Consider the following 121,896-nt stretch of genomic DNA (forward strand, 5'->3'; position numbering starts at 1 on the left):
CTCCGACCCCGAGTCGGACCTCCTCGGCTCCGCAGCCCGACCCCGGGTCGGCTGCCCTATGATCCAGCATTCCGACCCCGAATCGGAGATCTTTTGATAACGACAGGCTATTCTCCAGAGGCACGCCGCGGCCTCCTGCTCCACTACTCCCTGCAACGGCTGTACCCGATGCTGCCCACGATCTCCTGTATCGACCGTACAAAGCGGAGCTCCACTACGCCCTGCCATGACCGTACCCGGCGCTGCTCCACGACGCCCCGTAACGGCCATGTCAGTGGCCATTCTATCGTGCCCCACGACGACAAACCCCCCTGAGAGACCTCCCAGCCAGGCATATATGCGGCTGGGGGGAGAAGGGGGGGGGTAAGCAATACCTCCCAGAGCACTCTCTCCCACTTGGGATTATCATCTCTCCTCCTCCAATCTCCTCTGACTTGACCGTCGGAGGGCCATCACCACCCTGGTGGTGGTGCAAGGCTTGTTTGCAGGTTCCTTGGCGGAAGGTGGAGCGCAACCAGCACCAACCAAGACAACTCAGGCGGAACTCCGTTCACACCGTCGTGTCAATCGTTCTCGATTTGGACCACCAGCAACAATAATCATTCTGGATTGGATGGTTTTCTTGGTAGACAAAAATTTGATCCAACGATCAATTATGACTTGATCCAAGCAAGACAAATTTTTGCTGGTTCCAATTTGATTTGAAGCTAAACCGGCTGTGAAACTCAAGGCATGATGACCGGGTCCAAGATTTTAGGGTCTGAAAACCTATTTAGAATCACTGCAAGGGCAATTTCGGCAACTTGGAAGGGTATTATAGTAAATTGGGACTAAATGCCCGAAGCTTGGAGATGGGGCCCGCAAATGAGAACACGATGTCCTCATTATTTCGGCTCGTGGCAGGAAGAACTGGGCTGCCTCCGTGCGGTGGCGCGAGATTTGGGAGGAGAGGCGAAGTTTCATGACGAAAGTGTCGACATCTTGGGTGGACGCCTGGGCTTCGTACCACCTCCAGTTGGGCGACACCAGGGCTGCATGCAGCGTCTTGATGGACGGCCGCGGTCCATTTTTGATGGGTCGAGGTGTGATATGACCGTTGGATCAGGAATCGGCAGTGGATGATGGGCATCAGGGGGGCAAGGAGTTTCTCACGGTGGTGATGGCGTTTTAATTACCTGCGCACCGTAGGATCGTACCGTCTGGATCCGATTGGGCGGTCCCCACGAGTTGCTGTATTTCCTGTATGCCAAGAGTTATTTATTTATTTATTTTATTTTAACATTAGGCGACTCATACACAAGTACAACCCATAAAATTAAAAAAAAAAGAAGGAATATGTAGGAAACAAAATTGAGATATTATTGTCCTAAATAAATCTCCAGAGGAATGAGCCACAAAAAATGCCACCGTGTCCGCCATGCTATTTGTCTCTCGAAAGACATGGGCCATCCGATGGGGACGCACTCCTCCAAGAGACTGTAGATGTCATGTATCAGCCACATCCGGACCTTCTTTGAGAGCATTATCAAGCATCGATCGATGTCGGCTGCTACCGGCCCCATGATGCACATGAATCAAAGTGTAACGGTGATTAATTGGATGGATAATCATATCCATACCATCTGTACACATCAGATTAAGATCGATTGACGTCCAACATCCTTGTCCCAAACTTGCATGATAAAAGAGATTGATGTTTCCACCACAAAAAAAAAAAAGAAAGTGTTATTAAGTTTGTTAATAATTTAATAAATTATATCAAATTATAAGATCGATCTCAATTTAATTTGTAAAATTCAGAGTTCCTAGTTTGACATTAGATGTGGTCCTGAATAAAAGCGCCTGACCAGTAAGGATAAATAAAACTAATTTCCAATAGTTTGGACAAGCTTAGATGGTTGTTGATGTGGTCATGTTTGTATGATGCATTTGCATGCACATGCATCTCACATATATGAAATTTATTCTTACATGTAAAACAACTGATATGATCTCCGTACTCTTTGCATGCCGAGTTCTAGAACTAGGTCAAGGTTTATGTACAATTTAGCAGTTCTAGCTTATATCCAATTTTTAAGTTGGCCAGGGTGTCACATTTAATTCTCATAACGCAAGGTTTGCGCTGGGTTCGAAGTTCAGACTATAATATTTAAGTTCCTATCTTGCACCCAATATATATATATATATATATATATATATATATATATATATATATATATATATATATATATATATATAAGTTCTTATATATAAACCCCTAAACAGAGTCAATATTACTTCCCCCCTGTACCGACTTGGAACTTTTTCTCAGATTTGAAAATCTCTCCTTTCATATTTCAAGCAGAAAAAAAATATTTTGAAGCAATTTGCAATTTGCAATGAGTTTATTTTTCTATGCATTAACTTGGTGCACCATCACCTGCCACAAAATTTAAAATATTTTGCAGCAATTTTCAATTTGCTACGAATTTATTTTCCTATGCATTAACTTGGCGCACCGTTACCTGCCACAAAATTTCATAGATGTAAAAAATGTTTGTACATGCTCTTTTTTTCAACTAGTTTGACTCATCTTTAGGCATTGGTGTTGGGAAAAAAAAAAAAAAAAAGGAGACTTGTAGATGCAATCGTTTAACTAACCATATTTGTGATTGACTAGGTGCAGAATAATCCATTCGAAAAGAAAAAAAAAAATTTCTCAACCTATTCAGTCCGAATCTGCCAAAAAAAATCGAGAAAAAAATATAAAAGTATGATTTACATTTCCTTTTCTTTTGTTGATTGATAATAAACTAAGTTACATAGCCATATTATAAAGATAAGGTCCTTTCTGACACAATTCAAAGCAGATTCCTCTTCTAGTTCTAATCATACTCACTTTCTTAAAATAGACATAATTGTATTTTACTTGAAAGCTACACCCTATTATTTTCTAAAGGCTAACTTTGAGCTGCAAAAATAGACCAACAAAAAGATTGGGTTTGGGAGTGAGTGAGGAGAGAGAGAGAGCCGCATCAAAAGTGTGCGGTCAGTGGGGTATTCTCTCGAACGGGAGCTGGGAGTGTGTATGGACGACAAGAAGACGCAGGAGAGGGAGACAAGGAAGGCCGGTAGGGCCGAGGGGCTAAGGCATCTCCCTCCCGGGGCCGAGATGAAGGAGGCGACATGGGCGGCGGTGGCGAAGGGCACGGCAAAGCAGGGAAGCTGGTCTCGCCACCGGATAACTGACCGGGAGTTGGGGAATTTGCAGCAACGTTTCTCTGAGGTTCTGGAGGTCCCCGAGGAGCGGCTGGAGATGACTAGAAGGGAATGGCAGTCCACAACCGTCTTTATGCAGAGCGTAGGACGGAAGGTCCCGGTCGAATGGGTAGTGAGGGAGTTGAGACGGGTGGGGAATATGGACTATAATGCCGAGGTTTTTACCATGGCAGAGGATGTGCTGGCGGTCCGTTTCGCTTCCGAAGGAGATCGGGAGGCGATGATGATGAGGGGTCCGTTCCTGGTGGCTGGCCAGCTATTTACCATGGAACGTTGGCGGCCGAACTTCGTCCCGGGCTCCGGTGGTGCCGGTCGTGTTGTAGCATGGCTGCGTCTCCCACGGCTGCCTCTGGATTTTTGGGCTAGGGAGACTATCCTACAAATTGCTGCGACGGCCGGAAGACCGCTTGCCTTGGATGCAGCTACTGATCAGGGGACGAAACGGGGCTTTGCGAGGGTTAAGGTGGAGCTTGATATCAAAACTCCTTTGCGTCCCGGAATCTTCATGAAAGGGGTTGAGGAAGGAATTGAAAGAAAGTTTTGGCAAAGCTTTGTTTATGAGAACCTACCGGACTACTGTTACAGATGTGGTCGCATCGGACATGGGGAGGCAGCATGTAAATTCTCCCCTCCGGTGACGGCAGGAAAGGAGCTGGGTGCTGACAGCTCTGCAGGGCGGACGGAGACAGGGAAGGAGCCTCGGGATGTAGAAGAACAATTGATGTATGGCCCATGGCTGTCTACGAATTGGATAAATGGCCCCAAGGATCCTAAAAGGGGAAGCTGGAAGCAGAAGTCCGGTGGGGCGAGCTCGAGCTCTGCTCCGGCTCCGGCTCCGATGCCCAAGGTCTCATCACGGGGTCACGACGAAGGGGGACCGAGGATGCCTATTTCCCCGCCGGACCTGGAGGGCTGGCAAAAGCCAACCAAAGTTGCCCGGCGGAAATCACCGGAGCTGATGGAATCGGGAGACCCAGCTGATCGGGTGATCCAAGGGCTGAGTCAACCCGAAGGCCAGACCGAGTCAAACAGCGAACCGGTGAGGGGACTCGGCGGGGGGCATCAGCACTCTGGATCGGTTTTGAGCAGTGGGCCGGTTCCAAGCCCACTGAAGAGGGCCCGTAGTCCACCGAAGCCCCAGCGAACTTCGGCAGTCTTCGGCTCCGGGTCGCCGGGAAGCTGCCCGGCCACACCCATCCGGGCTCCCTCTCCTAGTGGAAGTGGGGTCGGAAAGGTCGGAAAAGGGCGCTGGAGGAGCAGAAGCTCGCCACCCCCCCTCTCGCCGGCGGTCTCATGCATGGCCGGGCAGATGGAGGAGAGGAGTGGTCGGCGATTCGGGAGGGGCAAATCGCCCCGGCGGGGGCTGGCACGGGCAGCCTCGGTGGCGGCGGACCTACTGGTGAGAGTGACCGGTGAGGAGGTATCCGCAAGTGCTGGGAGGAAGGTGACGACTGAAGACCATGTGGCTGTGGAGCTGGCTGGCTGCGGGCAACCAATCCGTGATGGAGGGAAGGAGATGGCTAGTGAGAGCTCTACAGGAGGTGGACTCGGGACTAACCAGGTAGAGGCCTCCTCTTTCCCCTCTGTTTTGTGTGGACAGCAGGAGACAGTATGTATGGAAGGTGAGGATCTCCATTGTGATGCCAGTGAGGGGGGGCTGAAGCATGCGTGCCAAATGGCACAGGTGAACAGTGACCCTCATTCTCAAACTTTGAACCGATTGAAAGCTTTGGTGAGGAGTGTGAGCCCCAGCGTTTCGAGCATTGCCAATGACGCAACAATTGGCGATGGTGGGAAATTGATGACTACATGTGGCAACGACCCTGGGGGTGTGGGCGGTGCCGGTGACCAGTGTGCATCATGAGAGCACTTCTTTGGAATTGCCGTGGCGCGGGGAAGCCCTCTTTTGCCCCGGCTTTCCGTAGGCTAGTGCATCTGCACAAACCGGAGATATGTGTTCTGTTCGAGACCCGGTTATCCGGGGTGAGTTTGCATAAGGTAAGGAAGATGCTTCCGAGATCATGGGGGTTCTATGCTGTGGAATCTCAGGGATTGTCAGGAGGTATTATTGTAACTTGGTTACAGGGTGGTTGTAAAATTAATGTCTTTAATGGTTGCAACCAAGAGGTGATCATAGTGATCTCAGAGGAAGATCGCAGTCCGTGGGTTCTTGCAGCTGTGTATGCTAGTACAAGGTTCATAGAACGGAGGACTTTATGGGAGGAGGCATCTCAGCTCATCAGTCAGGGCTATCCTATGTTGGTGGCAGGGGATTTTAATTGTATTGTTCATCCCCATGAAAAGATGGGGGGGCGGGCTTTTACTTACAAAAGGGAGATCAGGAAATTTCAGGACTTCATTATGGAGAATGGCTTGATTGACTTGGGCTTTTCGGGGCCAAAGTTTACATGGTGTAATAACCAGCAGGGGCAGGCTCGGGTCTGGGAGAGATTGAACAGAGTCTATGCCACAGCCGGGTGGATCCAGTGCTTCCCTGAGCATCATGTTCGTCACTTGCCACGGATCGCATCTGATCACAGTCCTTTACTGGTTAGTACCGATACACTTGTCTCTAGTCATTCTCCTTTTAGATTTGAGAAGTTCTGGTTATGCTATCCACAGTCTTGGGAGATAGTGAGGGAGGCATGGAGTATGCCGGTCAGAGGGGATGCTATGTACCGGGTGTCACGCAGGTTGGAGTTAACAAAGAGAAGGCTAAGGAGATGGAACCGTGAGGAAGTGGGGAATATATTTAGGCGGATTGAGGAATCTGAAGTGGCCATTCTCAGTCTACAGTCCCAGGAGGTAGAGGGGGGGGGCTTGGAGGATGAGGAGATGGGGGAGCTTAGGTCACTTCTATCACTACATGATTCTCTTCTGAGGCAGCAGGAGATTTTTTGGAGACAGAAATCACGGATACAGTGGATTCGGGAGGGTGATCGGAACACCAGTTTTTTTCATCAGGCGGTGGTGATCAGGAGACACCGGAATAGGATCAGGGCTATCAGGGATGAGGCTGGGCAGATAGTGGAGGACCCCGACTTGATCCAGAGAGTGCTGGAGGGATTTTTCAGGGCCAAGTGGTCCGAGCAGTTAGGCAGTGGGAGTCCAGAGGGTTTTGTTCCGCCCTCGGCACGTGTGGCAGAGGAGGACACTGCGGCACTGATCAGGCCGGTATCGGAGAGGGAGATTCGGGAGGCTGTGTGGTCCCTCGAGGGGGACAAGGCGCCGGGGCCGGATGGTTTTCCACCGTTGTTCTTTCGGAGGTACTGGATGATAGTAGGACAGGATGTGACGACAGCCATACAGCAGTACTTTAGCACCACAGTTATGTCTACAGATTGGCAGAGGACCTTGATCACACTTATACCGAAGCGACAGGATGCTTCTGAGCCTAGTCACTTTCGCCCGATCAGCTTATGTACTACCATGTATAAGGCGACGGCGAAGTTACTAGCAGTCAGACTGAGGGACATTCTACCGAGGATTATCAGCCCGGAGCAGGGGGCTTTTGTGGGAGGTCGAAGCATTTCTGATAATGTTCTTATTGCTCAGGAGTTCATGTTTGATCTTCGTAGGGCATCGAGCAGGAGGAGTTTGATGGGGATTAAACTTGATATGGAGAGGGCCTATGACAGGATGAGATGGGACTTTGTACAGCAGTCGCTACAGGATTTCGGCTTTCATGAGATATGGATTAGATGGGTGATGGGGTGTGTCAGAGCTCCCTCTTTTGCCATTTTGGTGAATGGGACGCCCTCCCGGTTTTTCGAGTCTTCCGGGGGATTACGTCAGGGTTGTCCTCTATCTCCCTTACTCTTTATTATATGTGCAGATGCTCTCTCTAGGGCCCTTAGGCAGGCAGTGAGCAACCAGGAGCTGGTTGTTTACAGGCCCGTGCCGGACGCATCACCGATCTCCCATTTGCTTTTTGCCGATGATTGTCTACTTCTAGCCCGGGCTACGAGGCAGGATGCACGGGTCATTCAGAGGATTCTCCGGGATTATTGCTCGGTATCTGGTCAACGGGTCAACCTATCCAAATCAGCAATATGCTTTAGCCCGAAGATCAGAGTGGCGGTGAAGACTTCTATATTGGAGATTTTGGGAGTGGGAGAGCAGGAGGGCATGTTGAGGTACTTGGGTGTGCCACTTTCTGGTCAGCGCTTACGCAGCAGGGAGTGCTCCTCTCTTGAGCTCAGCATTAGACACAGATTGGAGGGGTGGCAGCTACACTCACTATCCATGATGGGCAGGGTTACCTTGGTACGGTCAGTTCTCTCCTCGATCCCTATTTACTTACTGTCCAACTCCCTTATCCCAGTAGCGACTGTGCGGAATCTTGAGTGGATCTTCAGGAATTTTATCTGGGGAAGGAATGGAGGTAGAGGGGGGATCCATTTGATGGCGTGGGAGGTGGTATGTCAGCCGACCAGGTGTGGAGGGTTAGGGATCCAGTCCCTAGTGATGAGACGGGAGGTTTTGCTGGCTCGACAGGCTGCTAGAGTAGTACTAGAGCCGGATGGTATGTGGGCTGCATTGATGAGGGCCAAGTACGGTGCTCTAGCGCCTGGGATCCGCGGCGGCCGCCGCCACTCATCGATATGGAGGGAGATTTGCACTAGAGCAGGGATGGTGCTACCGGCGATCAGGTGGGCCATTGGGGATGGGAGGTCCATAGATGTGCTGGAGGACAGCTGGTTGACAGAGCAGCCTATCAGTAGGTTGCCGGTGATGGTGGACACGGCGAGGATAGCTGGGCTCAGGGTCAGAGACCTGATCGAGCTGGAGGGCGGCCGATGGAGGGAGGAGCTGATTCAGGAGGTGTTTGGAGCGCAGCTGGCAGAGATGGTCCTGGCCCTACCAGTTCCTGCCAGGGAGAGGCCAGACAGACTAGTTTGGGCGCCGACAGGGAGGTCTCAGGTGCGTGCCAGGGATATTCATCAGCTGATGATTAGTGAGCCAGGCCGGCAGATAGAGGGGGGATGGATTTGGAGGATGCGGATTCATCCGCGGGTGGCGCTTTTTATCTGGAAGGTGGCATGGGGTTGCTTACCGACCAGAAGTTTACTAGCATGGCGTGGGATGAGGATCACTCAGGGGTGCGAGGTGTGCATAGATACGGAGGAGACTATCGATCATGTTTTACTGCAGTGTCCCAGAGCCAGGGAGGTTTGGAGGAGGTCACCGACCCTATTGCCCCACTCAGTTGAGTCGGTACAGGATTTGATTCATTGGTTGAGGGTTTCTATGCGGAGGCCCAGTACTGTTGATGCGGGGATTCGCTGGGCATACCTGGCTTATCATATATGGCTGGACAGAAATTCTGGTGTGTTTGAAGGTAGAAGATTACCGCCGAAGATGGTGGTGGACAGAGCGATTCGTCATGCGAGGGAGATCACCACAGCTACCGCGAGGTTCTCTTCTAGGATGGCCGGGGACATCTGGGGTACTTCTTCCGCTGTCACAGCGCCCAGGTTCGTCCTTGTTTCTTGGGTACCTCCACCCCCTGGTTATCTCAAAGTGAATTTCGATGGTAGTATGTCGGCGGACGGAGTGGCCGGAGGCGTTGGTTTTGTGATCAGGGATCATTTTGGGAGGATGATAGCAGCTGGTGGTCGTCGTACGCCCGGACTTACTGCTGTTGGGACGGAGTTGCGGGCAGCTTGGGAAGGGATATCCTTTGCCAGGCAGATACTGGGTGCTGAGCGGCTATGCCTCGAGGGGGACTCCTCTGTGGTGATTGACTGGGCGCGTGGATTGGATAGATATAGTGATGGCCATCCTCTTATCCGTGATATCCGTAGGTTGGCTCAGGAGTTGAGCGATTTTCAGGCTCTACACGTTTTCCGGGAGGCAAACCATGCAGCTGATTGGGTGGCCTCCTATGTAGCACGACATTTCGGGGAGATCCTCAGGATATCGGTAGGAGGGATACCCCCCACTTTGTACTCTTTTTTTGCTTCCGATATGGCTGGATGTACTCAAGTTAGAGCTATATGAAATGCCGTTTTCACCAAAAAAAAAAAAAAAAAAAAAGGCTAACTTTGATAGCGATGTCTAAGAGAGAGGTGCTTTGCACAAAGTGGAAGACAGAATTTATAATTAGAGGTGTTATCAGTTCTTTAGTGGTTGAATTGTGCTATTCAAGCATTGAGGGCGACCAATATTCGTTTCGAGAGAGATATTCTGACAACTATAAGATCACTTTCAGATCCACCTCCTAAAACCAGTCTCCATCTTATCCTTTAGGATTGTTGACACTTGTTACGCGCATTACTTTCTTTTGAAGTGATGGGGACATCAGCTAGGTCCCCATTTTATTTGCATATTTGCTTATTGTTATGTCTGGGTTTATTTGTGTTTAGGGATTTATTTGTGGTTTATTTGTTTATTTTATTCTGGGTTTATTTGCATTTTAGGGCTTAATTGTGGGGAATTATTTTATGTAAGGGGTTTATTTTAATTGTTCTTATGGGGCCCTATTTAAAGGGAACTTTTAAGTTGATTAGGGTTTTTAATGAAGAATTAGAAATTTTCTCCCCACCTAATCTCCTGCTCTCTTCTTCTCTTCTCCCTCTTCTCCCCCTCCTCCTCTTTCTCTTCTCCCTCTTCTTCTGTTCTGGTTTAAAATCCTGCTGAAGTTCTTCCTCCAGATTTGGTCCGGCATCATGAAGTTTCTCGTATATTCAGGAAAGCCAATAATACAACTAATTGGTTGGCGTTATGGCCAATCACATAGGCTCAATTTTATGGGATACTACGATAAATCTTCTTGGTCCGTTGTTAAGTATTTTTGTTTGCTAATTCTCATGGATGTATATTCTTCTTGGATTAGAAAATACACCTAGTCAATGTCTTTTTCAAAAAAAAAAAATAGTTTAATCGGCTCATCTTAGAGCCCAAACTATAGAATTTGGACTTGATCACTGAGGCACTGTCGAGCACCACATCATAGATCTTGATAAGTTATCCAATTTCAGAAAAATAAATCATCTCAATCGAGTGTTGTATGACCAACTTATGGTTTCTAAAAGTTTGGCATACGATTTAGCTTTTTGATATGGAGAATCTAGCTCTTGGACCCTATCTAGCCCTATCTATAGTCACCGGAGCGATCTATATCGAGTCTAGTAGTCCTTTTAAATCACTAAAAAAATATCACGACAACATAATAAACTGAATGTGTTTGGGTTGTTTATTATGGAAGTAAAGACTTGACTACTTGTATGCTGTCATTGCATTAGTTTCGCTAATAAAAAGCTACTGTGGTTTGAAAACAGAGTTTCCTCTAATTTGTGGCTTGTTAATCATTTTTTTTATTTCATTCCATTTACCAGAGCCGAGGATGGCTCTTGTCTGTTGGTGGAAAGGGTGTGAGGCCCAATAGTCCCACATTGGAAAGATTTGAACATATGAGGCGGGTGTCTCCTAATCCTGCAGGCGCATTTTGAGTGGAAAACAAAACCGAAGAGGAGTGAAGGACGCTTGCGTGAAACCCTGGAACCGGACAATATTTGGCAAGGGAGCCCCGTGTTCCTCCCTCATGTGGTCCCCACGCGGGCACTAGGTGTCTCACGTGCCCCACGCAGGCAGGGGCGTGACACCATTAGCCGTATTATTAAGTTATTTGAAAATGCTGTCCAATATTGCACCACTGATAGTACGGAAACGTATAAATCCATTAACATCAGAGCTCACAAGCTCAGGAAATTATCCGGCTGCGGAGATTATGGAATCCCAAACAACATTATCTGTGTGATTTGCAAGTTTGTTTCTTTAACTTTATACATATTAAACATCAGGGGAGTTCAAGCCAATAAAATGTTGATCGATTCATCATTCCATTTCATCTGAAACTAATTTGTAGTGCTTCTGGAATTGGCTTCAATCACTAAGAGGGAATAATGGATCTAATTCCCAGGCCCTGTTTTTTTTATAAAAAAAATGGAATATCAAATTGTGAGATCAACATTGCATTAATTCGCGATAGGATAAATCAATAACTAAATTCTCTTATTTTTGCAGACAAGCCTTTCGTACAAGCTCTGGAACATCATCTATTCACGGCCTCAAGTTTAGATTTACTGTTTATCCATGAAATGATCCTCTTCTGGTCATGGCCATGGTTGTAGCTTTTTCTAAGAGGTACTTGACGGAGAGAATGCGAGAAGTCTGGTGCAGTTATACAATAGACATTTCCCTGACTGCTGCCTATGTAATAACTGGTATCAGGTGAATAGTAATGTATTAATCCTTCTGATGAAACCAGAATTTATCATTCAGCTATGACATACTTTCAGGCACCTTATCTTGCAATTTTTACCTTCTTATTCTATGCAGAGCGAGATAGAAATTGACAGGAAGTTCATTGTTGTAAGTCAAACTGCGTCCAAGGCCAAAAACTAGATATGTTTCACTGGGGCCTTCACTAACTAGCGCTATTAAATCTGATCTTAAACATTTACAGATGTGTGGATTTATCACTTTATGACTGCATTCCTTCATAGATTAGTGATGGTCGAAAGCATCTCTATATAAAAGACTCGGTTCTTAGGGCATGGTTGCTATAACTATTAACGCATAAACTACAAGCTTTTTTTTTTTTTTGAGGTAACTACAAGCCATTGTTGAGAATATATTTTTGTAAAGCATACACCGAAGCAAACTACTAACCAAAAGGCATCCACCGCTATCTTTGAAGCAATTGAATTGATTGCACTACAGGACTTGATGGATCCCAGATCCCACTAAGTGCTCCACGCTAGCTAGACGATGTCATTTGAAAGAATCCTGGATCTCTTTCTTTCTACATCTCTCCAGAACTGCTCTGTAATTTTAGCAGGTTTCAGGTCTGAGTTCAGAAGTTAACAATACAAGCAATAGTGTCGTTGCTGTTCCAGGAGGTGGTGTTTTTGGCTTCTGCCCATGAACCTGCTTGATGTACCATGCATGTCCTTTGATTACAGCATTTAAGCACTATATCTAAGAGCTATCTAGTTCTTTGTGCTGAAGCCAGGTTGTGTACAGCCTTTCTTTTTTAAGAACAACTGCCATAAGACCAATAAACTACCACATAACCAGCCTATTTAGTGCAGATATTTAGCAATTGGTGAGATGGTCTTAGCTTTCCATCCTGGACTACCATGCAATAAAAGCAATTAATTGGTATCGTTACCTTAATGAATCCAATTGGGACCTCTCCAATATTGTTTCTTAAAAAGAAGTGGAAAGAAAAGAAAGCAGAATACAGTGCTGCTGTACCTAAGTTATGTTTGGTTATTCCTTGGAGGCTTGAGAACAATTCAATCCAAACAATTCTTGCAGAAAGTTACAGGGGGAATATACCGGAGCCTGCACTCTGGTGTCCAATTCTTTAAATACATAGATCTGGCTTTGGTCATATACAGTGTCACTTTTCTACTGCATTTTGACGTCAAGTGCATTATAAGGGTGTTATCAACTTGAGGCTAGCGGCAAAAGGTGGATGCATGACATTATGTCTGTGTCAGCACAAAAATACATGGTGTGTAGATTTGGACGTATTATCGATATTCTGGGATTTATATTTTTGATGAAAAGTTAGCATTCCAGGCATATTTGTATAAACAAGAACCTATGGAGACAAAACAACCTAGTCTGAAGCCAAGCCAGTGTATTGCTACTTTTTTTCTTTTTAAGAACTTGGAGAAAATCACCCATAAAAACAGCAGTAAGTTGTTTTCAGAGTTCAAATCATGCCAATTTGTCCATCTAGCTTTAATGGTCACTCCATCTTCTCCATCCTTTAGTGGCTTAAGGATAGGTATGCGAAAGATGCACAAGCTTGAAGTTCTTAAATTCTTGATCTTTGACTCACTGTAATTAGACATTTGTTATGGTCCTCCTAAGGATGTATGATGCATACTGTCAGGTCAAAGGCTACAGAGAAGATTTCATGAATCTCTTATGTCCAATTTCTCTGATAGCGAAGTTATTTCTTCCATGCAGACTTATTTTGTAGAGAACCTTTTTGACATCAAGGAGCTCCTGAACTTGAGAAATTACTTTCACCATTATTTTCTTGCTTCAGGCCAGGATGCAGAGATGGGCATCGGGCCGGGCCCGGTATAGGCCAGGATGCAGAGATAGGCATCGGTACCGGGCCCGGCCCGGCCCAGGCCCCCCGGGCCACAGACCAAATGGGTCGTGCCTGGCCCGGCCTGTTACTAAACGGGTCGTGCCAGGCACGACCCGCGTAACCTAAAGGCTAAGCCCAGCACGGCCCTAGGCCCGTGGGGTGGCGGGCCATGCTGGGCCCGGCACGGGCCATGCCAGGCACGAGACGGGCCGTGCCTGGCATGGCCCGTCTATCCAAAAAAAAAATAGCCGTTATGGGTGGCCCATAACGGCTATTTTTTTGGCCCATAACGGCTATTTGTAGCTTTTTACCCATTTTGCCCCTTCCAACAACCATAAAACGGCTAATTTGAGGGGTATTTTGGGGCCGTTCCGGGCTGGCCCGCAGGGCGTGCCGTGCTTGGCCCATGAATCGTGCCAGCCCAGGCCCTTATGGACCGTGTCGGGCTCGGCCCGCGGGCCAGAAATCCTTAACCCAGCCCGGCCCCCTTTTATGAGCCGTGTCTAGCACGGTCCGTTACTGTAGCACCCGCTTCGTGCTGGGCCATGGGCGACCCGGCCCAATGCCCACCTCTACCATAATGCATCTATTGTCATGTCATATATAAATTCTTGGATAAAGGAATTTTATTTTACATCCTAAAAACTTTGTGAGTTAAATATGTTTCGTCCCATTTTTCTCATTGTTAACTGTTAGATTTGAAATACAAAAGATGGAGATAGCCATTTCCTCAAAAATAAAAAAATGAAGATTTCTATAGAACTGTTACTGGTAACTGATGAACTGCTTGAAGATTTAAAACTTAAGGGATTTGAATCAAAGAGCTAGATGCATCTTTCATTACCGACTACATTTTGATTTGCAAATTTGTTATAGAGACGGTAGGTGTAGGTATCGACCGACAATGCTGATATTTAAAAAATAATAGAAAGTTTATAATCTTAGCACTTGAATGGGACCATCATTGGAGAGACCAAAGACTAAAACATCAAGCCAAAAATATAGTTACAAGCCTTTCTTCTAAATTCCATTCGTGCATGGACAATCTGATAAGCATCCAAACAGCTTCTCAAGCATATTTTAAAGTAGGGATTTTTGAGCAATATGTTCGTTTTGGCTGAAATTAACTCAAAGCTGGTATATATGTCCACTGGCATTGCTGAGGCTCCTCAAGAAGCTAGCTGAACTGGGACAGTGCAATTAATACATGGATCGCAATATGATGGCTGTCCACTGGATGCCCACATTATTGAGAGATTGGTTTAGAAAGAGAGTAGCAAGTAAAAGATGCAATGTCATTTCATGCTTAGGGACCACAATCTGAAGGGCGTAATACATGGTATCTGTAATTTTACTTACTATTACTGTACTGGTAGTAGCTCCAACGTTACAAAGAAAATGGTACTAAACATAAGAGCACTAGAAAACTTCACTTTGAAAAATGTTGAACATAAGATGGTAATCTTTATGGTGGATGTGGTTAATCCTATAGAGGTTAAGAATTGAAGAAGTGTAAGATCTGAAGAGGAGAGAGAGAGGGAGAGAGAGAGAGAATCCCCTAATACTTTAAAGGAGTCCATTTTCAGAAAAGGGGCAAGGTACGAGAATAAATATTTCTAGTGCTAACACATATCTTAGTACAAAAACTTAAATCTTTAATTACTTTTCCTATACTTTGATGCACTTATTTCTGCAAACCTTACTGGCATCTTGTAGATAGACATATGATGTGATTGATCGAAATTGGTAGTGACATGTTGAACTTTATAATGAACCATGACAAGAAGATATAGCAATTGAAGAAGGAAAACTATCGAGATTGGATTCTGTCCTTGTTCTTCTTTCCTCCTGATCTCTTATATGGTTACGTTCGATCTTCACCTGGCATCCAACTTTTTATTGCAAGAATAAAAACTCCCTGGGAAAACACTTCGTCAGCTTTGTTCATTTTAATGCCAGAGACAATAAACGAATTAAAAGCACTTCATGCTCTCATGTGCATTCAGATGATAGATTGGAAAAATAAGGATAGGATTTTCTTTAATAAAAAAGGATTGACTTGAGCAGTTGTGCTCCATTTTGAGCCAAGTTTTTAGGGTTGAAGTCTGAAAATAACTCACCTGCATAGCCTGCGATCGAAAAGGAAGAACTCATGAGCCAGTCTGCTATTAACGCATGCATCGGAGAATACAACTTTGCCCATATTGCTGCATAAATTAGATGAGTTGGGCTTGGTGGAGAAGAGGGGCACATGAAGAACTAGCCGTCTCCTCTCTTCCATGAGAGTATGTGATAGATAGTAATGCACGTGCCCTGCTTCTCCACCTCGCACAGCCCATCTCCCCAACGTCTGAAGCATGGAAGAAGCTCCACCTGCCCCTAGCGATAACCATCCGTTCCTTCATATGTATAGGTGGATGAGACATTAATTCCATTCCATCTCTCTCCTTCCCTCTCTTATCAACTTTTTAGATTGTGGCTTTGATAAAGAAATTGCCATAGAGGGTGGGGAGAGGTGGCATGGAGGACACCAACCTCTTCAGAAATGTAGGGTCCATGACAGCAATGTAGTGCCAGGGACATTGGTGCCAACTGAGGGGCTATTTGACCATTAAATCAAAGACAACCGCTATCAATGACTACGTACAGCCATTAGGGGGGCTGGGGTTGGGGGACCCGGGAGGAGTCCGTTTGAAGACCGCAACCACAATAGTGTGGTAGGTCCAAGCCAGCAAAGATGAGATAACTTAGATAGGACAACTATGACCTTCTTATCTTATTGAAACATGAGAAGCTGCTAGACTCTTATCTTAAATTTGAAAATAATCTCACAGCATTGGCGCCGCATGTTGAGAGACGTTGATCTATCTTTTAGAAAAAAGCTGACTCACATCAGAATGCAGAGCTTATATAGTTACACATTAAAGATATAAAGATCCTTCAAAATACTTATGAGATTGTTAAACTTGTTGAATAATTTAATAAATTTACTTATAAACCATTATATTTTATAAAAGTTTTTTATTGCTCTTTTTCTTTTTTGGCAAATTCTTTCTTAATAGTTTCTGTAAACTTTAATTTTCTAATAAAGGCTAGGTGGCTTTGCCTCCATCTTCATCAAAAAAAAAAAAAAAAAAGAAAGAAACTAAAAAAGCAAGAGACAACTTTTTACCACTTCCCGAGTCGAACCATAAACCTATTCTCTGATAAGAGGAGTGCCAACTATCTGGGCTGAGCCGGGTTGGCTCCACTGTTGTAACACTTGAAGAACAGTTTGATAAAAGTCCTTGCAGCTAATTAATTTGCTGGGGCTGTCCCTTTTCCTGAAAATTTCTAATTTGAATATGCTTCCACATTGTCCTTCCCATTCTTTACAACTTACAGCTTTGTTTTTAAGATGTGAAGAGAAGCCAATATAGGGCTCCCTCGTGGCCATGTTTGGCATTGATCCATAGCCAGACAAAAGCTGCATCTTATTTGAAAGGGAGGTATATATGGAAAGGAGGAAAGCTCAGGCACTAACTGGCAATCGGAACCACGGGCATGCTGTCCTGTTCCCAGCTATGAGAGCAAGCTGACTTAGTGCTTGATTGTTTTCTCGCACAGCGACTAAAGCAAGCAATGCGTCCCACATTGGATGAATAGAGCACAAAGAAAATTTTGGACCACTGTTAATAATGACCTGCACTAACAGTGGTCCCAAGTATGAATTCGCCGGGATTTCGGATCTGCAAAGCGGAGACCTACCACGAGAGATGCGGCATGACTCGAGAAAATAGAAAGATGATTGTTGGCCGAACAGGATCCTTTGCAGTGCACTGTCTTGCGCCGCCGGAGTGCTGTGCAGCACTCGATAGCTACCATCAGGAGGTGATGGACGGACGTCAAATAAGTCGGGCGCATACTATGTATGACATGTGAAGCATGTCTTGTTTGATGGCTGTCCATCTCCTGGTGGCGGCTTTCGAGTCCTGCACAGCACTCCACCTAATGCCATAAGCCCGGACCACTCCTAAATTAGGTGGTCCTAAATTCCCTTCAATGGCTTTTAAGTTTCCATTTAGGTGTTCGCTTTTCAGTTAAGCATTGGATTCAGAATACTGAAATTGATGTCCTGCATTGCAGTTTCCTTATGCTTGTTGTTATTTGACAAAGGCACACCTGCGTGAAGAATGTGATTGAACTCTTATCCCTTTTTTGGACCCTGCAGCTGGAAAAAGGTTAGTTCTGCACCTTCGAAGCCGCCACCAGTCCTCCTTTGTGGCACCATGATATATTCTTTCTTCATCATCACTGTAAGGATTAAGTGGTTAGGTGCCATTGCATTGATGTAGAAACTTGGTAAGAAGCATAGCAATCTGTCTCTCTTTTTGAAAGAATTAGTGCTCCAAGAATTTACAACTAAGATAAGGCGTTTGGAGCCCCCTTTTCATCTCTCCTTCCGGCATCCAATAGCTAGTCCCAGTTCCCTGTTTACATCTTCCTATCAAACTTTACCCACAACGGAGCAGCAATTCCTTAAGTTTATTTGGTCTTCACCACCAAACAACTTGTTTAGTGTTCAGCGTACTGGTCAGATGGGTGAACTCCAATTGTTCAGAAGGTGACTTCCGGAAGCTGCTCTCCAACCAAAGAGGTGAGAAATCTTTTATTTGGGCCTGAGTAGATTTCCAAGTAGTAGATCCTCATCATCGCAAGAAGATTCTCATAATGAGGCATCTTTAGAAATCATTGGTGGACAAGTAGACTCCAAGCTTAAATAAATGCGAGACATGGCACAAAGCAGGGCATATGTGTGTGAATTTAACCATCTCACGAATGCTGGCTCGTAGGTGGTGGGGGCGGCCGTGATTGAGACAATGCAGGTGGTCTATTCGATTCAGCCTCAATTGTGACTTGCATCATGCTGTGGAGGCCTCGCATTGGATTCCAAACCCTGAGAAATAGATTGACTCCATTCTGGAACAGTGCTATGGACTTTATAGAATGATGGTTAAATAATTATTTTGTGGCGAGCAAAGTAGTTATTTCGGGGACATCCACTAGAGGGAAGTGATCATTAAACAAGAGAAAGGGAGGGAGGCAGGCAGGCAGCAAAAGATGGTGCTAACATCTTGTAGCTAATGGGTTGGTCACATATTCCAATATCAGTGAACCAGGGGCTAGAAGATTGGATTTCAAGTGAAAATAAGACGCCCTTGGTGAAGAATGTTGCATCCATCAACATCTTTCCCATCCGCACGTCTCCACCTTGTCTGTTTTCTCCCATCATTTGTCTCTTTTTTATCTAGCAAATCAAGTGCACTAGATTTTCTCGTACAAGTGTAGTTTATTGGAGAATCCAAGTGCACGCTTGTCGTAGGCTGCAACTTGATGATTTAAAGTATGTTTAGGATACTGTTTAATTTCCTGTAAGCAGAGAGAGAGGAGGTAAGAACAAAAAAATCCTATAATTACAGACTCGTAACTTTCTTTTCGAAAGATATCGTAGCTTAGCTTCTAATTCTGGAAGTCCTAAGCAATGATTCGTGTTCTTGTGAAACATACTAGTTCATCCAGAGTTCCAAAATGTACTTGCTATATCTAAGTAAGCCAGGTATCTTTTGCATATCAATAAGGCTTTAATGGTTGTTGCTCTCCTCGCTGCCTGCAACCGAAATCAACTGAGATAAATCCAACTAAGCTGTCCATTTGTTTGATCAAGAAATGTTTGAGATGTCATAGTAGAGATGTCATGCCCCGAACCGCCACTTGGGTTCGGGCATGTAACACTGCTACAGTCTCCCTAGAGTAGAGCTTTAAAAAATATGCTAGGCCCGAAAGGAGTCCCTCCACTGTTTCATCTCAGAAACAGAAAAGAGAGAAAGAGAAATTGCTGGTCTTCGGCCCCACGGTAGCTACGGCCAAGGACTGCGGACATCTATGGCCGAAGCCCGGCAGTGCCTATGGCCAAAGGCCGATGACCATAAATACGTCTCTCTCTGTTTTCTCTATTTCTTCTTTTCTTTTATTTTGCTCTATTATCCCGAGTAGATCGGGAGAAGGGAAGGTAGGGGAAAAGTTTCAGGAGTGTTACCTAGCTCTAGGGAGGAGCTGCGATCTCTCTCTTCGGTGATACCAGTAAAGGCTCAAAAAACCCTAACCGAGGAGGAAGAAGGGGGGAGAAACCTTAGAAGGGAGGAGATGGGATCTGGGATTTTTATAGGCCCCAGAGGTGAGCTTGGCCTGAACAAATGACCGCAACGGCCGGCTGGCAGTTATAACCGCCTAACAGCCGCACGACCATTCGACCAACTGGAGCATGGGGATCGCAAATTCGCAATCCAACTGGAGCATGGGGATCGCAATCCCTTGCTCCTGGAGGCCGAGCCGGCTGGGCCTGCCAACTTTGGTCCAGGTTAGGCCCACCTGGCCCATTTCTTACAACAACAGTGTTCTTCCGATTCTAACCCCAAGCCTTGGATGATATTTCCAATTAGACTTGGGCACTGGGCCAGGCCGCCCATGGCCCGGCACGGTCCGGCACGAAGCGGGTCGTGCCTGGCACGGCCCATTCAAGGGGGTCGTGCTGGGTCACGGTTTTCTGGCCCGCGGGCCGAGCCCGGCACGGCCCATTAGGGCCTGGGCTGGCACGGCCCGCTTCTTGGCCCGCGGGCCAAGCACGGCACGGCCCGCGGGCCAGCCCGGCACAGCCCATAAGGGCCTGGGCCGGGCACGGCCCGCGAGCCAGGCCCGGTTCAGGCAAGGGCCTGAACCGGGCCCGGGCCGTGCAAGGCACGGCCCGTCTCCATTAACATACACAAAATACCCCTCAATTTAGCCCAAAATACCCCTCAATTTAGCTGTTTTTGGACTGTTGGGAGGGGCATTTTTGGAAAAATCCCAAAATAGCCGTTGGAAACGGCTATTTTCTCCCCCCTCTCCAGACGGGCGTGCCGGGCCCGGCCCGCCAATCGACGGGCCTGGGGCCGGGCCGGGCTTCGGTTTTCTGCTGAGCGGGCCGTGCCAGGCTTCGGTTTTCTGCTGAGCGGGCCGTGTCTGGCACGGCCCGCTAACGAAGCGGGCCGGGCCAGGCACGGCCCGTTTAGACCCCCGGCCCGGTGGGCCTGGGCTGGGCCGGCCCGGCACGGCCGATGCCCAAGTCTATTTCCAATGACTTCGATGGGCTTCCCCTACCCGATTCTTACTGAGGCTGTATCCTCCCTCTGTATTCCTCCCACCACAGCTTGGCATACACCTCCCCAAACCTTTCTCGGCTGAATCGAACCCGATGATTCTCTCGGGTCCCATCAGCCAACTCTCGGATGGTGATGTAAACTCCAGGCTCATCCTGCTCCACCCACTGTGTCAACTCTAGATCGCTGGCATTGCTGATGGAGACGGAGGCGGGAGGCCTCGTCCCTAGAGGATGTAGTCTTCCTCGATGCCTCGACCGAAGAGGCCTCTCCCTTGACACCCGAAGACCCCACAGCATCATCATCACCATCTCCCTCATCGTCATCCTCCACATCAGTGGAAGCTACTCCGACCGGCGCCACCCGGAACCCGTTTGATAGGTGGTGATGAGATCCCCGCCCAGATAGACGCCGCAGCAGCCAACGCCTTCGCCTCCTGCACGCTGTCGGAGAGCCTGGGGAAACGAAGGAGGGTGGACTACCGGTCGTGGGCGCCGGATCCGCAGGAGTGGGCAGCGATGCAGCGGGGATCGAGCCCTCTCCTCCTCCCGGACGCCTCCGGTCCCTCCTCCGCCGGCGCCGCCGCCTCACGGAGCCTCTGCACCCAAACGCCCCCGCTCGGGATGCAAGCTCTCACCACAACTCAGCACGATCGCGGAGGTTGGAGATTATTCTCCCACTCTCCCACTCTCCCACGATCGGTCGATCGTGGCTCGGTTACAGCCAAATGCTAATGGGCCTGTCCTCTTCAGGCCGGCCCATTAGACCAAAATAACAGGCTATTACTAGAGACGTCAGGACAGCTCGAGTCCGATTTTGCTAGACTGGCCCGTAGAAAATGACCTTGATGGGAAAAATGTGGAAGTATTTAAAGGGTTTGATGGAAAAAAAGAAATATATGTAACCTGTGAGCAGCAAGAGAAAAACCATTGAAAACTAGTTGGTAGTGGTTTCCCTATCTTCCTACTATATTTAAATCACAATAATTTTGTCACACCCCAAACCCACCACATAGGTTCGGAACACGATACGACTGCACACTTTCTAGGATATAGCCTTAGAAAATATGCTAAGCTAAAAAAAATTATCACAACCTTAATATTTGTGAACAATAATTATCTCAATTCATAACAAACAATAAAACTAATTCAATTTCAGCATCCAACCAGTATTAGTGATACTATATCTATTTACCTCTTCCACTTATGGTATCAACCATAGCCAAGAATTATGCAACCTACAACTCTAAAAAGGAGAAACAGGAAGGGGGTTATAAACTTTACAGTATAGTAAAAATTCCGAACTGCTACACCATAAGTAATAAGAATATAATCAATTAGCATAGTAAGAATTCCAACCTTTCCTCACTATTTCCTTCTTAGGGCTCGTTTGGTTCGCAGGAAAAAGAGGGGGGAAAGTGTGGTCAACGGAAAAGTAATGAAATGCCTCTTGTTTGGTTGGAGTTTTCAAAGGAGAGAGATGGGAAAGTTGTATTCCCATGGGAATATGATTCCCACATTTCATGGGAAAGTCTTTCCCATGAGAAACATGGGAAAGTTACTTTCCCATGAGGTGGGAATCACTCCTTTTTTATTTTTTCCCAAAAAGACCCTTCAGCATTAAAGAAGCATTAAAGAGGCATTAAAGACCTAATTTTTATTAAGGGCATAATAGGAATTATACATAACTTTCCTAGGAAAGTGGATGGTCAACCAAACATAAGCACTTTGGAAATTTGTCACTTTCCCATGATTAACCAAACATGCCAAAAGTGCTTTCCTAGGTATCCTCTTCCTAGGAATCTGATTCCCAGGAATCATATTCTTAATCTTCTTGCTTCTGATATTGTATCTGGTTTGGGCACTTAATTTCAAGGGATCTATTCTACGTACATGCCCTTTTTATATTTTTGGTATCATGAAAGTGAATGACATTTTGTATCACATTTTGGATCTTTGATTTGTCTTTAAATTATCGTGATTTTAGGATCTTAGCAATCTATCTTTAAACTTATACTAGCAGGTATGTATTGTCAGACTGCAACATTGGATCATTTCCTTCTTGGTAGGATCCCACTGGACAGGAACAATTTCATACTCTAGGTCCTCCATATACTATCAGGATGCAGATGGTCGGTATCCAACCTCACTTAGCCATCTTCTCTCTCATTGATGTATTTATTGCATGCGTAAGCAACCTCAAACTTATGTGTTGATTTTTGATGATCATGAGTGACTGAGACAATGTCCTTTAATTGGTGACTGCAGCAGCTCTTTTAGTATATGACATCGCAGACCGTGATACTTCTGTTCAAGTTAGGAAATGGGTTAAAGAACTTCAACAGATGGCTCCCAAAAATATAGTCATGGCAATAGCTGCAAATAAAAGTGAGTTGGTTAGATCAAAGAAGTTTGATTTCGAGAAGCTGAAAGGTTAATAAAACAAATGCAAATCCATATTGCTCTTTGGTAGTAAAACAAGACACAAGGCCATATAACTCTTTTACACATTTGGTAAAATGTATATCAAATGCATACATTTGGTATACAAGATGGACATCATTAAATTTAATATGTTAACATATTATGACGGCTTTTTGGTGCACATATCAAGTATATGCAAAATTCTTGGGCTTCAATGTTTCAAGCAGGCATTCATGCAGGTCAAGTTGTTTTCTGATATGGGGTGATGAAGTCATCATACAACGTTGTTGCTTCTCTTGTAAAATTCTAAGTGTATAATTTTAATTATGATCTCTCTCTCATGTGCTTCCTCCAGTCTTCCCTGCCTCTCCCCGTCTCTCTAAAACATGATTCTTCCGCTGGCTGTAATTGAAATCAGGTATGCAAAATCAGCCATGAGCAGATTTGATGAAGCTTCATGTTTACATTTGATCTTATTAGATTCATCTTAAAACGTATTCAGATGTCATATGGCAGTTCTCCTGAGGTTCCAATGGTGCTGATACTTCTCCACCAACAAAAAAAAGAAGTCATTTCATGTTATAATATATTTTGTCCATGATTTGCCATGTCCAATGCTGGACCGGAATCACCAGGAATAACTGCTATAGCAGCCATTACCAGCTTTTATAACAAGATAATGGACAATAACTGTCAAATAATGGCATCATTATGTGATTATGTCACTGTTCATAGAATGAAATATTATTTTCTGATTTGACGTGGAGAATTGAATCGGAATATATTATATGATTGAGCATGAAATGTGAAAATGTCAAATACTGATTGTTATTCTCATTATACGGCTTTTATAACGGGATAACAGCTGAACAACTGCAGATATTGAAATTCCTACTATGCATATATATAACATTAATGGGGTCTATGAAACTGTTGTGACTGCTATTATAACACACATTAGCTTGAACCATGTTATTTAATGTGTTGGATAAGTTGCTATAGATGCATATTGTTTCCTTTCTTGCATAAAGTTCCCGACATTTGTTTGCATGTGTATAAGGAGAGTCAGAATGACCATTTCAACTCTGGTTCTGGAAAATATGGTGTTTAACTGTGAACTTTAACATTACGACAGTGCCACCAAAATTTATGGAAATCTTAGAATATGGTGCTCTGCTCATACAGGAGTATGAAGTCTGTAGCATGCAATGCACTAACGTGTTGGTGAATATTGGACTACAAAACTTATTAGAAACATCGAATTATCTTCAATTAGGAAGACTGATCATCAACTCATTTGATCACCTCTAGATAGCTACATATGATTCCTTTATTTCTCAAATTTTCCAGTAAACTGGTTTCAGGTGGTAAAAATTAAAACCTTGCTGCAAATTAATCTTCAAGTTGATCTGTAGAAGAGACACTGCAGCCAATTTGAGAGGCTTTGCCTGGATGCTCATCAAATATTGAAGCACTAGATTCTTGCCAATGTCGGCTCTTTAAAGTGAAGGGTTCATAGTTAAACCCACAGACCATCATGATCAGGTTTAATATGCCGGTGCGAGATGTCTTCAGCATGGATTGATGCCCTTGGCCGAGTTACAAGCAGTGGGAGGGACTTAAAAGAGTTGCATGCAGTGGATTCTCAGCTCAACACATCTAAATTGGAAGTGACTAAATGACTGCAATACATTGCATGAATGTATTCATTTGCTTGGCCCATCTTATAGCCTTCTTCTTTTTGATATTTGGCACATTATTGGTTCCCACAGAGTTTCCATGTGATTTATATTTAAAATGCATAAATCAGCCAGTGGATTGGCTGGCTGGAAGGGGCGCTTTGATGGATGTTGGCATGTAGCTTTCAGTGGTGGTGCAGTCCTAGAGATTGATTTGGCTACTCTTACTGCTACTGACTTTTGTAGGTGTGATTCTTTTGTAGATTTTGAGGCTTTGCCTCCAGTGGTATTAAAAAAAATAATAAAGAAAAAAAGAAAGAGGAGGTTTTTGATTTTTGTTGAGCTCCTTCCAACTTATGCATTTGTATTCGTACTATAGTGCATCTGATTCTCCTGTTGTTTAGAGCCTAAATATTCAAATCCATTTGCTGTTCCTCATCGATTGATATTTTAGATTCTAATAGTCCATATTTATCTGTTTAATTCTTCATTAATTTGGTTGTCCCTGATCTGCATCAAGGTTTTGTATTGTCAAATTTTGTCATGAATTTTTGTTAGTTTGATATTTTTGTTTTCCTCTGAGGTAAACAATGTCAATATAGTTCATCTAAATACCATTAATAAAGTTGCTTTTGCATAATTCCGCGTGCTGTGGCCATATGCTTTTTAAGTTTAGAGTATGAAGACTTCATTCTTTCTTTGAAATGCCTTATTTGACTAGTTTATATATGCCCTTTTTGCAGCTATGCAGCAACAATTGGAGCAAGACTTTTCCTCGCATCTGCAAAATCTGGGACTGGAATAGATGAAGTCTTCCTTGATATTGCAATTTGTGAGCTTCAGTTGTGGCAAGAAATGGATGTTTCTAATATAAGCAAAATTTTGGTAAAATGTTGCTTACAAATTTTCCTGGCTGATGAGAAAATTTAGAAAAAAGATGTCACTTATATTGATGTTCTTAAGTTTATTTCACCATGTCACATTGAAGATCCCTTCTTGACATATCAAGCTACTTTGACCATTATTTAATTTTTAGGTAATCTGTCTTTCCTATTGCTTAAATTTTGCTATCTATGTACAGATCCACTTGAGAATAGAAAAAAGTTTTTTAAGTTACAGATTTAAGGTTATCTGCCAATCTTTCTCATTTTCATGGCATTTGTCTTTAGGACAATGTTCAAGTGAATGTTAGTTTTAATGTTAGTTTTACTGTACATTAGGCAGCCTGGGATCTGAAGTGCTTCATTCAAAAATTGGTGGCTGAATCTCACTTCTTTCCAGCCATTTTTTTGCCTCCTTGTGCTTTTCGGCTGATTTCATATTCATCCAATTTTGGAAAATAGAGAGCGCTCGCCGCTAGGTCATCTAGTACTGATATTTAATGATTTATAGTTTATTATTTTTTTAGTCAGAAAAAAATAGTATATTATCCAAAAAGGCTAATCAAAAGGTATCATTCGGTTTCAAATCTAGTCACAAGCACCACGATCTGCCCGTGGTCAGTTCCAATAAATTCGTGTTGCAGTGTTCTCTAGTCCACATAAGTTATGGGTTAGGTCTGCTCTGATACCATTTGTAACAATTTAGAACCTTATTCAAAAGAGCTAGTCGGAAAGTATTATTCGGGTTCTTTAATTCTGTATAAGTATCCAAGATTTATCTAGCGAATAATCAATATGAAATTAAACACACACCCGCACGGGTGCTCACAGAGTTAAACGTAAAGAAACCTTGGCTGCAAACAAACCTCATCTCATATGAAACTATCAATAGTGGGGCAAGCATCTACTCTGCCGGATGATTTTACTATGAACACAGATCCGCCAGTTCTTGTAGTTTCCAGTAAAAATAAATTTTTAAAACAGGCATAGGATTTCTAGTAAGAGAGCAATCAAAGAAATTCAACTTGCGAGATTTTGGGCGTGATCTTTTATTCATGGAGAGGTGTTTGGGAAATATATGATCAGGCTGCTGTGTTCAAAGTCCAATGTTCAAAAAGAAGTCCCATTATTTCTCCTGAGATTTCATCTGTGGCATTTTCTTGGAAAAAATCACTGAATGGATTCTGTATGCTGTGTACTCATCTGTCAGTCTTGCAGGAGTATTGCAACAGAAGATAAATAGTGCTGAGGCTTGTCACCTGCTGGACCTAGAGGAGGGATTCTTACTGTAGATGATGAGCCTGAGAAAGAACCCCCACCGAAGTGCTGTTCATAGCATTAGTATGTAATAATTCATAAGATCAATTACAGGTATGTCCCCGGATGCTAAGTTCTTCTGTTTTTTGTTCATCGGAGCAGCAAAACTATTACTTCACTGCAGAACATGCTTGCAGTTCTGTTAATGCTCCTATTTCTTGCAGGTTGATGGTGGTGTCTCGTATAGTATTGAAGTATTTAAAAAGCAACCAACCCCACATCCCACAAAGAAGGATCAATTTGAAGAACAAAAGTTGGACCAAGTGTAGAGTGTAGCAGTTCTCAAATCCTTGCTAGAGTTGGCCAGGGTCTTTTTTAGGTTTACGATCTTTACGTTTATCATAATCACAGGGGTTTAAATTGAAATTTATCCATTTGTATAATGTGCAGAGACATATAGTGAAAAAATGAATTCAATGATTGATACAATCCATCACTGGGAGATGCTGTAATTTTTAGCTCAGCATTTACCTTGTCCTTGCAATATCTAAAAAACCATAGTCAATTTAAGATGTGGGCTGCCCCATGTAGGTGATGGGAATGAACACCTAGCTTTTCTTAAGCCAGGAACCACCTAAGGGGATAAAATATTAGGATCGGATCTAGGTTAATGAAGGTGAAGGATCCGAAGGTGCGCAAAAATTTGTGCATATTTCCAATCCAGGAACCATTTATTGATCTAATGTTTATTTGAAGCCCGCATTTAGTTGATACATCTTGCTCTCACATGCGAGATACGTAAATTGTGCATCAAGTCTGTTATATGCACGAAATTTATAATCAATTTTCTTGTAAAAAATTTCACTCTTTAATTCATTTACCATATCCCAATTTTCATCAAAATTAATGATACCATATCCCAATTCTCAATCAATTGTTTTAGTAGGAAGCAACACATAGCGTAGTTTCACAAATTGACAGCATGTTAACGTAGGAGGATGCATCTAAAGTACACGTATCCGAGATCTACCCGTGGAGGCGTTTCACCTGACACAAAGGTTAATTTTGGCAGGGTGAAACAAAAAGTTAACGTCACAACCGGTCATCTGTCGGTGCTTGGGAGCATCAACTTTCTTAAGCACAACTTTTTCTTAGAAAACTTTTCTAATCACAACATGTTGGAATTAATTTTCCCACTAGGAATATTTTTATAAAAAGATAAACTCAGTAGGGGGGGGGGGGGGGGGGGATTTGTCTTCATATTATCCAATTAAGAATATTTTGTCTTCTTCAAGCGTGGATACACTTGGAATATATAAAGAGCATAGATTCCTCCGGCAACGAGAATCTCCGGTAGATGCCTATCCCATTTCAAGGGTCACGTCATTGTCCCCCACACCTGCTTCCTAAAGTCTCATGGCCATGGCGGAAAGCGGGATTGGCGTCATTCAAACAACTTTTTTAAGAAAAAAATGGTCTTAGGTAGCTAATTCGATATGTAAGCGTCATCGAGAAAACTTTTCCAATTTTGCGATCTTTCATGATCATCACCATTTATTCCTCCAAATGCAAACCAAGCATAAAAGATCAATCTATTAAGGTCCCCTGCGATGTCTTGTCTTTTCTTATAGAATATAATAATTGGCATAAAAATGCACAATAAATAACAAACCAACCACATAACTAGTTATTTTGAGAGGATGATGGGTGAATCTTGTGCACCCTTGACATATAATTAACCCCTACATAAATCTCCAAGAAAAGAAGCAGTCACAAAATCTTTTGCTTTGTGCAACTTCGTCTTGATTGCTTCTACAATTCTACTTATGAAGCCAATTGCAACCCCACCAGCCAGGACTCTGCGCATAATGTTGATATATTCCCTCTGCTATGCGCTCCTACTTGTTGCATATCTATTGACATTAGATGCATTATATGTCAGCTTACAGCATTCTTAAAACAAGAGTAATAATAATAAAAATTGTCCAAAAATATTGATTAGCTTATATTGCTAATCTTTTATGCCGATTGTCTATAAGTTGGAGAACTTTCTCTCTAGAGTAGTTCTGTAAGGGTCCGTGCGGGCGTATGGTTAGTCTCACATCGGTTATTCGCTGGGTAGAATTTGGATACTTTTATAAAATCAAGAAATCCAAATAGTATCTTCCAGCTAGCTTTTTGGTATGAGGATCTAAATTGTGACAAGTTTAGACGCATACACCTCTCGAACAGGATTAAGCATCACCTCAAATGGACTTGAAATGGGTCGATTCATGCATGTCTTAAACTTAACATCTTTTAATAGATTAATTTTCTTTTAAAGAGATAGTCAAAAAGGCCTAAATATACTAGAATTATTCAGGTCCAATAGTTGGGGATAAACGATCGGACATGCACCTTCTCAAATTGAAACCTAGGATATCTAGTTGCTTCTAGGCAGAGAGGTATGACCACTAGAAGCAGCTAGAAGCCTATAACTTAAATGAAAAATAGCATATAAAAGCAGCTTGAACTAACACAAATCCTGGAAGTCTAGGAGCCAGAATGATGAGTAAATGAACCATCTAGACCTGACTGAAATAAGACCGAATACTGGGAGACCACAATACAAGGTTTGGATGAATCCCTGGACCCCCTACTTCACATATCCATATTGTTATTGGAGCTTGTTCCCATCACATTACCAGAGATAAAAGGATCTGTTATCCTCCAAATAGTGAATAGTGGATAGTGGAGAGCTACGTGTTGTCTCGTCTAGCATCAGGCACAATACCTTTCCAAAGGAAAATCCAATCGTTGGATAATAAAAGTAAGATGATATGCCCTCCAAAATTTAATCAAGGAAGAAACAATAGATATTGGCCTCGTAACATCGTAATTGGTTGTGAAGGAAAGAAGTCGTTCTCACAAGCCAATGCAGGACGACAACCGAAGGGCCCCCAGAGCCGTTGCTTTCGCTCCTTTCTTAGTTGGCACGATGGGGAGATGACCATGAAAAACAAGATATCAAAATCGGACCTCCATGACTCGTTTTAGCTCTTGCACAGCTTTTAAACGTGGAGGGTGGTAATGACGTAATGTAGAAAGAAAGGAAACAAGAAAAAGGTAGCGGTGACAAAGTGATGTGGGCCGGCCTTTGATACTTCACAAGCTTTCTCTCGCTGTAAGGTTCTCAAAAAAGATAAAAATACACCAAAAAATATTCATGTGGATGTATTTCTATATTCAAATTTATTCGAATACGGATAAAAATTTGAGCATTTGACTAATATCCATATTTATATTTATATTCGTTAAAAAATAGTTATAAATGTGAGTAGAAAACTACCAGATTCATATCAGAATATTCAATTAGATTTGTAATCCTATTTAATTCTATAAAATACTCATAAATTTTTAAATAGATAACTACTCCGATGGCATTTGTAATTCTATTTAATTCTATAAAATACTTGTAAGCTTTTATGAAAAATAAATAATCATGTAAATATATTATTAACTTGATTAAATATCTATTCAGTAATATTTTTGATTTCATGGTCATAAAGTTTAATTGTCCAATTTATATCTGTATTTATACTCATATTTATGATATCCAATTTATATTCATATCCATTTAAAAAAATAAATATGTATTTTTACATTCGACTTGAATCCATATCCGCACATGTATGTATTCATCAAACAAAATAACTATAGATATCGAAATACTGATATCTAATTCGTATTCAATCTAATCTTAATCCTAATTTTCAAAAATAGATAGGACCTGTTTCATGAAACAGAGGTCCCCTGATTGCCTAACTGGAGTAGAGTGATGAGGTGTGACATCAGATTCAAGCCTAAGGATGTGCTTGTGGGATAAATTGGATTAAAAAAAAGGCTATAAGAACTAAATGGAAAGATATGGAAAAGACGTGCTATCTCTTAAACATTGTCCAACGTCATGCTACTTGGATTTTCTTCACCGTATATGTCACATATTTCCATTCGCATGGTGAGACCAATGTAACTCTGCACAACATCAACGGGCCCACATGAATGGCAATATCGGCTAGCCGAACATCATGATCGGGTGTTGTTATCCATGACCATATAAAATATGGCACCCTCCTATCTTAAATTTGATCTTATCTTAAATTTGACCTTGCATTCCATATTTCACTCCATAAAACTTGTAAATCTGGCAACCCTCCCATCTCCAACCAAAGCAAACTTCTGCAACTTTTCTAAATTACTTCTTTTAATCATTTTATTCCGTATTTTGCTCCATAGTTATGTCAACATCCTCAGCCTCGTATAATACGGCTCTTCTCATTGCACCATATTATGATAAGAAATATTTAACTATCTTGTGGTTGTGCTGCATTGTCATTTTGTTTTCCCTATAATGCATCATGCAATAAAAATTTGTGGAAATCAACCATCCTTCATTGCTAAAATTGGATGAAAAACATTTCAAAAAAAAAAATGAATGGCAACAGTTGTCTCCCACATCAGGAACATGTAAGAAAATCATAGGAAAATGCCAGCAATTTTTGTGCAATGAGTGACTAAATATCTTATATAAATCTCTTATCCTATATAAGAACCGCACACTAATTTGCCTTCCCCGATGCCATGACCTCGGAGACGCGCAAAGGCTGATCTATGAGGACAAAATCGGTTGCTTGCCATTTCACGCGTATTAAGTCACCCGTACACTTTTAGTGTGAATACATCCAAAAGAAAGTCAAAAAATAATAAGTCATAGAACGCTCTAGGCAACTTTCCCTCACCAATCATAGGGCCTCTTAGAGTCGTCAGCCATATATAAGACCACCCAATCCGCAGCTCCATTGACCTTTTTATAAATATGTTTGGCTTGAAAAGCAACAACACCACCAGTCATAGTCCGAATATCTCGAAGCAAGATGTGCCATTCAACCACAGTGCCGGTGCTCTTTAGATCTAGTCAATCGCTATTGCCGCGTCTCCTACGAACATGACTATGTTGATCCGTAAAAACCATTAGGGCTTGACTGGGTGCGATCATATTAGAACTAATGCACCGGCGCCTATCAGGTTCTTTTTAACACCACACGAGTTCGTCAAAATAAGTGGCTTGACTTTTGACTGTTTCTTACAGGCCGGTAGGAACCGACCACATACACGTCACAACCTTGCACTGTCCCCTGTGTTCCACGCCCCACACCCCATCCGAGTCTCCACCCCAACCCGCTTTCCTCCATAAAAGCCCAACCCCACCACCCTCCTCCTCCCCTGCCCGATCCTTGATCCCTAATCAAGCTGCTCCTCTCTCAAAGCCCAAACTCTCAACCTTTTTAGTATTTCCTAACTTCTTCTTCTTCTTCTCTCTCCCCTCCCCCCTTCTTCTTCTTCTTCTTCTTTTTCTTCTTTGTTGTTGTTGTTGTTGTTAGGGAAGCTAGAGCCGAGGGGCTCGTTCGGAGCTGGCTAACCAAGACGAGATAGAAGCTGTGGAGACACAGGAAGAGAGGCACAAGTGGGTGGTGCGAGCGCTGTATGAGGCGTTAAACGCGCGGGACGTGGAGAAGGTGCACGAGCTGCTGGCCCCGGACATCGAGTGGTGGTTCCATGGCCCCCCTTCCCACCAGCACATGATGCGCCTGCTCACCGGCGCCTCTCCAGAGGAGTCCTTCGAGTTCGCCCCCCTCTCCATCGAGGCATTCGGCTCCACCGTGCTCGTCGAGGGCACCGACCGCCCCCGCTCCGTCTACTGGGTCCACGCCTGGACCGTCACCCCGGATGGGATAATCACCCAGGTCAGGGAGTACTTCAACACCTCCCTCACCGTCACCCGCGTCGGCGCCCGCGACTCCTCGTCTTCCAACGTGCCCATGCCTCACTGCCTGCCCGTCTGGCAGAGCAAGCTCCCCGACCGGGACCGGAAGTCCCTCCCCGGCCTCGTCCTCGCCATCTAATTATTATCTCCAAATACAATAGTATTATTAGTAAGTAAATAAGATCTGGCTGAAGCCTTCATCCGGCGGTCGCTGGATGGGCTGAAGCCTTGGTGGCCCCCACTGTGTGGCTCTGGATCAGGGGTTAGCCCCCACTGGGTGTGCTTGGGAGATAAAAGTACTGGGACCGAGTGTTTCGTGTGTGTGGTCGGTTAATTTGTCTGTGTGTGTCTAGAGATGAGGAAGAGAGGTTGTTTCTTTTCTTCTTCTTCTTCTGATGTCACTTGTTTTGATTTACTCTTCAATAAAAGATGCCTGTGTCGTCATTTCAATAAACGAACTAAAGTTGGCTTTGTATCATTAGATGATGACATGTTTAATTGTCTAAATATTAATAACTTCGAGCGGCATGGCCGGCGGTGAAGTTCCCAGGTGATCGGAATACCACCTTCCCCCGCAAGCGGTTTCTTTCGATACAGGCAGCGGAGGTGGATGCGATGCGTGAAGGAGTCGGAAATCTCGAGAGAAAGGAAAGAAGCGGGGACGGATTCAGTGTAAGAGATGCTGGATAAAAAGAATTATGCGTGTTTATTTTTCTATCCCCATGATTCCCATGACGCTGTCTTGGAGAAATGTTGAGATAAGGACGGAGAAAAGCACAGCCGCGCTTGCCACCCGCGTTGGCTGGCTGCGGACAGATCTGTGACACGCGTACGGTGCGATGGATATTGTGGAGCTACGCCAGCTGTCGAGTTCTTTTGCGAAGAAAAGAGCCCCTAAAATCACCCACCAAGCCACCCACTAGCTAACACGTGGGGCCCGAGAAGAAAAGGAAAGCAAATAAGGCTTGAATGTTTCTTTGGAAGCTACGTGGCCGGGACCCACGGGAAAAAGAAGACATGGATATTTCGTTAAGCTATCCGAACTAACTAATTAATGTTTGTTATTATCTTGGATAACATGGTCGATGGTTATATATACTAAGATATATACGCTTAATCTTATGAGTTCATGCACTTAAAACGTGGCCGTTGGATGCTCAGGCATGAAATTGTTAAGTTAACCTAGAAATTTCAAAACGATTTACTCTGCCCACCTACTTCCTATCTTCTCAACTAAATCAAAGACTAGCTGAGCAGGGCAGAATCCAAGCTTTTTTTTTTTTTGGAAAAAAAATGTTCTTTTGGCAAAACATCCCAGCGGTTGCTAATCCTCCTTTGTCTATGGAAGGTCATAGACCGGTGGCACGTCGTCATAGGTTCATACAATTGCAGAGTTATTTGGATTGAACCTTGCTCTTGGAAATTATTGAACCAATTTTAGGCTATATCCAGTATTTATAGAAATAGCCTCTTTGCACATGAAAATATGGTTGCATAAATCTGACTCTTTCCGGATTCTATAATAGTTAATTAAAACTTAATTATTACATAAAAGAAGAAAAATACTTGTGAGGACCAGTGCGAGAGTGTGTTTAGTCTCATATCGGTTATTCGTCGAGAAGATCTTGGATACTTATATAGGATTAAGGAACCCAAATAATACCTTCCGGCTAGTTATTTGGGGTGAGCTTCTGGGTTGTTTTATATAATATCTGAGCGAACTCAGCCCATAGCCTATGTGGACTAGGGAACACTGCAGTTGGATTCATGAAGGCCGACCACAGGCCTATTATGGTGTTTGTGATTAGATTTGAATGAATATGAACTCTTAGCCTGACGAGGACGTCAGAGCTTGAACAGAGAGAGTATGTAAGGACTCGTGCAGATATGTGTTTAGTCTCATATCGGTACCATTTTGGATGAGGTCCTGGTTTGTTACGATAATATTTTGAAAACTTCAAGCATTACTACTTACCAAAATATGATAAAATCGAAATACAAACAACCTGGCTTAAAATTTAAAAACCCTGATACCCTAGATGGATCATGACGAAAGCTTTGCATTGACCGAGATGCACAACTTTTTTATTAATAGTTTTGAGATGGTGAAAACACCATCTCTCAAAAGCGGTCTTTTACTTTCAGGCAATGGATGGAGATCGAGTTTTCATTGCAGCAGAACGTCCAGTGTTTCCCGACCTTAAAATTTAAAAAGAACAAGTAGGGAGAGAATAATTAACTAAGCATGTAGTACAACAAATCGCTTTCCATCCTGTTCATCGAAACTTGGAAAGGAGACCTGCGATCAATTCAGAATTCTAAGGAAATAAACAAGAACAAATAAATCCCTGTCTCTTGCATCAACATAAAACTTCCACCTATTTATGGACAATTGGCAACATCCTAGCACCATGTTGTCATCCTGATATTGATATGTAAACCTAACTTTGATTAACTTCTTGTTTTCTCCATCAAGAGGTTAGGCAAAAAAAAAAAAAAAGTTGCCACGGGTCGAGCATCCAAAGATCTAGAGTACAATGTGACGCAACCAACGATGGATACATCTGATGATTTATTTCATGTTGGCTAATAATATTGAGAGATGGATCATAATTTAGCAGAATCATGCACTCACAGCTACGGATAGTAGCATTATCTGCCCTCTGTGTTGGCCAACAATGGTTTAGTGATAACATTTAGCTTTGTGCTATATGCTTGTAGTTAGTTTCATCATTAATATCGGAAAAAATCTAATACTATGGAGTAAAACCAACTCATATATAGTACCCGATTCAATGAATCAATGCTCTCACATACTGATAACTTTGTTCGGGTTAGGTGCTCTCAGGTAGCGTAAGAAAGCGACAACTTTTTAGGTACACGAACCCAATATTCTCGGGAGGCAAACTAATTTCATTTCTTTATAGATTTATTCTTCCTTAAACTATATAAAAAAAATTAAAAAAAAGTGTAAAAAAAAAGAAACTCTTAAGAATTTGAAAGAATAAAAGACAAATGAGAAGGAAGTGAAAAAATAATTGACCAAGGATGCTTTTTTTTTTTTTTTTATGAATAGGTAAGCAAAGCCATCCGATATTTATTAGAAAAGAAAAGTTTACATAAACTAGTTATAAAAAATTTACAAGAAAGAAAAATATAAAAAATCAATAAAGTAAGTAGACTTGTTAAACTATTCTCATGGACAAAATAATTAACCAAAGATGTCATGTAGAGCTTAACCTATAATATTAGATATAGGTTCTTTCTATATACGAAAATACATATCAGGTTCCACAGCTCTATATTTTTACTAATTTATAAGTCTATATTTTCACCTTGACTATCTAGTGAGTGATGAACCGGATTCGCGCCTGGATTTACTCGGGTAGTTCTATATACACCCCCCCTATTGCTCAGGACACCCCCCAAAAACCAAAAAAAAAATACCCAAACTAACCTTTAGTGTATTTACCATATTGCCCTTGAAATTTTCTCAGTACACCCCCCCTTCCTCCTTCCTCCTCCTCCCCATCCCCCACCTCCCCCCCTCCTCCCCTCCACCTCCCCCTCCACCTCCCCGTCCTCCTCCTCCGCCTCCCTCCTCCTCCTCCGCCACCTCCTCTCACTCCTCTTCCCCCACCTCCCCGTCCTCCTTCCTCCTCCTCCCCATCCCCCACCTCCCCGTCCTCCTTCCTCCTCCTCCCCATCCCCCACCTCCCCCTCCGCCTCCCCCCGCCTCCCCGTCCTCCTCCTCCGCCTCCCCCCTCCTCCTCCGCCGGCGAGGTGCTCGTTGCTCGGGAGATGGCCGGGGAGGTGCTTGAGGCGAGGTTTTTTGGGCGGAAGGGAGAAGCCGGCGGGTGTTTTGGATGGGAAGAGCGGGGTTGGGGGGGGTTTGGGGGGTGTAGAGAGCAATTTAGGTGAGGGGGTGGGAAGGGTGGGGGGTAATTTAGGAATTTTTAATTTTTTAGGGGTGTCCTTAGCAAATAGGGGGGTGTAGAGAGTATTTAATTTTTTTTTAATTTTTGGGGGGTGTCCTGAGCAATAGGGGGGGTGTATATAGAACCACCCGATTTACTCCCTTGCGAGGAAGGAAACGAAGCAGTTTATCTTTTTCTTTAAAAAAAAAATAACTTTGCAAACCACTTGGAAACTCTCCTTGAAAAAAAAAAAAAAGAGCACTTGCGTTCTTTCAATCGTCCATCAAGTTATCTTGCATTAAAAGATTGAAAAAAAAAATCCACCACTAAATTATCAGTCATGTCTGCCATTTTATACGAGGTAGGGACCGAATTTTTATAAATTCAGAGGTTATCATCACTATATTATAATGAACCTATCATGTCACTGATGGAGACACAATTTCTTATGTTGCGTATGATTTCGATTCTTCAACCATTTATCACATATAAAAGCTAGCAGCATTGAAGCACCACCCAACGCCAATCGATCGCTTGTCTCGCATCTCTGATAAGAAGATGCCCAGAACCATGATAACAATGCTCGGATAAGAACATTCCTCGTCTTGGTGGAGGAATCATAGATATGACCAGGAAAGGGGACACCAAAAATGGAGTCCATAGTCTTCGAGACGAATCTTATTGTTCCTAACTAGATGTAGAAAGGCGACTTTTGTCCCCCTGTGGTATAGATTATGAGGGGTTTGCACTCCGTATATTCTCAAAATTTCCAGTTGAAAAATCCAATTGGCAGCATGACAACTTTTTTTGATATTCGCTATGGAATTTGTCATGATGTGTTGGAAAAAAGATGCCAACCGACAGGTGATGATAGAAATAACATGCACCGAAAAACAATCCTTGGACTTGGAGAGAACAAATCGACGAAATGTGGGAAAAGGGCCATGAAATGGGTCCGTATTTCCTCCATTCATTGTCAACCATGATCTCGACGGGATGCGAGATAAAGTAGTGTTAGGTCTAGTAGAGGTCTATTAGGTTGATCTTTCTAAAGACTTTTTCGTTTGATGCAACTTCTGGGATTGTGGAGTCGGACTGTAGATTCAACTGCTTTGTTGAACATAGGAATGAACTCAAGATTTTGGTCTTTCTGTGGATTAAATAATGCTCTAAACCGGGGTGAAAATTCAACGGGCTCACCCTAATTGCCTCGACTTTATGACATCAAGTTCAGAACTTTTATCTATCTTGTGGGATTCTGACACTTTCCTTCCTTCTCTTTCGAGATACTAACCAAACTTAGAAGCAACTACGATCTCGCAAATGGAAATATCGTGTTTAATGTCCCAGCCCAGGACCGCCTCCCCCCACCCCCCCTTCCTCATTTTTTGGTAAAGCATATTATTAAATTAATATAAAATAAATACATCCGTGAGAATCATATAATAAAATATCTCACGCAACCATCCACAAAGTAATCCAGAAGATCTCTTCCGTGCTAAATTGTTCCGCGAGCTGTTTATGAACAATTCAATTAAGTTCAAAGTGAATTTAGTCGAGTTCAATGTTGGCTAAATTATAATAGGATGTAATGTAAGGCTTAATTATAGTAATATGAAGCAATCTTAAGCATGCCTTGGTTCATTTGAGTTCGGTTCGTTTAGAGCTGTATGGGCCCTTTTCTTAGCTCGATGGAAAACCGGTTGATATGGCTAGAGGTTTGATCATCTCCTTATGCTTGGAATCAAACGACTAGGATTTTGGGTTCTATGCCCAAAATATCAAGAAGAAAGCATGCAGTGGTTCTATGCCCGGACTTACCAATGCTATTCCCACTCATCACAACTGTGGTATTCGTTAAACGTCCTACATATCCTTTTGATGACAGTCGTTTTCCTTAAAAATGTTCGAATAGAAGTTATAACGGTCTATGGATGTATTTAATGAACAATCTAATGTTTTCGCGGGCATCAATCTAAGCTTGGGCAGCAATATCTCAATTTCAAAACCATTGCATGAACTTGACAACCTAACACCCATTTCAATAGATTTTTCCTTGTTTTCCCAAAAAACAGGATGGTTGGGAGCCTGCTAAATGTTGGCATGAGGACAGGATCAACCAAGATATCTTATATCAATATAAAAGACGACTTCTTTTTTTTTTTTGGTAGAAAAAGCAAGAAACTTCACCAACCCGGTTTATTGGCATCCTCTACTTTAAGAAATAATTTTAGCTAAGGCTGCAAATGGGTCAGAGTTAATCCATGACCTGACCCGGCCCGACCTGCTTAGGTCGGGTTCTAAAATTGGATCCGACTCGACCCAACCCGAACCCGATCCATTATTAGTCTCGGAAAGATCCAAACTTACTAGGCCTAATTTTGATGTTGTAGCCTGCACTGCCTGGGCTATAGTGTTTGAGTATTATGGGCCTATTCTGTTGCAACCACGTAGGCCCGTCAAGTTACTATACGGATTGCTGTTGGGGCAACGGTGGCCTAACAAAGAGGTTACACCCATACAGTGATCAAATGTGACTGCAAAACTAAAGTCTTGGAAGGACGATCCTAGATACATCTCTACTCGGCCTTCTCAAATGCAACCTCCTACCCCTTTTTTCACCTCATAGCCTTTTTTTTTCTTTTTCTTTTTGTGAAAACGGCATTTCATATAGCTCTAACTTGAGTACATCCAGCCATATCAAAAAAAAGTAAAAAGCACAGGGTAGGAGGAATATCTCCTACAGATGTCCATGTGACCTCTTCGGAGTGCCGAGCAACAAAAGAGGCAACCCAGTCTGCTGCACTATTCGCCTCCCGAAAAACATGTGAGCCCAGAAATCGCTCGGCTCCTGCGCCAGTCTCCGAATCTCACAGATGAGAGGATGACCATCACCATATCTTCTGATCCCCGAATCCACTCGATCACCATAGAGGAGTCTCCCTTAAGGCATATATGCTCAGCACGGAGTACCCGCCTCGCATAGGATATCTCTTCCCAGGCTGCCCGCAGCTCCGCACCGACTACAGTAAGTTCCGGCGCGCGGCGGCCACCAGCTGCTATCAAACTGCCCAAATGGTCTCTATGACAAAGCCAACTCCTCCTGACACCCCGTCCACCGACATACTACCATCGAAGTTCACTTTGAGATGATCAAGGGATGGGGGTACCCAAGAAACTAGGGCGAACTTGGGCGCTGTGACAGCGGAAAGAGTACACCAGGTGTCCCTGGCCATCTCAAAAAAAAACCTAATGGTAGTAGCGGTAACCTCCCTAGCAAGACGCATAGCTCTGTCCACCACCATCCGCGAGGGTAACCGCCTGCCCTTAAAGATGCCAGCATTCATGTCCAACCAAATAGAATGAGCCAAATATGCCCACCGGATCCCGGCCTCAACAGTGCTAGGCTTCCGTATGGAAACTCTCAGCCAATGAATCAAATCATGTGTCGACTCGACTGAATGGGGCAACAAAGAGGATGATCAGCTTCAGATCCCCCTAGCCCTGGGACACTGCAGAAGAACATGATCAATCGTCTCCTCAGTCTCCGTGCACTCCTCATAACACTAAGTGATCCTCACCCCTCGCCGTGCTAACACGCTCCTAGTCGATAGGCAGCCCCATGCCACCTTCCAGATGAAGAGCGCCACACGTAGGTGAATCCGCATCCTCCAAATCCATCATCCTTCTATCTATCGGACCGGCTCTCGACTCAACAACATGTAAATATCCCTGGCTCGCACTTGCGATCGCCCTGTCAGTATCCATACTAGTCTATCCGGCCCCTCCCGAGCAGATATAGGTAGAGCCAGGATCATCTCTACCAACTGCTCCCCCAAAAGCCTCCCTAATCAACTCCACCCTCCAACGGTCCCCCCCGGGCTCCATCAAATCTCTGACCCTGAGACCGACTAACCTCGACGTATCCACTATAACCGGAAGTCTACTCATCGGCTGCTCCATCACCCAGCGATCCTCCAACACATCAATGGACCGACCAACACCAATAGCCCATCTAATCGCGGGAAGCACCAACCCTGCTCTAGCACAAATCTCCCTCTAGATCGGTGACTGGCGATGCCCAGTACGGGCCCCAGGCACTAGAACGCCATACTATCCCACTCAACAGGCATAGCCCTTCCTTCTATGTTTCTTTCCCACTCAACTGTCCGCCACCACCTAAAACCAAGCCCAGTTAACCTTAGAACAAGATAAAAAATTATATACAAGGTATGATAAGTACAGAAATCCGACTCGGACCCGATTCAGATCCGAATTTTTTGAATTGGAGCTAAATTATATATAGACCCAACCCGAATGACCCATTGGGTTAGAAATTTTTGTTGTGGACCTGATCAGACCTGACCCGATCTTCTATTGGATTGGATCTAGATCTAACATTAGGATCCGAATAAGGAACCGGGTTGGATCAATGTCACTTATGACCCGATCCGAGCCGATCCATTTGCCCCCCAAATTTTAGCTTTGTTTTTGGACAAGTTTGTTAAAATGTCTTAGAAATAACAACAATTGAATGAGAACCATCTTGACCATCGAAGACCAAGATATGATGCATACATCATCTTAGACTAACAATGTCCCAACAAGACCACTATAATACTAGCAACCAAACATACCATCATGAGACACTTAAGCGAACGCATTTCCTATCTGGGAAAAAAAATCATAGGTATATTTAGCACGCCTGGAATGAGTCACGAAGGAACCAAGCACAAGCTGTAACCTCATTGTGGATGTTATGGGACGCAGTATTGAATATTAGATAATAAAAGGGCACGTATTCTTCGAGGCATATCGACCATATTGGTTGCCTTCCAGAACCTAACACAACGCATTACGGTGTGCCAATGTCACATGACTCACATCCGCAAAGCATGCATCAAAGACCGGTCAGAACCGCACGCATAAGATTCTTAGGTAAGAATAATGACTTGCTTCATATTTCTACATCAAATTAGGAAAATGATATGCAATCGGTTGGCCTGTCCTTCCACAGGCTAAGTAGGACATGGAGGTTTATGAGTCATGAGAGCCTCGCACATCACACGCCAGGGTGTCTTGAATCATACAAAGCATACACGTGTCAACATATCTGCTGATGTCCACAAATCACATTGTTCATTAAGTTCTCTCTAATTATTGGCATTTAGTAGGTGTTCTTGTGAATATTGCCTGTTGAAAGCCAATTATTCTAACCTGCCTCCATCTTACTTCCTACCGCTGATTTGATGAATTATCATCTACTAGAAAAAGAGAAATTATACTCTACACCAAATGCACCATATCAGTAGTGCATCATATATGCCAACTGGATTTATCATTTCCATGGACCCCATTCATCATATGGCTAGCTTGGATTGCTGTTCCTCTCATTTTGTGCTCATTTTGTCTTGCCGCTGGCCTGCAACCTTACAAATCGTTGCAGCAACAAGCTGCGACATAGCTAAAATTTATATTTTGCTTCCTCTTCTGATTTAATGACTTAAGTGACAGGTTCACATAATCCACATAAAAAGACAATAAGAATAAATCATGAGATCGCATCCATCAACATATGCTTATATATTTAAAATTAGATAAATTGCATGTCATTGATTGATAGCAATTCCTGAAATCATGCACACGCATTGCGCGTGCTGAATCAGCATTTATCTAATAAATCAGCATAGCCGCCTCTAATAATGCGATTGCTTGACTGCAGGACCGGTGCTTGGCAACCACTAGACCGCATCTTACGAGCGAAAGAATGATTGGTGTTCCTTCACGCATGGACCTCAAACAATTTGAATTTTTCTTCAGCCTGCATAGATCTTGAACCATCTAGTAGGCAATCCAACAGTTAACATCATGAAAGAAGATGAATCATTCTTTCATGCAAGAGAGCGTAGTTTGCACTGCAGAGTCCAATGCAGCGCTCGATAAATGTTACTGAAAAATAGATGGCCATCAAACAAGATATCCTTACTTGTTTGGTAACTGCCCATCTTCCAAAAATGGCCATCAAGCGTTGCAAATTAGAAAATCTTAGATCTCGTGCAAAAGATACACCCCGAGCTCTATCATTAGGTGCTTTGGTTTTGCACCAAGGTCAACATAAACACATAATATACTCAACTCTTCTTTATATAAATTATAGATCAACGTACTAATTTTTTTTTATTATCGATTTAACTTATAAGATTCGTTGTCCCACACCTGCAACCGGTTCATCTTGCCATTATTGGGTTCTAGTTATTCCATATAAACCATCCACCTGCACATTATTCACAATGGTTTTTGGGGAATTAAAAGATTGTGCGTCGCTCATCAAAGTTTATAAATATCTAGCCAGCCCAATCAGGACAAGAAATTCACGTACGCTGCCGAACATACTGACTGTTGAGAACCACACACACCTTCATATATTGAACCTAAACTTCCGACAACCTCTGAATTCATCCGGAGCACACCAAGTCGAACTCAATCGCATGCAGGCACATGAATCAAATGGCGAGTACAAGCCCTGGCAGGGAGCGTCGCAGGTGCACCCGGGCCTCACTCTGCCACACGGCCGGGGAGTCTCGGCTTCCCCTGGCAGCACTGCTGGCCCCGAGGGAAATCTGGCTGAGCTCCCTCACAGTGACCCAGGTGTTGAAGTACTCCCTAAACCGGGTGATGACCCCGTCCTCCACGGCCCAGGCATGGACCCAGTAGGCCTGGTCCCCCTCCCACCCCTCCGCCACCACCCACCCCCCCTCCCCCACCTCCGTCACCCTCCGTGGGTCGAACCGGAAGTGATCTCCGTGCCCTGCCTCCCCGGTCAGCACCCGCCGCATGTGTTCGCACCGCCGCGGCCCGTGGAACCACCACTCCACGTCCTCCGCCATCATCCCTGCCACCGCCTCTGCATCGCCCCTCGCCAGCGCTTCGTACAGCGACTCCACCAACCGCTTGTTGCCGTCCTTGGAAGACGCCATACGGTAATGTGGAGTTCTGGACTAGGGTGGTACTAAGAGAAAGCAAGTGAAGGGTTCTTGTGGGCAAGTCTCTGTGATTCCAATGTATGGAGATGGAAGAGGGGATGTGTTTTTTTTTATAAGCTCGTTCTAACTTTCAGTGTTGGAGTTTAGCTATGGAGTTTAAGCCACGTTTGGTGGGAGTTGGTCCAAACCATAGTAACGTAGATGTGATCTGCGACCATTTCCATCCGTTTGTTTAGAGCCAAAAGGAAACGCTTTCCGGGGAGTGCAGAAAGGAGTGAGGTGCGGTCCGGGAGTGGAAGATTTTGAAATGACAATGTTGCCCCATGTGATGGAAAGCTATTTTTAATGTTCGGTTGCTCGGCTTAGATATTATCGAATAGAACTTTTTAAAATAGTACACTTCAGTTTTGTTGGAAAAGGAAGCTATCTATATGGAGTTGTAGAGGTTAGGAGGATGGATGGAATTTAGGTTGAATTGTGAACCACACCTTTGGTTTTTCTTTCCTGGCCTAGCAATCACCTTCCACTTGATCCATGTGTTGGGTACATTCATTGTCTTTGAATTAATGAGGAGAAACATGACATTTACTCAAAAAATTTGGTCCAGGAGTACAATCCCTTTTCCATGATTTAAATAGCACTAAAATGATAGCAAAGAATTAAGTGTCATATATCTTTTCAAAAAATAAGTTGTAGAATTAAGATTGTCAAAATTTGATTCAGAGAAAAAAAGTGTGAAAAGGTTTGATAAAAAAAAATCAATTAGACATTGTTAGCTAGATAGAAAATAACATGATGCATGTTTAGTATTGAGTTGCAATAAATTATATGATACATCGATATCTAAGTTGTCAGCTTTTTTTTTTCATAAGGTATTATGATTGTAAGAAGCTAGTAGATAACATCAATCTCTTTGTGGAGCTCTATCCTTTGAGCTGAGTTAACCTAAATCTAACAATTAATAACTATTAGATGTGTAAGTGATTTAGGATCAGGAGGAGATCTAGAAGCTCTTTAGCTGCGCTGTTCAAAAGGGAGGGCAATTTAGTCATTTACCACGTTCTTGGGCCGGAAAGAGGCCAGACGTGCTTATCTGTTTGACGGCTTTCTTCATTCGTCGTTTTCTGGGGACGGGCTTCTCTGCGTCGCTTTCTTTGTTCATTCGAGCCGACAGGAGTATCATTGTACAGCGGGGGGCCCTTCAATGAAAAATACCGTATTTATCCTCTCCAAGAGCATGAATTACAGCCCAATGATAAAATTACCACATTATTACCTAGTTGTAACACGCCATACCTGTCACCTTTCTTGGTTAGATGCATACATAACTACGTTAAGAAATAAAAACCTAAGAATTAATGCATCATACTCTGGAAAATATTAAAGAATATCTTTCGAAGTATTCTACCGCATCTCTCTCTCATATCCGATCAATAATTCTAGGCATCATTGATATAATATTTTATTACCCATGCTCGAGCAATTTTTTGAAAAGAATAAAAAATTATAATGCGGATTGCTATGATGTAACTGGAAACTTATTTTATACGTCACATTGTTACATACTCCAAAATGAGGAAGTGTTGCTTACTCAGATGTGTTAGGTCATAAATAGGCCCATTGTAAGGCTAATTTTGGATATTTATGAATATGAATCTAAGTCGGTCTGTAATTTTATAATTTTGCTGGTTGTATTAAACTAACCCATAAATTTTATAGAATTTTCAGCCTAACCATCTAAATAAATATATTTAAAAATAATGCAAGTATAATTAGAAAACTTTTTAGCGAGCAGAGCGGTGGGAATCTATCCTCACTTCGGCAATGTATAAATGGGTGCAAAAAGGACTTAAGCATCATCCTACTAGTCATACCCATCTGGGTTCGGGTTCCAGTCCTGAGTAATATTATCCCTGAAGATTTGGACCTAAATACGGGTGGGAATTTCTTCAAGTGAAAATCCCAGATTTGAGTCCGAGGCCATCTTGGTACTTGTTAACCTGTGTGGGGCTCCATCATAGTGTGAAGAAAAAAGAAAAGAAAGAAATAGGTACAGAGAAAGTAAAAAAGAAAAAATAAAAAGGAGAGGACCCATGTAGATGAGTGAAGCATTTAGAGCCACGAGTTAGGCTGCAAGTCAAGCATTCAGAGATTATGAGTTGGCTCTCGTCAATAGCTTCACAAGTTGGACAATCTTCAACGTAGCCCACCACATTATTGTTGAGCATGGGCCTCTGGTTCCAACTTATATCTGATCAAGGCTATCTTTGCTCCATGCTACAATCATTATGCACTCGACAAGGTGATATGGAGGACCGCTTGAGAGAGAGATATACCCGAACAGGCTCTGCTCGATCGTCTCCTTCAATACGTGGTAACACATCTCTCCTTTGGTGCTGACTTCCACTCTGACGCATTATATGGCCTGCAAGATATCTCAGAGCTGGACAAAGCTGCAAGATGAGGATCCATAAGAGCATGTATTTAATTTTACACCGGTTATACAATAGATAGATTTTAGTTACTTATACAGAGCTAAGGATGAGATACTGCATTATTACAAATGGTATCAGAACGTACTTAGCTCATAATTTATATAGACTAAAAACACAACAACATAAATTTAAATTGGATTTATAATACTTGTAATTGAATTTGATCAGATTTGGATATTTAGCTTGATTAGAATGCGAAGTAGGTGAGGATTCATATAGGTACGTGTTTAGCCCTACGTTAACTATATGATATATAGAGTTTGAATACTTATATAAGATTAAAAAACTCAAATAGTATTTTTGGGCTAATCCTTTGGATGAGGTCATCATTTCTACACCGGCAACAAAGCTGAATCTGAACATTCTTCAATTCCCATGCCCCGGTGTCCAAGCAGCTATTTCACCAACAAAAACCGTATCTTTCTCAGAACCGCAGCCATAAAACCCTAAGATATATACGAATAACTCCTGATCGAATAACATAAAATTCATGAATGCGATATTCCAGAAGGTGGATATTAGTGAGAATAACCCATCCACCCCATCCCTTCCAGGGCTTGGTGCGAGAACTACAGAGGAGGAGGGTAGAAATTTTCTGTGAGGGAACGACGAGAGATGCTCTGCGGCGGAATACGATTTAGTTAGCGTGGATCAGGAATGAGGAATTTGTGATCGAGTGATTGCGAGCGGAGAGACGAGAACTCCAAACGAAAAAGAACAACGGCTGCGGGCAACCCAGCATGGACGGACTCGAAGATTGCGTGTAATCCTGGGGATAGATATCCTCTTCGGGCTATTCGAATCGGTGGTCGGCAACCAGACACACGGCTAACACGTGTAGTTGGGGACGTATTACACATCCCTTATCCCTATCCTTAGCGGGCAAATAATAGCATACAAAAATGTACATCGTTGAAGCATGGAGTGTATGACGTTGTTCGTAGTCCAAGCCACAAACTAATGGTGCAAAGAGTGCATTGTAATAGGCTAGGGAGCGCAAGTAGGCTTTTACAATGTGGAGGATGCCTCAGATTAAGCCCATCTTAGCCCGTGGAGAACTGGGCCAATGCTCGGCCATTACACTTTCTCATAGAACTTTCTTGCATGTTGTTTTGGCATAAATGTAACATCTTCATACTCAACACATACTACTTCTTAACAACTATACCCTACACTATGTGCATTATGTGGCTGCGCACACCACCAATCACAACCGCTCATTTCTATAAGCCCCATGCATCAAGCGTGCATCTTGGTACATAGCTACAGGAACAAGCGGTTGTGACTGGCGGCATGCACGGCCATATGGTCCATGCAGTGTAAAGTAAGGTGTAATTTCTTTGCTGCTCTTTCTAAGCCTATAATTATGCAAACTCCAACAAAGAGAATAAGGTGATGTTATCAAGCTATGCTTATGCTAGAACTGCCCACTCACATAGAAATTTTGTGGAATTAATGGGAAATATGAGGGTTTGGTGGCATCATGAGTTGCCAAACTACCTCCGCGTGGGCACAAAGGAACGTCTATTGTGGTATTATGGTCCGTTAAGATCGAGTGGGCTGGACCTCTTAAATGGAAGCCCAAGTGGGAACAAGGACTATCTTGGGTCTTAGTGGGTGATCCAAGCCTAACAAATTGCCATGCCCCAAGCTCCAAGTGTCTCACTGATGCCTTCCCTTTCTTGTTACTGCTCTGTTTTTTCGATGGGGGAAGTTCCGCAAACAGTGTGGATATCATTTGAAAATGAGCAGTTCAGATAGAATCGAACTTTCGATTGATCCGGGGACTTGGGATCCTATGGATGAAGATATGGTCTCCATGGACCCCATTGAATTTCATTCAGAGGGGGAACCCTATAGAGATCGTATCGTGATCAATTCCATGAGTGGCTGTAAACTGAGAGAAAGCTGATGAGACATATTCTCCCCCTGAATCCTTTGCTAGTCAATGAGAGCCTATTTTTGTCTTGTTGACCCACGAAAATGGGTCTGTCCGACTTTTACCGCCGATGGGGTTACCACTATTTCTGGTCCAAAGCGGGGATTTTCGTATCTTTGCTCACATCACATTAGTCATTCCATTCCTTCCGGATAACCTAAAAAGGTGCGTGCAGGCCCACCTAAGAGTTGAATAGATAGGGGTACATTCATATTTTCATATAGGGCGATGTATACGATGGGATATAGTTGAAGAAGAAGAAGAAAACAGGTTCTTCTCTTGAGCCTATTTTGTTTGATTGATCTTGCCACTGAAAACAGGTAGGTAGGTCGGTCTTTCTTTCATTCACATTTCGATGAAGAATGCTTCATGTGAGAATTGACATTTCATACATAGATATGGGACATAAAGTTTCCATAAGTAACTAACTTTAAAATGAATATTGAGTAGTACGAGCATAATACTTATACACTTGGGTCCTCTGAGCTGCCATAGGATTTTGCAAGTGTAAATTAGAACCAGAAACATACCATAAATAATGACGAAAACAATTTCTAGAAAGAATAACATAAAGAATGATTTAAATAAAAGCAAAGCTAACTATAATATATATATATATATATATATATATGCACGTTAGAGAGATTATAACTCACACTAGGTGCACCATGTTGGCGGCACACCATGCCAAAAAGATTTAAGATTTTTATGTGCCTCAATCATCATGCAGCTGGTCTTACATTGTCTCCCCCTTCATCTTTTTTTCGAATTGTTGGTGTGGTGTACTGCTGATATGGTGCACCTGATGTAGGGTATAATTTTTCTAGCTAGTGTGCTGTGTTATGATTCCTCCCTTTGAATTGGCATCATCAATTGTGCCATGTGATTCGGGAGTTAGTTGAGCGACTTTTTTTTTTGTCATATCATAATAACTATTAGATTAATGTGCTGAGTAGGTAAACTACTCCTATTTCTCAAAAAACTAAAATATTTTTGAGAAATTTTTCTGAATTACCGTAGTACTTCACTGCTCTTTCAGAAACTAATGTACCCTTCCTTCTCATCCTTCACCTCCTAGTCCAATGCCCCGTTCCCCTCTTTCATCTTCTCTTCTTTTCGATAAAAACCTTCTCAAAAGATTCCAGTAACGATTTGGAAGTGGAAAGGAGGCATAGAGCCGTTGATGGATGATTTAAGAACATCAGTTTTTTTTTCTTCTTTTTTAAATTTTACAGTAATGCAATGCTCTATGCTTCCCACCAAAAAAAAGAACATCAGTTCCTTTTTTTTTTGTTGTTGTTAGTATATGATGCATGTATATTGAAGGAACTGCCTTTATGGAGGCAAGATTTTCGGCCATGACCAGAGTGGTAGGAAGAAAAGAAGACAGAGAAGGGAAAATTGATCATATAAAATAATTTCACACTCTAATTAAAAGACCTGCACTCATCCACTTTTATATATGTGCGTCACAGAATAGGCCCACGGGCCAGAAAGAAAGCTAGTGTCTTAGATGACAAGCAGAGGAAGCATCAGCTAATGTGGGTGTGTGTTACAGAAGAGGCCCAAGGCCCAAAAATGAAAGCTAGTGTCTTAGATAACAAGCAGAGGAAGCATCAGCTAACAAAAGCTTTGGGTTCACCTGCACTTTGGAATAGGATGAATTGATCCAGTGGATAACAATGGGTGAATCTCCTTCAACCAAGGCCTCAAAAGCTTTATAAGTGTACATGATTGTGTGAATACCATACCAGGCAGCGAGAAGCTCTGCGTAAGATACTGAAATTTTTGGAACTAATTTTCCTGCTGCTATATCAAACGACCATAGTGATCACGAATAGCATATCCTGCTGCAGCCTTATCATATCAGCTGGGAAAATAAGAGCTTACTCCTCCTCCTTCCAAGTGCGATCATTATTGATGAAATCTGCTGCGGAGGAACATCCATATTAATCAATGTAGGCCATGAGTTAAGGGGAACTGAAGAGCACCATGGATCCTGTAAAAAAATCACTAAGGTGCCTTCTGCGAGATTCCAAATAAAGTTGTACTGCAGCTCAGTCCCTTGAGCTACAATTTGACTCCAAATGGATGAGCATTTAGATGGCCGATGATAGTTCCTCCGCGTGCCAGTTTGCGGCTGAATCTGAGTCCACAAAGAGTGCGCATTTCGCACAAGTTGAGCTGCGATCTTGCTCGAAAGAATCTGTTGTTTTGAAACAAAAGAGCGAATAACTAGACCACCAAAGCGCTTTAAACAACAGATGAGATCCCAAGATAAAAGATAGCATCCTCTCCTATTAGAAGTGTGAGGACCCATGCGTTGTAGTTAGTTCCACATCGGTTATTCGTCGAGAAGATCTTGCATACGTATACAGGACTAAGGAATTCAAAACAATACCTTTTAGTTAACCTTTTAGGATGAAGTTCTGGATTGTGACAAGATAAGTGATCCCAAAAAATGCACAAAACTCTTTTTCTAAGTGACAACACATTGAAATTGAAATGCCTACATAAGGCATAGAGTAAATAGGTATCGAGAAAAGAATCGGCTGAACTAAGGTTGCTCTCCCCACAAACGAGAGAGCCTTCCATTGCCAACTGCTAATCCTCTTATCCACTTTATTGAATAAATATGCATAGTTAGGCGATTGGAGTACAGCACCAGAAATTGGAACGCCCAAGTTGGCAAATTTGTCGTCTAGTTGAGAAAAGAGTGAGAGGGCTGAACATTAGGTAAGATTTGTGCAAATTAATAGCCCGACCCGATAAAGCACAATAAAGGCCGATCATGGCTTTGAGACAAAGTATCCTATGTAGTAGCTTTGGCCACAAACAGATAATCATCAGCAAAGAAAATATGCGAGAGTAGTATCTCATCTGCTTTGTTGATAGGCTCAAAAAATCTTTGTATTCAACAGATAGCTGCAACAACTTTGAGAGCATGTCAGAGCACATATTGAATAAGAAGGGTGATGACATACATCATTGGCATAGTCCCAATATATATATATATATATATATATATATATTATTTTTTACGTGATTGCATGCCTCTTAGCAAAGGTAATTTGACTCTGTCAAATCTTTCTTTCTCTCTGTATCATGATCATTTGACTTCACAAATAGCAGATTCTGTGAGTTGGTATTCCCCATCTGCCAGGAAGCAAGTGCTTTTTTTTAATTATTTTCATATGATAATTAATTTGCTGTTGGACTTTCGAAGTAGTATAATGACAAGCATGCTACGCGATTCTCAAATAATCTATCGACCATCAAGCATTAAAAATTATTGCACTGTTCTTTATCTAAAATTATTTGGAAGATACTAATGGGGATCTTATCCATCAAACGTTAGATGGGAGCTTCCGAGCTATTACTCCATGTGGCGTAACCCTTAATCAACACACATCTCCCTTACTCTTGCTCTTTGTTTTTCATTCTTTTTTTTTTCTCTGCTTTCTTGTTATGGTTTTCTAATTTGTAATCTTGTTTTGTTTCTTCTCCGTATGATGTTCTCTCATTATCTTTTTTTTGGGATACAATTTTATTATCTTAATGGCATGGATTTTTATTATATTTTAATAAGATATATTTCATTATTTTAATGAAGAGTTCGGGTTGTATCTTCCACACAAGGATAATTGATCGTCTTTCACAATGTCAACCATTGGATGGCATCTTGCACAGACTTCAAAGCACTCCAAATTTCTTCATCCAGCTGCATAGATCTCAAAGCGGCTATTGTGCGATCCAACGGTGAATCTGTAGGAAAGAAGGTGAATCATTTTTTAGTATGAAAGATACAACTCAAACCCTATCCTAAAAGAGAAATCGGGTAACAAACATTGATTTAATTAAACCTTGGCTAAGGATTTGTTTTTAGAATGATTTGATTGCTATTTGCATGATCAATATAAATAGGAAAAATGCTTGAGGGTATCCCATATACAAATGAAAAGTTTAACAGTCCGATAACTATTGATTTGGCAACTTGTTTATTAACTAACCTATGTGTTCGGGGATGAATCCCATGAGTTGCACTAATCCAAAGAGAATTGTTTATATGCATTTAAGAGCCCCATAGCATCTCATATAATAGAAAGCAACTCCTTAACATCTACAAGGAAGAAGAGTAGGATATCCTATTTGTTTCTTTATCTAGATGCGAGTCTCGCATGCACCATTTTCTAATGCGGGCCTTTCTATCAACAAAACCTCTATATTCTCATTTGACAAAAAAGGGATAATTTATGGAGTTTGACAAATTTAAAACATCAACTTGTGCCATTCTTGAGCTTAGATTTGTTAGTGCCATCCATAGAAAGATAACCTCTTTGTTTAGTGATTGAATGATAGAGACCTTGTTGTGAGTATTACAGGTAATGCAATGGGGACCAACTCTCAGTGGCGAAGAGTTCTGTTGCGCTGTTTGCATGCCATGTAGTTTACGAGAGAAGGTGATATAAAGCAAAAATCCACTTGCGCCATGCAAAAATGGCCAAAGGTATGGTAGTATGCCAAAAAAAAAGAAAAAAAAAGAAAAAAAATCTTTTCGTAATCGAGCTAGATCCTGCAGTAGATTTCTCTTAGATTAAATTATTTTTTTTAATTTTTTCATAGAACATGTTGATAATTCGTTGTAAATTTCTCACACCAATAGACAAATTAACTTTAGAAAACATTTTCTAGCTAGATAATGTTTAATCAAAATTGTTCCAAATTTTGGAACTATTTCTCTTGACTCTTCTATTAGAATTGTGGCTTACCTCAAAGGCTACACCATTTTATTTAGTAGAACAGGGTCGCAAAAGAAGGCAAACAAATCTACTGTTGCTCATCCACTAGTCGCTTTGAGATCTATACAGATAGATGAATATAGAAGTTTGAGCATTTTGAGATCTATAAGATGGGTCAAATTGGCTTGGAATTTTGGACGATGTATCTCCAAACAGATTGCCAGTCCAAGAAATGAGTGGCTTCTGACCGAACAATATGGACCCAATTTCTGTTAAGGATCATTCCCATGTCATAAAAGAATGGAAGCCGGCAAGTGGCACAAGAACAGCAAGTGAGCCCCATTTGGGCCAGATTTGCCTAGTGGGACATCCTACTTCTCCAGTGGTTTTGGACCAGGAGGTCACCAGAACAAGTAAGAGCATTTCCATCAAAACATCTAAAAATGTTTCCTTTTTTTCTCTCCTTTTTTTTCCGTTCCTTTTCAAAATGTTTGAAAATTTATCATCCAAAAGTTGGCAATTGGCAGCTCCTTTTTCAAAATGCTTGAAAATTTATCATTCAAAAGTCGGCAATTGGCAGCTCCTTTTCAAAAGCCATGACTTGGGATCCTTGTGGCATGTTTAGAATGGCTCAAAACCAAGCTACTTCTCTCATTATCTATTTGACCGGTCACCTCGAGCAAATAGCCTTGGTCAAAGTTTGGTGGAAATTAGAGGAGTCAACTAGTAGCCTTGCTCAAATTTGAGATTAAAAGGTGGCAGGTTGCCTTTCTGGTGATGTTTCTTTGATGAGTGTACTGCGAGGTTAGGTTTTGAACTTTTGATGCATGGATTTCTTAATGACCACTCATTCCGCTCGCATTTATCCAGCTGAAATACGACACTCGATAATGCCGTAAACCTTGCCAGCAAAAATCTTTAGGCAAGATTCGATGCTCTACCGTCCTTGGCAGTTCAGCTTTTGTCTCCTTCCCGTTGAACTAATCCTCAGTTGGACTTCAAAATATACTTTGAGGATTCCAGTGTGGACATAGTACTCCGGGTTGTAACCTTAGCAAAAGCTCCAAGGTGACTCCTAGCTTGCATTAAACGCCCTCAATTCCAAAATAACTGTTCATTCTTCTCTTTTTTAAAAACACCCGATATATAAAGGACATTAAGCCCACGGTTAGAATTGAAATTTGGAATGGAAATAAATTGAGGCATAAATAAAATTTGAATAAAAAATAAAAATTAAATTTTAAAAAATTAGAGCATCTAAATGGATATAAGATTTAGCCGGTCAAATGGCTAAAATATGAGCCACGCATTTTCATTTTCATTACAGTCCAACTCTTTTCAGCTAAACATACCCATAATTTCTTAATTCTATATTTTAATATGGTTTACTTTGCTATAATTGGCCTGTCGGTGCCCTACAAAATTGCTATCAACCTGATGCCCGGCAAACAACTAATTTTCAATTTCATTAAAATAGTAAAATAAAAAATCGGAAATCCTTAACCAACATATATTGATACTGCCCAAAAAAAAAATCTAGAATTATAAATTTATAACGAGAAGGAAAGCCATAAACACCGTAATTTTGTGCACATCACATCAACGTCGGTAATCTTAACTGCCCCTGCATTAAATCAAAACAGCGACAAATAATACCAATTCCAGAATCCAAATCGAATTCGTTCTACGGTTATCGCTTATCTCTAAGATAGAATTAATATGGTGTTTAACTGTTTTTTTTTCGTCTTTGGTGACCTATCGGGGGCCCACAGGTGCTCCAGGAACGGAGCCGCCTCTAAAGTGCGATTCGGGAACTTTCTGAGAATCGGCCCCACCCCAATCCCGGCCCAGTAGTCTCAATCCATCAACACCTCTTCTTCGTCACCGGCAGACTCCACCCTCTTTCAATATATATATATATATATTACATGAAACCAACGCTAATAACACCCAGGACCTCTCCAAATCTCTCTCCCCCTCACAGACAGTATGACCATTGTGGAAGCGAGGCCGGAGCAAAACCATCAAGGGATCCCAGTTCTGGGGTGGGAACCTGTCGCTCCCCAGCACAAAAGGTACCCTTCTCAGTACATTTCTGCTGTTCATTTTTAGCTAGGAATTAGTAATATTGTCACGCATGAGCTCTGGTAACATGGTCTTTAATTTGGTGTCAGCTCCTTCAATGATCGAATCTCGAATCTTATTGATATAAATATGTTATGCCTTAGTTTAGGAATATCAGATCGTCTCGATGGATGGTTTACAGCTGCTATTTCACGTTGTAGTGTAGCCAGAATATTTTGTGTGCGGAGATTGAGGTTTTTTTTCTTTTGTCCATAGACTGGAAGGAAAGGTGGCGATCGTGACGGGCGGCGCCCGCGGGATCGGCGAAGCCACCGTCCGCCTCTTCGTCCGCCACGGAGCCAAGGTCGTCATCGCCGACATCGAGGACTCCCTCGGCGAGTCCCTGGCCGCCTCCCTCGCCCCCGCGGCGACGTTCGTCCACTGCGACGTCGGCTCCGAGCCCGACGTCGAGCGGCTCGTGGACCGCACCCTGGCGCGCCACGGCCGGCTCGACGTCCTAGTCAACAACGCCGGCGTGCTCGGCCGGCAGGCACGCGAGGCCAAGAGCATCATGGCGCTCGACGCCGACGAGCTCGACTGGGTGATGCGCGTCAACGTGCGGGGCGCGGCGCTGGGGATGAAGCACGCGGCCCGGGCGATGGTCGCCGGGGGCCGGGCGGGGAGCATCGTGTCGGTGGCGAGCGTGGCCGGGGTGATGGGCGGGATGGGCCCGCACGCGTATACGGCATCGAAGCACGCGCTGGTGGGGCTCACCAGGAACGCCGCGTGCGAGCTGGGCGCGCGCGGGATCCGGGTCAACTGCGTCTCGCCGTTCGGGGTGGCCACCCACATGCTGGTGGACGCATGGCGGGACGGCGACGAGGGGGTGGATCGCGGGACTCCGAGTGCGGAGGAGGTGGAGAAGATGGAGGAGATCGTGAGGGGGCTGGCGAATCTCAGAGGGCCGACGCTGACGCCGAGGGACGTCGCCGAGGCGGCGCTGTACCTGGCCAGCGACGAGGCCAAGTATGTCAGTGGGCACAACCTTGTGGTGGATGGAGGTGTCACCACCTCAAGAAATCTTATTGGGTTGTAGTTAGGACGAATGATTCTTTTGATGCAAAAACGTTTTTGATGTAGCAATGGATTTGTTTCAATAGAAGAAACTCTTAATTCCAACTTTGTTTATGATCCTCTTTTCTCCAGAACTTCAGGTCTCTACACAAGCACAGATTCCCATCTTTTTCTCTGACTTCATTTGCAAAGTAGAATCTTAGTAGTATTTCAATATGATTTAGATGGAACGGAAGCAAATTCCTAATGAGCCATAGATAGTTTCAACATTGAAGACAAGACTACTTGGCTTCATGGATGGTCATCCATTTTTTTCAGCAATTGTGATCTGGTGGTGGACATTGAGTAATAATGTCGAGGTTCAAGTTGGATCAACCCCAGAAGGAATAAATTTTTTGCTTATTTTGATGCATAATCAGATAAATTTAAAGACGATATGTTTAGGTTGATGATTGAGTAGCCAGCGAGACACTTCAGTGCAATGTGAAACTAACATTCCTGATGACCGTTACCTGAAGCCATATCTTGTTCATGAGCAAATTTCCTTGTGTGTGTTATCGAAGTTTTACAGTTAATTTCCTTTTCTGCAATCCGATTGTTGATCATAATTCATGCAAAATTCTAGATACTTGTAACATGACAAATTAAATGAGGAAGACCGGAAGAAAAGAAAGAGACAGGAAACCTTTCATTTTAAGTTCTCTTCAATGCATGTATTCAGCTTACATCAACATCTTAAAGCACCTTGACCATTTAGGTTGCTAGCTGTCGTTTTACTCAAACTTGGCAAGTTAACTGTATCAATTTTTGACTTATATGAATGTCTCAGGACACCTTGGCTAGATGCCACTAAGATAACATTTTATAATTGCTAGAAGCAGCTGCATGAGGTCTTCCAGGGAAAAGGCAAGCCAAGAAGTTAAGAATTCAAGATCAGACTCCATTGACCAGATCAAATAGTGAATTTATCAAGGTGATGGCATCATCTTCAAGGAAAGAAAGTTGCTGAAGAAAATGAACTGGCTAGTCTACGAAAACTTTGCCTAGTATTTGAGTTTCAATGTTTAGCAAAGCCCTAGAAATTGTCAACTCAAAAAATTGCACCCAAAGCAAGGTACTCGGTGATTCCTAATTGCATCCTTATATGAAGTTATTAGGAAAAGTTCGCGAAAAAGAGAACTAGTGGTGCTGCAACTCATGACCAGAGTCTCGATACACTATATATTGTTTAAAGCAATGGTGGATGGCTTCAGTTCACTAACAGGAAAACATTCAAAAGGTTCAGTCAAAAAGTGAGGGAAGAACTACCTAATTTTCCTAATCTCAATCTTCTCTTAGGAGAAGTCCCAATAGTTAGAAGCAAAAAGTTTATTAAAATTTATTTCTCGTTCTCATTTATTTTTTTTCAAAAAAGACAGATATTAATTACAAGCAACTGACAACTTTCCATATCTACAGTCGTTCTGCTTCAATAGAAAATTGTAGTGGTTGTGAATAGGGGGTCTGCAGTGCCCAAGAGAAGAAAAAGAAACAGAATACCGATCAAACCTGAAGATAATAGTTAGAATACTTTATGCTATACGCTGAATCCTCCAGCCCATAACTATATAGATAGACAACGATGGCTTGGAGTACCATACTCCCGTTTGCTTGGGGAGACGTGGCTCCATACCTAATAAATATAAAGGATTGTAATAGCTTCAGTATTCAAGGTCGATGACTTAATAATGTTTTTTTTTTTTTTAAGTGAGAAGAGGCATTATTCCACTAGTGCGAACATTGGAGTTAGTTATGCGAGATTTGGGCCCATCATGAGGAAGTATAAGGATCTCGGTCTTCAGCACTGCGCTCTAAATGATGGTCATAACAAGACCCTGTTGGTGATTCTGCTATGTCCTTTCCTACAAAGAAACACTTCTTGTAAGATGTAACAAGGTTTTTATTTGAGATTGCCAATGTGATATGAGAGGAGCCACTTCATTCGCAGAGTCTGGGATTGGCCAAGCAGTGAGGTCCTTGACTTTTTTTTTTTTTTTTTGACGATAATGGGAGGATTAAAGCACCCAGATTTTATTAAGTTGGTAGAGAAGTTTTTTACAGAGTATGGACAAAGGTTCTTAACTATAACTATACCTTTTTTTTTTTTTTGTCGCCGACCGATACAGCACTCGATACCAGTTCAGCAATTCTTGTTCCATCCACAGCAATGCCATAAAACAGGCAAGCATTATATGAATAGCGTCCATGATGCTGACTTGAAGATCAAGAAATTCACGTTCCTGTGTTGTATGGCTCCAACACCTGAAAGTTGATTGCATCACAACCATACAAGAACTGGAAAAAAAAAAACCTTTTATGGAGCGAAATGTAAGTTAACATACCCAAAACTGTGTTTGCATTTTGCTGAGATCAACCAGTTATCAGAGGATGTATCTTTGAAAAAAAAAATATTCTTTTCTCTAATTGAAATTTGAGTAAGATTTATTAAATATATAACAATATAAGAGATAAGGATATATAAAACCATCAGACCCAGTATTTGAAGTGCTAGAAGTGGCCAGGAAGACGGCCTCCATAACATCTTACAACCATGAATAATCATTAAGAGATATCATGATTCTAAAGACTTCCTTTTTTGGTAGCAACAATAGACTTCCTTTGCCACTCTCTGTCATTCCCCTTTTTGTGCCCACGGACAATGAATAGGATGTTTCTGAAGCAAGCCTTCTTGAGGCTCACCATCATGGCAAGCAGCTTAACAACATATGATGGTTTGAGATTGAATGCAGGTTCTTCGCCTATGCAGCGCCAGTTCTGAAATATGTTTGCTTATGATTGCATTGCACAGGATATAGCACTGCTTGAAAATCTGATATATGAGCCCTTTCTGCACCAATCTCACAGTATATCCACATGAGTAAGCATTTCTTTGGAAGAATTCTTCTTGTCCAATTCATAACGTGTCATACACATGGGATGCCAGCTTCAAGAACTGCTTATTTCTTTGCCATTGGTTGCAGCGCACAAGGCCTTCCACACTGGAACCAACATTTTCACAGGTGGTTGCAATTCCTGCAGGTTTAATTAAAGCTCTTTAAAAGTTACAAAATATCCCAAGAAAGCTTGATGTATGAAATCGATCATGCATGGTAAGAGAGAACCATGATTTACCTGGAAAACTAGCAAAAGATTCTCTTCACCACGCAACATCAAAGCCAAACTCCAGTAACAAGTTACAGGGGTCACGCATTCATTTAACACTGGTCTCAGAATCTTCCCTATGGGGACAAAGCGGTGGATGACTCTCCCACTTAATCAAGGGCGAAGAAGAAAAAAAGAGAGAGATACATGTTAGAAAACCATATAAAGAGAGGTGTCTGTAAATGCTGCAGATGGTCGTAGACTAAAAAATAGAGCTAGCATGCATAGGACCAGGTGCTGATTCAAAGGAAAAAATTCTTAATGTAGACCTAGAGAAACAGGGCAAGTGACATCATGGCCACATATCCTTGCTATTGTCCCATAATAGAAGTCAATAACAACATATAGATGTTACCCTACTGGTAGCTTTAGAAATGGACACTTAAGAATGGAAGAAACAGGAATTTTCTCATCTCTGATGACACGGATAGAATAAGTATTTAATGCAAGCACTTCCATGTTTTGTAGCAAAAAAGATGTGGACATTATATTTTATTCAGCTAAACAAAGCATTATAATTAATGTAGGACAAATGAGATTCAAACAAACAGTGGACAGAGCTGCAGTTAATCTCTATAAGCTCGACCAGATTTAGATTAAATCCATAAATATATTTATTTCACCTATCATCAAACTAAAAGGATGTTAAAATGGAGATGTGCCTCCTTATATATATATACAAAAAAGTATAGGAGAATGAAAATTAAATAAAAGTAAATATTTACTATCTATTTAGTCAGTCTAGAGAAAAACCATAGGGGAGCTCCATATGTTGCTGAAATTAAATCTCATTATCATCTTTTAGGGTATATCATGCATTCACACCAAAGCATAGCATTCAATTTAACAATAGGTCAATCACTAATTTTCAACAAGAAATGCAGCAACTTGTAAAAAGAGTAAAATTCTTTAAAGCGGAGACGTATTAGTTGGGAAAATATAACCTGATTGAAACAAAAATGCCTCCATAGGCCAAGATCAATCTCCTAGGACCTTTAACCCACAAGTGGGTAGAACAAACCATAAGTGGAAGGATAGGAATCCTATAAAAAAGTGCTATATGAATCAAGAATTCCTAAACCAACTTTGCTTTCTTACCAGCCATAGAATGATTGCAATTATCAAAATATTCTTTAGAAGTAAAAAGTGTGGAAGATGTACATATTATAAAACACATTTTCAATCAAAGCGTTGAAATTGAAAGAAAAGTATCCATCCAATACCTATAAAGATTAGAAGAAGGAAAGAGAAGGCTAAAGTAAGATAAAGCAATTAATATGCAAAGTTCAACAACATTACAAATTACCTCCAAAAATGAGTTTCAAGTTGCACTCCAAATGTTGGCATAATCACCACAGACTCTGCATGAATCAAACAAACTCTCAGAATCATTTAAAGGGATTTGCAATAGAAAAATTTATATTGTTTCATCTGTTATAACTAAAGGATAATAACCAAAAATGAACATCCAATGATACAAAACGTAGACAGCCAACAGTAATTACAGGGCAAGTTGATATAGTCGCCACAGTACCTGATATAATAAAGAAGAACGTATCAAATTAACCAATTCTAGCTTCTATTCATGCTCAGTTAATTCAAAAAGGGGTGTGATGCAAAGGATACAGTGAGAAGACTTGTTCTGCAAAGCAACCATGAGAAGGTTTCCGTATCTCACCTTTTTTAACAGGTTTGTACTGCAGACATTTGGCAAAGAGAACACCAACAAAAATAATCCAAAAAGAGCTGGTAGACAATTCTTCCTGTTAATTAGAAGTCATGTTATACATTGGCATCACAGGCAATGACAGCTACATTATACTCGCACGCATGAAACCATGCCTTTAGAAGACTAAATTTATCTTGGTATCCTACAATGACAATACCAATCATAGGGCACCAGCCACATAGTTGTATGGAAAATGTGAGAGTACAAAATGCTGTAGGATATTAGAAAATAATAAAACAAAAAGGCAAAAGAGTAATTACAAGATACCTTCACCAGCAACGAGTAACAGGTATTAGCAAGAAACACGAGATTGCCCACATATGATAATATAACCCGTGTTTTGCTCTTCTTCATAAAGATATCATGAACATCAATAGCTTGAGAAGGACCCTTTTGGTTATGATGACTATAACTATATTTTTTATGAGAAAACGAGCCCCGATGCATGCTATATCAGTCAATATGGATCTGGAGTAGGCTACCTCTAGCTTAAATAGATACCAAGAGGGAAAACCTGCAAAAGATTAAGACAGGTTAAAACTTATATAACATAAATACTTGTCCCATCAAAGCTTCCGTTAAATTCCTGAATATAAAATGCAATGATACTTCCAGGATAGGATATGCTTGGAAAAAATACTTCACATTTCAGAAATAGTAGAATTATCTGAAGAGTGTGTGTGTGTGTGTGCGCATAAGAAATACATGCATACAAGTTACAGATATCTCATAAGTATATCTTATTATAGGAAAGTAGATATATAAAGATAACATTCAAAGCATGAATGCAATAATTTTCTTAAGAAAAAAAAGGTTTACAAAATTGGCATCCCAATATATGTGTCAGTTTGCATTAAATAGATGTTACTTGTACAAAATTGGCATCCCAAAAGATAATACTAGATAAGACTTGTCACATGGCATTGTCATGTCATAAAGGTGATGCAGGGATTACCATAAATACAATATCAGCATCCATGATTGTCAGAGATAACCAGTGACAGCATTTCTTGTATATATTATAAAATAAGTCATTTTGATGGCATAGAAACATTGGGCAAATTCTAAAAAAGCAGGTATAGGAAGAAGAGAACTATCTTTAACAGGTCTTCAGAAGCTTGCATCTTGGCACACAGTTAACATTGAAATGGACAACCCAAAGATGTAATTTACTAAACATAAATTCCAAAAGGGAAATTAGGCCCTTTTTTAAATTGTCCTACTTGAATGTTGCTAGGGGTAGGTTTTGATAAGCAATTAATGAATTAAACTTGAAGCGTACATCTAGTTTATTTATCACTAAAGTTCCTTCTTAAATTGAAAATGTGTCTTCAGATAATTGTTGAAATCATGGTTTCACATTTGACATGTCTGATGCAGACATCTCTCAAGAAACATACCTATGAAACCCAACATAAGCAGCTGAAATTTTAGAGAATAGTGAATCATTTCTTCATATCTAATGAAGATACCAACCACTTATGACCGCAGAAGAACAAGTTGAGTTCAACCACAAGCTTAAAAATGCCAACCATTAGCACAGGAAAAGTTCTGTGTTTGCATTTGTGCATGCATCTTTGACCATCAAAAGAAGCTTGTATTCACTCAACCTTATAAATCTCCAAGCAACTGGCTGTTCAGTTTTCTACAAACAAGCTTTCCAAGACAAAAGCCTTTCCACATTGACTCCTCCAACGAAAGCACACCATTGTCAACATGCCTTATACTGCAAGCTCCATTGCAATATACTCATAGACCTCCTTACCAGAAAAATAACCACGCTCTTGCATCTCCTCTCAGATCTTCAGCCTCATAAGTAAAAGCTTATAAGCTTTCAGCGAACCCACATCCCACTTTTCAGCATGAGGAGATCCAGAACTACACAAAGGCTCAACAAATGAAGTAATCATCCCGGCACCAGCAAAACTCCTAAACACAACACCTCATCAAACATTTCAAGAGCAACTGTCACTCTTCAAACTTTCAGAAACGAATTCGTCAAATTGTTAAAAAGTATCAATGTTCAGCAAACAGTTCTTTTTGGACATATCCTTATAATATTCAAAGCACTTCTCTGAATCTCCAACTGAAATAAAATCAGAAACCAGAGTATTGTAATTCACAAGATCAGGAATCCAGCCTTTCTCCTCCATCTTCTAAGAGACATTAACAGAATCATCTATCCAGCCATCATTTCCTAATTCCTCGATACAGTGACCCCATGTAACAGGATCAGGGCTCAACCAATCAGTCATCATCGCAGCCCCAATAACTCTCCGCCTCGTCAACTTAATCAACGATTGCACTATCTGACATGTTATGAATGGGTAATTTCCTTTGATTGTGTTAAATAAAGAGCCTGCAGGCTTGACACGAGACCAACGCCAGAGACTTCAACAAAATATCGAGGGACTCCAAATCACACTAGCCCCAGCCTCTTCCAATCTTTTTTAAAAATTGAATTGCTTGGAAAACTTGACCAGCCCTTACGAAGCTATCCATTAGGATCTCCAAAGTTTCTGATTTGACTTCTATCCTATTGTTCTTCATCCAGAACAATATTTCTTCCAGAAACCAAAAAAAGATTCCTTGCTCCCAAAGTTGGCATTACCATCAATGCACCACCTAAATTTCCCCTACTCACTACATACGCAAAGATTTCCTCTCCGCTGCACCCCTCCAAGCGAGAAGAGACGATCGAAAACACGAATTTGCGTCAATTCTTCAGCTAGTTTCTCAGTAAAAGGGCGAGGATTCAAGGGTTTAGAATCGACAGAGAAGAGATCGGAGAGCTCTTCGTCGAAGAATCGCTCGGATGGCGCGGTGGCCGTTTCCGGTGGGTCTAAGACGGTTATAGGGCACTCAAAAGGGTCGTCGAGGAGATCTATGGAGAGAAAACGAGGGAAGGAAGATGGAGAGAAGGGAAGAGAAGGTACCTGGTTCCATGGAGGGAGCGGAGAAAACCTAGAAATCCTAGGGCTCGACACGCCATCGGAGGCGAGGAAGAGAGATCGATCGCAGTCCTTTCTTCGCCGAAGCGCCAGATCGTCCAACCGCGTTGTGGTTTATCGCTGGAGATTGCCCCGACCCATACAGATGCGAATATTAACATATTGTAGGGCTTATATGTAAAAATGCCCGAATTACGCCGGTTCGGTTCGGCCCCTTCGGTAACTTACTGTTGCCGGAACAAGTTCAATTAAAGTTTAAGCACTTTATTTACGAAAATTCCTAAATAGTGTAATATTACATGGAACTCCTCGTGCAAATTTTATGTGTAATTTTTTCGTCTTGACAGTTTTACATATACGTTCCTATATAATGAAAATATATCCGAGCAAACGTGTAAAATTTATGGCAGTCCCAGCAGGAAGCGGGCACCGACTGGATAAACAATTTTACATCCATCTCCCTATGCAATGTAAACGTTAAATTTCTGTCCAATCTGAAATATGATCTAATCCTGGCACTCCCAATAATGAGGCTAATTCAAATGTAGTTTAGACCTTCTATACGGGCAACTCCCAAGTGATGTAAATGTTAAATTCTTTTGTTAACTATTGCTTCCTTAAAAAGAATATTGATTTGCCATGGTTGTTAATTGTAATATGTTCTAGATTTATAAATATTTGGAATTTTTTTTATCATAAGATGCATTTGAATATATTGTATCATTACCTTTGGTAGTTTCAACTTCTATTATTCATTATTGTGTTGAATAAATTGTTTGTTTTTGTTGTTTCTAGAAAAACATTTAAGTAGTGCCAACCTAATCTTGCTTGAGTGGGATTAGGTGGGTTCCAGCATTATTTGGTTCAGTTCTAATTTCAAAAATTAAGAACCAATTGAGATTGGGTTGGTCCTGGGTTTGCTTCCGGCCTAAATCAATGTGATCCATACGCAACCCTAGATTCTTCTACCATGACAAATTGTTATTGCTCAAACTATGGTTCACAACTCTCTACAGTTCCTCTTTATATGTCTACGGATTCATCTATCCTTCAAACAAAATGTCTCCATCATTTAGCATTTGCTTGAGAAGGGCAAAGAAACAGGACAAATGCTTTGGCCAAGAGTGAGCTTGTATCGATAAAGTTACATAAATAAGTTAAGGTAAAAAAAGACAACCTCTGTTATGCTTTCCCTCACGTACACACATAGGACTGATTCAAGACAAATAAGTACTCATAATGGATGTGCACAAGCCCATCAACCAGTAAGATGTCTGAGATTAGATGCAATGTCTCCATAGATAAACACTCATTATATATTAATGTTTTCTTGTTGTTCTGTTTAGTTAATATGAAATTAAGGAAAAGAAAATGAGACTTCAGCAGCCGCCTGACATGATCAATAATATGAATTGCTTGTGCACCAAAAAGAAAAATGTTACTGTAGTACCAAGACCATGCAAGGGAGGTTTTGATACATTACATCAGTGGCATAAAACATCAGGTACTATTAGAGTGACTTAGCGAGTAAGCATCAGAATGCTCAGCTAGAAAGAGAGAACAATGTCTGTGGGTTGCAAATATCTGACATTGATCGCAATGAAATTAGGTGAGAATAAGAAAACACCTTGTTGTATAGATATGTGAGCTAACATATCCTGTACAACATTGGCATTTCGATGCGAAAATTCTGTCATCAAACAAGACCAATATGGTATACAGGGAGTAGGAGTGGCAATCAGGAGGTTAAATTGGGTTCGGGTCACGTTTATCTCTAATGCCAAGGCCCATAGGGCTTGATCCAAATTTTCCCTAATCATGCAACGCATTGGGAACAACCAACTTGTAGCCAGCCCATTGATCTATTTAGGGGTATAAATGAGCCGAGCAGCTCACGAGCTCCTCGAGGCCGACTCGACTTGGCTACCGAGCCCGAGTAATTCGAATAATTTTTTCAATCGAGCTCGAGTAGCAAAATACTCGATTTAAAAGCTCATGAACCTACTCGAATATATATACACACACGCTATATTTTTATTTATGATATATATTATTAATTTAATATTTTATATATAATATTAAGCTATATTGTGTCTTATTAAGCCAACTGATCTAAGACCCATATATCCTCGTTCAGCCACCATGCTGGCCTAAATCAGCCAGCGAGCATTAGGGACGGGATACGTGAGACTCCCCACTTCCTGAGTTCCTTCGTGTCCAAGGATATCTAGAAAAGTTCAGGTGTTCTTTAATCGGAAAGCAGTAATCCTATCAAAGATTGCTCCAATCTCATAGGATAAAGGCGTCGGATCCTTGTCACCCATCATCTCGATCGGATGGCTATTATAAATCGGGCCCACCACCATCAACGAATAGCGTAAGTCCCAGGGCCATCTGAGAATCTAAACCCTCTCCGGCCGTGGCCCCGACGCCCTTCCGCCGCCTTTATTTAGGCTTCTCTCAACGCCGTTGTTCTTCTCTCTTCGTGGGGTCGTTCGCTTCCGAAGCGTTACGAAGTCCCTCACCGCTCCTCAATTTCTCAGCTAACCCCCATCCTGTCTCCAAAATTTCGTCGAGCTCCTTCTCCTCTCCGCCTTGGTCTCTCCCTTTTATGGGCAAACGGCTCCCCTTGGCGACGAGCCTCGTGGAGTTTGCCCGCATCGCCACCGAGAGAATAAGGAGGGCGAAGCACTCGAAGCCTGGCCTCAGATCGCTGGCTTCGAAGGAGGAGGCCTCAGCAGCAGCAGCCGCCGCCGCCGCCGCCGCCGCCCGGGCGAGCGCCGAAGATCGGCGCCCGGTGGGCCGGGTCATGGAGGATGGGGAGCGGCAGGAGCGCCGCGTGCCCCTATCGGAGGTGGTGTCGGACTGCGTGAGGCGGTGGTTCCAGGACGCGCTCAATGAGGCGAGGACCGGGGACCCGGGGATGCAGGTGCTGGTGGGCCAGATGTACCACAGCGGCTACGGCTGCCCGCGGAATGAGCAAAAGGTGGGATCTTTTTGGGAGTTTCTTGCCATTGCGTTGGTGGGCGTAGTTGTCTTGTTAGGATTTTTTTTTGGATTCTAAGGTATCTGGAGATGTGAGTTTAGTGAAGTTATGGGCCTTTGGTCATGGGATTTATGATCGTCAAGTTTTATCTTTTTGGCAGAAATTTGTGCGGTTTGTAAAAGTTTGATGGTTAGGGTTTATGTTGGGGACAGCGGATGGTTTGAAGAATTCTTTCACTGATGATTTTATTTTAGTTCTTTTTTTTCACGTTTCCAGTGGTTTTAACTGTTGCGATTTGAAGACAGGCTATCAGCAGCTGAGAACCTGCAGAAAGAGGAATTTTGATATTAATTTGGGTTCCTGTAGGCAGTATTTAGGTGGAAGACTTTTTCTTTCGATTTTCGTTTAGTAGAATAGATAAGGCATAAAAAGCCCTACTTTACCTAATATCTGCCTCTGTTATGGAATGAGTTTGATTCGTTGCACTGAAATAATTATGATTTGTAATAAAATAATAATGGGATGAGGCCCATGAGGGAAGAAAACGATCACTTTGGTGGGAAATCTTCTTCCATACTCATATAATTCTCTGTGTGTGTGTGCGTGTCTTCTGTGTGTGAATGATAAATGATGCTTATTCCAAACATTTTTCTTCTGTTGTTACCATTTTTTAAGATTCTTCTTAGCCCCCCATTACTTCATCAATCAAAGGGGTCATTGCACTGGAAAAATAACCCCTACGGTTTGATCTTTCTTTCATGAAGATGTGGGAATCCATCATGGCCTTTGATATACCTTACTTACCTGCTTTTATAATCTTGTTCAAGTGCATCTTGTAAAACTTATCCATGCACCATGCACCAAACTGCATGGGATCCACATGGACTACTGTTTCGGAGATTGGGTTTACATGGATGTCTTTGAAATCTTGAACTAAAAATTTGCTTTATTTTGATGTTCTCTTATTGTTACTGCCTTAGATGTATCTGATTCTTACTGCCTTAGATGTATCTGATTCAGTGTTGTTTAATTGTTCATGGTTGATAATACAACAATTTTCTTTGTTTTGCTGGATTCCACTTTGCATTGAGGAGTTGGATCTTCATTCGGTTTTCAGGGAAAGGCTTGGATTGCAAAAGCTTCAAGGTATCGTTCAGCAGCTTGGAAGGTTAGCTACAAGCATCCAGGTAGTCACTGTTCTTATTATAATTTTATTTTTATATTTTGGTTTCCTTGAAGGTGCTGCAAAAGTTAATGTATGAAATTAAAGAAAAGTCTTCCCAATTTCTTTGCCTGAGATATTCTTCATCATCAAAGTTTTCAAAATTCCTTGCTGGTTTAAAATTTCTTGTGATCTCGCTAATACATTTTCTTTAGGCTATAATGCTAGTGACTCGGATTCTGATGAGGCGAAGGATGATGTGAAGTGATGAATGCATCCAATTTGAATCTACGAAAATATGGAAGAGTGAGTTTTAAAAAATCTGCCACATCTGTGATACTCAGAGGTTTCCAATAGCTTAGGGCTGCATTTGGCTTACATTGAAATCTCAAGGTCCACAACCATTTGGCATTCTGAGGTCTACTTTTTCTTTTTTTATTTTTGTAAAGGTGAATCATGGAACTCTCATTTCTTCAAGCTAGAAAACAAGCTGTATATTGGTGTTTTAAATATGCCATGTTTTGTTTCATGTGAAGCTATTAAAGTTTGGGAGAGAGTTTCATTTCTTGACTTAATGTTCTGATTTTGTTACTTGTTGTCTAGGTTCTAGTGGCAACATGTTTCTATGGTGAATTGTTATAATGTATGTAGAGTTTATTTCTAAATGTCTGGAGGTTTTTCATTATTTATTAAAAACCACAGATGATCAAGCCATGCAATAAAAAAATTAACATTGCTTTTGAGGTGTGAAGTTGCCATGATGCATTCTTTTGGAGGTTAGTAATGAAAAATGAGTCAATGCTAGATGTCTATTTGTACTACTATTAAAAATGAGAGTTTTGAATTTCAGCATACTTATCTCTAGATTCTTTATGCCAAAATTTCAGATCAAAATATCCTTAGAATTCTGTCAAGTTATTAGTCTTTCTTCAATTGTATTTTAGCTAAAATGGAGACTTCGCCAATCAATAAATTCCTTCCTTTTTGGAGGAATAGCTGGGTAGCAGATCAATCAAGGATTTAAATACTGGTGCTTGTCAGTCCTTGTCAACCCTACTGGATCGTATTGTAGGATACTAGTACTAGTCTATGTCTGTATAGGTACCATTACTGATACATGGTTTGCGCCTCTATTTTGCTAGTCCAACAGCAAGAGGAGTATGTTGTTGGTACCCATACTATATTAATCTGTGTCGTACTAGTAGGGTGTTGATATGGATATGATATGGATACCCATACTGTATTCCTTTTTTCTTGATCAGCAGTTCAATAAAGTCTCCTCTGATTCAATTAAACCATTCAAGATTAATCAACATTTAAGTTCTAAATTTTTGATTTTTAGAACTATTGAATTTAAAATATTCCATCCCAATATGGTTACCTTTCCCATTTAAGTCTCTCTCTCTCTCTCCCCCCTTGTGTGTTTGATATCCAAAAACTGCTTAGCAATAATTGGACAAGTGTGTAATGTTAGGATGAACCAAAAAAGTTGTGTGCGTCCCATAAGTCATGACAATCATGTTTATATAATAATAACATTTTTCATAATTTGGATATTCTATAATTTAAAATTTAATCATCATATTTTTTCTTCAAACATGCATTGTCACTGATGAGCTGCTAGTCTAACCAAGATGGTTTGGAAGAAACATAGAAGAGATAGATGCTGCTTTGACTCAGTGGTGGAAATTATGAGAAGATAAAAAGACATGATTATCTTTGATTTGGTTATTTTCTAACGTAGCCTTATTCTTTGCCAGTGGCTATAGAATATGAATATTCTCTCTCTCTCTCCCTTTCTCTCTCTCTCTCTCTCTCTCTCTCTCTCTCTCTCTCACTCATGCAAAGTTGTTTCTAGGCTGAAATGGTTGCCTAGAGTACTCAATTGGGTTAATGTTGGTTCTGATTTTGTCTTGGAAGCTTGTTCAGTGTTAGTGTTGGAGGTTTTGTTAAAAATGCTCGTGGCTTAATATGATTTGCTATCTTGCCAAATTCTGTGGTTTTTTAAACTTGGAATGAAATGGAAACATTTTTAAGAATGTGTTTCAATTGACTGTAGGTGACATTAATCATAATAATGAATGGACTGAACTTACCATCATTTGGGATTCAATTGGAAATGCTTGGTGATGGTGTTACCTTTTAATTTGAGGAAATTGGAGCTACTACCTTAAGAGGATGAGACATGAATAATTTCCATGTCTACCGATGCCAATAATTATGCCGATCATCCTATAGAAATAATTGAACTGCTTTATGATACTACTTAGATAGCACCATCATGATACTATGCCCCATTTGTTGCAATCGTTCTGAAAAGAGATGCCTCCACGAGTGACATGTCCTTTACATTATAGGCTACCATCTGTTCATTAATTTCCTAAATTTTAGTAGACACATGTCAATGTTCAGAGCCAACACATAATCCAGTTGTTAGCATTTGGAGGAGGGCACTAGCACCTAATCATGCTACCCAGGTCATTTGTAATCCCTTCCATGAATGAGAAGGGTTAAAATTGGTTTGGTTGATATTTTACTACTACTGCCTCAATGTGTATTTGTTTCTTAGTTGAGAAGATTCTCTTTTGGTCTTTATCATTTAATTAATTTTTTGCTTAGTCAAAATAAGAGCAAAATATATTGCATGGTCAGTCATGATTTCCCTCTCACTACATATTTTTGTTAAGGTCTCTTACTTACTAAACCCTTTTCATTTCCAATATTATCTCTAGTGGTGCATCCAAAAGAAGGAAAGAACTAGTTCAATCAAGCCCTTGCTGGCTCCCTTATCACTATAGTCATTAGTCAAAAATGGCTTTGACTGGCCCTTCGCATGAGAGGCAAGTAATCTTATTTGGTTAATATTTAGATCTTTTTACGAAGGGAAATGCATGTAGTACATGTTATTGGGCCACCTGCTGGTTTGGCAACTCAGTATTCAACCACCCTATGCATTTAACCAACTCTTTCAAGTCACACCAGTCTCTTTATGCCATGTCGCAGGATGAATTTTGTGTGTACAAAATGAGCACCTCCTAGCATCTTTGTTTTTAGAATCTGTCACTTAGGAATCTTCTTAGAAAATTTTAAGTGACCAAATCTCAAAGGAGTTCTAGATTGATTGTAGAATCACAAGAAGGCCTCAACCAGGAATTTTATATGACCAACTGTTTATTTGTCTAGGAGAGCAGAAGTTGGCATGTCTGGAGTTTTATTATTTCCCCTGGGTATTGCCTTGGAGCCCAACCATGATAACCTGGAGGAGATCTGCAGTGTTGGCCTAGAGATTATCTACTTGTAAAGATTGCCTGCAAACTAATGATGCTTGCTGGGCTATGAGAGGAGATTGCATTTTCTGTGATGAAACTTTAGACAATGCTTTATTACTAGTTTTGTTGTTAATGAACATAAAGAAATTACATGCAAGGATCAGAGTATCGAATGTTGCAGTTGTGCCAGTCACAAGGTAGCATAGCATGGTACTGTGCCGATCATGCCAGTCAGATGTCTGAGCTCATAGCATTATAAATATGACCACATTGGAATCCATAAATCCATGCTGGCACATGCTGACTTATACACACTAGCATGGACTGATGTGCATGATACAGCAGTTTATGCCCTTGTATATTCTGTCCAGACTTGGCTGGCAGACTATATGCAATATGATATAAACCTTTATGTACCAACAGCTTGCTTACTAATGACTAGTGCCTCTTGTTGTTACAAGTACCCTCAAGAACAAGGTAGTGAAGGTGCATAAGATCTAGCTATTCATTTAATTTATGGGTGCATCCCTCCCTTGAAATAATAAAATACCTTGTCGATAAGATATCTTCCTGTGCAAAATAGAGTTGGAGATTTTACCCGAACTGGGTACCAATGGGGGATATCATCACTGACAATAATTTTGTGGATTCCATCAATTGAGGATGACTGCCATATTAGAAACTTATAGTGATATTCATATTAACTATAGCTCTTGTGTAACCATTGTCAGAGTTTTGCCAATACAAACACTTAAATTGTGCATGAAAAATTTCTATGACCTACCACAATGGTGACTACCTAGGTCAGACATTGACCCTTTTAGTTCTTGAAAACTCGGACCCTCTGTTTTGTTGAAGCTCATCAAGTGGAAATGAAAAGGGAGGTTACGGACGGACATCAAGAGATCTTTGTGAAGAATGAAATTTCTTCCATCTATCTTACGCTTACCTACCACAAATTATTATTAGCAATGATAGCGATGGTGAAGATATCCTTGCCTATCTTCATAGAAGAAAGCACTTGCCTTCTATTCTCTGAAAGAAGCACTATTGATTAGTGGAGTCGTTGTCCATAGGCACTTAAACCGGCATACCATAATTGGCAGATCAGGTATTCATCCTTCGGTTTATCTGCTCAAACTTCATTTTGCAACGTAGGCGGAAGTGGACTGCCATTCTGCATTGTGTGGGAGGCTCAAGATTTCTGGTAAACTGCATATGCTTTGTTTTCCCTGTAGGAAACTATCTAGCAGCAATATTAGCCAATTCATTGTTGTTCTATGCAGGCGATTTTTCCTGTTACCTTAGAAGAACATGAGGATTGCCAGTCTGAGTCAGTAATCTTAGATTTTGGTTCAATAAAGTAATACCTCCACCACTCCTTTCACTTTCCTTTGAAAATGGTGAAAATTCTTTTGTGCAGTTCATCAAGAAAAGATAGAATATTTCACATAATAACCTACTTGTGGGACCTATGGCGCCCCGCATATTGGTTTGAAGCAAATCATTCAGATATTATCCACTGTAGTGTCTTAAACTACTTAAATTTGTCCTCTCTGGGTCTCTCCAAACTAGTTACTATATGTTAGGTCCTAGGTTTGCTTTTTCCTAGAGCCTTGTTAATGTCTCATGACTTTTGTATTACCAAATACCATGTGATAGTGAACCATGGATGAGATGGAACAGAAAAACATCATTGTTGCCCAAAATGTACCTGGGCCATCCGGGATGTGAAAACCACAAGCTGAAACCGAAACCTGAACACAACAGTACCGACTGCTGGAATTGGCGAAGTGCCCTATGTGGATTAGAGACCGCATTGTCTGCCAATATCGATTGTTTGACATTGTCATGTATGCTGGATTTTTTGTCTTAGTGTTATGCTGTCATGTCATCTCATCTGGCTTTGGGGGAAAATTTGACTGCGCTATTTTTTTAGTAATAAAAAATTTTCAATTTTGACATTATGTATGTTTTAGTAATTAAAGAATGTCAATTTTTTATACTTAATCATATATTCATCTGTGTAATTTGTATTTATGTTGTTTAATTCATTTCTGCTTATTTTTAAGGTTTTATCATATTATGTGACAGTTAATTCTCTTTTATACTTCTTTTTCAGTGCCTGCTTATTGCCAGCAGCAAATGCACGCCTGTTCTGTGGCCACACAATTCCAGATCTTAATCCACTGTGTATCAGTCAGCATGCTCCCATTAAGTAATCAAGATTTTTTTTTTCTGCAGTCCTTAATCAACGTGTGCCTTTTTCGCAGTCCTTAATCAACATGTGCCTTGGGATCATCTTCTGACATCCCTTTTGGGATACTGGATGTTATAATTCTATCTCATTTTTATCAAATAAACAAACTTTCTCTCATCTGTCAAAGTTTGTCATTAATATTTGTATGCTTTTCTGTTGGAAGATGGGCATGTTCTTGCCTGCATGAACTGGATAATTTCCATGATTCGCATGCAAATCAGCAATTAAAAAGCAGGTACAGCATGTTAGACAATGTTTTTCAGGCATGAACAGGTTCCAGGTACCAGAGAAAGGCTTAGGTGACAATTTAAGCAAGTCAAACTTTAAATTGATCTTAAAGTGAGAAATAATTGCTTCGTTTCTATCTAAAATCTCCATCATCTGGGCACCACTTCAATCGGTCATTGCTTTTTGGAAAATTAAGAGGCTCTTTTAATCATCAGATAACTGGGAAAAAGATATTGTGAAAGATCCAAAAAGAAGGCTTTGTTATCCTAAGATAGCTAAAGCAGCTTGCTGATTGGTTCAATGGGAATGCATTATTATACCTTGGAACTTGTGCTCTGTTTTAATAATTCCCTCTTCTATGTGAGACTCAAGTCATCCTTTTCTTCTATCTGCTATGACCCCACGACTCTTAAAATGTTTCAGATGTTCATATTAGGTTTGATATCCATGATGCCTGGTAACTCAACATTCCATTGTGTAGCAATAGGCTGTGCCAAATAAAATTAATTTGAATTGGCTGCTTTTGTTGTGTTCTGTTATTGCATCATATTGGCAAGATTGCAGGTGGGTACAATGAGCTAAGGTCGGAAGTGCAGTTTGTATCATAATACTGATCGACAAGGAAGCCTAGGAACACATTGGTGTTAAAAAGGTGCTGCGAATGAGAATTTTACAGCCAAATGTATCGAAAATGACTAGAAATTTGTACCGATGAGGAGATATACAACTTAAATTATGTACTGGATCAAAAAGAAATTTTGTTCATGGAATAATATGTGCATCACAGAAGGTGTTTTAAGGATTTAGAATCCATTAATACCTTGTCGAGAAAGAAGGTGAGGAACCTTATCAGAAGAGGTAGGAATGTAACCCTGTTGGGAGTTGGGTCAATGTATCTCTGATCAAATGTCAAAGTTCCACTGATACAAAAATAAATAAATATAAACAAATGGACCTTACAAAAACTTCATAATGTTCGATACCATTTGACTCTCATGATTTCTTCCAGCGGTTCCTATTCTTAGTTGAACTATCTTAGTCATCGACTTCAGAGTGGAAATCATGTGCTTCAGGATATTTTAACTAGATTTTTTTGAAATCTGCAAGGCTGTGGACCGGAAGCCACTGGATATGCCGAATAAACAAATGGACACTGCAGCATCTCACAATAAGACAGATCAAGCATAGCCAAAGGTTATTTCCCCTCCTTCCCCACTTGCAAGTATGCCAATTGCATGGTTGCCCTCACTGCAGTCCTTTTTTTTTTTTGCTAAAAAATAGGAGGGGGAGAGGTGAAATCCTGCCTGCGTAGCAGCCCCCGCTATGCCCTCCTTCCATCAGGGAATGTTCAATGAGAGTAGACGGGATGGCCATCCTTTACTCATATTCTCTCCGACCAGTGGGTTGCCCCACGTATGAGTACGTCACCCCAGTGCCACCTCAATACCGGCGGACCAGATAGCGACTCCACCGGATAGACCAGGCATGGGGCATCTAGTCTCCACATTTAATCGACGCATGCGCATTTCGAACCTAGGCCACTCCGGTAGAATCTTAGCTCTATTCCAACCGTGCTACCACCTTGGTGGCCATTGCAGTTCTTTTCGTAACGAATTCTCCCTTGAGTAAGAATCAAGCTATATCGGCAATACCATGGTCTAACTTTTCCACTATCCTGATTAATGACAGGAGGATTGCTCCTTCTCATCTGCTTAGCCGCTGTTAGTTTATCTTCCAATGGTTCAGTATAATATAAAGAAATCTAAGCCAATTCCAAGTTCAGGCTTATCGATAAACGAATGACATGACCTTTCTGTCGACAAATCATATTTGTTGCTGAGAATTAAAGCAGCCATTACAAACTTTTGGATCCATCGACTACTAATTTCGCATGCATGGCTTTTTCATCTAACAGTTCTCTTTCTTTTTCCATGTCAAAAACTCTGAAAAATTTAATGTAATTGCTGGAAACCCTGTAGAACAGGGAGGCTTTGTGTTGTCAACTTGAATTCCTCTCATGGACTCTCACATCCAATTATAGGCAGCCTTGGTGTCAATTTGTCTTGCTTTGCCGGAAGGGAAGCAAACTTGGTGGTCCCAATTTACCAGTCATGAAAACAGGCGCCAATTAGTTCTGCTCTGCCGGAATGGAAGCAAACTTGTTGGCCCCAACTCCAAGTCATTTTAGGACTCATTAATAGCCATTAAAACAGTCTCCAAACAGCGATATATAGCTGACGGTGAGAGACTTTGACTCTATTCAGATTACTCATGTGTATCGAAAGACGAACAGGACGGCTGATTAGATTGATTCTTTTGCTGCCCATCATTTTGAAGAGGTCTCATGGACATGATCTGAGATTGTATCTTCATTTTTATGCTACATATTGTTTTTTAACTCGGTTGCACTTATGCCAGATTAACGACCATTTTATCGAGAAAAAAAAAAAAAAAAAAAGTCTCCAAACCATCACGAGTCCAAGGTACCGCATCGGTGACGTGTGGAGCACTAATTAGCCGAGTCCTTTTTTTATTCCCCCATAAATCCCTACCTCAAGTCTCAAGTAAATCCTCATGAGGATGGCTACGTTTGGCATCCATCGACTCCTCTGTTTCGCACTCATCGGTACGATATGCGTGGCCCTCTGGATCACCGTCCATCCTCGTAACGTTTCCCATCCTGGCAAGCTAAACCTTGGGCAGTGCCGTGAACACTGGGACATAAAGATAAAGATAGATAAGGACGCAAATTAAGTCTACAGCTCACCCGTGCCGTGACGCCCGCCGGCCTAACACGCAAGGAACTGGGACCATCTCCGAATTGACCCAAACAACGCCATGAAGTTACTTCTACGACTTTGTGCCTAGAGGAACCGGATTCCCTTGACGTAGCATCTGAGGCCAGCTCCCGTATCGCCATCCTTGGAGCCACTCGCGGGCCAGATTTCTCTAGATCTGAGCCGTAGATCGGTCGACCTTATCCCGTATCAGGTCATCAATGGCTCTGATCAAAGGACCACGGGTAGCAACTGATAGATGAAGTGCATCGCAGGCGAGTGCATTAGTGCATCGATTAGACTGCGAATTGGCTCCTATCGTTGACTCCGGTTTGGCGAATTTTGCCTCCTTGGGTCGCACCAGATCGCTCTCGCCCCGCTAACCACCAACCAGGATTCCGGACGAATGCTTCAAAGACAGATATTTTTACAATATAGTCTGCTTATTGTTACGATATCATTTTCCTAGTTATTTTTTCTTCTTAACTTTCAGTTTGAGTAAACATCACCCATCCATCCCCTTGTGTAAGGGACTATCACGTGCCTTTATTTTCTTCCAAAATAGTCTTTGCTGAGAGGATCGTGTTCTCATCGGTTGACCTTTTTCTGCAGGTGTTTATTAAAAAAGATACAGCAACACTTTTTTTTTTTTATTACTTTCCACGAAAAAAATTATACCTTAAAATTTTTAATTTTTACAATTAAATTACAAATTTTAATTTTTAGTTGGAATTTAATGGTATATATAAATTAACTATTTATCCTTAGAAGTTATCCAAAGAATAGAATCAAATTTAGAAAAATTAATTATTTCATTCCACCGATACTTCTCTAAAGCAAATTACCAATTTCATATACATCATTGGCGATGTTAAAGCTTGGATGGATGGTTCGTCCATATTATTATTAAAAATTAAATTTTGAATTTTGTTAAAAAAATTAAGAAATTTTAGGATGTAAGTATTTTTCAGAGAAGCTGAAGGGCTGTTCATTTCTTTTAAAAAAAAGAAAGCGAGGGAGAGAGAATAAGGCCAAGAAAGGAAGAGAGAGAGAGAAGATGACGACTCGAAGGCATCTCGCTGTAACTGCTGCCTTAAAGGTGCTCGAAGAAATTTCTCAAATACCCATCCTGCACCTCCTTGTTCCTAAGAATTCCACCAAGATCCTTTTCTTACCTGCCCATAGGAAGGGTAGGTCGGAGAGCTCCAGGCCATGGACAATCTCTTTTCTCTCTATTCAGACTAACCGAACGCCAAGGCCATGTACATCATCATGCCAGCTTCCCACTTATCCAGCCACACAGAGATATAGTCGCATTTTGGATCGATGTTTGGCGGAGCAGTCATGGGGGAGTGGCCGATCGAGAGCAAGTACCAGCTTCTGGTAGAGGGGTTCGAGCAGTGCGAGCCACTGGAGCTCGAGGACGACAACGACATTGCACCCCTGGACCATCAACTCGCCTCGATGGCCCCAAGAGGCTCCGAGCTGGTTGGCCTTGAAGATCTAAGGCAAGGCTTATTGGGTCTCGTGGGGGTGGTAGGCAATGGATGCGAGAATGGCGCCCAAACAGGTAGCGCGGCGAGCTGCATGGGCTTTGCTTGGTTTCAGTCGGGAGCGAGCTTCTCGAGCTCGACTTGCTTGCTCTTGCAGCGAGCTCCACAGCCAGCTAGGAGAAGGCAATGGTTGCGGCTCCGATGAGGCAGAGGAATCCACACGGTACACTGACGCGCGGGGCGACGTGATTGATTTAATAAGGGACGAAGTTGAAGAGGACCTAGTCCAAGGGAGGAGGAGTAGTGCGGCAAGGGCTAATGGCGTTGTTCTCGTCTCCTGAGAGCCCCCAATCCCCCGTTTTCTCAAAATAAACTTCGACCGCGGCACTTACGTGGATAGTTGCTGCAGTGTTGGTTTTGTCATCCATGATCAGCAGGCTAAATTAGTGGCGGCCGAGGATAGACACGTCTTCAACCAGTCTATTGACAACACTGAATTGAGAGTAGCATAGATAGAAATTTTCTCTGTAAGTTAGGTATTGAGGGCAGATCGCATCATCATCGAAGAGGATTCTGCCATGGTGATTCAGGAGATCCAGAAGACTGGGGGCACTGATGGGAGCATGAGGTTGATCTACGATATTCACCGTCTGCTAGGCGAATGCATCTCCTACTGAGCCTCACATATCTATAGAGAGGCCAACAGTGAAGCAGATTGAGTGGCTTCCTATACGGCTTATCATTTAGAAGATTTTATCTAAATAGACCAGACTTCTATTCCGTCTGCCCTATAGTCTGTCTTATTTTCTAACTTATTAGATGATACACCCGTTATGTATGAGCTACCGATATACCCAAAAAAAAAAAAAAAAACTCTCCTTCCTCGCGCGAACCCACCGCTGGATCACGCAATGGTTGCTTTCCAGCCATATGCAGGCAAATGAAAAAATTTGGAGTGCTTTTAGATATGTGCTAGTTGAGATCCAATGGTTCATATCGCGAAAGAACATCGATGGGCTCTTTTGAGCCCAAGATACAACCCGACCTTGGGCCCCGTAGGAGCAGCCTTGTCCTCTCGAATGGCTGTCCTCCGGCCTAGCATGGAGGTCATCTTCCAGAAGAATATGCTGACTTTGTGACCTGAAAAAATAAGGTGGCAAGGACCAATACGTTTCTTATCAGGAAAGGATACAACCTTCCCGGGATGAGTCATCGTGTAGAGGATCGGCTGCAAATCACTGCCGTCAGATGGAAGAAAATATAGCATGGCATAATGTACTGCATCCTGAATGACCGACTCTTACAGCATCTTATATGTTTTTGATGCATATGGTGCATGTGCGGAATCAAATACATATTTTAGAAGAAAACAAGTTTGTTTTCCCGAAAAGATCAAGAAACAAAATCAAGTGGCTTAGAGGAGGTTCCATAATCAAGAACGCCTACCAAAAAGAAAATAGGAAGTCAACAATGGAACAATTACATTAGACGCATCTGTCTGCTGTAATAATCTTTCTTTTGCAACAACAACAAAAACAGTTTTAAATAAAAATGCAAAATAAATAAAGGTTTATAAAACCAATGCTATATAGTTGAGAAAAGGTTTAATAGCGATCATTATGGTTATTTTTCTGTTTATTTTTTTTAAATTTCTTCTCATCAATTAAAGACTATAATACGAAGACCTTTCTAATTACACTTACTGTGAAAGCACTTTCTACTCCCTCTTGCTATAACAATCTCAGAAAAGAGTTTCCAGAGGAGCCGAGCAATTCATGGAACACCACTATAATATTACTCTTTCGCCATGTTGGATAAAGACAAGGGATTGATGCTTTTTAAGCATATTTTAAAGAGAAAAAGCTCAGCAAGCGTAAGAGGGTTCTAATACTAATCTTCCTTTCAAAGTTAAATAAAATATTTGTATCTATTATAAATTACTTGAGACAAGACGAGGATAGATGGAAACCTTATATAAGGTCGATGAGGTTTAAACCTCAAATCTCCTTCAAGGATAAGTATTTATGAAAAAGGTGCTAACTAACAGAGTTAACAATCGTTAGCGGTTTTGTTTCTTTATTACTAAATTTTATGTAGTTTCTCTAGATTTTTACGAGCAACTTAAACGCAGCCGGACAAAGTCAGACGACAGGAATGTCATAAAACAAAAGGCCCGGGCAGTCTAAGTCTTTTTATCACGAAGATAATGAAATCGTCGTGGAGACACGCGGCCCCGGCTCCTCCGGTCTCGTATTGTGAAGGGCTCAGCCGCCTTCAGTCAAGTCAAACCCACAAGCTTTGACTGCCCTCCACGGTCAAACACTCCGCGCGCACACCCCTTCTCAGTAGATGCCTCACATCCTCCTCCACCAGCCCGTCCAATACGTAGAGCCCTCTCCCTTGCCTCCCCTTTCCTCTCTTCTTCCCTCATAAGCCCATGCATACATAGTAACACTTTCTTTAAATCAACCCCTCCCCACCCTTTCTCAACTTCTTTAAACTCCTTTGCCTTCCCCTCTTGCTCTCCCTTAGTCTGATCTTTTCTCTCTCTCCTTATGGATTCTTCCACAGGGAGTTTAGAGACCTCAGCCAATTCTCACCTGACCTCGACCTCTTTGTCCTTCTCCTCCCCGTTTCCAACCTCCTTCACTGAGCTCCTCGCTGGAGTCGGCGATGATAACAGCGTGGACCGCCCGAGAAAACCGGCGAGCGAGGGGCTTTCAGATCTGGCAGGTCAGGGCAGGGGAGGTATACCCAAGTTCAAGTCTATACCTCCTCCCTCATTGCCCATCTCCCCTCCTCCTATCTCTCCCTCTTCCTACTTTGCCATCCCGAATGGTCTAAGCCCTGCTGAGCTCCTGGATTCTCCAGTCCTCCTCTCTTCTTACGTAAGTATAAATTAATTAATTTTAAGAACCTAGCGCTTTCTTTTATCATATAGTTTGGAAGTTTTCTGCTTGATATCAGATGGGTCAGCTGTTGTCTTCTATTCTTCAGCCTCGATGTAATCATAGTGATTAAGTTGGTAGCTTTTGATACCAATAATGGTTCGGGTTTCATAAAGATGGATCTCGGGGTGCTGTTTTGTTATTTTATTTCATGTTTGGATAAAGATGGAGCAAAAGAAGATGTTTCTTCTCATCTGTTTGAGATCTTTCAGGGTTCTTTTTGCCTTCTCTTTTTTTAGCTGATGGATCTTTATAAGTGGATCCAATATTTTTTCTGTAGCTGTATACTGTCCAATTTCCTTCTATAGTTGGATATGAGCTCCTCCGTTGTGCTGACCAGTTCATTTGGTTGGGGACAGATCTTTCCATCTCCAACCACTGGGACTTTTCCTTCACAGGCTTTCAATTGGAGGTCCACCTCTGGTAATCCTCAACAGGGCGTCAAGGAGGAAGACAGGGCCTACTCTGATTTCTCTTTCCAGCCCCACACAAAGCCTATGATCTCCCAATTAGCATCCTTCCAGCCTTCTTCAGCTGCAGTCTCTACGGTACTTGTTCTGATTTCTCCATACCAAAATTCTCAATTTATTCATGATTAGTTGCACACAATGCTTCAAAAATTCTGAACTTCTTAAGTGATTTCCATATCTAATTCCCTATGTTTGTGTTATTAATGATGTCTTGGTTTTTAACGTTACAGGAAGAGGCCTTCAAAGGACTTCAACCATGGAGTTACCATGAGATCGGCAACAATAATTCCGAACTAGCTTCACAAAAGACCAACATCAGCGCTGTGGACATGGCACCAATCCGAACTAGTTCTTCAGAGATTCCAACTCTGCAGGCCAATTCACAAAGCAACAACAACGGTGGGTACCAACCGGATTACAACCATTCCAACCAAGCTGCTCAGACCCTGAGAGAGCAGAGAAAGTCAGATGATGGCTACAATTGGAGGAAGTATGGGCAGAAACAGGTGAAAGGAAGCGAGAATCCACGGAGCTACTACAAGTGCACCTACCCGAATTGCCCAACAAAGAAGAAGGTGGAGAAGAACTTCGACGGGCAGATCACTGAGATTGTGTACAAGGGAACCCACAACCACCCAAAGCCTCCACCCAATAGAAGAAACTCTGCCTCTTCTCAGGCAATTCAGGGTTGTCTCCCTTCTGAAGCATCCGATCATTCGTTCGGTGGGCGATCGGGCACCGTGATCGACTCCGTCATGACGCCCGACAATTCCTCAGCTTCCTTTGGTGAGGACGATGCTGATATGAGCTCTCAGAGGAGCAACCCCGGGGGTGTTGACTTTGATGAAGACGAACCTGATGCCAAGCGTTGGTAAGCTTCTCCATGCGAATTACTCTGATGGTAAAGTCACTTGAAGTCTTGTAAATTTGAATCGAAATTAATCAGTCCTCTTTATTCTTTCCAGGAAGAAAGAAGGTGAGAATGAAGGGACATCAGCTTCAGGAAATAGAACAGTGAGGGAACCCAGGGTGGTGGTTCAGACCACAAGTGATATCGATATCCTCGATGACGGGTATCGGTGGAGAAAATATGGGCAGAAGGTGGTGAAGGGCAATCCAAATCCAAGGTGAGGAAGCACTTAGAATCTAGCTATTAGCATGCGAAATGTTTGGCGCAAACTAGCCCCTGTGGCCACCGTGCAAGCTAGTCAAATCTTCAGATTCGTATGAAGTTTTACCTAAGCTGGTTCTGTTTTCTTATCATTTAAATGCCTCTGTTACGATCAACAGGAGCTACTACAAATGCACGACTGTGGGTTGCCCGGTGAGGAAACACGTGGAGAGGGCATCGAATGATCCAAGGGCGGTCATCACAACGTACGAGGGCAAGCACAACCATGATGTTCCTGCAGCTCGGGGAAGTGGGGGGCACGCAATGAACAGGCCATTAACAGATACCAACAGCAGCATCAGCATGGCAATAAGGCCTTCAGCCATAGCCAACCATGCAAACCACGGCACTGCTAACTCTCTCTTCGGGGGACGGCTCCATGCATCGGAAAGCCAGGCTCCATTTACACTAGAGATGCTGCAGTCCCCGCCGAGCTTCTTTTGCTCTGGATATGAGAATTCGATGAATTCCTTCATGAATCAGCCGCAGCATCAGCAGCAGAGACACATGGAGAGAATGCTCCCTAAAACTAAAGAAGAACCAAGAGAGGACTTGTTCCTGGAGTCACTGCTGTTCTGAAAAGGATCGGTTTCTGGTGATTCGAATAATGCTGTATATCGCATGGTTGGTGTAAATTTCCAGTGATATAGTGAAAGTTTCATTTGTTCATTTGTTTGAGGCCCTTTTGCACTAGAGACCGGGCCTCTGATACTCTGGTAACATTTCTGTATCACTATTTTCTAAAACAGAAGGAAGGAGACCACGAGCAATTTGAATATGTTATATGGGGTCCATCCTATTTAAATTGTCCCCGTAAAGGAGATCTAAGACACAGTATTGAGAGAAAGCAAGACCTCCACCATTTAAAATATAGACCGAAGAAAGCGTTTGCCCTCAGTCTCATACAGTACAAGTATAAGATAATATCAATATCGATCTGTGGAAATTGTTAAATAGATAAAAAAAGAATACTAAATTACTTCATGCAAAACCTAAATATATCCCATGAGGCGGGGAATTGGCATTAGAATCAGCATGTAGTTTAGTTTGATGAATTTGTTTCGTTTTGCTGCTTTCTGATAACTAGAATCAAGTATCTGTAGATCCATGCATATTCTGTTTTGAAATGGTAAATTTTGTCAGTCATGTACTCTGGAGTCAAATATCTCTAAATTTTGGCGTAATATCTGCTGACAAACTTCACTTTACTTCTGTTCACGTAATTTTAAACTCAGAAAAACATGAATTCGCATTTAAATCCTATTCTGCTTTTCTTGGAGATCAGAAGCAGAAGATGCAAATAAAAGACTGTAGAGCTAGTAAGGAGAGGGAAGAAGAGTCAATAGAAAAGAGCAAGCCGTGTGAAACAAGTTCGCCAAATAAAAAACAGAAAACGACCGAATAAATTACTTCTATCATAACCATGGATCAGATGTTATGTTATTATCACCTTGGAGGTTTCCTTGCTAGGCGACACACGAAATTGAATGATGCGTCCAAGTCACAGTTGATTATATTTATTGGTATGGTTAGTGAGACATTTTAAATAAACAGCTGCAACCAACTCTCATTTGAATACAAGACTCTGAAAGGTCAAAGATCGTGGGCTATAGATCCTGCACCTCTTTACGGTCTTCTTACTTCGCAATTCTATTCGGTCAACTAGTCCTATTTCTGACCCATGAGAAGCTTCTGCTATAACTTTCATGTTTTTAGCTTTTTGCTGCCAAAATACCACCATCCAGTTGATCAAATTTCCCTGTCCCTTAAAAAGATAAGCGACTCCTATTGGAGGGATTAAAGAGGATCAAGAGTACGACCTTTTCTAAAGAGGTATGTAAGAAATTAAGAGCTGAAATAACTTTCAGATCAACTATGCATATCTTGATAGGCCTGGCGACATGTTTGATGACATTTTGATCATATCTTTCCTTCAAAGAATCTTAGTTTATCAAAATATGCCTTTTTTTAATGTTACAAGATATGTCTTGCGGGGCACGTTTTGTGGTCTTGGTTGGTCGACGGGTTTAGGTGGCCCGAATCATCCACCATTTTATCGAGATTGTGTGAAAGAAGCTGCTGCTGCTGCTGCTGCTGCTGCTGCTTTCTCTCGAAACATCGGAGAAGTAGCTCAAAGTTTGTTCATTTAGCTTATTATGCTACAGCAATTAGAGCTGGTGATTTGGATTGATCAATAAAAGCCAGATTGTTGTTGAGAGCATGGACATTTCTCACAGGGGTCCTTTTCCAAGGATCCTCATGATAATTTTGTAGAATAGCTGAAAGCGTCGTTTTACCTAGGGATGTTTCAGGTCAAGCATATGACCAGGTCCAAACTGCTGTTTGATATGGAAGGTGTCTCCTGTGTGCGGAGATACACCAAACCATCATGTCGAAATGGAAGGCCTAAAGATGCAAATGGATAGGCTGAGAGGTGCATCAAAGTGCCATCGTTGGGAGGAAAAACAGAACCAAAGTGTCCTTGTCGATGAATAAAAATAACTCAAATTACACATTTAATGTGATATGGGCTGCATTAACTCAAATCTGACATTTAATTAGAAGGCACTAAGGACAAAGTTGGTGAAGTTACCAGGAGTTGCAGGTTGCGTGCCAGTGTCCTGGGTTTAAAGCTAAGCTTTCATCCTCATAAAAGTATGTGAGGCATTGTCTTATTATCTCAAGCAAAAGGGAAAAATGACATGTAACTTAACTTGAATTAACCAACTACATGTAATTTATGGTTGGATTGGAAAAAAATGGAACATGCCTCAATTTCAAGTTAAATGATAGTTAGCTCTACAAGTTAAATGTCGTCAAATGTCATTACTTGCTGTCCAGAGCAGCGTCATTTCGGCTTTTGGTGTGTGAATGAACAGATCAGATGGAAACATTCATGTATTGATCCAATGTCTATTAAAAGGCTAATAAAATCATGGAAGAAAATGCTAGTGCTTGAAATCTAAACAATACCCAGAGCACAAACAGGCACGAAGAAAGAAAGAGATGATCGTTAAAAAATTATATCTTTTTTTTTTTTTTTGTGGGTGCACACTCCATGAAAGCATCGAGTACTCCAGCACTTGAACCTCTTATTGGATTTGGATTCAAAGTTTATTCCTATAAAAATGTCGGCCAAAATTCAAATTATTGCCATACACAAATTTGCACACGAGGATGCATGACATCAAAACAAATAACAAGCAAGCTAGACTAGAGTACTCGATCCCTGCTTACTGTCATTTGCCAAGCCTCGAGCTTCAGCCATTACTATATAGTGTCTGCTCTTCAAAAGATAATACAGTCCTTTCTTTTTGTTTCTATTTTGACTTATATATAGCTAACAAATAGCTATCTTCTTTGCTTTCTTATAGATTTGTTTGGTTACAACTGATACATGCAGTACTGATCTGACAGACTCTTTACTTTCTGTAACTCATCCTCTCTGTAATTACCAATTCTTTTAATAAAGTCTTGGAAGACTTTTGCCTCCCTTAGTATCAAAAAAAAAAAAAAAAAAAAAAAAGCTAGACTAGACTACCCAGTTGAACAGAGTTTGACAGGAACTAGTGATGTTCTCAATTCCACCCAAGAAACCAGCAGGACAATGTCTTAAAACCATCTGACCTATGCAATTCATTATCAAAACCTGATGTACCTGGTCAAGTCAATAAGTTTGGACTAAACAACAAGGTCAAGGGTCATTACTTAAGATTACATAAACAATTAGCCAAAACTTTTGTGGTTTATACAAGAGCGACCAGGCTACATCTTAAGTTCACTTTCCTAGGATGTGCTAAATCTTGCATAAAATTGTGTCCACAACCAAGTTAAATAATATTATGCCCTTGTTATTGACTACCGATCGAATGATTCAAATGTGGACCAGTGGGTACAGATTTGTATATGAATCATTGTCGTGATCGGTTCTCAAAAATCTAGTTCCCACATATCTTTGACTTCACGTAACCATAAGGTATGTTTTGATTTGATGATTCTATAAGCTCAGTCCACTTATCTCATTTAGCTTGGCGTGCTGCGAACTCTGGAACCTAATTCCCAACAACCGGATAGCGGATGGACCCCTTTTACCCTATATACCATCCGTCGGTGTCCATGGACCGGGTCAGGTCTAAGCCGGAATCCGCTATAGCAATTGAATCAACGTGGTCGAAAACAAGTGTGGTGGACCCGAGCACAACCCAACCCAACCCAACTACTCAAAAAAGGTAAGGTTCTAGACCAAGCTGAAACTTCGGCAAGAAAGCTCTTCTACGGTGCCCGGGGCCGTGCCACAGAGTGCTATACAGCTCTTGATAGCTACTATCAAAAGTGTTGTGCAGCTCTCGATAACCACCATCTATGCTATCAAACAACACATTCCACATATGACATCCTATTTTGTTAATGATTATCCATCTTCTGATGATGACCAACGAGCAGCCTATGCACTGCAAAGGATCATATTTGAGCCACAATTGAAACATAATGCCTACTGTTGCTGGTGGTCCAAACCGAGAACGATTGGCACAGCGGTGTGAACGGGGTTCCGTTTGAGTTGCCTCGGTTGATGTTGATTGCGCTCCACCTTCCACCGGGAAACCTGCAAGCAAGCCTCGCACCACCACTGGGGTAGTGGGGGCCCTCCGACGATCAAGTCAGAGGAGATTGGAGGAGAAGGAGAGATAATAGTAGCAAGTAAGAGAATGCTCTGGAAGTTCTTGCTTACCCCCCCTTCTCCTCCCAGCCGCATATATACCAGGCTGGGGGGTCTTTCAGGGGGGTTCGTCATCGTGGGGCACGATAGAGCTGCCACTGACATGGCCGTTACAGGGCGTCGTGGGGCAGCGCTGGGTACGGCCATGACAGGGCGTAGTGGAGCTCCGCTTTGTACGACTGTTACAGGGGATCGTGGAGCAGGCATCCGAGGGTTAGGCCTCAGGAAATTCTTCCGACGCTAAGCCAGGCATCCGAGGGTTAGGCCTCAGGAAATTCTTCCGGCGCTAAGCCAGGCATCCGAGGGTTAGGCCTCAAGAAATTCTTCCGGCGCTAGGCCAGGCATCCGAGGGTTAGGCCTCAGGAAATTCGTCCGGCGCTAGGCCAGGCATCCGAGGGTTAGGCCTCAGGAAATTCTTCCGGCGCTAAGCCAGGCATCCGAGGGTTAGGCCTCAGGGAATTCCGCTCGTTGGTCGGCCAAGGCTGGCGCAAGCCGAGGCGACCGGTCGGGGCTTCAGGCTAGTCTGCTCCCGGGATGATCATCGGGTTAGCCTGGCATCCGAGGGCCGAGCCTCGGGAAATTCCGCACGTTGGTCGGCCAAGGCTGGCGCAAGCCGAGGCGACCGGTCGGGGCTTCAGGCTAGTCTGCTCCCGGGATGATCATCGGGTTAGCCTGGCATCTGAGCGTTGTTAGGCCTCAGGGAAATTCCGCTCGTTGGTCGGCCAAGGCTGGCGCAAGCCGAGGCGACCGGTCGGGGCTTCAGGCTAGTCTGCTCCCGGGATGATCATCGGGTTAGCCTGGCATCTGAGGGTTGTTAGGCCTCAGGAGAATTCCGCTCGTTGGTCGGCCAAGGCTGGCGCAAGCCGAGGCGACCGGTCGGGGCTTCAGGCTAGTCTGCTCCCGGGATGATCATCGGGTTAGCCTGGCATCCGAGGGCCGAGCCAAGGAAAATTCCGCTCGTTGGTCGGCCAAGGCTGGCGCAAGCCGAGGCGACCGGTCGGGGCTTCAGGCTAGTCTGCTCCCGGGATGGTCATCGGGTTAGCCTGGCATCCGAGGGCCGAGCCTCGGGAAATTCCGCTCGTTGGTCGGCCAAGGCTGGCGCAAGCCGAGGCGACCGGTCGGGGCTTCAGGCTAGTCTGCTCCCGGGATGATCATCGGGTTAGCCTGGCATCTGAGGGTTGTCAGGCCTCAGGAAATTCCGCTCGTTGGTCGGCCAAGGCTGGCGCAAGCCGAGGCGACCGGTCGGGGCTTCAGGCTAGTCTGCTCCCGGGATGATCATCGGGTTAGCCTGGCATCCGAGGGCCGAGCCTCGGGAAATTCCGCTCGTTGGTCGGCCAAGGCTGGCGCAAGCCGAGGCGACCGGTCGGGGCTTCAGGCTAGTCTGCTCCTGGGATGGTCATCGGGTTAGCCTGGCATCCGAGGGCCGAGCCTCGGGAAATTCCGCTCGTTGGTCGGCCAAGGCTGGCGCAAGCCGAGGCGACCGGTCGGGGCTTCAGGCTAGTCTGCTCCCGGGATGGTCATCGGGTTAGCCTGGCATCCGAGGGCCGAGCCTCGGGAAATTCCGCTCGTTGGTCGGCCAAGGCTGGCGCAAGCCGAGGCGACCGGTCGGGGCTTCAGGCTAGTCTGCTCCCGGGATGATCATCGGGTTAGCCTGGCATCCGAGGGCCGAGCCTCGGGAAATTCCGCTCGTTGGTCGGCCAAGGCTGGCGTAAGCCGAGGCGACCGGTCGGGGCTTCAGGCTAGTCTGCTCCCGGGATGATTATCGGGTTAGCCTGGCATGCGAGGGCCGAGCCTCGGGAAATTCCGCTCGTTGGTCGGCCAAGGCTGGCGCAAGCCGAGGCGACCGGTCGGGGCTTCAGGCTAGTCTGCTCCCGGGATGATCATCGGGTTAGCCTGGCATCCGAGGGCCGAGCCTCGGGAAATTCCGCTCGTTGGTCGGCCAAGGCTGGCGCAAGCCGAGGCGACCGGTCGGGGCTTCAGGCTAGTCTGCTCCCGGGATGATCATCGGGTTAGCCTGGCATCCGAGGGCCGAGCCTCGGAAAATTCCGCTCGTTGGTCGGCCAAGGTTGGCGCAAGCCGAGGCGACCGGTCGGGGCTTCAGGCTAGTCTGCTCCCGGGATGGTCATCGGGTTAGCCTGGCATCCGAGGGCCGAGCCTCGGAAAATTCCGCTCGTTGGTCGGCCAAGGCTGGCGCAAGCCGAGGTGACCGGTCGGGGCTTCAGGCTAGTCTGCTCCCGGGATGATCATCGGGTTAGCCTGGCATCCGAGGGCCGAGCCTCGGGAAATTCCGCTCGTTGGTCGGCCAAGGCTGGCGCAAGCCGAGGCGACCGGTCGGGGCTTCAGGCTAGTCTGCTCCCGGGATGGTCATCGGGTTAGCCTGGCATCCGAGGGCCGAGCCTCAGAAAATTTCGCTCGTTGGTCGGCCAAGGCTGGCGCAAGCCGAGGCGACCGGTCGGGGCTTCAGGCTAGTCTGCTCCCGGGATGATCATCGGGTTAGCCTGGCATCCGAGGGCCGAGCCTCGAGAAATTCCGCTCGTTGGTCGGCCAAGGCTGGCGCAAGCCGAGGCGACCGGTCGGGGCTTCAGACTAGTCTGCTCCCGGGATGATCATCGGGTTAGCCTGGCATCCGAGGACCGAGCCTCGAGAAATTCCGCTCGTTGGTCGGCCAAGGCTGGCGCAAGCCGAGGCGACCGGTCGGGGCTTCAGGCTAGTCTGCTCCCGGGATGATCATCGGGTTAGCCTGGCATCCGAGGGCCGAGCCTCGGGAAATTCCGCTCGCTGGTCGTGCGCCTGTCGCTTGCCGCCCGACGGGATTTCTCCGTGGCCAGCTGCGATCGTGTTTCTCCTCCTCTCCAAGCGTCGCCTGGGGAACACCAGATGGGCATTAAATGCTAATTGAGGGGTTACCTGGGAAATCGGATCGCCAGTTGCTGCTTGCGAGGAGTGTCAGTTAAGCGGCCGCGATACGCGCGTTCTTCGAGGCGGATGCGGCCTGGGCGCGAGCAGAGATATGTGGACCTAGGGGTACAGGCCACCCGGAGTGTCCTGCACAAAGAATGCGATTAAGGAGAATAACGCTTAGAAAATCGCGGAAAGATACGCCTCGAGAGCCGGATCGGCTCCGGATTCAATGCGCCCGCATTTATTGGAGCCACCCGCATCGGAACGACCGGGGGGGTCGCAGTTTGGCTATAAATATAGGTGCAGGTGCGATGGAGCCTGCCAAGTCGGAGCTGTTCAGGTTGCCATGGATCGTGGGCCTCCTCTCCGGCGCATGGTTGAGAGACCCCTACCGAAGGAACGGGAGGCGCGCCCTTCGCGACTTCCGCCAACTAGCCGTTTCATCTGGGATCAACAAGGAGGTTCTCCCCGGCGGAACTCCGCTCTAGGCGTTTCATCCGGGATCACGTCTCCCCTCCTTGAAGTTCAGCCTCCCGATTGAGCTCCGCACCAGACGCTTGATCCGGGACCGCGCCTCCATATGCTCTTCTCCCTTGTATCCCTTCTCTCCCCTAACACTGGGGAGGACCGGAATATCCCTTGGAGGTGGCGTTCCCCTGGAGGCAGCGGGAGCTTCTTCTGCGGCGGCTCCTCGTCTTTTTCGTGAGGCGTGGATGGCGCCTCTGGGTAGGAGCAGTGTGGACTTCTCCTTCGTCCACTTCTTTTTCATCCGCGCCGGCTCTTCGTCTTTTTCGTGAGACGTCGATGGCGCCTTCGGTTGGAAGCACCCACTTCCGGTGGGATTGCAGCCGCTTCGGATGGAGGTTTCGGGATCCCAGATCTTCAGCTCCTCGGAGTCTCCACCTCTTCTTTACTTTCTTTACACCCTAATTCCCCTCTGGGAATTCCTTGTAATCACACGAGCACGCCATTGTAACCAGAAATTATTGAAATGAAAAGTGTTATACATTTTTGAACTGTCTTTCTAGCATTGTTGTTCTACTGGTAATACATCCGCAGGTTAGCGGAATTCCAGCTCCTTGGAATTTCTCGACCATCTAGGGCCTCCAACTGGTAGGAGCCAGGTCGGTTTACCCAGCGAACCCTATACGGGCCTTCCCAATTTGGCGCTAGCTTCCCACCTTCCGCAGGTTGAGATGCTTTAGCTCGCCTTAGCACCAGATCTCCGATTCTGAAAAGCTTCGGTCGGACCTTGGAGTTGTAATATCGGGCCACCCTCCGCTGATACATCGCCATCCGAACCTGCGCCATTTCCCTCGCTTCTTCCAAGAGATCCAGGTTCCCTCGGAGTTGCTCCGAATTGGCCTCGGGTCGGTGCGCGGCCACCCGAGGTGAGGGGAGTCCGAGCTCCACGGGGACAACGGCTTCCGTGCCATAGGTTAGGCTGAAAGGCGTTTCTCCGGTAGGGGTCCGATGTGTGGTCCGATACGCCCAAAGGACATTCTCGAGTTCTTCGACCCAAGCTTGCCCCGTCCGACCGATTCGCGCTTTGATTCCTTGGAGGATTGTCCGATTTGTGACCTCGGCCTCGCCGTTGGTTTGGGGATGCGACACAGATGTGAATCGATGCTCGATCCCGAACTCCTCGCAGAAGTCACGGAAATGCTTGTTGTCGAACTGTCGACCATTATCCGAGATGAGGACCCGAGGTACCCCAAATCGGACAATAATGTTCTTCTTCACGAACTTCCGGACTTGCGCCTCCGTGATAGTGGCCAGCGGCTCTGCCTCCACCCACTTGGTGAAGTAGTCGATTGCAACAATCAAAAATTTCCGCTGAGCTGAAGCGACGGGGAATGGTCCGAGGATATCCATTCCCCACTGGACGAAGGGCCAGGGTGCAGTGATTGGTGCCAAGGGGACAGAAGGGACTCTCTGGACGTTGGCGTGGCGCTGGCAGGCGTCGCATTTCCGTACATGATCCTTTGAGTCCTCCAACAAGGTAGGCCAATAATAGCCTTGCCTCATGATCTTGTGCGCCAAGGACCTAGCCCCCAAGTGTGATCCGCAAACACCTTCGTGGACTTCGCCGAGGACGTAGGCCGCTTCCGAGGGGCGGAGGCACTTTAAGAGAGGGGCGGTGAACGAGGTCCGATACAGCCTCCCTTCATAAAGTACGTAGTGGGCGGACTTTATAACAAGTCGCCGAGCTTGATCTTCGTCTTCAGGGAGGATCCCTTCGGCGAGGTAGGCGACAAGCGGGTCCATCCAAGACGGTTCCGGATCAATCGCCATCACCGCTCCAGCCTCGCCGATGCTCGGGGCATCCAGGGTCTCCAGGTAGATCGCCCTTGACAAGTTGTGCGCGTCTGCGCCCACTAAGCGGGACAACCTGTCGGCCCTGGCATTTTCACTTCTTGGGACCTGCTGGATGTCGACACTGCCGAGGTCGGGAATGAGTGCTTGCACCTTCCGGACGTAATTCTGCATGGTCGGGTTCCGGGCCTCGAACTCCCCACGGACCTGCCCGACCACCAGCTGGGAGTCGGTGAAGACCTTCAGGCGCCGGATGCCGAGCTCCTTGGTGAGTTTGAGTCCCGTGACTAGGGCCTCGTACTCCGCCTCGTTGTTGGTCACTGGAAATCCGAACCTCAAGGCGTACTCGGCTATCACTCCATCAGGACTGGTAAGGACCAGCCCGGCCCCTCCACCTTCGGGGTTCGACGACCCATCGATGTGAAGCGTCCAAATCGGGAGGTCGAGGCTGGGTGTTTCCGGCGACCTAGGTTCCGCCTCCTGCACCGTGCACTTAGCGAGGAAATCCGCGAGCGCCTGGGCCTTGATGGCGGGTCGGGGCTGGTAGCGGATGTCGAACTCACCAAGTTCTACTGCCCACTTCACCAGCCGTCCCGCATTCTCAGGATTGCTGAGGATCTGCCGCAGCGGTTGATCGGTCAAGAGGGTGACAGAATGGGCCTGGAAATAGGGGCGAAGCCTCCTGGTCGCGGTCAGCAGCGCGAAGGCGATCTTTTCAGCCTTCGTATACCGCGTCTCGGCATTCCGTAGGACCCGGCTGATGTAGTACACAGGCTTCTGGAGCTTTGCCTCTTTCCGAACCAGTACCGCACTGACTGCGGTTGGGGAGACCGCCAGATAGAGGTAGAGCATCTCCCCTTCTTGCGGCTTGGACAGCAGGGGAGGAGACGCCAAGTATTCCTTGAGCTGGTCGAATGCTGCTTAACATTCGGCCGTCCAGAGGAAGTCTTTCGGGCGTTTCAACACCTTGAAGAAAGGTTGGCAGCGTTCGGCCGATTTTGCCACAAATCGTCCGAGCGCGGCGACCCTCCCAGCGAGCTCCTGAACCTCCTTCACTTTGGTCGGAGGGGACATATCTTGGATGGCCTTGATTTTGTCCGGGTTGGCTTCAATCCCCCGCTGGTTGACAATGAAACCGAGGAACCTTCCGGCCGAAGCGCCAAAGGCGCACTTCGCTGGGTTCAGCTTCATGCGAAACTTCCGCAAGGTGGCGAAAGTCTCCTCCAGATCCGCGATGTGCTGGTCTGCATGGCGGCTCTTCACCAGCATATCGTCCACGTACACCTCCATGTTCCGGCCGATTTGCTCTTTGAAGATTTTGTTGACGAGGCGCTGGTAAGTGGCGCCAGCATTCTTCAGACCGAAGGGCATTACCTTGTAACAGTACAGCCCCCGGTCTGTTATAAAGGCAGTTTTCTCCTCGTCCTGTGGAGCCATCATTATCTGGTTGTAGCCGGAGAAGGCGTCCATGAAAGACAGCAGCTGATATCCGGAAGTCGCGTCGACCAGTTGGTCTATCCGCGGAAGCGGAAAGTTATCCTTGGGGCATGCCTTGTTCAGATCGGTGTAGTCGACGCACATCCTCCACTTTCCGCTCGCCTTCCGGACAAGTACGACATTTGCCAGCCATTCGGGGTAGCTGACCTCCCTTATGAATCCTGCCTCCAAGAGCTTGTCTACCTCCTGGTCGACCACTCGGATCCGATCCGGGGCACAGTGTCTCTTCTTCTGTTTTACCGGTCGGTGGGTCGGGTCGACGTTGAGGGCGTGAGAAATGACCTCCGGGTCAATCCCAGGTACATCGGCCGCCGACCAGGCAAACACATCGACATTGGCTCGGAGGAATTCCACCAACCGGGCCCGCGCTCCCGGGTCGAGATTGGCGCCGACCCGGATCGTCCTGTCCGGGCGACCTTCCTCGAGGGGAACTTCGATCACACCCTCGGCCGGCTCCCCGTGCCGCAAGGCCACCTCGTCTCTGGCGTCGAGGGACTCGACGCTTAAGGCTTCTACGGGCTTCTTCCCTTTGAGAGTTGCTAGGAAACATTGCCTTGCGGTCGGTTGGTCACCTCGGACCTCTCCAATCCCGGCCGCCGTGGGGAACCGCATGAGCAAGTGGTACGTAGAGACCACCGCGCGAAGGGCGTTCAGTCCGGGTCGTCCGAGGATAGCGTTGTAGGCCGAGGGAACACGGACGACCAAGAACCCGAGCCGCACCGTGGCTTCTGCGGGTGCAACGCCCGCAGTCACAGGCAGCTCAACGACACCTTCTGCCGAGATAGCGTCACCAGTAAATCCTATGAGGGGGGTGGATGTTTTGTGCAACAATTGTCTGGACAAGCTCATCTTTTGGAAGGCCTCGTAAAACAAAATATCAGCTGAGCTTCCACTATCCACAAGAACACGCCTTACATCATAGTTTGCCATAGTGAGGGAGATCACCATGGCGTCATCGTGGGGGGTCTGAACCCTCTTTACATCTTCATCACAAAAAGTGATTACATTACCGACCCTCTGCCTCTTTGCGACGGCTGCCCCTGACGCTTCAGTCGAGCCCCCTGCGTTCCTCTCGGGCCGGGGGCAGCCCCCAGTGATAGTGTGGATCACGCCCGCGACGGGTCGATTCTGCTCCCGAGGCTCCTGAGGAGCCGGGTCGGCCGGACGCGGGTCTGCGGGGGGACGTCGGTCGTTCACATATCGACCGAGACGCCCTCGGCGGATGAGAGCCTCGATCTCGTCCCGAAGCTGGAAGCAGTCTTCGGTGTCGTGGCCGTGGTCCCGGTGGTACTCACAGTACGCCCGAGAGGGCCTCCTCCCAGGAATCTTCTTCATCTGTCTCAGGACCGGGAGGTCCTCCCGCCCCTTGATTTCCATGAGGATCTGGGCCCGGGGAGTCAGGAGAGGAGTGTACCGGTTGAAACGTCGGGGCGGAGAACGAGGGCGTAGGGCGCCGTGGTTCCTCGCTGGCGACAGGCTTCTGCGCCGACGTTGAGGCGTCGGGCTCCTCCTCTGGCGTGCCTCTTTTCGCCTTTTCTTCCCGAGCTTTGGAGGGATCTCGGCGGCCTCCTTGCTCCGGTGGGCGGCCGCCTCCTCGGCGTCCGCATACTGGTTCGCCCGGGACAACAGCTCCGGGAAGCTCCGCGGCAGGCGTTTGTCCAGGGAGAAGGTGAGTCTGCCCTTTCGGAAGCCACGCTTCAGGGCTGAAAGAGCCACCTCCTGGCTCAGGTTCCGGACTTCCAGCATAGCCTTGTTGAAGCGGGTAAGATAATCCCGCAAGCTTTCTCCCTCGTTTTGCCGGACATCAAAGAGGGAGTCGGAGACCAGTCGCCGCCGGCTACTGACGGCGAAATGGGTGATGAAGAGGCGAGTAAACTGGTCGAAGGACTGGATTGAGTTAGCCTCCAAGCCGGCGAACCACGCCCTTGCCGGGCCACGGAGGGTCGCCGGGAAGGCCTTGCAGAGGAGAGGATCTGATGCTCCGTGGAGGAGCATAAGGGTCCTGAAACTCTAGACGTGATCCCGCGGGTCCGCCGCCCCGTCATAGGGCTCGATCGCCGGCATTTTAAACCCCGGCGGATTCGGGGTCCGCAGGATCCTCGAGGCAAGCGCCGGCTGGGAGGAGATCTCTAAGTCGGCGAAGGGATCTTTGGAGTGGCCCTTCAGGACCTGGAGTTGTCGGTGGAGATCGTCCACCCGCCGGTCCAGGGAGCGCGACCGATGGGTGGGAGACAAGGAGCACCGAGAGGGGGACCGACTGGAGCGCGGGTTCCTTGAGGACTGGGGGGTCTAGGAACGCGCCCGGGCCCGCCTCTCGTACCCCGCGCAGCTCCGATGGGAAGGTCCCGGCAGAATGGACCGTGCTCGAGAATCTTCCTCGCACCGGCGCTCCTCCCCATGGGAGAGGAAGGAGCGCGGGTTGAGGAGAACAGGTGAGCGCTCAGGGAGCAGCGGCTCCTGGGCCCGCTGCGGCGCCCGAGACATCACACTCTGCAGGTTCTGCACTGCCTCCGCGAGGGTGCGAACCTGCTGGGCTAACTGGTCGAACTGAGCGGCTTCGACCATCTGAATGGGAGGTGGAGCGGTGGAGTGTTGCTGAGAATGTGTTGGAGACGCAGCGGCCTCCCGGCCGGAGGCGCGAGAGGCCCCGCGACCGGAGGCATTGGAAGCTCCACGACCACCTCGCCGTGCCATTACGATCGCTCTGAGATTCGGCCCTCCTTCTAGCGCCAACTGTTGCTGGTGGTCCAAACCGAGAACGATTGGCACAGCGGTGTGAACGGGGTTCCGTTTGAGTTGCCTCGGTTGATGTTGATTGCGCTCCACCTTCCACCGGAAAACCTGCAAGCAAGCCTCGCACCACCACTGGGGTAGTGGGGGCCCTCCGACGATCAAGTCAGAGGAGATTGGAGGAGAAGGAGAGATAATAGTAGCAAGTAAGAGAATGCTCTGGAAGTTCTTGCTTACCCCCCTTCTCCTCCCAGCCGCATATATACCAGGCTGGGGGGTCTTTCAGGGGGGTTCGTCATCGTGGGGCACGATGGAGCTGCCACTGACATGGCCGTTACAGGGCGTCGTGGGGCAGCGCTGGGTACGGCCATGACAGGGCGTAGTGGAGCTCCGCTTTGTACGGCTGTTACAGGGGATCGTGGAGCAGCGCCGGATACGACCGTTGCTGGGTGTAGCGGAGCAGAGGGCCGCGGCGTGCCTCTGGGGAATAGCCTGTCGTTGTCGAGAGATGTCCGACTCGGGGTCGGGCTGCGGAGACGAAGATGTCCGACTCGGGGTCGGATTGCTGGATCAAGGGGCTGCCAACTCGGGGTCGGGCTGCGGAGCCGAAGATATCTGACTCGGGGTCGGATTGCTGGATCAAGGGGCTGCCAACTCGGGGTCGGGCTGCGGAGCCGAAGATGTCCGACTCGGGGTCGGATTGCTGGATCAAGGGGCTGCCGACTCGGGGTCGGGCTGCGGAGCCGAAGATGTCCAACTCGAGGTCGGATTGCTGGATCAAGGGGCTGCCGTAGTCTTCCTGGGCGCGCGTGCCGGTCACGTGGGGCATAGTGGCTAAGTTCCCCCGTAACACCTACAACGAGGATCACATTTGAGCCCCCGATTGAAACCTAATGCCTACAGCAACCGAAACTAACTCTACCCCGAAAACATCTTCTTGAAACTAGCAAGGTTTCTGATCAGACCGACCAGTCCATGCTTGAAATATTAATGCTTCGGTCTAACACCAATTTTTCTTGTAGATGCTCCAAAACATCCTCTCCGATTCGAAGTTAAACTGAATGGGCCCAATTCGTCGATGACAGCCCATGAATCTGATGGAGCAGATCAAGCACGCCATTGCATCAGCCCATGTGGATGCGATTCATGCCTGAGGGCGCACCTTCCAGATTGGATCTGTTACACTTCTTTAATCCAAATCCATCCACATTGCTTTGAAATATCAATAATAAAAAAAAAGCTTTGGCTTCTGGTTTGACTCATTTGGCGATCGTTATCCGTTGATTGAAAACTTTCTTCGTGATCTCTCGTTTCAATAGCCATTCATCTTCTGAAGACAGTATTAGGATGTCCAAAACAAGTGTTTTATATAATTTATACATTAGAGACTAACAAGTAAACAAAACATGGCCACAGAAGGCTGGGTAAGCAGCCGTAGAAAAGGGCGATAGGGGGAAAGAAGATTGGCCAGGGACAAGAATCGACTTCTTTCCTTGATCTTTTATTTGCGAGTAAGCAATTAGAAAACGTATGTACAGACCAAATCCAACACAAATGCACACAAGCAACGCAGTCCTCAGCTCCCAACTTCCCATCCTTTCCTTTCTTGCACGGCCACGCTCTTACCTCGTCGGCTGCTGGATCGTCCTCGGACTCACCTTAACCTTCACAATCTTAGGCGCCTTCTCCGCATACTTCGATTCCTCCCACAAGCCACGCCGCCCCTTCCACTTCTCCGCTCCCCAAGTCATCACCTCCCACTTCATCTTATCATCACGACGCTTCTCTTCCCTCTCCTCCTCCTCCTCCTCCTCCTCCTCTGCAGAGCATCCATCGGCCGTTTGATTTAGATGAAATGATGAAGATTTGGTGCTAAAGTGGGAAAGGGAAGGGGTACTTACGGTGGGGAGGGTAGAAGAGGGAGTCGATGTCGTCGGGGAGGGCAGGGTCGTAAATGTCGGAAGAGTCGGGGTCATTCTGGGGCTCGTGGAAGCACTCGCGGAGCCAGTAGTCGCGGAACCAGGGGGAGAAGTGGACGAGCTCCCACCACTCCGCCGAGAAGTCCTCCACCGCCCGGTACGCCCCCGGCACGTACGGCGCCGCCTCCGGATTCAAAACCGACCCCATTCTCCCCGAAATTACAGCCATCGCCGCCCAATACACGGTAGATAGATAGATAGACAGACAGGTAAATCCCCTTCCCCTTTCGAGCGCCTGATACGAGTTCGGATACCTGGGATAAGCCGTCGATATATACACCTCTCGGAAATAATAAGACCTTCAAGATGAAAGAAAATAACTAAAATGACACTATGTTACTCTTGAGACAGGTTACCTGATGGATGAGCTTCCTGCTATTTTTATGAAATACAGGGGTAATTTGGACCTTATCCGGTACCCCAGCCAGCCGCGCGATATCATCCGCGTGATTGGCGGAGAATCCTAGGGAGGATTGAAATTGGACGGTGGTGATTGAGGTAGAACGGACGGAAGAAGGATGAAACTGTGTACTGGGGAAAACCGTAGGTGGGTTCGTTCGAAACCAGAGCGAAGAGACATGGGGGAAAGCGATTTGTTGTTATCCGGGACGCGTCACTGTTCTTATCCGTTTTAAGTGACGTGGTCGGGCGCGTGCGAGGGGAGTGATGGGAAATGATTCGCGTGCTCATGTTCGAGGCTCCAGAAAGAGACCGCATTCAATGTCCTCTGTTTAGTTGGACGGTGATTCCGATGCCCATTCAATGCTCTCCACTTCCGACCGGGGCCCGCTCTATTGGAATCCATTAAAATAATCTAATAATATAATTAAAAATAAAAATGTATTTTTATTCTTATTAAAAATAAATAATACTATTACATTGATATTTTATTTATACCATGTTCGAGTCTTAATTGATTTTTTTTACATTATAATATAGGTATAACGATGGTCCAAAGGCTCATGAGGTGTACCTTTCATAATGCTGGTCAGAGTAGTCTTCTAATTGGGGTTGTATTTTTGCAAAATAAAATAATATTTTAAAAATTATAAGTTTGGCTTGTGGTTAAATCTGTTATGGCTTTAGAAAGTTTTGGTCGGCCATCGGGATCTCAATATGGTGGATCTTATCTGAAACCTCATCCAAACCTACTTAAAATGACTAAATAAGACCATAATAGTTTAGTAATTTTTCTAGATAGGGACTCCCTTTGTTTGCAAATTTAGACGCTGCTAAATTAAAATTAAAGAACAAGAAACTTTGGAATCTTCATTTGGATTTTGAGTACCCTAGTTACAAGATCATGACCTTCTCTTTCAATTGAATAGACGTTCTTTCACATTATCATTTGCAAAAGTAAAAGTAATCGTCGTCTTTATATTTTGATGTACTTTAAACATGGGAGCTTTTTTTCTGTTCTTCGATACCAACTTGATATGATTAAGTAGTAGAATTTTTTTTTTTTAACTTGCTCAATTTATACCACTCCACGATAAATATAAAGTAAGAAAATATTTTACAGTAGAGCTCAAGCCATTGTTTACTAAAAATAAATAGAATCATTATACAAGTTCTCTACTTATATTAGTGAGATTCAAGATGAAAGGAAAATAGGATGGAAAGCAAGAAAAACCCGCCAATACTTATAAATCCAATACAAAGCCTCAATTTATATCAGCAAGGTTCGCCATTTCACAATATCAATTGAACTCCTTTCCTAATTAAAACCAGATTTTGTAAAGTAGAAATTACAATAATTTTTTTGGGGGGATTGAAGACAGATCTTAACTCCTATATTAACTTCTCCTTCTATCGCATTGTCAATTTCTTTCATGTTAAAATTTATAGGCCCCCCAACTTTAGTTGATGATCGAGATTTGGATGTTACAAATCTTATTTCCAAATCCTATCCAAACATAGGATAGATTTGGATACTTATATACGATAAAAAAGCCAAAATAATATATTTTGGCTAGCCTCATCTTTACTTAGATATTATTAATCTCTACCAGGACTATTACTTGTAGCTTAATGCTTCATTATCCAACAAATTTTTTTATATCACACAAGTAGAAAAGCTATTATAAATAATCTATCAAGCAAGAAACTCTTGGCACAAAACTAGTTCGTACATCCCCTTATGAAGCATGGCATTGCAGTGTTGTATTCTATCAGTGTAAGATCAATCCTGATTTGCTTCCATATAAACTGGTGTCTGCCAAATTCCTGCAATTTTATCGAGGTTCCTCTTAATAAACTATAAAAAGTCAACCAAGCTATCAGCTTAAGGCTGGAGCTTGTAAGCCAATCACAAGTGCAGGACCCTAGGAACAAAATATTGTTTTAAAGATCAGCTAGTGAATAGACCTAATCTCCGGCATAGTTCGAAATGGAGGAGATTCTTCTCCGCCGTCGTCAATCAGAGCTCTGCTTTCGTTTTGAGTTGGACGGGCCTTCGAGCTGCGTTCTGATGCTGGGCCGGCCTACAATTTATTTGTGGGGGAGTGGTCTGAGTTTAAAAGCGGCGCATCAACCATTTTTGGAAGATGGGCCCACGGCAACCAAGTCGCATCCATAAACGAGCTTTCCAAACGGTCGATTCCAAGCTACAATGGATTTGATGCTACTTTGCCCGATATCTGAGGCACTTTAATTGCCGGTAGGATGGGTTCTGAGTGGACCCACGAAACGAGTTGGCTTTCCATGGGCCCAAGGGCAGCGGGGAACTCGTGAGTGCATTTTGAGAGGTCCCTATTGGTCGTAGGTGGGCTTAAAAATAGGACACAAAGGTCCTTGATCTCATTTCTCTCTCTTATTTTCTTAAGGACACAAGGACCCTTCCAGGGTGGACACAAGGACCCTTCCAGGGTCAGCCATTCTAATACTATTCCTGCCCATGCTTGTTTGCAGCGCTCTCATTGGATCTGATGCATTAGTGATGACATGGGTCCAAAATTTTGATAGATCCTTGATCTCATTTCTCATTCATCCGAAAGGCCTAAGTAAAAGGCAACCCCACCTTCTGACTTAAACTTCAACAGCAGCAACAAGGGTGATAGAAGAGGTGCCGGATTTGTTATCAGGGATCAAGAGACCAGATTTGTGACGGCTAGGAGCCGACGAATCTTCAATTAGTCTGTGATCAGTGCCAAGGTCAGGGCCGCATGGGAGGGTGTTTTCTATGCGAGAAGAGTGCTGGGTGTGGATCGTATTATTCTGAAGGAAGATTTAGCCACAATGATCGAGTAGATCCAGGGTGCAGGTCATGCAGCAGGTTGGTCGTGGCTGATACACGACATCCACAGTATGTTGGGGAAGTGCGCCTTCCAGAGGGCCATCCATGTCTTTCGAGAGACCAATAGTGCGGCAGACTAGATAGTATCTTTTGCAGCTCACTACTCCGAGGATTTTGTTTGGGACACTCAAGCATCGGTACCGTCTTTGATATATATTTTTTTTATGTTTTTTGACTTTATGGGTTGCACTTACCCCCATTATATGTGAGGTGCCCATGTAAAAAAAAAAAGAAAAAGAAAGAAAGAAAGAAAGAAAAAAAAGGCAACCCCACGCCACCAGCAAACAAAGGTACTCTGCCCCCGTCGCCCACATCCACATGCATGTGTTTGTTACAAGGGCCCTCCCCCGTGCCAGGCCAACCCAAAGATGTTTGATGCCATGCATGCATGTTGCTTCGTTGATGTCTCGTTCAACTGAATTTTGCTCATTTTGTCCACCTCAGCTTAAAGCTCCGTACCATGCAATTGTCACATAGTTACGTAATAACGATAAGAAAATTGAAGCAAAGGTGTGCAAAATGAAAATGTAAATAATATGCTAACCTTGCAAAGAATTTCCATGCATCATAGAAAAATATAAGGTTAGTTGATCGGCTATGACATTGGCGTCACGCACCACACATTTGATGAATTTCTGGTCAAATGCATGCTTATTTAATTCCTCATATTTCACATATGGCATGAAGGAGCACATGTTTAGGTCTTGGTCACCCATGCAATAAATTTTCGATTGAAGTGAGGACTTGACCCCCTTTTCCTTTTATCAGGACAACTTTATCATACTCTTTGATGAATTGTTTATGTAGCATTGTTCATCAATTTTTCTTTTTAAAAAAAAAGCGGTTGATGCCAGCAGATAAAAAAAATATATCACTCATATTGTTATAGTGAAAATATTTTTCTGTTTCAAGATTATGAAAGCTATCAGCCAATTGCTCCATCAAAAAGTTTTTCTTTGACTAAGAGATGGCAGTTGATAAAATCTCATTAGCATACTCTTGCGTAATGAAATTGAACTTTCAGCTGAAGTGATTGCTAATGGTAATGAAATTCTTTAATTATGCGGTTTAGATATGATTAATAATGATGAGATGGAAATAGTGATCCGAAAATATAATTCTCAAAATTGATTCCAAAAGAATAACAGATGGGACAGCTCATTGAAGTCTTAACTGGTAACCAAACTTTCAGCACTGCGTATGATTATGTTTTCTACTAGGGCCAATGATCTTTTAAAAAAAATATATATAAATCAAGACAACCAAAAGGCCTAAAATTTGAGTGCCTAGTTTCTTAGTTCCTTACCTAAATTGAAGGGGACCAACAAGTGACGTGGCTCTGCTGATTAATCTCCACCCATTAGTCCAAAGTGGATCTCTGACGGTGGTCCACCTAGAAATTATTGTCTACATCGTATGCACCATGGTGGTGCACATAGCCAATAATGACAGCTCATTTATGTAGGTTTCATTCATCCAGGATGTATCTTGATGCTCCATAATACAAACCAGCATATGAAATAAATTTTTTTTACTAGTTATTTATGTTTTATACATTTGTAGTTTTAATTAATAATTCTTGTTGATATATATGAATCTAGTGTAGTTTGTTGACTATATATTTAGTATTTTTTAAAATATTTTCAAGTATTTTTTTCAAAAATCTAAAATGGATCATGAATCTAAAGATCATGCTTGAAATTTGAAGCTCGAGCTAGGCTTGAGCCTGAAGGGTAGGCCCAAAAGCCAGAAGAAGCTAAATTTGGATCTAAATAAATTATGTTAATCTTTAAGCAAGATCTAACCCTTTTTTTTCTTGGCCATGATATGCCTTAAAGGTGGTCTCCATGTCCCCCGAACAAAATAAGGGGTTAGGATAAAAAGAGGAGAACTACAGGCGTTATGCCGTCCTGGAACCCATGCTAGTGCCAACCAGATATCCATCATGAGAACGGAAATGCAACATTTACTTAAGACCTATGTAATGCTATCTCATATTTATAACAATTTTTATGCTAAATTAAACGAGGAGTAAATGATCGTGCATACTTATGAAAAGCAAAAAAAAAAAAGAAAAAGAATAAGAAAAAGGTGCAGCGAATGGGCGGAATATGAGATAGCATATTCCGGTTTTTTTTTTTTTTTGGTAAAACCGGGGGCATTTGAGATCCGCGTGCTGAAGGGGGAAGGCGTGGGTTAATGCGGAAAGGGCCGAAAGGCCCGCCGACGACGCGTGGGCAGCCGGGCCCACTTTGACCCCTAGATTTGGGGAAAGAAATTGGGGAGCTTTTCTTCCCTGCCCCGAACATTTGCAACGCCTTTTGCATCGCCTAGTGCGACACCGCCAATTTGAACGGATCAAAACGCGAGTGATGCCGGGTCCAAATATTGCAACGCTCCTGGCCTCTCACGCCCCTCATCGCTTCTGCGCTGAGAATGCTTTCCTCAATGCCACCATGTCGATTACTAAATAACCGTCCGCTTCTGTTTAATTACCGAACTGCCATTCACTCGGCTTGCACGTTCTGTTTTGTCTTTTCGTGTCCCGCTCTGGCTTTTCGCAGCCTTTTCCCAGGTAACCGTTAGAGCATCCTCGTGAATCAAGATCACGGGATCCTGTTTTAAAAAAACACCATCTAGTCCGTCCATCTGAGTTGCATCACGGACACGCGTTGGACCCCACGACACAATTCATTATAACTTAAAGCCTTTTTGACGTCGTACGTTAAGATTATCTAACTGTCATCGGATGCGACGACAGAACGCAGACGCCCAAATTAATTCCCGTGACCCGGACCGGAACCAAATCAGTGGCACTTTAGGTATTTACGGGAAAGGCAGTGGTAGTTATATAGACGGTATAAGAAGCGGCTCGCCCCGTACAGGGGCTCATATATAAATAAAGGTGCCGGTCCTCTGCCGTCTTATTGAATGCGAAGCGGTAAAGAAACCGCCCACCGAAGAGCGCGGGGGCGGAAGCGACGAGAGCGAGAAAAGGCGAGAGCGGGAGAGCGACGATCTCAGGAGAGAAAGAAGCGGCTAGCGATCGCAACGGACTACCCCATGGCTTCCCATTTTGCTTTCATCAAAACCTCCCATTTCCCCTCCTCGCCCTCCCCCCGCCCCCTCGTCGGCGCTAACCACACCTCCGCCCGCTTCTGCTCCCGCTAACGCCTCACCGTCCCCACCTCATCCGTTAGGTTTCCGGCCAGCGCTGGATTTAGGGTTTGCATTCGTATGTTTTTTATAATCCTGATTCTTTCTATTCTTTTTCATCCATGGAATCGGCGGCGAAATCGAGCTCCGTGAAGAACGTTGTGGTCCGCGTGCTGCTTTTCGGCGTTTTCGTCCTCATTGTCCGCTTCGTCTACGTTGTCACCGTCTACGGTGGGCCCTGCAACTCCGGCGACTTCTGCCTCCTCCCCTTTCCTGGCGAGGGCCTCAGCATCACCAGCGCTGGCGGCGGCGCCTCCGCCGGCTCCGCTGCTTTTGTCCGCGTCGCCGATGGCTCCACTGGCGCCACCCCCGCCCTCTGGACCACCCGAGAGTGGCGCAAGGCCGTGGACTACTACTCCGCCGTCTTCCAGGACCTCCTCGTGGACGGCTTTGTCTCCCCGACGGCCAAGTCCCTCTGCGTCGACACCCCCACCGGCCACGAGGTCCTCGCCCTCAAGGAGATCGGCGTACTCGACGCCGTTGGCGTCGCCAAGAAGAAGGCCCCGCCGCTGGTGGTCGCTGGCGGCGACCTCCTCCACCTGCCGTTCCGCAACGGCACCTTCGACTTCGTCTTCGCCGGCCGGAGCCTCGACCGATCGAAGCGGCTAGCGCATCTCGCCTCGGAAATCGTGCGGACGCTGAAGCCCGATGGTTTCCTGGCCGTTCTCACCGCCTCCGCCGGCGACGCGTACAGTCTCCACTCCCTCATCGATCTCTTCCCCTCATTCTGGAAGCTACGCTTCCGCAAGCTCGACGGTCCGGATTCGTCCTCAGCCATCCACGAGATCGTTTTCCAGAAGCAATTAGACGGTGACATTCTTGCCGTCGACGGAAAGGAGGCGGAGGATTCGAGTCCTAGCAGTTCGTGCTCCATCCCCGAGCATAAGCTCCGACTTCTAGAATCTGCGGAGCCTCTGATTAAAGAGGAGCCATTGAAGCCATGGATCGCCCTGAAGAGAAACATCAAGAACATCAAATACCTTCCATCTATGGTGGATATAAGCTTCAAACCGAGGTACGTGTACGTCGACGTCGGCGCCCGGAGCTACGGCTCGAGCATCGGAAGCTGGTTCAGGAAGCAGTACCCCAAACAGAACCACACCTTCGATATCTATGCCATCGAGGCCGACCCGGCGTTCCACGACGAGTACGCCGCCAAGAAGAACGTCAATTTGCTGCCTTTCGCTGCGTGGGTGCGCAATGAGACCCTGGCGTTCGAGATCAACCATGACCCGGAGCAGCATGATGTCGAGAAAGAGAAAGGTGGCCGCGGGATGGGTCGGATTAGGCCGGTCAGCAGGCTCTCCGGAGGTGTGTCGTCCGGCGAGGTGCATTCAATTCATGGCTTTGATTTTGCTAAGTGGTTGAAGAGGACGGTGTCGGAGAGTGATTTTGTGGTGATGAAGATGGACGTGGAGGGGACGGAGTTCGATCTGGTGCCGAGGCTGTTCGAGACCGGGGCCATCTGTTTGATCGATGAGCTCTTTCTGGAGTGCCACTATAACCGTTGGCAGCGGTGCTGCCCAGGGGAGCGGACGCCGAAGTACAGGAAGACCTATGGGGAGTGCTTGAAGCTGTTCACTTCGCTCAGGAAGAGCGGGGTTCTTGTTCATCAGTGGTGGTGACCGGTAACCGCTTTAAAACACTCACACAGGCATAGTTACATATAGTGCTCCTGTATCATTTGTTGTTGCTCTCCATAGGAATTGCTTCTTTTTTTTTTTTTTCTCCTCTCTTTTTAATGCTTCCACAGTAATTGAGAAAATGTGTAGCATTGTTTAAGCAAATGAAGATTTCAATTTGTTGCAACGTTATCAGTATGAATATTCTTTCATTTTGTAATGGGTCTTCTCTGGTTCAGTTCATTTAGCTGCATTATTTATTTATTTTTTTATTTAAACATATTCTTGCTGTTTGCTTGCATTTTACATGGGAATGTTTACAGTAAAATGTAGAGTTGTTATATTTTTATATTAATTGAAATTTCTCAAACATCAAATAGTTCATCTTATTTTGATGGAATGGCTTATCATGCTCTTTTTGCACTGATCTTATTTTTCTTTTTAGTCCTAAAGCTTGCTGTAATTAATGTAGGATTTGTTGGATAACCACTGTATCAATTGTACTGAAAAATAGATAGAAGCAGGACAAATACGCATTTATTTTTTTAACAAACAGTATTTTGAAATGGTTGGATTGTTGGGAAGATGACGGCCTCATGTATCGGATTACATGTATCACTAGTCTTTGGATATTTTAGGGTCAATTCATCACAATAAATTTGCATGATAGTAATAGTCCCATGACAATTCTTGGTCTTAAATTTGTGTAAAACGAACTGAATATTTGGGCTATGAATACTTGTGATCTTATAGTTGACATGCAATGGCCACATGCAGCGTTGGAATCTATCGATCTAAATCTGCAATATTAATTTTTGGGCAAGATAAAATATTGGTCTACACTTACTAAGGGCTGGCAATACTTACATACAGACAGCATTGCTATCAGTGAAGCTTATTAGTTCATCTGACACAGCTTTAGTACTCTCCCAATTCTGCCCTGTGCTTTTTCTGTTCATTTCATGGGCAAAGGATGGTGGGAGAAATATTAAAGTCTGCCATTGATAGAATGGTGGTGATTAGTCTTGAAATATTTTAGTTAATTTAATAATTATGACCATGCTCTCTGTTCCTTCTGCAAACATGATGAAATGCAATGGAGCCTTTTTTTTTTTTAGCAGTCACGGTAAAATTATTGAATTTTTAAAACGAAGGTGGCCATTGTAATAATCAATGTAATTGAATACGTTATTAGTACGGTTGGGTAGATTGAGTCCCAATAAAGTTTACATTGGTCATCTAAACTTTGTTGAACAAATAAACCTAAAAAGAAAATTGTTGAAGTCGAGGACTCGAGGGCGAGCTCCTCTGGAAAGTTGATATTTCAGGAATCTCCCATGATGGTTTCTCTTTGAAAAAGAAAAGCAAGAAAGCTCATGACCGAAAAGAACTACACCTACTGTAGCTTTCTCATAAGAAAGACGCTTCATGTTTATTTAAGGTTAGTCTCAAGATGAGCAGCGGCATTGTGTCCAGATCATTCAGACCCTGACAGCTCCTCGAACAATGAATAAAGTTTAGATCCCAGCACGAGTTTATTCTTCTGAAGAACCTGAAAGGGTTAATCTGTCTCCTGACTAGATTGAGTCACTGCTATTTGCTGGCACCTACTTTGAGACAGATCTAATTTTCTGTCACCATATAAGAAGTATATGCTGCTGCAGTGCCATTACATTTACTGCACTTCCTCTGTCTTACCTGATGCTGTAACAGATCCTGCTGGGATCCAGCATCCCCTTTCTAATGAATTCCTGGCCTTCTCTACCAGTGAGATTGGCAGAGCAGTAGAAAGAGGCCTGATTAAGAGGCTCTATGGATGGGAGGCAGGGTTAGTGGATGACTATGTGACTTATTGATGAAATGAATCCCTTTTTGCCTTGACTGGGAGAAATCTCTGCTTGTTTGCCAGCCATTCTATTGCGTCCCCATTCCATATTCTTTGAGGTGAATGTGAGGTGTGCTGCTAACCCAACAATAGGACAAGCCCCATCTTTCACATATCCACAATTATGGCCATATCTCTGGACATAGAAATCCTGTCTTGGTCTAAGGCCTGTGTGCATGTGTACTGGCCATGTGCCTGAGAGGTCTGTCTTGGGATATAGAGCTACTTACGTCCTGCTTTAAGACCGGTGTGCTGCACAACTCTCATGTGCAGTGCTTGCCCCCTTCACAGGAGCATCATTTAATGAATTGTTAGGCTGCAGCGGACGACCAGTCAAGCTTTCAACTCTAAGTTAAGAAACAACTCATATGTCACCTAAAAAAACTAGCCGAAAATATTATTTAAATTTTTTGATTCTGTATAAGTATTCAAGATATATCTAATAAATAATCAATATGAGACTAAATATATGTCTGCACGGATCCTCACATACTCTTTTCGCTATGATCAACTTGTGGTCAGCTTAAATATACCTGTGCCAAAATATTTTCTAGTCCACATAAATCATGAGTTGGATCCACTCTATGATAACTCGGGACTTCTCTCAAAAAAAGCTAGCCAGAAGATATTCAGAAAATAACCAATGTAAGACTAAACACAGACATACTCCTAATCGTACATCTTCATTAATTTTCTCCCAGATTTCTAGTGCAGGCAGCAGACGAGGGTGGGGGATGAGGCGGAGGTGGACAGTAGAGGTCGCAGCAGGGGCTTGGCGGGAAGGTGGAGGCCGAGCTTGGTTGATGATGCTCCCCTGCGCATCATCCAAAAAAGGCTTGGTCTCAGACAAAGGATGCCCATCCTCTCTTTTTAATTGTTTTTTTTTTTTCAAGAAGGAATTATTTTATCTTTTGGCTATTTGCAACATCCATAGTCCAAGCGTTTGATATCCATGATTATGACTGCAAAGGCAACTGATTTGTTACTGATTTACTGATTTAAGCTTCTTTGTGACAGTGGGCTGGCTGCGACCCAGATCCAATTTTGGGGTCAAGTTACGTGTTGGGCTAGTATGTGGTCCAGTCTGAATGTGGCCAGGTGATATCGGGCCTTGATCCTAACACGGGCTGGGTTTGTGTCAGGCAGGGCTGGTCTTAAGTTCAGAGTGCTGTTAGAGCCTGCCAAAATTTGAAGCTCATGTTGTCTATTATGGGCTTCTAAGAAGGCCTATTTGAGTCTTCTTGTTAGCCCACCAAGCCTGCAACCGTTTAAGAGCTTGTCCATGTGTCTCGGCCTAAGTCCCGGCCTGTGGACCTGTCGTCTGAACAAATAAAAAGAAACCCATGGTTCTTTTTTTATTCCTTCCGAGTGTGGGGTTGACACAGGCCATGCCTAAATAGGCTATCCAATTCATAAATCCCATGTAGGAAATCTAGCCCAATCCTGCTGAATTATCAAACAGCTCTTGATCTATAGAAACAACACTTCCTCTGTCAAAGAAGATTGCATGAGTCTAGCAAGAGATTACCACTGTAGTCTGTAGGAAATTATTGGGCAACCAAAAGAATCTTGAGAAAAATGACTCATGGGAACACATAGGTGAGTCAATCTGATGCTCATAAGGCCACTTGAATGCCCAATGTAGTTCTGCAATATACATCACTTTTAACTCATTGCATATCTTGTGCATCTCAATGCATAAGATGTGGTTTGCATGGAACCATCAGTGTATTTCAATGAGAGTTGGATGTACCACCCCTTCCTTTGTGATCTCACTTCATGCAGTGCATGCATATCTTAGCGGGTCATACACAAATTAGAGAATCACGTGTGCCTGCACGTGAGAAGAAGAAATACTCTTGTGCCTTGATGGTCAATGGGGTATCCTAATTACATTCTGTATTTTTACAGACCCCTTCTACGATTACACCTGGGCATTTAGACTCAATCATTGAGTTCTTTGTGCCGTTCAAGAAGATCCAAAATTCTATAATATTTACTATATGCCTCAAGTTTATAAATCTTCGTAGCTTCTTAGATGTCTCTATGTATAATAACCCCTTTTCTTATCTCCGAATCATGTTCATTTATAATATTCTGATGCACATCTCTTGTCGGGGATGTTACCAATGGCTTCTCTCCTATTAAGTTGATCCAAGAGTCTCGGTCAATTGCTTCTACTAAAGAAAAGAACATATTAGCTGTAGCTAACAAACCATCCTTATCCTTTTTACACAAGCTCTTTCTTCCAAGCAAGGGGAGACTTCTGGTAGAAGAGCCGAATTTGATCTCTTTCCTTCATTAGAAATTTTGCTTACACAATAGACTATAGTTAATCAAACTGCAGCCATGGCCATATACTAGCTAGCTAGGAGCCCCACTCCTACACTCCACAGAAGACTAAGGTTTCTGTGAAATTAGTCTTATCCAAGTTGGTGAAAGAGTGATAGTTAAATGAAACAGAAATAATACAGGCATATATTATAAGGATGCCCACTCTAATTCCCTTATAAAAGATTTATATAGAAACTCATGCTCCTGTAAAATTAATTTTTATCCGAGTTGGTAAGAGGTGGAAATTAATATTCTACATATGACGATATATGCTTGAAGCAACTTACAACCACCAATCAAATCATTTAATGATGGAAGAATTATGCATATTGAACGCTTGAAAATAAAAAAGAAAAACACCTCTCCAAGCTTTGAACACAAAATCTTCGATGAAAAGAATATATTTCCATTTTTCCGACAGATATGTGAAGAAGAAAAAATAACCACTGATTGTAGCTTTATTTGCAGGGTGGAGGCACTCAGTTTGTCTTGATTATTTTACTTCAATATCCTACTAGACCAGTTCTTTATTCTAGGATTCTAAACTTATAATACAAATTTCATGGTACTCAAACGATAGGGGGGAAAAAATCGTCTATATTATCTTTTCAAGACATTGCCAGATAGGATCTAGCATGGTCGTAGTACTTTCAGCAGCTACAAAGTAACCAATTGCATCTTGAGATGGTCGTACTATTAATCAAGCAATACCAAGCCTACCTCGACTACCGCATATATCATATTTGTGAGGTTTAGATGCAAACGAGGTAGTTGTTACCAACCAAGATAGTTGTTATGTTGCTGCTCATATGATTTGCACTAATTTAAAGATGAAAACTATCCATAGACATACTTGATTCCCACACATACATATTTATTGGGGTGTCCTCCCTGTAATACAATTGCTTGAAAGGAAATCTTTTGGAAATAACACTACTTCAAGTCTTTGAATCCTAGACCTCCTATCTGTAAGAAGAGAGGTATGAGCAGCCCCTCGTCATGATAGAGCATCATGTTGGTAGCTCATTACAAAGGTCAGGTCGCTGTTTATGAATTCTGCTCAAAGAAATAAAAGCAAAAACAAACTACTGCTCATAGAGTACTATTTAGTTGAGCCATGGCATGCGCGTATCCTAAGCTGTATTCCTGATCTATTACTTGGTAGGTGCAATGATGTTTAAGTGGGCTTTTTTTGCCATAATAAAAGCAGTCCAATGGTAAGTAATGAACCATGGCAAAATGAAGCACAGCTTTCAACTCCGTTTCGTACAACCTAGCATTGGTTTAAGTACATGGCCATTGGTTTAGATCTTCTCTCTCTTTTATTTGCACCTCGAGCCGATCGACATCTCTTTTAGAAAAAAAGAAAGATCTACGTAGAATAAAAAGAATTCCACGGCTTCTGCTCACTTCCATAAAGTGGGAAGGGGAAAAAATATTACATGGGTTTCCACGGAAGACCCACCATGGCATAAAGAAGACGTTGCCCCTGGTGCAACCGACCCAATACTTGGCCTCTCCGCCGGCCACATTCCGGCCAGGAATTGCCGTCATTCCCATGCCTGATTGCCTCATGGCTCCTCATATATGCTCTCGAGATGAGGCCGTCGCACCCCGACTCGACCGCTTCTATGGCGACGGTGGCGCGTCTTCTTCTCCGAGAGGATATCAGCTAAATAGTTGTTCTCATCTGGTACGTGGGCAGTTGTGCTAGTCTTCGTATGCTTCCTCTTCTGATGCTTCTTCCTCTTTTCTGGAATTGATGATGCTGGGATTAGGAAGTAAATGTTACCTCGTTTGAGTTCCGAATCCGGGGAGACCAGTAGAATCTGGCGAACAGCACCTTGAGAACACGGCTTGCTCAAGACGTGGTCAGGATTGGCTGCCAAGATCTCACCAGCAGAGACTTGGCGACTGTACTCCTCGACCTGGCCATTTCGGTGGACAACTCGGACGACGTCAAGCGCGCCGCAGGGAAGGACGCAAGCCAAGCAGCACCTAAGGCTGTTGCCCATGTTCACCTTCCCTTTTCCTCACTTCCTTTCTTTCTTCCGTTCCTATTCCTTTCTTTCTTCCAAACGGCTATGGTTTATATAGGAGCAAGAACTCAAATGCCGATAACTCGGGCATGAAAGCCATGAATCCAAAAGGACGAACGAGCCCTTGCTTCGATTAGGTGGAGTCCCATGCACTTCACCTTAATCCGTATTAAAAGGTGGGCTAATGTGTTTCCCAAGCTTATCTAATTACTAATTAAAGGACAAAAGCACCTCTCCACGTTCACTAGAGTTTGAAGTGCTTTTTGGCGATTCTATACCTTGACCTGATCTCTATGTTCTAAAGGTTACCTCAAGTAATTATTGGTGGTCACAAATTTACCTTTTGCAAGTATGGGGAAAGCAGTTCTACCAACCGTGAATAGAGACCAGCCAAGTAATGCCCTAGCCAAATAATATATTGGGATTCAATTATGTGTTCATAATTTTGTTTAATCACTGTCAGGTTGACCGAAGGCACCCGAAATATATGTCTTTTTAGTAAGAATATAAATGCACCTCTTACCATATAATCTTGGATCGAGATCGGAGTGCAGTTCAGATGACTCTGAGATCGACGTGAACCGAACTAAACGAGTTGACCAAGGTGCAGAACAATTGATTTCCTCCAGGGGTGATTGCAAGAAATTCTCTCGCCGAAAAGTTTCCGGCGGAAACCCTCCGATGCTTACGTTAGAACAGTGAGGTAACAGTATGAAAAAAAGAAATCTTTGCAGAGTAGAATCTCTGAATAAACTTATTTAAGAACCCTCAGATTGCCCCTTTATATAGGGTAATCAATTCGATCAGTTATTGATTTAGCACAACGTGCTTTAATGGCTAGCTGCACTTTACAACATGGAAAACGTTTCGCGTGAGCAGCATACGATGGTGATCGTGCTGATCATGCATTGACAGTAGTGTTACTATTATTGCCGGTCTTCATTAAGACATGCAAATTGGCTCCTTAGTTTTTATCGAAGTTGTTCATCTTCGTTAATACCAAAGTCGAGATAGATGTCCAACAATTTCTCCATCAATACTTATCAATAAAATTTAAGTAAATCTCCATGTTTTTGCGAGGTCTAACTTTGAGAATGATAGCAGCATTATATAGTTTTTCAATGGGCTGCATCATGCTATACTTTTAGCGGTCTGATCAGCAGCGTACGCCCTTTAAAACTGAAGAAGCCAATTGTTCATCTCTTTACGAAATATCTGTCTCGCTATTGTGTGCTACTATCACATTTGTTTGTGGCCAGACGCATTTAATTTTTCATTTGGTGATCGAGCCTAGATGGATTTAGAAAAGAAAATATCAGTTTTAATTTATACAGCAGAAAATCTATTTAAATCTGTCGCTGCTTCGACTTCTAAATGCCATGCCAAGAGTTCGAAACTGATATTCCCTTCAGCTAATTTGTAGACTAGAAGTCTCTTCGAAGGCCGGATTTGTATAAAGATGCAATCGTGCTGACCAAAACTTGTTGCACAATTTTAATTGCTTAAATGGGTGCATCGCCACTGATTAAATTATAATTTGACATAGAAAACTGTTTGATGTTTAATCTTTTACAAGACCAGAGAATCACACCACGAACTATTCTTTTCCAACACCCATTAGTGATTTCAGGGGATGGATACAAAAAGGAGAGGCAGCCAACCTACAACGGTTCAAGCCTGGTGAGACCCCTTCTTTGGAATCAAAAGGAGCCACTTTAGTAATATCAACTTTAATTAGGGTTTTGGGAAGGAGCAATGCTCGAGTGGTGCATAAAAAAATTTCATAGGTCATGGACTAATAAACGTGTGGCCTAGCTACTATATAACTGTTTTAATTTTAACAGCTGTAAGGCTATAGAATAATTGAGCATAGTTGGGTATTACTACGTGTGTTCTAATAATTATATGCTAATTTATAGCTCTTCATCATACATCCTCTCCCCTCTGAGCTCTGAAATTATTGTTCCTAGGCCGGTGTTATGATCAAGCTTGATTTCAATAATAATTGCTCATTTTTACAGGAATGGATGATTGTAGCATTGTAGAACTCAGGTTTGATAGAAACATATATCTATGAAAAAATAAAAAATAAAAAAGGTTTCATAGAGGGCAGCTCGGATCTTCTTTATACTTGGGAAAGGTGGCGACTCCTACAAAACCTAAAACTAGGCTCTACGAGGAATCCATGAGAAATTTAAGGGGCACAGTCGTTGGCACAATGGTTTGGAACATGTTTTTTCCCTATCCAATCAAATAATTGTTATAAAATCGATCGACAATTAATGCTTTGTGCATGCAGCTCATAGTGCACGCAAGCTCTTCACCTGCACAGGCAAGTGGACGCATCCGCTTTTGAATCTAGTTTAGAGAAAAGTGGTGAATCCAAGGTTTCAAGAAAGAGAATGAGAAATGCTTTGGAAATCATGAAGCAATTGGAGAAGTGAAACAATGTAAAAGAGCTGGAATTACTTCTTGGAGGGGGATATTAACTATCTAGTATTGTTTACCTTTGTTCCGGATTCAGCTCTATACCATTCAAATATCTTACTTAAATGAATGATACCTCATCTACTTTCATTAAATCTTAGAAAGTAAAGTACTATTCATGTGAAAAAAAAGAAAACTAGAAATATTACAATTTATCATCTATCTAGTGTAGATGATGGATCAAAATAAATGAGAACCAATTTCCCACTTAATGTAAGATGCCAAGATATTCGAGATGCATGAGATCGAAAGAGCTTGCCTATAGTTAGACTATTTTGCAATATTAAAGGTTTCATTATTTTGGTTCATTTCCTTCATGATGGAGGTATAGGTGAATCTACCCTTCAAATAAATTAGTCGCAAAAAAAAACACTTATAGAACGGTCTATTTTTTTGGTTAAAAAAAAACCAGACACACCTAACCAGCCGATCAATTTCTCATTTGTTAAGTGTTGCTCATGGCTCGACCTCTGTGATTTAATAAAATCTTTTGTTTCTTTGTGCAACAAATCTGCACAAATTCCGGTCGGTAAGATTGAATGCATGTTCCATATCCATCAATTCTCCAATAAAATTCTCACAAACATTGTCCACAACGTGATATGAATACAAGTATTTAAGCCTTGGTTTAGACGACCATCTGGGATTGTAATTAATGCGCATGAACTACTAATGAAGACAACTGGCGGCAATTGAATGTCAGACAATAGGTTTGTATTTGGTATATCGATTTTTATTAAACCAATCTAGAGCAAATATATCTATAAGAATCAAAAAATAAAATATATAAAAATTCGACAAAAATACCTATAAATATGTGTAATTGGCCACAAATATCATCATCCAATTCATAATATTATTTATTTTTTTTTTATAAATGTGCATTATTTTAGATGAACGTAAAAATACTTTCATTTTCTGGCAATAATTATAAATCAATGGATGAGAACTAAGTATTTGATGAATTTGATAGCCACCTAATCTGTGGCCCCATTTGTCGTCTTATTCCCTCTGTCCAAACTCTATTCAATGGCCGGCATATGCCAGGCTCACCACCAAACACGCTTGCAATTGTTAGATTCCAAGATTCAAGACCGCCGAGCCAGAACAAGGGCTTGGCACACCCTGGTTGAGCTTCTCGTGCGGTTGTGCTTTTTCTTGTCCCTTTTTCTTTCTCTCTATCGCCTCTCTCCTCCTTGTCTTTTTTTTTTTTGGATTTGTCGTAACCTTTTGTTTGCTACTATCTGAGTTTATATATTCCCGGGGAACATTCTTTTGTGGATGAAGGGATGGTTTTTGTATGGGATGACTTCATTGTGTCCGTTTGATGGGAGATTGGGCCAGGGTGGGGGAGAACTTTGTGGGATTTGAAGGGTGGGAGGTAAGGGAGGAGTTTGGTGAGAATCATATGTGGAAGGGAATCAAATCTAGTTGTATAAAGGTGTGATTTTCTTCTCTTTTTTTTGTGTGGTTGCAGTATAAAGGTGTGATTTATTGGTAGCGAATTAGGTCGGCCCAGGACTTTATAGTGCTACAGCCCACATGGCAGTTTGGTGAGCTAGATGTAGATGCGATTGGGCTGGGCTTACTTGGGACTGAAATCCATAGGCAAAGTTTAGATTAACTTAAAAGAGTAGAAGCTACCAATAAACAAGTGGCACCCGTGTGCACATAAATATGGAGAGGCTACGAAGTTTTATCTTTTCTTTCATCAACATCATATCATATGGCTTATAAAGAATATTTTTTATATAGATGAAATAGTGAAATTATTATTCAATATGAGGTTTAATAAGTTGGGTCTGACTAGTATTTGGATACATAAAATTATGAAAACAATTGATTTCTTGCGTAGTTGCAATTCTATATCTTTGTATGTTGAAAGTGCACATAAAGAACAATAACAGGTAAAAGCAATACATAGTTTACTGATAGGTAAAGTGGAGGGTCATGAAACAATAAATGGTTTTAGATAAAGATATTAGAAGCATTATAACAGTGTCTATCGCAATTTTGGCCACCCCCATTACATTATTAAGTTAAATAATATAAAAAATATAACGACTGTTATTTTCCATTATTTCCTGTTATAATCTTATCTTTTGTTATGAAATACTGCTATAACACAAATAACAACTTTTTATTTGTACTTTTTTAAATAAAATATTTTTTCAAAATTTTCTCTAAAAATGATTGTATGATCCAAAAAATATATATTCAATAAAAAAGAAGGAAAAGACAATACCATTATTTTTCTATTATTATTAATTATTTATAAAACAAATATGATCGTTTCGATAAGATATTCCCTTCATTCCTTCCTATTGTTCCCGTTATAATACCATTATAATAGCCATTTTTGATAATTACTTTAATATAATGGCCACTGTAGGTCAGCTGGCAATCTCCATTCCACATCACCCTCTTCTCTTCTTAATGCATGCAATTATATCCTTAGTCCGAACCCAGAAGGCAGAATTTCCATTATTTTTTCTCATTAAAAAGCTATAAAAAAGTTAAATCTTAAAGAACTGCAAACAGAAAAAATATTTTATCGCAAAAATTAAAGCCCAATACAACAAATCTCAATACTTTATCCCCGCCCAGTACAGCTTTGCCAGAACAAAGCTGGGCCAAGAAGACTGCATCATAGAAGGAGAAGAAGGGGCTGCTGTTAATGGCCGAAGCTAGCCCTCTGGTTGGGAGAGTTATATCTCTAATCTCTGATCCGAAGCTAAGTTGAGAGCCTTCGGGCGTATCAAGTTTGCAGGCCACTCGGGCTGGGCTTAGCCCAAGGTTTCAATCCATAGGCCAATATCAGGCCTGGCCCTTCCTGTGTGCTCCGGGACCAGCCCACGGATCCCGGCAAGAGAGCCGACCCGTATCTGTTCGTGGATACGGTTTCCGGTCGGCGCACATGGTACAAGATTTCGTAAGCGCGAAGATTGCCCTTCCCTTCCATCCATTGCACGCCTCTCCCCCACTGGGGGCCCTTAACCCTAGTCGGCTCGTCTCCCTCCCTCCCTCCCTCTCTCTCGCCATGGCCTCCTCTTCTTCTTCCACTCCCCTTCCTAATGGACCACTAAAGATAGCCATCATAGGCTTCGGCCCTTTCGCACAATTTCTAGCGAAGACATTCGTCAAGCAAGGCCACATCCTGACAGCCACGTCTCGGTCCGATTATTCCCTCCTCTGCTCCCAATTGGGCATCACTTTCTTCAGGTAAAGTTTTCACTCCTATAGTTTTGTCACTTTCTTCGTCGTTCCTCGTGGATACCACCGGAAAAAAAAAAACAAAAGAAAACTGCTCTTCTTGGGAATATCGTGTTCTAAAATTTAGAATTAGTCCCAGGGAAAAGGAAATGGAATGGAATGCTGTTTGATTGTGTAGGGATATGGATGACTTGATGGAGGCAGGTGGCCAGGTGATACTTCTGTGCACATCCATCCTATCCTTGGGTGATGTCATCCGGTCGATCCCCATGGGTCGTCTCAGAATGCCTCTGCTATTCGTGGATGTGCTATCCGGGAAGGAATACCCAAGAGACCTCCTCCTACGGGTATGTTGATATATCCGGTTCTTAGCTTGTCCGGGCAATGGCCGTAGACCTCCCGATATTAATAGGAATAAGGTGCTATATGCCATTGTTTATTTTCCTTTGGCGTGTCATGTTAATCCAAAGGTACTTACTACCTGAAGAGGCTGATGTGCTTTGCACCCACCCCATGTTCGGCCCGGAGAGTGGAAAAGAAGGGTGGAATGGGCTGCCTTTGGTTTATGAGAAAGTCCGCATAAGGGACCATGCTCTTTGTGACAACTATTTGGGCATATTCCAAGCTGAGGTAAGAGCACTAACGACGTATGTATGATTTGGTTTTCTATTATACTCAAGTATTATACTCTATTCCTCGAAGTATAAGATATCTGATGTGTTGGTTCGTTCGTAGGGCTGCAGAATGGTGGAAATGTCGTGCCAAGAGCATGACGAGATGGCAGCCAAGAGCCAATTCCTGGCTCACACCTTTGGCAGGTACCTCTTTTTCCACCCCTTAACCATTCAAACATGTCTCTCGATTCTTTTAACTCCTATTCTCTCATCATAGGATATTGGCAGAGATGGGAATCAAGCCCACACCAATGGATACAAAAGGCAGCCAAGCACTTCTTCAACTGGTAACAATAACTTGATCCTATCTAGACTCCCTGACTCCTCTTTTTGATGCTTGCATGGAACTCTTTATCTTGTTGCAAGAAGTGGAATCCATTGCGACACAGTGCCATGAAACCTAGAACAACAGCTCTATGCTGCAATGGATGACACTTATACTTAGATGAGAGGTAAGAGTGACAAATCTCATCTTGGCTAACCGAGACCGTGCAGAGAGACAACACCACGAAGGATAGCTTTGATTTGTACTGCGGGCTGTTCGTACGTAATAAGTTTGCGAGACAGGAAGTATGAGCCCTAACCTAATTAAGCACAGTCTGCAGGCCACTTAATCATAGTTACCTATCTAAGCTTGTGTTTTATTATGGAGCAGCTGGACAAGCTGGATCTTGCCTTCAAGGCTGTGAGAGAGAAGCTGCTGGAGAGAACAAAAGACGTGGAACTCCATTAATGACTAATGATTGGCTTGCAATATGCATAGAGATCAAGATGGCGGTATCTCCATTAATCATATCCTTCTGTCATTTATTTTCTCAACATCCACGATGGATTTTCTTTCTTTCTTTCTTTCTTTTTATACAAGCTTCAGTCTTCCGTAGATTTGTTTTAACAATCATCAGTGCAAATCCAGTAGGATAACGTGAATTTGTAAAAATATCCCGTGCCAATACTATATATTTGCTGGAGATGAAACATTATCATTAGTTCTACTTTGGTTGAGCATCAAACTTAAGAGACAATTATGCAGATTTTTGTCAAAATATTTTGTTAGGGGGTCAGGTTTAGATCTTTCTGAAATTAAGTGTCGACAGGGAAAATCAGAACATGAATGGTGTGGTTTGAGATCAGAAAAAGTAAAATGGCAATCTGTGCCATCATATTCTTTTTTATTGCCTTAAAATTGGCGGTCATCCTTGATTTGCTCAAAATTTTCTGCCATCCTCCAAGAATAAGGACTCTCAATTGTATATGATCGTTAGAACAACTACATTTTCTTTAAAGATAATTGTGAACATCTATTACTGTTACTCGCATAGGAATATATACACGGTATAGCTATAATCATGTCCTAAAATCAAGCTAACTAAACTGTACAATAGTAAACACATAGACAAAGATAGCAACAAGCTGATTTGGTAAATCTCATTTATTGATGTGCGTGATTATCATTGTCATGAGCTGTTTTCTTATTACTCTTTACATCTTGGCAAGCTGGAATGAAAGCACTGTAAACATGTCCTTGTTTTTTTCCTTCATTTTTGAAAAAAATTTGAAGTTGCATGCAGCTCTGATCATAATTCGCGGCGAAGACCTTCTTGAGGGATTTATTACTTGCAAATGAGAACTTTCAACTGACTGACAATAAGTTTCCTATATGATTATTTTCACTTTGGTTGAGATCTATTTCGGTAGAAATGTCAAAAGCTCAATAAGCCATCTCACTAACATCCTATGAGACTCTTCCCAGATTGACCGGCTGCAAGTTTGCAACTGGGACATAAATTTTGATTGCAAGGAAGAAATCTGCTAAATGTTTGGCAATCATTGCTCGTTTATACTAAGATCCTATTCCTAATTTTATTTTATTTATTTATCTCATTTAGAATAAATAATTTTATTTTACTTAGTTATTTTATCTAAAATAATTATTTTTGTCTTTTAATAGTTATCAAAGTTTGTTTTCAGTGGATGCTGGTTTCTTTTGAATTTAGGTAGGACTCAAATATTCCACCCATATAATGCTCTATTTTTTGTGTCTCCTTTAATGTGGCGTGACAAAAAAAGAGAGAGAGGAAGGAAGTGAGAATATCCTCTCTTGCAAGAGTCTTTTTGTGTAACTCAATTTTTTAATAAAATATTTTTTTTTTCCAAATCTTGGACCGGTGCAGTCGATTTACTTCAGGTAGCGTGCCGTTCTAGATGTCCTACCGCTCCAAAAAAAATATATTTATGGAGGAAATGTAAAGATGAGCAGCATTTAAAAAACTTAGCAAAAGCAGAATTAGTTTATCTGAAGCACAATGATCTAGTGAGTATATGAATTAGTTTATCTGAAGCACGATGATCCAGTGAGTATATTAGTAGCGGAGATTTGGGTTAGCGCATCCATTTTCAGTTTCCAAGAAAGTTTTCTAATACAAGAGCACCTGGCACTCAGATTAACAAATGGTCCTAACCCACTATATATATTGCCACTGGCTTTTAGCAAAACGTGGTCCTGTAAATGGAATGTATCAAACATTTTTATTCATGTTAA

General features: G+C 43.3%; 10 protein-coding genes, 1 long non-coding RNA gene and 1 pseudogene across 14 annotated transcripts; 7 read left to right on the top strand and 5 right to left on the bottom strand.

Moving 5' to 3' along the window:
- Nucleotides 1–15,108: 15,108 nt before the first annotated feature.
- On the bottom strand, nucleotides 15,109–15,835 carry LOC113463688 (uncharacterized). The gene is made up of 2 exons (XR_003388413.4): nucleotides 15,499–15,835; nucleotides 15,109–15,296 (listed from the first exon to the last, which is right to left on the bottom strand). It is a non-coding gene; the product is annotated as an uncharacterized LOC113463688 (long non-coding RNA).
- Nucleotides 15,836–21,071: 5,236 nt separating this feature from the next.
- LOC149751067 (uncharacterized) lies at nucleotides 21,072–26,872 on the top strand (annotated as a pseudogene).
- Nucleotides 26,873–32,033: 5,161 nt separating this feature from the next.
- Nucleotides 32,034–33,050, top strand: LOC103721512 (wound-induced protein 1-like). The gene has a single exon (XM_008811762.6). The coding sequence runs from the start codon at nucleotides 32,412–32,414 to the stop codon at nucleotides 32,733–32,735; it is 324 nt and encodes a 107-aa protein (XP_008809984.4). The 5' UTR covers nucleotides 32,034–32,411; the 3' UTR covers nucleotides 32,736–33,050.
- A 9,785-nt stretch (nucleotides 33,051–42,835) lies between these two features.
- Nucleotides 42,836–43,684, bottom strand: LOC103721510 (Nuclear transport factor 2 (NTF2) family protein). Its single transcript, XM_008811761.5, has one exon. It carries the CDS (start codon nucleotides 43,488–43,490, stop codon nucleotides 43,017–43,019), a length of 474 nt encoding a protein of 157 aa, XP_008809983.4. The 5' UTR covers nucleotides 43,491–43,684; the 3' UTR covers nucleotides 42,836–43,016.
- Nucleotides 43,685–54,619: 10,935 nt separating this feature from the next.
- Nucleotides 54,620–55,953, top strand: LOC103721517 (sex determination protein tasselseed-2-like). Its single transcript, XM_008811768.6, has 2 exons — nucleotides 54,620–54,744; nucleotides 55,010–55,953. The coding sequence occupies exons 1-2, from the start codon at nucleotides 54,659–54,661 to the stop codon at nucleotides 55,827–55,829; spliced, it is 906 nt and encodes a 301-aa protein (XP_008809990.4). The 5' UTR covers nucleotides 54,620–54,658; the 3' UTR covers nucleotides 55,830–55,953.
- A 2,288-nt stretch (nucleotides 55,954–58,241) lies between these two features.
- Nucleotides 58,242–63,882, bottom strand: LOC103721509 (phosphatidylinositolglycan-like protein). Its single transcript, XM_008811760.6, has 6 exons — nucleotides 63,674–63,882; nucleotides 61,005–61,251; nucleotides 60,687–60,771; nucleotides 60,315–60,369; nucleotides 58,979–59,117; nucleotides 58,242–58,879 (listed from the first exon to the last, which is right to left on the bottom strand). The coding sequence occupies exons 2-6, from the start codon at nucleotides 61,182–61,184 to the stop codon at nucleotides 58,793–58,795; spliced, it is 546 nt and encodes a 181-aa protein (XP_008809982.4). The 5' UTR covers nucleotides 61,185–61,251; nucleotides 63,674–63,882; the 3' UTR covers nucleotides 58,242–58,792.
- Nucleotides 63,883–66,065: 2,183 nt separating this feature from the next.
- Nucleotides 66,066–73,482, top strand: LOC103721508 (uncharacterized). 4 transcript variants are annotated; one of them, XR_005514551.3, is made up of 5 exons: nucleotides 66,158–66,674; nucleotides 67,792–67,861; nucleotides 68,052–68,142; nucleotides 70,569–70,676; nucleotides 73,228–73,406. XR_005514551.3 is itself a non-coding variant. In XM_017846279.5 (4 exons), the coding sequence occupies exons 1-3, from the start codon at nucleotides 66,300–66,302 to the stop codon at nucleotides 68,102–68,104; spliced, it is 498 nt and encodes a 165-aa protein (XP_017701768.4). In that variant the 5' UTR covers nucleotides 66,073–66,299; the 3' UTR covers nucleotides 68,105–68,142; nucleotides 73,228–73,482. The 4 variants fall into 4 exon arrangements, 2 of the variants coding, with proteins under 2 accessions (XP_017701768.4, XP_038988922.3); XR_015974488.2 differs by lacking the exon at nucleotides 70,569–70,676 and having other exon boundaries at nucleotides 66,066–66,674; nucleotides 68,052–68,254; nucleotides 73,228–73,482; XM_017846279.5 differs by lacking the exon at nucleotides 70,569–70,676 and having other exon boundaries at nucleotides 66,073–66,674; nucleotides 73,228–73,482.
- Nucleotides 73,483–80,233: 6,751 nt separating this feature from the next.
- LOC103721507 (WRKY transcription factor WRKY24-like) lies at nucleotides 80,234–83,230 on the top strand. Its single transcript, XM_008811755.6, has 5 exons — nucleotides 80,234–80,751; nucleotides 81,171–81,359; nucleotides 81,512–82,152; nucleotides 82,247–82,408; nucleotides 82,572–83,230. The coding sequence occupies exons 1-5, from the start codon at nucleotides 80,419–80,421 to the stop codon at nucleotides 83,029–83,031; spliced, it is 1,785 nt and encodes a 594-aa protein (XP_008809977.4). The 5' UTR covers nucleotides 80,234–80,418; the 3' UTR covers nucleotides 83,032–83,230.
- A 14,733-nt stretch (nucleotides 83,231–97,963) lies between these two features.
- LOC103721506 (protein EARLY RESPONSIVE TO DEHYDRATION 15-like) lies at nucleotides 97,964–98,838 on the bottom strand. Its single transcript, XM_008811752.6, has 2 exons — nucleotides 98,515–98,838; nucleotides 97,964–98,432 (listed from the first exon to the last, which is right to left on the bottom strand). The coding sequence occupies exons 1-2, from the start codon at nucleotides 98,759–98,761 to the stop codon at nucleotides 98,236–98,238; spliced, it is 444 nt and encodes a 147-aa protein (XP_008809974.4). The 5' UTR covers nucleotides 98,762–98,838; the 3' UTR covers nucleotides 97,964–98,235.
- A 5,946-nt stretch (nucleotides 98,839–104,784) lies between these two features.
- On the top strand, nucleotides 104,785–106,945 carry LOC103721505 (methyltransferase). Its single transcript, XM_026810191.4, has one exon. The coding sequence runs from the start codon at nucleotides 105,166–105,168 to the stop codon at nucleotides 106,726–106,728; it is 1,563 nt and encodes a 520-aa protein (XP_026665992.4). The 5' UTR covers nucleotides 104,785–105,165; the 3' UTR covers nucleotides 106,729–106,945.
- Nucleotides 106,946–112,250: 5,305 nt separating this feature from the next.
- Nucleotides 112,251–113,183, bottom strand: LOC148699670 (uncharacterized). Its single transcript, XM_088713599.2, has one exon. It carries the CDS (start codon nucleotides 112,957–112,959, stop codon nucleotides 112,516–112,518), a length of 444 nt encoding a protein of 147 aa, XP_088569725.1. The 5' UTR covers nucleotides 112,960–113,183; the 3' UTR covers nucleotides 112,251–112,515.
- Nucleotides 113,184–118,442: 5,259 nt separating this feature from the next.
- LOC103721502 (arogenate dehydrogenase 2, chloroplastic-like) lies at nucleotides 118,443–120,349 on the top strand. Its single transcript, XM_089928314.1, is given in 7 exon segments — nucleotides 118,443–118,692; nucleotides 118,862–119,059; nucleotides 119,061–119,313; nucleotides 119,419–119,501; nucleotides 119,575–119,644; nucleotides 119,853–119,927; nucleotides 120,013–120,349. Coding segments are annotated over 7 exon segments (939 nt in total). The 5' UTR covers nucleotides 118,443–118,510; the 3' UTR covers nucleotides 120,091–120,349.
- The last annotated feature ends 1,547 nt before the right edge of the window (nucleotides 120,350–121,896 follow it).

The sequence above is a fragment of the Phoenix dactylifera genome, chromosome 17 (genome assembly GCF_051530095.1).
Source record: "Phoenix dactylifera cultivar Ajwa chromosome 17, Ajwa_hap1_PhDact_Kaust_v1.1, whole genome shotgun sequence".
Taxonomy (NCBI): domain Eukaryota; kingdom Viridiplantae; phylum Streptophyta; class Magnoliopsida; order Arecales; family Arecaceae; genus Phoenix; species Phoenix dactylifera.

Bases quoted from the DNA above. Each gene is read 5' to 3' on its own strand.
- LOC103721512 (XM_008811762.6), top strand. From the start codon at position 32,412: ATGATGCGCCTGCTCACCGGCGCCTCTCCAGAGGAGTCCTTCGAGTTC.
- LOC103721510 (XM_008811761.5), bottom strand. From the start codon at position 43,490: ATGGCGTCTTCCAAGGACGGCAACAAGCGGTTGGTGGAGTCGCTGTAC.
- LOC103721517 (XM_008811768.6), top strand. From the start codon at position 54,659: ATGACCATTGTGGAAGCGAGGCCGGAGCAAAACCATCAAGGGATCCCA. The intron at 54,745-55,009 runs GTACCCTTCTCA...TTTTGTCCATAG, and splicing joins GTCGCTCCCCAGCACAAAAG to ACTGGAAGGAAAGGTGGCGA.
- LOC103721509 (XM_008811760.6), bottom strand. From the start codon at position 61,184: ATGCATCGGGGCTCGTTTTCTCATAAAAAATATAGTTATAGTCATCAT. The intron at 59,118-60,314 runs GTAATTTGTAAT...CCCTTGATTAAG, and splicing joins CTTGAAACTCATTTTTGGAG to TGGGAGAGTCATCCACCGCT. The intron at 58,880-58,978 runs GTAAATCATGGT...TTAAACCTGCAG, and splicing joins ATCTTTTGCTAGTTTTCCAG to GAATTGCAACCACCTGTGAA.
- LOC103721508 (XM_039132994.3), top strand. From the start codon at position 66,300: ATGGGCAAACGGCTCCCCTTGGCGACGAGCCTCGTGGAGTTTGCCCGC. The intron at 66,675-67,791 runs GTGGGATCTTTT...TTCGGTTTTCAG, and splicing joins GCCCGCGGAATGAGCAAAAG to GGAAAGGCTTGGATTGCAAA. The intron at 67,862-73,227 runs GTAGTCACTGTT...CTTCTTTTTCAG, and splicing joins GGTTAGCTACAAGCATCCAG to TGCCTGCTTATTGCCAGCAG.
- LOC103721507 (XM_008811755.6), top strand. From the start codon at position 80,419: ATGGATTCTTCCACAGGGAGTTTAGAGACCTCAGCCAATTCTCACCTG. The intron at 82,153-82,246 runs GTAAGCTTCTCC...TATTCTTTCCAG, and splicing joins GAACCTGATGCCAAGCGTTG to GAAGAAAGAAGGTGAGAATG. The intron at 82,409-82,571 runs GTGAGGAAGCAC...TACGATCAACAG, and splicing joins AAGGGCAATCCAAATCCAAG to GAGCTACTACAAATGCACGA.
- LOC103721506 (XM_008811752.6), bottom strand. From the start codon at position 98,761: ATGGCTGTAATTTCGGGGAGAATGGGGTCGGTTTTGAATCCGGAGGCG. The intron at 98,433-98,514 runs GTAAGTACCCCT...GATGCTCTGCAG, and splicing joins CCTCTTCTACCCTCCCCACC to AGGAGGAGGAGGAGGAGGAG.
- LOC103721505 (XM_026810191.4), top strand. From the start codon at position 105,166: ATGGAATCGGCGGCGAAATCGAGCTCCGTGAAGAACGTTGTGGTCCGC.
- LOC148699670 (XM_088713599.2), bottom strand. From the start codon at position 112,959: ATGGGCAACAGCCTTAGGTGCTGCTTGGCTTGCGTCCTTCCCTGCGGC.